This window comes from Megalobrama amblycephala, linkage group LG21, assembly GCF_018812025.1.
Source record: "Megalobrama amblycephala isolate DHTTF-2021 linkage group LG21, ASM1881202v1, whole genome shotgun sequence".
Taxonomy (NCBI): domain Eukaryota; kingdom Metazoa; phylum Chordata; class Actinopteri; order Cypriniformes; family Xenocyprididae; genus Megalobrama; species Megalobrama amblycephala.
The window spans coordinates 8,771,464-8,897,574 of record NC_063064.1 but is presented as its reverse complement, the minus strand read 5'-3'; the positions used below and the strand labels follow the sequence as shown (position 1 = coordinate 8,897,574).

The 126,111-nt window shown below is 36.8% G+C and overlaps 10 protein-coding genes across 14 annotated transcripts; 5 read left to right on the top strand and 5 right to left on the bottom strand.

Moving 5' to 3' along the window:
- Positions 1-4,946: 4,946 nt before the first annotated feature.
- On the top strand, positions 4,947-31,911 carry LOC125256518 (myomesin-2-like). Its single transcript, XM_048172575.1, is given in 35 exon segments — positions 4,947-5,010; positions 6,109-6,211; positions 8,610-8,702; positions 8,876-9,011; positions 9,182-9,336; positions 9,613-9,705; positions 14,424-14,512; positions 14,603-14,644; positions 14,949-15,113; positions 15,195-15,356; positions 17,000-17,141; positions 17,417-17,454; positions 17,457-17,609; positions 21,349-21,523; positions 21,659-21,780; positions 23,882-24,069; positions 24,203-24,329; positions 24,695-24,873; positions 25,001-25,115; positions 25,777-25,936; positions 26,240-26,346; positions 26,430-26,474; positions 26,581-26,717; positions 27,932-28,076; positions 28,174-28,233; positions 28,353-28,420; positions 28,507-28,620; positions 28,759-28,846; positions 29,343-29,381; positions 29,515-29,620; positions 29,760-29,923; positions 30,319-30,355; positions 30,456-30,478; positions 30,754-30,809; positions 30,971-31,911. Coding segments are annotated over 34 exon segments (4,125 nt in total). The 5' UTR covers positions 4,947-5,010; positions 6,109-6,131; the 3' UTR covers positions 31,493-31,911.
- LOC125256519 (M-protein, striated muscle-like) lies at positions 18,473-21,423 on the top strand. Its single transcript, XM_048172576.1, has 3 exons — positions 18,473-20,467; positions 20,763-20,946; positions 21,094-21,423. The coding sequence occupies exons 1-3, from the start codon at positions 20,288-20,290 to the stop codon at positions 21,294-21,296; spliced, it is 567 nt and encodes a 188-aa protein (XP_048028533.1). The 5' UTR covers positions 18,473-20,287; the 3' UTR covers positions 21,297-21,423.
- Positions 31,912-34,272: 2,361 nt separating the features above from the next.
- lgsn (lengsin, lens protein with glutamine synthetase domain) lies at positions 34,273-38,162 on the bottom strand. The gene is given in 7 exon segments (XM_048171934.1): positions 34,273-35,346; positions 35,349-35,378; positions 35,381-35,480; positions 35,482-35,595; positions 36,309-36,475; positions 36,593-37,223; positions 37,389-38,162. Coding segments are annotated over 7 exon segments (2,010 nt in total). The 5' UTR covers positions 37,419-38,162; the 3' UTR covers positions 34,273-34,408.
- Positions 38,163-40,256: 2,094 nt separating this feature from the next.
- On the top strand, positions 40,257-45,320 carry ptp4a1 (protein tyrosine phosphatase 4A1). 2 transcript variants are annotated; one of them, XM_048171939.1, is made up of 8 exons: positions 40,261-40,414; positions 41,326-41,398; positions 43,104-43,309; positions 43,516-43,649; positions 43,799-43,891; positions 43,982-44,112; positions 44,197-44,271; positions 44,361-45,320. In XM_048171939.1, the coding sequence occupies exons 3-8, from the start codon at positions 43,186-43,188 to the stop codon at positions 44,476-44,478; spliced, it is 675 nt and encodes a 224-aa protein (XP_048027896.1). In that variant the 5' UTR covers positions 40,261-40,414; positions 41,326-41,398; positions 43,104-43,185; the 3' UTR covers positions 44,479-45,320. The 2 variants fall into 2 exon arrangements, with proteins under 2 accessions (XP_048027895.1, XP_048027896.1); XM_048171938.1 differs by lacking the exon at positions 41,326-41,398 and having other exon boundaries at positions 40,257-40,414.
- Positions 45,321-45,509: 189 nt separating this feature from the next.
- On the bottom strand, positions 45,510-66,752 carry col9a1a (collagen, type IX, alpha 1a). The gene is given in 34 exon segments (XM_048171933.1): positions 45,510-46,144; positions 46,147-46,242; positions 46,378-46,455; positions 50,101-50,289; positions 50,378-50,432; positions 50,705-50,851; positions 52,124-52,156; positions 52,274-52,318; positions 52,423-52,458; positions 53,163-53,234; positions 55,950-56,003; positions 56,084-56,137; positions 56,220-56,273; positions 58,040-58,084; positions 58,201-58,254; positions 58,362-58,415; positions 58,528-58,581; positions 58,934-58,987; positions 59,200-59,253; positions 59,334-59,387; positions 59,547-59,600; positions 59,814-59,867; positions 59,962-60,018; positions 61,915-61,947; positions 62,049-62,102; positions 62,192-62,206; positions 62,208-62,246; positions 62,344-62,367; positions 62,644-62,679; positions 62,879-62,932; positions 65,501-65,563; positions 65,640-65,678; positions 65,805-65,879; positions 66,425-66,752. Coding segments are annotated over 34 exon segments (2,052 nt in total). The 5' UTR covers positions 66,491-66,752; the 3' UTR covers positions 45,510-46,037.
- Positions 66,753-67,524: 772 nt separating this feature from the next.
- On the top strand, positions 67,525-80,495 carry hyls1 (HYLS1 centriolar and ciliogenesis associated). Its single transcript, XM_048171935.1, is given in 13 exon segments — positions 67,525-67,566; positions 67,568-67,594; positions 67,596-67,626; positions 67,745-67,855; positions 67,946-68,019; positions 69,053-69,288; positions 69,403-69,458; positions 76,687-76,847; positions 79,507-79,552; positions 79,641-79,704; positions 79,901-79,982; positions 80,105-80,131; positions 80,210-80,495. Coding segments are annotated over 13 exon segments (1,089 nt in total). The 3' UTR covers positions 80,342-80,495.
- Positions 80,463-86,052, bottom strand: mrpl4 (mitochondrial ribosomal protein L4). Its single transcript, XM_048171937.1, has 9 exons — positions 85,868-86,052; positions 85,671-85,752; positions 84,274-84,442; positions 84,141-84,192; positions 83,895-84,012; positions 83,689-83,795; positions 81,763-81,872; positions 81,597-81,670; positions 80,463-80,657 (listed from the first exon to the last, which is right to left on the bottom strand). The coding sequence occupies exons 1-9, from the start codon at positions 85,913-85,915 to the stop codon at positions 80,512-80,514; spliced, it is 906 nt and encodes a 301-aa protein (XP_048027894.1). The 5' UTR covers positions 85,916-86,052; the 3' UTR covers positions 80,463-80,511.
- Positions 86,053-86,630: 578 nt separating this feature from the next.
- lg21h6orf120 (linkage group 21 C6orf120 homolog) lies at positions 86,631-91,572 on the bottom strand. 2 transcript variants are annotated; one of them, XM_048173242.1, is made up of 2 exons: positions 91,436-91,572; positions 86,631-87,756 (listed from the first exon to the last, which is right to left on the bottom strand). In XM_048173242.1, the coding sequence occupies exon 2, from the start codon at positions 87,715-87,717 to the stop codon at positions 87,157-87,159; it is 561 nt and encodes a 186-aa protein (XP_048029199.1). In that variant the 5' UTR covers positions 87,718-87,756; positions 91,436-91,572; the 3' UTR covers positions 86,631-87,156. The 2 variants fall into 2 exon arrangements, with proteins under 2 accessions (XP_048029199.1, XP_048029198.1); XM_048173241.1 differs by having other exon boundaries at positions 91,415-91,567.
- A 9,204-nt stretch (positions 91,573-100,776) lies between these two features.
- Positions 100,777-103,998, bottom strand: LOC125257124 (keratin, type I cytoskeletal 19-like). The gene is made up of 8 exons (XM_048173582.1): positions 103,522-103,998; positions 103,357-103,439; positions 103,071-103,227; positions 102,734-102,898; positions 102,436-102,561; positions 101,160-101,380; positions 101,034-101,047; positions 100,777-100,933 (listed from the first exon to the last, which is right to left on the bottom strand). The coding sequence occupies exons 1-8, from the start codon at positions 103,996-103,998 to the stop codon at positions 100,872-100,874; spliced, it is 1,305 nt and encodes a 434-aa protein (XP_048029539.1). The 3' UTR covers positions 100,777-100,871.
- Positions 103,999-113,004: 9,006 nt separating this feature from the next.
- On the top strand, positions 113,005-123,728 carry LOC125257010 (THAP domain-containing protein 1-like). Of its 3 annotated transcripts, none has more exons than XM_048173415.1 (3): positions 113,005-113,244; positions 122,379-122,623; positions 122,654-123,728. In XM_048173415.1, exons 1-3 carry the CDS (start codon positions 113,067-113,069, stop codon positions 123,089-123,091), a joined length of 861 nt encoding a protein of 286 aa, XP_048029372.1. In that variant the 5' UTR covers positions 113,005-113,066; the 3' UTR covers positions 123,092-123,728. The 3 variants fall into 3 exon arrangements, with proteins under 3 accessions (XP_048029372.1, XP_048029373.1, XP_048029371.1); XM_048173416.1 differs by having other exon boundaries at positions 122,379-122,653; positions 122,684-123,728; XM_048173414.1 differs by having other exon boundaries at positions 122,379-123,728.
- The last annotated feature ends 2,383 nt before the right edge of the window (positions 123,729-126,111 follow it).

Genomic DNA, 126,111 nt, shown 5'->3' with positions numbered 1-126,111 from the left:
ATGTTTATCTCCAAAACACGTTGGCCACAATTATTGGCACCCTTTTATTCAATAATTTTTGCAACCTCCTTTTGCCAAGAAAACAGCTCTCACTCTTCTTCTATAATGCCTGATGAGTTTGGAGAACACCTGACAAGAGATCAGAGACCATTCCTTCATGCAGAATATCTCCAGATCCTTCAGATTCCAGCTCCATGCTGGTGCTTCTTCTCTTCAGTTCACTCCACTCATTTTCTTATAGGGTTCAGGTCAGGGGACTGAGATGGCCATGGCAGAAGCTTCATTTTGGGCTCAGGTTTGGGCTTGGTTTTGATGTTTGTTTTGGATCATTGTCCTAATGGAAGATCCAACCACGGCCCATTGTTGGATTTCTAGCAGAAGCAATCAGGTTTTGAATTTTTATCTGTTGGTATTTGATAGAATCCATGATACCATGTATCTGAACAAGATGTCCAGGACCTCCAGCAGAAAAATAGGCTCACAACATTAAAGATCCAGCAGTATATTTAACCATGGACATGGGGTGCTTTTTATCCATGTGTGCACCAAACCCATCTGGTGGGTTTGCTGCCAAAAAGCTCTTTTTTTTAGTTTCATCTGGCCTTTGTGTTTACACATATTTGTACTCCTGGCTGGACAAAGTCATGGCTGGACAATTTCATGTTCATGATCACCCTGGTGTGCTAAAAAAATGTAAATATGAATGGGAATATACTTCAGAGATATTTTACTCATAAATATTCTAGGGGTGCCAATAATTGTGGCCAACGTGTTTTGAAGAAAAACATTTATTTCATAATGTGATCCCCCCCCCCCCCCCCCCCCCCCCCCTTCAATTATTTTCCTTCAATGAAAGGTTAGATTTTTGCTAATTTTATTAATTAAAGATCAAAAGGATAAACAATGCAGATTTATTTTTATAGTAATCTTTGATCATATTTATCAAGGGTGCCAATAATTCTAATCACCACTGTACCTAGGAATTGAGGTGACAAAAAAGTTTTCCAACTTAGTTAATGTTAATTTTCAACCCCTGTTATCAAAATCCACTTAAATGCATGATCAGTTTCTACAGAACACTTCCTATTTCTCTTGTGGGTAGGGTAAATGCAATTAAGATTATATTTCTTCTGCAGTTTTTGTACATGGTGCAAAACATTCCTGTATTTCTGCCTAAATCCTTTTTCAAAAAACTGGACTCTATCCTGGTCCCATTTGTCTGGAACTACAAAGCCCATAGGATTTCTAAACACCATATGTAAACCCAAAATTTTCTCTACTACTACTGGGCTGTGAACCTGAGGTTCTTGACTTCATGGATAGTTTTTACTCCGGTGAGGTAGAGTTGGTTGGTGTTGGAACAGGAGGAATGTGTTCCATATTCTATTAATGCAATACTTTTATCACCCAAAGGTATAGCTAGTCCACTTTATAATCTCAACCCTGTTATTCATAATTCTATTCATATTTGGAAATAGTTAATGACATTTTAAATTCATCCAAATGTCATTTTTGTTATCTATCTCAGCTAACCCCGCTTTTTGTCCTTTGATGTTAGCTAGTGCATTTGAGATTTGGAAAAATTTAGGGTTACGAAACGGGATTTATATGTGAATGGAAAATTTGCTTCCTTTCAGCAGTTGTGTGATAAATACAATATCCCTTCGAATCACTTCTTTAGGTACCTTCAAGTTAGAGACTTGTGAAGTCTAACATTTCTAATTATGTCACAGCTACACCTATGTATCTGGACACATTTCGGCTAAGATGTCTTCGAGATGGTGCTACCATCTCGTTGCTCTACATGGCTTTAGAACAAGTGAAAGGTCTATCTATGGAGAAAATTAAATCTGCCTGGGAAGAAGAACTTGCAGTAGAAATTCTTGAACTGGTCCACGGATGTTCCGTTAACGCAAGACAATGTCTTATTCAGTTTAAAGTGCTTCATGGCTTCATTATTCCAAGTATAAATTAAATTAAATATTTCCAGAAGTATCTCCATTATGTGACAAATGCCAATTTTTATTTTTAGATTCTTCCCTGTCTCATTGCTACATCATGTGTCCAAAATTACAAAGTTTCTGAAGCAGAATTTTCCAGGTTTTTTCAGATACATTGGATACACTGCAAAAAGTAATACGTTATATCTACTCCATAAAATTTTGGCAACAAATTACAAGCAATATTATTAGTAAATTCAACAAATAGAACCGAGTTAGTAAAATAATCAAATTAATTCCTTAAATGTCAACCATTTAAAACGAGTAAAATTTAAACAAAAATATTGCAGTAACAAACAGATGCCAAAGATGAATTAAGAACTCTTTCTTTTTTATTGCCAACATTGAAGACACCTGATGATAACAAGCAGAATCACTAAAGGAAAGAGAAACACAAGAATAACAGAAATTAGGATGTTGATGTTGACTGAATTTAAAACATCTGGTCACCATTACGGTGATCAGTGTTTTATTTAGTTGGGCAGTTTGACTTTTTGTTTTTTATGTCAGATTGTCGTTTTTGTAATGCTGTTTGCTAATTTTACATATTTTAAATGGTTGACTTTTAATGAATTAATTTGATTTATTCTAACTTAAAGGGATAGTTCACCCAAAAATGAAAATTTGATGTTTATCTGCTTACCCCCAGTACATCCAAGATGTAGGTGAATTTGTTTCTTCAGTCGAACGCAAATTATGATTTTTAACTGCAACCGCTGCCGTCTGTCAGTCAAATAATAGCATGGATGGGAACTTCTACTGTAACAGTAAATAAAACTTGCTTAGACAAATCCAAATTAAACCCTGCGGCTCGTGACGACACATTGGTGTCCTAAGACACGAAACGATCGGTTTGTGTGAGAAAACGAACAGTATTTATATCATTTTTTACCTCTAATACACCACTATGTCCAACTTCGTTCAGCATCCTGTTAGTGAGGTCAAAAAACCCGCTCTGCTGACGGAAGTGATGTCTCGCCCATATACTTCAATGAGCGCGAGACATCACTTCCGTTGTCAGAGCGCGATCAGACCTCACTAACCGGAAGCTGAACGGAGTTGGACATAGTGGTGTATTAGAGGTAAAAAATTATATAAATACTGTTCGGTTTCTTGTACAAACCGATCGTTTCATGTCTTAGGACATCAATGCGTCGTCATGAGCCGCAGGGTTTAATTAGGATTTGTCTATGGAAGTTTTTTCGACTCTTATTGTTCAAGTTCCCAATCACTCCTATTATTTGACTGACAGACGGCAGCGGTTGCAGTTAAAAATCATAATTTGCGTTCAACTGAAGAAAAAAAGTCACCTACATCTTGGATGCCCTGGGGGTAAGCAGATAAACATCAAATTTTCATTTTTGGGTGAACTATCCCTTTAATTCTTATATGTTGAATTTAATTAATAATATTGTGTGTAATCTGTTGCTACAATTTTATTAAGTAGATAGAGCGTATTACTTTGTACAGTGTATGCTTATTGAACCAGACCCTATATTAATTATATTTGGAGTTTCCAAAGAATTTTTAAGACTTGCATGGGTACAACAACAGTTTGTTTGGTATGGGTTTATATCTGCCAAAAACATATTCTTTTGTTTTGGAAGAAAAAGGAATTTCCAACTCTTAAATTATGGCTGAGAGAACTGTCCGGTACATCTGGAGAGAATTAGGTATACCCTAATAAACAAGACTTTGTTATTTGAAAAAAAATAGGTCCCCTTTTATTTCCTTTCTGCAAACTTGTGATTAAAATGTTTATCATGCCTACATGACCTACTTTTACCACTAGATAGCACTTATGGGTTGAGTTTTAGGGTGGGGGAAAATGTTATTTATATTTTCTATTCAACTATTACTTCCATGACTATTGTCAGCCTTCATTGCCCTCGTGCATCGATGAGCCTTGGGTGCCCAACACCATCACCGGTTTGTGGTTTGTCCCTCCTCAGACCACTGTTGGTAAATTCTCACCACTGCTGACCGGGAGCAACCCACAAGCCTTGCCGATTCAGAAATACTCTGACCCAGTCGCCTTCCCATAACAATTTGGTCCTTGTCAAAGTCACTCAGATCTTTATTCCTGCCCATTTCTCCTGCATCCAACACATTGATTATAAGAACTAATTATTTGCTTACCATCTAATCTACCCAAACCTTAATATGTGGACTTGCTAGGAGACGATCAATGATATTCACTTCGCCTGTGTCTGGTCATAATATTTTGGCTCATCAGTGTATATTTATTATTCCGATTTTTTTTTTTTTCCTGGTCTTGCTTTACATCTACAGACACCATTAATTAGTTAATGTCTTATATAGCAGTACTGTAAGTCCAGGGTGTCACTTACAGTCTCTGTTTTATCTCCTGTTAAAAATAGATGTTGGCCACTGTAGCTCATGGGAGGGAGGGTAGATTAAACCCCTAAAAAGGGCTCCCAAGATGCCGACTTAAGCATCATTTTGGAAATCGCTTCTTTTTGAAGATAAATTTTAAAAACTGATAAGAAATTATTTGTCTTGACAACCCAAGGAAGAAAAAGCCTCATCAACCCAAGGCTTTTTAAGTATTTAAGCATCTTTCAAAATAAAAGACACATTGGTCTTATTTTGAGCAAAGCTGCCATGAATGTGCTTCTTTACTTTAGAAGTTAGTGAGGACTTATACAGGGCTACAACGTCCCAGTGCCGATCCCTCTGAGGTTGTGATTCCAGGTAAAATCCTATCTTACCCCATTTGTATGTCTCAAGAGTCATCAGATAAATTAAAAAGAAACAAATGAACATTTGCACATGTTAAACTAAATCTGTTGTCTTGTCCTCTTTCAGTTGGTAAAATGGTCTGAAAATTGAGGTAAATGCTATATATAGTCTTAAGAGTATCCTTACATGGGGTGGCTGAGTGAAGGCATTCCCTAAGTGAGCGCATTATTTTTGTTCCATCAGCAGGAGCTTTCCAACTGCTCTCAGGCTGCTCTTCCAACACTCAAAGCTCTTCTTTTCTCTTGGGGTAAGTGCAACTTTTTTTTTATTAATCTGTTAACAGATATGTATTGGGACACATAAAGTACGCTGCTCAGATGATCATATTGGGTGTATTACAATATCAATTGAATATTGTTATTAGATATTATTGAATACTGAGGAACAGACTCTGTGTGTCTAGAGCTGACATGATTCTGGACTTCAGATTATCACTAAATGTCTGTGGTAACTTTTGATTCTTACATATTTTTATATTCGTTTTAGTGAGGGGGAAAAAATGGTATTACTTTCTCACAGGTTGAGTTCATGTAATGCAGAAATATGCACTTTATTGCATTTTATATGCATTTCATTGTTTGTTTCCACATGAGAACTTATCGTCGTAGCAGCCTGTCATATATGTGCAGGTCAAAGGTCAAATCTAAGGGATTTTGCTCAAATTCGTTTGCTCCCACTTGGATTCGATAAGTTGTGCCAGTTATTCTTGGGTCAGCTTTTCACTTTCTGCCTGTAATGTGATGCACTTGAGCTCATGAGTGTTGCTGATGGGCTGGAATGTGAGTAGAGGCAGTTTTGGTGCTCTTAGCGAAAGTTAAAAGAAAATACCATAGGAATATACAGTATTTGATATACAGTTTCAATACTGATTTATTTTGGGCAGACAACATTTGGTTTTGGTCTTTATCAAGGGTTATGCTTATAAGGTGGCTTCTTTTATATTTATATTATGTAGGTTAGAATAAATTGAAATATCAAATCATTTTATAATCATCTGTTTATTACATACACTCTTAAAAATAAAAGTTCCAGAAAGGTTTTTTTTTTTGCAGTAATGCCAAATTTAGTGAACAAATTTTAATTATCTAAAGAACCTTTTTCCACCTTTTGTGCAATGAAAAGATTCCATGGATGTTAACGTTTCTTCACAGAACCATTGATGCCAATGAAGAACCTTTATTTTTAAGAGTGCATATCATTATAACCTGAGTTAACAATATTCCCCAATATGTAATCGCAAAGAAGAGTTACACTAGATCTGTGCCATATTCATGTACATTTTGTCCAGCATAAACCATTTTAAAGGTGATTTAGATTGCACAATGAGTCTTGGTGTGGTCATAAGGTCTTTTTCAGAGTGTTCCCGACATGCCTGCGAGGGCCGTAACACTTTATCGGCAGGAGCAAACGCAACATCAAAGCTCAAAACATGTTGTCCATCATTCAAGGTATGGGATGGATGTGGTTGAACTCAAGTTTATTGGCCAAGCATATGGATAGCCGTGGTGTGAGCTTGGCTCGGAGGCTTCAGCAGGCCAGAAGAACGCACCGCAGCATTCGCTTATGCTAATGCCACTCTCTTTGTTGCTTCATAAGACGCCTAAAGGTCAAGTGACTTGATTGGATACTCAGATGGCTGATTTGAACCCATAGTAAGGCGTAAATCTGTTTAAAGGTTACGTCATGCATCACTCGTGAGAAAGGAGAAAATGTTGCTTCACACTACAGTAGGAAAATATGATATGAAGCATGGCGCTCAAGCTTCTCAGCTGTCAAGAAAGAAAATGTTTTGTGTTCAGTTCACATTTTGGGTGAAGTGTAATTCAGATTTGCTTCAGTGCCTTTAGTTTAACAAGCATGAATAAATCAGCTTTTACCAAACTTTACTATACATTTTAGGACTGATTCTGTTTCTGTAATCAATGTGGCCCCTAAAAAAAATCAATGTTAGATACCATGTTAATCATATTTTTGTCTCAATTTTGTGATCATAAAGAATTTCTTTTGTGTTGAAGACACAATCAAAGCCACTTCTAAAGCTTTGCTGGTGCTGCTGAATGAAACATGCTGTATTTGTTTTGCATTTTCTTGTTAGCATCTGTTCACATGAACTTATTAGCGCTCTAACGTTGTTTAAGTACTCTTTTAAAAAGAATACTTATTATTGAAAGTATTTACTTGAAAATACTTTAATGTCATTTTGATTGAAACTTGTCTTGTATTTAAATATTTGTAATTACACACTTGTTAATCTACATTTATATCAACTTTAAATGTAATATGTCTAGTTATAATGATAAGTACTTAGTATGTTAGTCAACACATCAAAATTAGTGTACTTCTTTAAAGCACAACAAAAGATTATTATAAAATAAGTTTTTTTTAAATGTACTTTAAAAAGTTAAACTTGTTAGCATACACTTAAAATTACTTGAAATAACTTGGCATTGTTACAAAATGCCCTTTTTAAAAGTCATGAAAGTGTTCTAGCATTAAGTACAGTACACTTAAGTGCACTTACACTTAAGTACACTTAATTTCAAATGAATGAAACAAAGTTTTGGGATCATTAAAGCTATAAAAGAGGAAAAGCTCCCAAAATGTACAACTTTAAAATCTTCCCATGCAGCTCTTAAGAATTTTATTCAAGTCATATTATATTATCTGCAAGTACAGTATTTTAAATATACTGTACTTTTAATATTTGAAGTACGCTACAAGTTCACATTCAATACAATTAAGTGCACTTCTTTTTTTACAAGGGTTATTTGGTACAAAACTTAATTTAATTTGTAGAATTAAGCAATTTCAACAAATTAACAATGTGATAAACATGTGATAATGCTTAAAAAACAAGCTAGGTTTGTTTTTGGAAGCTAAATATGATTTCCTGATCAGGCTGGTCTTTTTTGGCATTTAACCACTATATAATAAATCCACAATATACTGTATACTACTACACTGTAAAACCGAATAAGTTGGCGAAACTCAAAAAATTTGAGGTAATCAGTTACACCAAAATGTTTAAGTTAAGAAATTCAAAGTTGAAGTAAGCAGAACTGACAGATTTTTATTTTGCACTCATACATTTTAATTACTCTTTACTTGAAATATTTGAGTAAGCTAATTCTTATATTTAACTTAAAATTATCATGTAAACATATATTTTTAGTAGTGGAAACTTGGCTAGCTAATTTAGTAAATGTTAACTTGCTAATTGTTAACAATGCTTTGATAGAATTAGCATGGCATATTTGCTGAATGAGTACGGCAATATAGAACATATAACATATATCTATCTGTTCTCAAACCCAGCTCATGCTCCACTCATCACCATGATACAAAAAAAACGCTCAAAACATAAACTCTTCTAAATTACAAAGAAAAACATTAAACACTACTAAGTCTCCCACTTAACATGAATCTTGCACAAAATAAAACTTTAATTTTAGCATTTTCTCTCCCTGTCGAGTGTCATGGCAGGAAAATAGAAATCCCAGTTAAGTTAGTTTGTCTAAATTAAAAGAAACAAGTTCATAAAACTCAAAACAATGAAACAATTCAGATTACTTCAAATGTGTGAGTTTTGTAACTCAAAAGAAAGTTCTAAATACTCATAAAAGTTAATTTGATTGAACTAATTTGTTTAATTTAAATTTACCCTACTCAAACCAATTGTTTATTTAGAGCATTAGGGTTTATAGTGTATAATAAATCAATAATCCATCCTTCAAAACTAAAGGTAAAATTCTGACAGTACAAAACAGTAAAAAAGTGTGAAACTGCTCACATCTGCTGTCACACAATGCAAACATGACTCAAATGGTGTTCTGATGCGTTTGGCAGGAAATCAAGCTCTCAGGTAGTGAAGAAGCAGCAGGTCCAGGCCACTGAGGCTATGGCGGAACCAGCCTACACAGTGCCAACCTTCAGGGAGAGGTGAGATTTGATTGACTCCTGCATCTATTACAGTTCAGAAGGCTATTTAAAGACGGTGTAAGAGAAAACCTGAAGCCCGCTTCCATATTTACAGATGACAAAAAATGATAGTGTCACTGTACTCTTAAGACTAAACCTGTGCAAGTTTGGAATGTAAATTTGTGTGTGCGCAGGGCTCCCGAGGGCATGCAGGAGTATCAGAGAATGGCGGCTCACTTTGGAAGAGATTTGGTTCAACTGCAGCAGGAGCTGCACAGAATGAAAGTGGCCACACAGGAGCAAGTGAAAAATATCGAGATTACTAGAGAGGTGAAGGGATAGTTCACCCAAAAATGAAAATTTTCATGAACCTGTATGACTCTTTTTCTTCTGTGGAATGCAAAAGAAGTTATTTTTAACAACGTTGTCCATACAATGAACGTCAAAAGAGCAGAACCTTTGACTTTGACCCTTTAACAGTTCTTCCTGTATTTTAACAGGTGAAGGGAATGATGCCTTTGAGGAAGGATATTCCTGCTGAGGTTCCCAGAGCACCTGACTTCCTGGTCAGTCTGAGATCTCACACTGTGTGGGAGAAGACTCCCGTCAAGCTGTTCTGCACTGTGTCCGGCCAACCCAACCCTATTGTCAAATGGTTTGGATTTCAGTTTTATATCCCAAAACCTTCATGTTATCTGTTTTTGGTAATGATTTGATGACTTAATTATGAAGTTATATGCATATTCTCAGCAAAAAGCAATGAAACATGAAAAGAAGAAATTTGTTTGCAAATTGTTAGTAAAAGCATGCTTAAATAAATGGTCAGATGCATTTATTGTGCTCATAACTCATTAATGTCACTGTACTTTGGCTCTGTCACTGATGTGGTTAAAATGCAGCATAACTGAACTTTATTTCTCTGTTTCGGCAGGTATAGGAATAATGTTGCCATTGAACCCTTGAGTGCTCCTGGAAAGTACAAAATTGAGAACAAGTATGGGGTTCACAGTCTGATTATTAGCAGGTATGGCCTCACACACCCTCAGTTTACAATTAGGAACTTCCATTTTAAACTAACTTATAGTTGCTAATAACTAAATACGCAACTAAAAGGGTTATTTCACCCAAAAATGAAATTTCTGTCATTAATTACTCACCCTCATGTCGTTCCAAACCCGCAAGACCTTTGTTCATCTTTGGAACACAAATTAAGATATTTTTTTAAAGAAATCCAATGAGGTTTTTTATCCCCCATAGAAATTACCACATTCAAGGTCCAGAAAAGCAGACATTGTTAAATAGTCAACATGACTACTGTGGTTCAACCTTAACTCTTAAATGCATGACTGTTTCGCCAATCATTCTTACATATTCGGGTCTTTATCGACCCGGATCTGTATCTAACACGGAAGGATCTCTACCTGTCGTGATAATATAAAACTCCTCTGATATTAGAGTAGCAATTACAGAAGAATAAAATAAATCATATTTTGTTACCTTTTGGAGCTTGAAAGTGCTCAGTTTGAGCAGATGTTTTATGCCATCATCACTGTCCTCGTCAGAGCTCATTTCCCAGTAAATTCAGCAAATAATAGGCTAGTTTTATGTTTGAGGTTGCAAATATGAGCCTATTCGTGATCTCAAACATATTCTCAGAACTATATAATTTTCAATATCTTCAAAATTAATATTTCAATCGCTAACAGCTTCACCAGATCCATCCAGTGACAGTTACAGTCATATTTGATTGCGTTCAGTACTTGCTCTGCAGTAAATCGCTGAGTCATTTCATGTTTTTCTTATTATTTCCTTTTCTGTCTGAAAGAGTTGTTACTTCAGCATTGTGTATCAGACATTGCCACCTTGTGGAATAAAGGTGAATTGCACTTATTCCGTCATCTAAGATTCAATTATTGTTGTGCAGAAAAAAAATATACGTACACTGATACACACCTCGGGTCGTTAGCGACCCTATACAATTTTTTACAAAAAATGAATTCAAAAATAGGCATTCTTTTATAATTTTATGATTTTTTTCATGTTATATTCTTTATAATGAATCAATTAAGGAATACCAAGAAGGTTGAAGTCTAACTTTAAAAAATGAACGAGGAGGAGGGTAGTGAATGACATCCGGGTCACTAAAGACCCGAGGTATGCATTTAAGGGTTAATGTAATAACTTCTGAAGATGAACAAAGGTCTTACGGGTTTGAAACAACATGAGGTGAGTACTTATTGACAGAAATTTCATTCTTGGGTTAACTAATCCTTTAAGTAAGCTTTTTTTACACATACTATATGTGAATTAGCAACACATTTTAGTTTCAAGAGAACTAGCTTCAAATTAGCTTCAATATTTACTTGCCCTTTGTCTTCCAAAACCCATTTGATTTTCTTTCTTCCAAAATGTTTGTCATTTTTACAGAAAAAGACAAATGCTTCAGTTTAAAACCTGTTAGGTAGTTAACTGTAAGCTGCCTTACCATATAATTTTACTGTAAATTACTGTCAAATTCAGGTTTTTGTGAGTAAAAACTATGAATTTCCATGTAATTTATCATGAAAAAACAGTAAAAGTACATTCATAGAAGGTGTTGTTTACCTTTTGCCATGTGTTACTTTATTACCACGTGTTACCTTGTTACCTTTGCTTGTTGTTTACCTTGTGTTAGCCCTGATGCTAACATGGTGTTAAAAATGTAATAAACAAAAGCAAAATACATTCCCAGAAGTCCCTACGTGGCACAGTATGTATGATTATAATATTTTTTTAAAGTAATTTTGTTTTGTTTTGTTGGAGTCCCTGTTCTCCATTCACTTTCACTGTATGGAAGAGTGCAGCTCACACCTCCAGGTTTGTAACAGCCTGGGAAAGTGAATGAAGGACTTTTAAGAGTGACACTTTCCTATTTAGTCCCAGTGAGGTTAATCTTGAAGAAGTCTCAGCTGTTGGTTCTGCTCAACTTAGCAATGCGTCATTTGATCCTGGAACGCCTGACGCCAGTGAAGACTCACAGCCGCCATTACAGTAGCACCTCTCAGAGATCATAGGCCATCACAGTGGCCACTAATTGAACTTACCAGACTCATTCATTCTCAAAAAAGCTTGTTATATATTTTACTACAACTCTCAGAAACTAAATGTGAATACATAAGAAAATATCCTTTGTTAGAAAAAACATGCCCTATGCGTTGCAGAGGAAAAGGAGTGGCTCTAAAATAGTTCACAGGGACTGAAGGTCACATTTCGGTGGTTAGTTCTCAATCCTTCAAGGAGAGCACAGCATGTCTGAGACCAACACACTGCTGTCGAGTGAGATCATGTTCTGGATGCAAAAGTCTGTCCACTCATACCAAATGGTTCATGAAAGAGGTGTGAGGAGCACAGGGAACACGTTTTCCACCCTGTTAACTAGCCAACATTTTGTCTCACTTGGAAGTGTGTAATTTTTCCATTTGAAAACTTTCTCTTGTTTAATATGCACAGACAATTGTATTTAAAGGATTAGTTCACTTGAAGATGTTCGTCTCTTTCTGTCATCTGCCGAAAAGAAATTAAGGTTTCTGAGGAAAATATTCCAGGGTTTTTGTCTGTATAGTGGACTTCAGTGGGGTTCACTGGGTTGAAGGTCCAAATTGCAGTTTCAGTGCAAATCACTATACACGATCCCAGACGAGGAATAAGGGTCTTATCTAGTGAAACGATCTGTCATTTTCTAAAAAAAAATTTTTTACAACAAAAAGTTTTAACCACAAATGCTCGTCTTGCACTAGTTCTCTTCTTCCTCTTCTTCTATACTTGCTAGTGATATTGTATATGACAATTTAGTTCAAACTTTGAATAATTTATAATATAATTTAGCCAAAAAAGTCCAAACATTATGGCTCTGCAGCACTTTTAAAACATCTGTGTTTGTGAACAATCCGACCAGCCCAGCATAGCAACAGTGGCTCAACCAATGGCGTGAGTTGGGGGCATGGCTATCTGTTTGTTTCACCAATGACAGACAGGGGGAGTCGTTATTTTCCAATTCTGTTCAAAATAGAGGCACAGAAACTACATACCTGACCTTTAAAGGTGCCATTGAACTTTTTTTACAAGATGTAATATAAGTCTAAGGTGTCCCCTGAATGTGTCTGTGAAGTTTCAGATCAAAATACCCCATTGAATTTTTTTTAATTCATTTTTTTAACTGCCTATTTTGGGGCATCATTAAATATGAGCCGATTTATGCTGCTGCCCCTTTAATTCTCGTGCTCTCCGCCCACGGAGCTCGCTCTTGCCTTAAACAGTGCCTAAACACAGTTTACACAGCTAATATAACCCTCAAATGGATCTTTACAAAGTGTTCGTCATGCATGTGGCATGCATGTGTCGGATTATGTGAGTATTGTATACTGTTATATTGTTTACATTTGATTCTGAATGAATTTGAGGCTGTGCTCCGTGGCTAACGGCTAATGCTACACTGTTGGAGAGATTTATAAAGAATGAAGTTGTGTTTATGAATTATACAGACTGCAAGTGTTTAAAAATGAAAATAGCAACGGCTCTTGTCTCCGTGAATACAGTAATAAACGATGGTAACTTTAACCACATTTAACAGTACATTAGCAACGAAACATTTAGAAAGACAATTTAGAAATATCACTAAAAATATCATGATATCATCATGGATCATGTCAGTTATTATTGCTCCATCTGCCATTTTTCACTATTGTTCTTGCTTGCTTACCTAGTCTGATGATTCGGCTGTGCACAGATCCAGATGTTTTGCCCTTGTCTAATGCCTTGAACATGGGCTGGCATATGCAAATACTGGGGCGTACACCCCGACTGTTACGTAACAGTCGGTGTTATGTTGAGATTCGCCTGTTCTTCGCAGGTCTTTTAAACAAATTAGATTTATATAAGAAGGAGGAAACAATGGAGTTTGAGACTCACTGTATGTCATTTCCATGTACTGAACTCTTGTTATTTAACTATGCCAAGATAAATTCAATTTTTAATTCAAGGGCACCTTTAAATGATCTAACAAGTCACTTTACACAAATAGAATTTAATCTATAATACTATTTATGAGTGTGTTCGTGACATTGCTGATTCAGTTGCTAGTTCCTTAAAGGGATTGTTCACCTAAAAAAAGTAATCATTTACTTCCAAATTTGGGTTTTTAATGTATTAGCTGGTAACACTTTACAAAAGCTCTCATTTGTTATTAGCTCTCATAATGTGTATTAACTAACATGAACTAACAATTACAGTATTTATTAATCTTTGTTAATGTTAGTTAATAAAAAATACAGCTGTTCATAGTTTGTTCAAGTTAGTTCACAATTGTCACGAACTGCTCTGAGGACTCAAAGGTTAGAGATCCAAATCTATCTCGTGACAACAATGTTAAGAAATACAACATTTGATTGTAATAATGTATTAATAAATGATTAAATTAACATTAACTAAGATCAATAATTGTTTTAAGTATTGTCAATTCTTAGATAATTTAACTAAAGTAGTTAACTAATGTTAACTAATGAAATCTTACTGTAAAGTGTTACCTATTAATTTTTGTGTGTTTGTTTTGTTCATAACAATGGACATCAGTGGTGACCAAAACTGTTTGGGTACCACATTCATTCCTTTCACGGAGAAAAGAAAGTCATACAGACATATTTTTCTTTAGAACACTCATGTTCAGTCTGTTTATTGACATTATGAAATTGCGTTGTTTTATTGCAGATGTGCAGTTACTGATTCTGGAGTGTACAGTGTCGTGGCAACCAATCCGCAGGGAAAGGCCATCTCCAAGGCTACTGTCTGTGTCAGGAGTGAGTGTCTCTTCTTTTCTCCTCATATCTTTTGTCTTTCTCTTTGTGAGTTGCCTTTAAGTGATCTAACTTGCTTGTTTTTCCATGTAGGGCCACAAGGGGGAGGAGAGCTCTCCCATCTGCCAGGACTAGGTAAAATGGAGCTTCTGTTTGGCTGACGCCCAGGTCTGAAGGACCTTAATTGAGATCATGAGTTTTAAATATCTGTCCTGTTCCAGACGCAAAGTCTTGATAAGACATGGAAACAATGTCACATTTTCCCCCCAGGGTTCATTTGTGCTTGTAAATAGAAGGCAGTGTGGTAAACACCTCCTAGAGTTGTCAATAAACAAAAAAGTGCATTCATAGTTACTGAATCATTCAAGTATGCAATTTGCATTTGTTATGTGAAATTTAATATGAAAGGTAGTAAAGGTTTCTGTTGTGTTTCCTGTAGTTCCTCTGCTCAGCGGCATTCATCCCAGTAAGCTTGAGGTGTCCCTGCTGGAGTCATTTGGAGTGACATTTGGTACTGAAGGAGGGTCTGTTAGTCTGGTGGCCAACATGGTGGTGGTGCCGGATCTGCCAAACCTGCCACCTGAGGCCATGTGGTACAGAGATGGTGAGATGCTGCATTTTCATTAAGTTTGGAACCACTAAAAAGTTTAAACTGTTACTAACACTTTTGCATTTTTGTGTGTAGATACTTTGCTAATGCCATCCAGGTGGGTTGAGATGTCCATTGGTGGTGGTGTCGCCAAGCTTACTCTTCCTCACCTGAACAAGGATGATGAGGGTCTTTACACCATCCGCATTTGGACCAAGGATGGAACCACAGAACACAGCGCTTACCTGTTTGTTAAAGGTAAAAAATAAGTGACAAATGCATTGAGTAAAATAGCCATCCCTAAATATATATACAGAGCCCTTAAAGGTAAAAATATAAGATGGGAGGAACAATTATATTTTGATGCTTTTGCTTTTGCTCTCAAATGTTCATGTTCCCCCGAGAAACTTTGCGTTCGCTTGCAAAACCTATGTGTTTACCCGAGAAACTTTTGCAAAAAAAAAAAAAAAAACAAGTTTCTTGGAAGAACGCGAAATTTCTGGTGATAAAAATAAAATGAGAAAAAAAAAAAACGTTTTCGGTTTCCCTGAAACTTTTAAACGTTTTTAAAGTTTCTTGGATATGGAGTCCCTAAAGGGACATGATTGAAGGAAAAAATATTATTTCAATGCTTTTGCGTTCACTCGCAAAAGTTTTGCGTTTCCCCAAGTAGCTTTGCGTTAGCTCGCAAAACCTTTGCGTTCACCTGAGAAACTTTGCGTTCACTCGCAAATAACTCAAAAGTTTCTCAGGAGAACGCAAACATTTTGTGAGTGAGCGCAAATTTCTTGGGGAATGCAAAATATTTGCAAGAGAATGCAAAACATTTTCCTTTTATCTCATTTTTTTCCATCATCATGTTCCTTCAGGTGCTCTGTACTTGGGAGAATGCAATAGTTCTAGTGAAGGAAATAATATGATATGGAAAGAAAAATTATATTTTGTTGCTTTTGCTTTTGCTTTTGCTCGCAATCTTCACATTCCCCCAAGAAACTTTACAGTTGTTCGCAAAACTTTTGTTTTCCCCCAAGAAACTTTAGCGAGAGAACGCAAAAGTTTTGCGAGTGAATGCAAAGTTTCTCGGAAGAGAAAGGAGGAAAAAATATATTTCAGTGTTTTGTCATTCGCTTTCAAATGTTCCTCCTCCAATGTCCTCCAGTGTCCTCTGTGAGCCTTTTGTGGGCGAACACAAGTTTCTCGGGAGACCGCAAATATTTTGGAGATGGAAATTAAATGAGATGGGAGGAAAAAGTCTATTTTAATTCTCAAAAGCTTACGCAAAGGCACTGAAATATCATTTTTCCTGTCATCTCTTGATGGAAATAACATCACAACATTTATTTCCATCGAGAGGTGCATCAATTTTTGCTCAAGATCTTGTATTGACAATGCAAGAGGTGAGCACTCTGTAAAGTCTTCCCCAGCACATCCCAAAGACTTTCAATGAAATTAAGGTCTGCAATGTGTGAAAATGATTCTTCATGCTCTCTGAACCATTCTTTCACAATTTTAACTCTGAATCTTGACATTGTCATCCTGGAATATGGCCATGATGTGTCTTCCTACATGGTTGTTTAAGAAATGAAAAGCTACACACTCCATCTTTAAGGGTTAAAAGAACCGTTTCCAAACATATAACATGCTAGAAGCATAATAATCACTGTAACAATGATCCATTCATAGATTCTTAAGTATCTGCCTATTATAATCCAAACAGCGACTTTTTTTTTTTTTTAGCCGGGCAGTGTATTTTTTCCACTATCGTGTTCCATAGAGGTATTCCATTTAGCGTAACATAAATGAGAAAGAGATTTTTTTTGTTGTTGTTGTTGATGTTTTATAAATATATATGTATAAATATATATATTTTATAAATATATATGTATGTATTTGTTTCACAGATGCCACTCCCACAGTGGCCGGGGCCCCAGGAGCCCCCATGGATGTTACAGCCTCTGATGTCAATGCAGATTACGTCCTGGTCTCCTGGAAACCTCCAAACACCACCCATGAGGCTCCCATCACTGGATACTTTGTGGACAGGTAAACATCCTCTTCAGCCTAACAAAATTATACACATCAAATAGATTTCATTTTAATGTATAAATAATTTAAATAATGCAATTGAAAATAATTTAAATAATTTAAACAAAAACTAATTTATTTTTTATTCATTCAAATTAAATTAAAAAAATTATTAAAAAAATAATTTAACAATTATTAAAAAATAATTTACATTGTTATTCTTTAGATTTAATAATAAAATTAATTAAAATAATTTTTGCATAATAAAAAAATCTTGCATGTTGTCTTGGCAGACGCAAGTCAGGAACTAAGGACTGGGTCCAGTGCAATGACGCCCTGTGAAAGTGTGTAAGCTGCCCGTCCATGGCCTGACCGAGGGAGCTTCCTATCACTTCAGAGTGAGGGCTGTGAACAAAGATGGCATCAGTCTGCCTTCTAGGATGTCCTCTGGAGTGACCGCTGCAGAAGTGGAGAGTGATGTGGAAGGTAGGACTAAAAACTATCAGCAGATAATAATATCTTGTGCTGAAACAGGACCAGTATAGCCCACACACACACACACAGGTTGTTACTGAATGGGAGTGAAAAATGAGCTTAGATTGGTAGCAAAAGGCTGTTTCTTCAAGCTTCAGACACCTCAATCTTTAGACACGGTAAGTGTGCAGGATGCAGTGTTATGCTTTTCCTTCCTACTAATTATGTTTTGCTCCAAATTCACTGTACAATGATTTAAAGGGATAGTTCACCCAAAAATGAAAATTTGATGTTTATCTGCTTACCCCCAGAGCATCCAAGATGTAGGTGACTTTGTTTCTTCAGTAGAACACAAATGATGATTTTTAACTGCAACCACTGCCGTCTGTCAGTGGTATAATGCAAGTCAGCGGGAACTTGGACTATAAGAGTAAATAAAAAATGACAGACAAATCCAAATTAAACCCTGCGGCTCGTGACGACACATTGATGTCCTTAGACACTAAACGATCGGTTTGTGCGAGAAACCAAACAGTATTTATATCATGTTTTACCTCTAATACACCACTATGTCCAACTGCATTCATCACTCGATTCATGAGGTCTGATCGCGCTCTGACAACATAAATATATGTATAAACACTGTTCGGTTTCTCGCACAAACCGATCGTTTCGTGTCTTAAGACATCAATGTGTCGTCACGAGCCGCAGGGTTTAATTTGGATTTGTCTGTCATGTTTTATTTACTCTTATAGTCCAAGTTCCCGCTGACTTGCATTATACCACTGACAGACGGCAGCGGTTGCAGTTAAAAATCATCATTTGTGTTCAACTGAAGAAACAAAGTCACCTACATCTTGGATGCTCTGGGGGTAAGCAGATAAACATCAAATTTTCATTTTTGGATGAACTATCCCTTTAAGTGCCTTTAATACTTGTATATTTCTATATTTTTGCACAATTGTTAGTTATTGTATGTATTCGGTGTCACATTTGCAATGCATTTCGTAAGTTGCTATTATTCACACTCATATATCGCACACAGAAGCTTAAGTGATGATCGTAAAAACTGTATAATATGTTCAAATGGAATCGCTTAAGCTGAAGGGAAAATGAAGTATTATGTGTATGTATTGAAACAGTGATTAAAATCGAAGGGAAATATGACATTGCGATTCGACAGGAGGACCTACAAGGAGGTACTTTCAGATTTCACTGAGCCATTAATATCATATCTCTCCATCCTTTCAATCAACTGCATGCTATATTTGTCAAAATATCTTACAACTTAACAATTAACAATCCATTTTTTCATTCATTCATACCATATAGTAATTTTTGAAACATAAAGGGGTAAACATGAACCTTTAATCTCATTTTTTAAGATAGACCATTCTTTTATTAAAACATATGCATGAATGTGATGTCAACATGACATTGTCATATCCAAGGTATGACATATCCATGGACCCTTTTCATCAAAATCAAGATTTAAGGCTAACATTTATATGGATGGATACGAGAAAGTGTCCTGTATCTGGTCACCATTTCTTTGAATTTTTTCCATCATTTTAATCACCTCTTTGGCTTCATTAATTCATTTTAAATAGTCCTAGTTACACATTATTTTTTTAAATAAAGATATTACATGTAATCTCTCAATCAATATGAGGTTATATAAACTGCATATATAATAAAATATATAATTAGAAAATAAATAGCAAAATGCTGTTTTTCAGATTAAGTACAACATGTCTTCCTAAAAGTATTTCATGCCAAAAGGAAATTGAATAAATAGTGGCAAAAATAATAATTTAGTTTAGATAATGTTACATATTAAGTGTGAACTTGCTAACCAGCTAACCAGTAATCTTCCAATGCCGATTTACCATAATCGCCGCATTTAACCCGAAACGTGTTCCTCAGATTGAATTTAACCACCAAATAAATGAGTGAAATAATCTGTAAAATTAATTTCATCCATCTAAATTAAATTAATCCAATTAAATAAAGTTCATCGTATTAAGATGTTTGTTTTTTCTGCAGTGTTGTCAATTAAAAATTTAAATTAAATTTACTGGGATGTGACACACTGAATTTTTGGCTAAAATTTATTTTCTTTCCCTTAAAATACTCAAATATTCACAGAATATATTTACAGAATATTCAGAGGAAAGTTCAAGTAATCAATGTAATATACCATATGCCTTTCAGTTCTTTCTCTACAGTAGCTTTGTTTGTCAGCAAACAAGTACTATTTATTTATTTATTTAGCCAAAAATTCATGTTGTCTGTTCAACAGTTAGCACTAAGTTCAGTGGTGGGGAAAGTTACTTAAAGTAATGTGTTGTAATATTTTGTTACTCCCTAAAAAAAAAAAAAAAAAAACTAATTGCGTTAGTTACTTTTTTGGGCAAAGTAATGCATTGGATTACTTTTGCCTTACTTTTCTATTAGTTCTATTTTTGACAAATGTAAAGGCCCTTTCACACCAAAAGTGAAATTTATAAGACTCTTGTACAGTAGAGGTCAATAAATGGGAAAACAAAGTAACTTGCGTTACTTATTTGAAAAAGTAACTTATTTTGTTGAAAAAAGTAATCTGTTTGCATAACTCAAGTTACTTGTAATGCTCTACCCCCAACACTGGTTACTAACACACTGCAAATAAGAGTGCATATGTAAAGTTGATGAGGTTAAAAGCATTTTGTATAAATAAATATCTGATTTATTCCTGTTTAGTGTATGTTACAATACCAGGTCCACCAAGCAATGTGCATGCTACAGAAATAAACAAAACATACATTGTTCTGAGCTGGACACCACCTAGCCCTCGCGGACGGGCACCTGTGTGGTACCTCATCGAGAAGGTGTGTTTTCACTTTTATATCTGTAAAATCTGATATAATGTTAAAAATTTATTAAATAATAATAATAATGTAAATTTGTAAATAATGTAAAATCTTAAAAAGTTTTAAGAATAAACATAATGCTAAATTTAAAACAGTTATTAGTCATTATAAATTAGTTAGTTATTATACATAAAAATTTAATTGTACAGTGCTAGTCATCATATTTTGCAAATAAATTGTTTATCCCATAATTCCTCGGTTTGTAAGGGGAAACTCTCCTCATAATGGTCATCTATGACTCTCCACGGCTTAGTGTGTAGGTGACAGTCACATCTGGCAGAGAGTCAACACTGCGGTCCAGCTACGATCCCCCCGTTACCCTGTTTTCGATATGGAGGACAAGAAATCTTACCGTTTCCGCATAATCACTGTCAACAAGTATGGCTCAAGTGAGCCATCAGAGCCCACAGCACCCATCGAAAAGGTGGACCCTTATGGTAAGAAGGCTCTAACTGTCAAACTGAACAGACCTGCTGTTGTGGTTGTCTAACTGTACAATGCCAAACTATGTTAAATATGCTGTCCAAAAGGTCATTAAGATGCAAAGAATCCTCGTGTAACTACGTCCATGCTGTATTTTACAGGTATTGTTCCGAACATTGGTATGTATGTTTATGCTACCACAGCCTTCTGCTTTGCGAAAAGGAGATCACTTCTCACTGAAAGTCTCCACATTTTTGTTGTTTGGCTCACATTTGCTGGGTGTTTTAGTTCCACCTTCACATCCATCCACCATATTATGTTCACTTTCAGCACGGCAGACTTCCACTCCCAATTAAATCTGTAGGAAAAATCTAATGATGTTTTCTTTTTTTTAATTGTGTGTTTGGTTTGTGCAGGTGTCCCATCTGCCCCGGGACAGGTGATTGCTTCCAGAAACACCAAAACTTCTGCTTTTGTGCAGTGGGAGGCCCCAAAACATGCCAACAACCTCATGGGTTACTATGTGGATGCCTCTGTGATCGGCTCCAAGACCTGGTTCCCTTGTAACCATAGACCTTACAAACACACCAGGTAAAGTATACACAAAAATGTGCAGATTTAGTTTAATTTGGTCACACTAAAGATGTTAATCATGTGCAAAGTCTTGCGGTGGTTTCTGGAAGTAGGTTTACATTGGGTCTGTCTATCTGGATTTACATTTGTCAGGTTTGTGGTCCATGGTTTGGTCCCAGGAGATACTTACGTGTTCCGTGTGCAAGCCGTGAATGCTTACGGATTGAGTGAAGAATCACAGGAATCTGCGCCCCTCTTCATTGATGCTGCACTTTGTACGTACACAACTGACTTCTATAGCAATGTCGCTGTATTGGCTTTATGAAAACGGTAATAAAAAGAATGGAAAGTTAGGATAAGACAATTAACCAAAATTTTTATCTGTAAGGCATGGATGTGTCATCATGCAAAAACAAACATTTTCAGTTGCAGATGCAAAAATATGCAAATGTATCCAACATTAGAGAGGAAATATACAGTAGTAGAATATTAAAGGTGTAGAAATAGTATGAATGTTAAAGTAGGATATTAAAGGTGCACTAATTTTTTTTTTTTTTCACTGGCCAGAATACAACAGCACTTTAAGAAATGTGTGTGTGTGTGTGTGTATATATATATATATATATATATATATATATATATATATATACAGTACAGTCCAAAAGTTTGGAACCACTAAGATTTTTAATGTTTTTAAAAGAAGTTTCGTCTGCTCACCAAGGCTACATTTATTTAATTAAAAATACAGTAAAAAACAGTAATATTGTGAAATATTATTACAATTTAAAATAACTGTTTTCTATTTGAATATATTTCACAAAGTAATTTATTCCTGTGATGCAAAGCTGAATTTTCAGCATCATTACTCCAGTCTTCAGTGTCACATGATCCTTCAGAAATCATTCTAATATGCTGATCTGCTGCTCAAGAAACATTTAATGTGTACAACTGTACAAAATATTTGTGTACAATATTTTTTTTCAGGATTATTTGATGAATAGAAAGTTCAAAAGAACAGTGTTTATCTGAAATCTAATCTTTTGTAACATTATAAATGTCTTTACTGCCACTTTTGATTGATTTAATGCATCCTTGCTGAATAAAAGTATTCATTTCTTTAATTTCTTTTCAAAAAAATAAAAATAAAAATTCTTACTGACCCCAAACTTTTGAACGGTAGTGTATAATGCTACAGAAGCTTTGTATTTCAGATAAATGCTGTTCTTTTGAACTTTCTATTCATCAAGGAATCCTGAAAAAAAAGTACACAACTGTTTTCAACATTGAAAATAATCATAAATGTTTATTGAGCAGCAAATCAGCATATTAGAATGATTTCTGAAGGATCATGTGACACTGAAGACTGGAGTAACGATGCTGAAAATTCAGCTTTGCATCACAGGAATAAATTACTTTGTCAAATATATTTAAATAGTACACAGTTATTTTAAATTGTAATACTATTTCACAATATTACTGTTTTTTACTGTATTTTTAATTAAATAAATGTAGCCTTGGTGAGCAGACGAAACTTCTTTTAAAAACATTAAAAATCTTAGTGGTTCCAAACTTTTGGACTGTACTATATATATATATATATATATATTATCAAACCAAAATTTATTCACACACCTTGAACATTTCATTCATTAATACAGTTTATTCACTATAGTTTAAAAAATGCTAATAAAATATGACAAGATCTCAGAGTTAAACTGTGTCAGAAAAAAAAAAAAAAAACACTTAAGCAAAACATGGTCAGGTCAAAGTGTCTGAATAATTTTTGGTTCCAAATTTTTTATCAGTTTTACTGTTTTTTGGGTATAATATGTCACAGTTTACTTTATTTTGCTATCCTCACTTACATAAATGAACTGTTTAAAACAGTTTGTCATAGACACACGCGTGTGTATAAATTTCTTATAAGACACATTTAAGTAATGTGTTTTGAAATTGTAGCCATATAAACACCTGTGTTGTCTTACACAGTGGGTGCAGTGGAGTATGGTATGTATGTGATATATTTCATTTATAAAGTAATTTAACACATCCACTCCTGATATTTACACACCAGCCTAATAAAATCAGCTCCTCCTTTACTCAGTATACAGTAAAGTCATAGCAAAGTGAGATACACACAATATAGGCACAGTAAAAGTCTTGTTTGTGAATTTATGTATGCTAATAGTAACCAATCACTCTAACAGTATCACTGTATCTAAATGATTCTGCTGTCACCGTAAATGGTTTAATCACTGCACCTGATCATTATTTGATCCACAATGGTTCCTCCATGGCTCCAGTCACTTATACTATATGTGATCCTAAGGATCTTTATTCTCGCTGAATGATTTTCCCTCTGTCCCACATGATCAGCTACTCCCTCCGCCCCATACGGCATCAGCCTGCTGAACTGTAATGGATCCTCCATGACCCTGGCCTGGAAACGCCCCAAACACACGGGTGGCTCTAAGATCAAGTCTTACTACCTGGACAAGCGCAGGGCAGAATCAGTTGATTGGAAGGACGTTAGCCCAAGTCCGGCCGTCCATAGGATCTTCACGGTATGGTCTACGTGAATATATTTCTTATTTGTGCACAAGAACTTAGGATATGAAAATAATCTTTACAGATGGAATAAAAATCTACTCTAAATGTATGGTGTGTTTTTTTTCCGGATTGGTCTGTATTTCACAGGTGGAGAATCTGACCGGTGGCGTTTTCTATGAGTTCAAGGTTCGGGCTGTTAACTTGGCCGGAGTTGGCCTGCCATCTGAGCCCAGCAAAGCTTTTGCCTGTGAAGCCTGGACAATGGCTGAGCCTGGTCAGTACCCTGTTTACTCCACTATACTACTGTCAGTTAATATCCAGCAATATATATACTGTATACTTATTCGGTGACATTTATATATTTGTGTAATATGGCCTACTATTAATATTTAACTATTTATCTAACTATTTATGTACTGTATCTGCATATATGTTATCTATACTACTTTATATTTTAATATAGAATGTTATACATACACATATACACACATATGTATTAAATTAGATGATGTGTGTGTGAATGCACACTCAAATGAGTCACTCAATAATATAAATAATATATAAATATTATATTTATCCAGGTTCTACAGCAGAAAATACCATCTTGTCTAGATTGATAAATCTTCTCTTTATCATCAGGCCCAGCATATGACATCAGTTTCTGGGAGGTGCGAGATAGCTCCATCTTGGTGCAGTGGAGGGCCCCTGTGTATACCGGAGAAGGTCCCATCACTGGATACTTTGTGGACATGGCTAAGAAGGGCTCATCAGATTTTGTCACTGTGAATGCTGAGCCTGTTGGGCATTGTTACCTGAAGGTATGAAACTGAACTCATTTTGTTACAAAATTCAAATGCCTCTTGATTCAAGAAGTGGCACAACACAGAAAATAAGAACGTAAATAAATGTGATTCAGTTTTCAAATGTTTGTACATTGATTTGTAGGTGACTGGACTAGAGACTGGAGCATCATATGTGTTCAGAGTGCGTGCTGTGAATGCTAAAGGTGTTGGAAAAGCCTCTGATGTGTCCGATCCCGTATGTGCAAAAGCACTGCCAGGTAACAACCATTCTTTAACATGCAGCATATAGGTGTTGTTCCAAACTCAAATTTAGGGGCTTTCACACCAGTGAAACATTTTCAGAGTTTCTATATCTATTGGCGGAAGTACCTGCTTTTTGTCATGTTTACACTGCAGGAACTGGGAACGATTTTAGTTATAGGAACGCCTTTTGGGGGACTACTTCAGAGTAGGGACTAACCCAGCAATAGGAACTAACAGTGACATAACTGTACGTTTGACACTGGTATCCGCCATTTTTAAAAAGCCGTGTGAACACACAGTTTACATATACTTCACAAACTACCTCCATGAAACATGGAAAACAGTGATAAATGACTTTGCTGTTGGCCGGCTTATGCCACTTCAGAGTTCCTACTGGCGGTGCGAATGCAACCAGGAAAATGGCCCTTAGGGGAACATTTAGTTCTCAGGGGGCCGCCCTGGTGGCTCGTACCTGCAACTACCTGGTGCGAAAGCCTCTTTTCTTTCTTGTGTGGAACTCAAAAGATGTTTAGCAGGATGTACAAGTTACTGTTTTCCATACAATGAAAGCAGGGGCAAATGGGTTTACCTTTCACTTTCATTGTATGACAAAAAGTGGATTATGATAGATAACTCTTTTTTTTATTAATGTTTTCTGTTATTTTGTCTCTTAAGGTACAAAGGAGATTGTATGTGGTGTGGATCAAGAGACTGGAGACATTTTCCTGAACTTTGAAGCTTGTGAAGTTTCTGAAACCTCTAAGTTCAGTTGGTCAAAGTCCTACAAAGAAGTCACTGAATCAAGCAGGGTCTCCATCACATCCTCTGGAAGACAGTATGTCTGATTTGTGTGGATTTTGTCTTTTATTCAACCCAATCTCATGAGAATTTGTAAGTATTGAACAAGTTGGCAATTTCATACAATCTGCCTCCTATGAAAATGTGTGATTTGAAGGTAAAACGTTACCATAAAGGTCCACCAGTGAGATTGTATGTTTTTGCAACCAATTTTTTAAAATTGTAAAATACTTATGAATTGTCATGAGACTTTGTTGCATTTATTACCACAGCATCATAACGTATTGAAGCTCTGTAGTAAAGTGGTGTAAATTAACAAGCTGCGATGTTTTCTGTTTAGCTCAAAGCTGACATTTGTGAACCCTGAGAAGGAGGATCTGGGCATCTACTCTGTCGCAGTGACCGATACAGATGGAGTTTCATCCAGTTACTCTGTCAATGAGGAAGGTCAGAGATGAGGGTGTAAATATCTCCTTTATTTACTTATAAAGTTGAAGTTTGATGCATATGATACCCGTTTTCTTTTACAGAGCTCAAAAAAATGCTTGATCTGAGCTACAACATCAAACATCCTAGTGAGTTGCCTGTGGATTGTTTATGAATGTTTCTGATTGCCATTTGATGAGAATCTAGATTACCTAAGAATGATTTGGTCTTTAAATGAATGACTTTTTTTATCAGTTGTTCCACTGAAGACGGAACTGAACTATGAGATTCTGGAGAAGGGTCATGTGCGTTTCTGGGTCCAGGCTCTGAAGTTGTCCTCCAATGTCAACTACAGGTTCATCGTCAACGATAAAGCCATCACGAGTGCTGAGGTACAGCCTAACTGCTTCAAAACCACTCATTACTCATTATTATTGTTGTGGTTGTTATTTACAAATACATTTACAAATAATTAACAAAATTACCCAGTTATTTATTATTTTTATTTTATTATTATTATTAAAAATAATAACAAATTTACACATTTACAAATAATCAACAAAATTACCCAGTTATTTATTATTTTTATTTTATTATTATTATTAAAAATAATAACAAATTTACACATTTACAAATAATCAACAAAATTACCCAGTTATTTATTATTTTTATTTTATTATTATTATTAAAAATAATAATACATTTACACATTTACAAATAATCAACAAAATTACCCAGTTATTTATTATTTTTATTTTATTATTATTATTAAAAATAATAATACATTTACACATTTACAAATAATCAACAAAATTACCCAGTTATACCCAGTTATTTATTTTTTTTATTTTTTTATTATTATTATTAAAAATAATGATAAATTTACACATTTACAAATAATCAACAAAATTACCCAGTTATTGTTGTTGTTTACTAATAAATGAACAAATATTAACAAAATTAGCCACAGCCAATTATTTATTGTTTGTTATTATTGTTTACAAATAATAATACATTTACAAATAATTAACAAAATTACCCAGTTATTATTTATTCGTATTATTATTAAAAATAATAATAAACTTACACATTTACAAATAATCAACAAAATTACCCAGTTATTATTTTGTATTGTTGTTGTTGTTGTTGTTTACTAATAAATTTACAAATATTAACAAAATTAGCCACAGCCAGTTATTATTTATTGTTTATTATTATTATTATTATTGTGTGGTTGTTATTGTTGTTTATAAGTAATAATACATTTACAAACAAACATAATTACCCAGTTATTATTAATTATTTATTTTTATTATATTTTGTATTATTATATAAAAAATAATACTAATACATTTACACATTTACAAATAATCAACACAATTTCCCAGTTATTATTGTTGTTGTTGCTTACTAACAAATTAACAAATATTAACAATTAGCCACAGCCCATTATCATTTATTGTTTATTATTATTATTATTATTATTATTGTGGTTGTTATTGTTGTTTACAAATAATATTTACAAATAATTAACCAAATTATCCAGTTATAGTCCCATTTAAAACCCTTGATAAAAGTATATTTAAAATGATTTTACTGTGTTTAGGGTTGCAAAATCAGCCATGATGTTTCCACTGGAATCATTCAGATGACTATTGAGCACTTCACCAAAGCCAATGAAGGCACTTACACCATTCAGATCCACGATGGCAAGGCCAAAAGCCAAAGCTCACTGGTTCTTGTGGGAGACGGTGAGGGCTTAACAGCGTCCAGTCACAGAACAGTTGTGGGATTTCTATGAGTTTAAAACCTCTGTAAGCAAATGTTCTTTGTATTTTTGAATTTCAGCATTCAAAGTTGCTCTAAAAGAAGCTGACTTCCAGAGAAAAGAGCACATCAGAAAACAAGGTTTGTGAAGCTACATAACTAACACAAACACTTGTATCCCCATATTCTCAGTGTTGTTTCTACTGTGTGGTCAGACAGTTTTCATTTATTAATCTGTTACATTATTCTGGTTCTCTCAGGCCCTCACTTCTCAGAATACCTGTCTTTCCACGTGACAGATGACTGCACAGTGATGCTTGTCTGCAAGGTAAAAGCAACACAACAATTAAAAGACTGTTTAACATTGATATCAGTGTCTTATGTCACTATCCTTGCCATATTTTTACACTGTAGCTGGCCAATGTGAAGAAAGAGACAACATTTACCTGGTTTAAAGAAGATGAAGAAATTACTGTTGACGTTCCACCCAACCCAATGTCTGGATCTTGCTCCCTTCCAATCCCCATGGTATGATCACCAGCGCTCCAGAGATCAGGGTTTAGAAAGCATTAACATAATTGCAGTAAATGTTTAGAACAGTTTGGAGCTTCATAAATCTTGCTATTCAGTTACATTGTTTTTATTTTAACTATTTTGGTCCAACAGTTCTCCAGGAAAGACCAGGGAATTTACAAAGCTGTACTGGGAGATGACCGTGGAAAGGACACCTCTGTCTATGACATTTCTGGCAAAGGTATATATATATATATATATATATATATATATATATATATATATATATATATATATATATATATATATATATATACTGTTTATGTATGTATGTTTGTATGTTAAGTAATACAGTATTAATATATATATATATATATATATATATATACACACACTACTGTTCAAAGGTTTGGGTTCAATAAGATTTTTAAGCATTTAATACATAGATTATTCAGCAAGGATGCATTAAATTGATCAAAAGTGATGGTAAATATATGTATAATATTACAAAAAAATTTTTTTAAAGTCATTTACGTCATAAATGCTTGACTTTTGAATTTTCTATTCATCAAACAATCCTGAAAAAAAATGTATCAGTTTCCACAAAAATATTAAGCAACATAACTTGTTTTCAACAGTAATAATAAGAAATGTATCTTGAGCATCAAATCAGCGTATTAGTTATTTAAACACTAATTGTCATGTTAGATGATTATTTTTTTATTCTTTTTTGCCAGTGTTTGAGGACATCATCAATGCCATCGCCAATATTGCTGGTATGTTGGGAAATTTTATGAAAATGTAACCTGAATTTAATATTAAATTTATTCCATTAGTTTATTAGTTTAATGCATTCTACTTAAAATCTATTTAAGTATAGGATTACTGTTGTATTGTGTTTCATTACAGGTTCCTCTGCCTCTGAGTTGGTTCTGCAGTGCACACCAGAGGGTATCAGACTGCAATGCTACATGACATACTACACAGAGGAGATGAAAACCAGCTGGTTTCATAGGTATATCCACATGAAAAAAAGACAACCCATCTGTTCAGACTCGGAACATAGAAATCACATATATGATGTGGTATATGAAAATGTTGAGTTGAGTTTATAGCCAATTTGAGTGACTTTCTTTTTTATGTTTTGGCTTTAGAGAAAGTAAGATCTCCTCCTCAGAGAAGATGAGAATTGGAGGCACAGCTGAGATGGCCTGGATGCAGATCTGTGAGCCCACAGATAAGGAAAAGGGTCATTATACCATTGAGATTCATGATGGCATAAAATCACACTCTCGCACCTTTGACCTTTCTGGACAAGGCAAGTGGAGACTGGACTGCTGAATGCTATAGGCTCAGAATTTTACATAAAAAATCTGTTTTTACTAAAATATCTATTTCATACATACTAATACTTGAATACACATTTATTTTCTGTGATTGGAGCATAAAGTCTGGGTAAAAATGCAGGATAATAAAACTTCTCTGAAAACTTTTATACAATTTTTAATACCATTTTTTTCAGTATCATTCTGATAATGGGGAAAAAATCTTATAAATAGAATAAATGTTTTTACAAACCATTTTAAACCAATATTGGCACATGTGTTTTAAACTATATTTATAAAAGATTTTTTTCTTTTCTTTATCATGGAAAGAATTATTTGTCATGGATTGTGTAATTCGTTACTTATTGTGTTTCCTCCATTCTAACAGCATACACTGATGCCTATGCAGAATTCCAAAGACTCAAGTAAGAGAATCAAGATTGCTTCAGTTTATTCTCTTAACAGACTCCTATTATTAAGAATCAGCTCAAAACACACTGACATTTTCTCTCCTTTTTTCATCAGAGCTGCTGCTTTTGCTGAGAAGAGTGAGTATTACTGAGAACCGGTCAAATGACACATTAATAAGGTTCTAATCCGGTATTCATGCATACTTGAACTCAAGCAGTATAATGGAGCATAAAGCTCAGTACAATGACAATAATCTCATTAAATCAGCTTAGGTATGTGTTCAGATGTCAGAACTATGACCCATTTTTCCATACAAATCTATTTATTATTAAATTCACATTATATTTTACTTAAAACTATTATGTTTAAAATGGTGTCCAAATGTGTTAAATGAACTATTTGCCCTCTGTAGACCGTGGTAGAGTGGTAGGTGGCCTGCCAGATGTTGTCACCATTATGGAAAAGAAGGTAGCATTTCCTTTACTTTTCCCATGTTCACTAGAACTACGTTTTGATATTTCTTTTTAACACATTTCTATTAAGTGAACTGTGTTGTCATAAAGTGTTCATATTTTATGGACTAATTTGCTGTACCTGTGCACATAATTTGTGACCTCTCACCTCTACAGAGCTTGAGTCTAACTTGCACAGTATGGGGTGACCCCAGCCCAGAGGTCACCTGGTTTAAGAATGAGCAGGAAGTTGTGTCTGACGACCGCTACAAGATCACCTTCGAGGGCGGCAAGTTTTCCAGCCTCACTATCAAGAGTGTTTATGTGGAAGATTCTGGAAAGTACAGCATCAATGTGCGGAACAAGTATGGAGGTGAATTTGTGGAGATCACTGTAAGTGTCTACAAACAAGGCGAAGAGATCCCTGAGCCCAAACTGGGACAGATGTCCAGGCCAGTCGCCACCCCCAAGCCAGCTACACCCGCTCCACAGGCAATGAAGACCCCGACTCCTTCGCCCTCCATGAAGTCCGCCACCCCTACTCCACCTCCCTCTGTGAAGTCTCCCACTCCAACTCCACCTCCCTCTGTGAAGTCTCCCACTCCAACTCCAGCTCCTAAATCACCCACCCCACCAAGATCCGTGAGATCCCCTACCCCTCCAAGATCCATGCGATCTCCCACCCCTACTAAGAAGTAACTAGCAAACTATGGCTTATAGAACCTGAAGTATTGATAGAGTTGATGTATAGTGTTTCAATTCAAATCAGCTGAAGATTATCTGTTTTAGTTTGCTGCAGTAGTCTACAAATCAGGATCTGTCACTGGTACAATTGTGAGATTAAAGATATTTGTAATAAAAAATCTGAGGGAAGAGTCCTTTAAGATCAGCTTCAGACTCCAAAAGTACCAGTTCATCTCTGAAATAGAGACAAAAAATAGTAAGATTGTGTTTTATGTGTTGCTTTCGCAGCCACAAGATAATAAGTTTGCTGTTGGGCCAGCCAAAAATCATCACAAAGGCCACCGCTGTCTTATCTGTCTTTATTCTGTACCCTCCAAATGCTTTTTGGTGCCAATAAAAATCAGCCGTCTCCTCTCTGGAGTGGATCTTCGGTAGTCTGAGTTGTATTTTGTCTCTTTGTTTATTTCCCTAAAGGACATTATTAATTTGATTCAGTTTTTACATAATATGGGCAATCTGTGAATTACTGTTTGACTAGTTAACCTCAGGATTACTATCAAGGTAAAATTCAGCTTCACAGACTAGACACATTAGACCGGGGGTGTCCAATTCTGCTCCTGGAGGGCCAAGGCTGCATCCGAAAGCTTAGGCAGCTGACTTGTTGCTCACTGTCCTATCAAGCAGTGACTTTGCAGGCAACGTTTGCACATGAAGGTACGTCACAAAACAGATTTCAGACACATTTCTTAGGCAGCATAATGGTTTAACGATCTATAGCAAAATAGAGTGAGCTTTGGTGATAACTGAGCAAATATTTAATTACTACAATTAAATAGTGAGTAATTCTCACTAGAAATGTCATCAGAAGTAGAAAGCATTGGTCAAAAACATACATTTTACACACAAACTGACCACCAACCGGAACTTTTATGCCATCTTTATTTTTTAGCTTTACTGTCACAGGAATAGAACGTACAGGATTGTGTGATATCCAAAGCAGCAAAGGATACAATTATGCTGCCTTCAAAAATTGATCACAAGAAGGTATCTCTTGGATTTGGATGTGCCTTGCTGCCTTCCTTTCTTGGAATGCATCCTCCAAAGGCAGCATTTTTAATCTTTCAGATGCAGCCTATAACTTCCAGGCAGGTGTTTTTGAGCTGGTTGGAGATACACTCTGCAGGACAGTGGCCCTCCAGGACTGGAGTTTGACACTTGTGCTCTAAAAGCAGATGGACACCCCTGGTATATAATGTCAGATTCACATAAATCATTTCAAACGAAAGTGCTTGATTACAACATATAATTCAGATATGAATATTTCTCCTTGGAGAACTTCTAGCATTGTTAACAACTTCAAAGTCAACAGTTGCCTTGTCTTGTTATTCCAGGTCCCAGCTCAACATATTTGGCAAGTTTAATCTTCAAGTAGGTCTCCTAAAAACAAGTTACTATTACTTCTGAAGTTTGGGCAGTTGTGGCCTTCAAGGCAGGAACACACCAAGCCGACGCCGACAAACTAGTGGCGACGAAAGCAGACTGAGGGGTTGGCTCATGTCAGCAGCGTCTGGGTCCAAAGTTGCCCTGACACACCAAACCGACGCTCGACAGCTGACAGCCAAGTAGCACGTCTGTTCTGCGCCTGCGTAAGATGAAATGCCTTTCCGAACCAGCAGGTGGCAGTAGCTGAAAAGTCAATCAGAATTATCAGATGGACCGACAAGCTCCGACGCCAATTCAACATGTCGATTAGGCAGAAAAATGCAGACGAGGACCAACTTCAGTCGACGGTGCGGAACACACAGAGAAAATTTAGCCGACCGTCGGCGTGGTGTGTTCCTGACTTAATTGTTAGAGTTTGGACTTGTAACCCAAAGGCAGCGGGGTCAAGTCTCAGTACCAGCAGGAAATGGTGGGGGAGTGAATGAACAGCACTCTCTTACACTCTCATTACCCACAACTGAGGTGTCTTTGAGCAAGGCACCTAACCCCCAATCACTCCCCTTGCACCACAGCAAAAAAATGGCTGCCCACTTCACCGGGTGTGTGTTCACAGTGTGGCTGCGTCCGAAAACTGGAAAATGCTGCCTTCTGAGGACACATTTCAAGGTAGTAAGGCATCAAGGCACGTCCGAATCCAATTGTTAGCTTCACTTCCTGTCTCATGAGATACCTTCCTCAGATCGATTTTTGAAGGAAGCATAGATGTATCCTTAGCTGCCTTTGATATCCCACAATCCTGTGTTTTCCATTCTGTGACAGTTGAGCTAGAAAAATAAAGATGGCGTCCGAAAGTTGCGTTTGCTGCTCAGTTTGTGTGTAAATGTACGATTTTGACCAACATATTTCAATTTTGATATCATTTCTATCGAGAAATTACTACTGTAATAATTAAATATTTGTTTAGTTCTCACCAAAGCTCACACTATATTGCTGTAGATCATTAAACTGTTAGGCTGCCTCAGAAGTCTGTCCGAAATCAATTTCGTGAGGTACCTTCATGCACAAACGCTGCCGTACAAGTCATTCTCTTATAAGACAGCGAGGCAGCAAGACAGCTACCTAGGTTTTCGGACGCAGCCTGTGTGTGTGTGTGTGCTCAATACTCACTGCTGTGTGTGTGCACTTGGATGGGTAAAATGCAGAGCACAAATTCCAAGTATGGGACACCATACTTGGCTACACGTCACTTCACTGTGAATGTAAACGATCTGCAAATTAAATTGACTTTAAAGTTGAGACTATTCAGCCCCATTATCTCTGTAAATGAAATCAGTCAGACAGTGTGCAGCAGATATCAGTCAGTTGTATGATTTTATTTTAAATATTTTTTGCAAGAGAGATATTACTTGTCTTCAATACCAAATCAGATGGTCATTAAATGTATTTTGTTTGTTTCAAATACACAAAATCATTCACCAAATTCAAATGTTAAATAAAATACTCAAGTCCCTTGTTCTTGTCTGCATCCTGCTCTTGGGTCTCAATCTCTACACGCTTCATGGCAATAAAATACTGCACGAAAGGCTCTCCCAGTGCACCACAAATCGCACTGTCCTCGGACAGAGCCTCTAAAGCATCGTCCAGTTTAATAGGGATGGGGAACTGTTTCTGCTGAACTGGAGCTCTGCTTAGAACCTGTTCAGCATTGAGATTACGCCTAATACCATCCAGTCCTGCCGCTATCGTGGCCGCCAACACAATGTAAGGGTTGGCCATTGCTGAACCCAGCTTGTTATCGATGTGCATCTCCCGTCCACCATGAACCTTCACGTTGAAGGCACAGCTGTTGTCGTTGCAGCCGCATGTGGCGTAAAGATGGCTCTTGGAATCTTTCTTGCCTTTGGAAAGCTGGTTTCGACAGCCGATCCCTGGAGCCAAGAGGCAGCTCAGAGCAGCTGAGTGCTGGAGAAGACCTGAGAGCCACTTCTTGCCGATCTCCGAAATTTCCCCATTGCCCGAGTGGAAGAGGCTTCTTCTGCCACTGGCATCCCAAAGGCTATGGGAGAGTAATCCTGAATTGTGGATGTTGTCATCTGTGAAAAAGGTGGCGATATAGTCAAACTTCCTGGCCATCTCTTTGATTCCTGTGCGGAAGGTGAAAGCGCCGTCGGCGGCATCGATTCCAAACCTGGGTTTGAAGCAAATCTCCATCTGTCCTGGACCATTAGCAGATGAGAAGCTCTCAACATCAACTCCCATGTAGTACATCCCCCTGACTAGCTGCTGCAGGAAGGGTAGATCGTAGTTGCTCAATAGTGTAGTGGCAGGGAAGAAAACAGCTTTGGGTCCCACTCGTTCAGGGGCCCCGAAGATACAGCACTCATACGTGAAAGATGAGTGGAGAGAGAATCCCATGCTCTGGAGTGGCCGAGCATCTGCTTGGCTATGAGGCGGGGGATGTTCGCAGAGGTATACCTGTGATTGTGCAGGGGTCGCAGATAAGACGAGCGGTCTGGTCTGCCCAGGGGAGGATTTGGAATGTGGAGAGATCTGGGACCAAGGAGGACATCACTGCTGAAGTTGGCTGCGCTTGGATGATCAACTTCATTGACTTTGGGACTTAGGGTTAACTCCAGGTAGCTTCTCGGCATTGGGATGCCATATACAGCTTTTTCCTGTGGTGTCAATAATGATTAATGTTTAGTACTTTTTCAGCATTTTACCACTATTTTCAAAAAGACTATAATTATTGCAAAGTGACACTAAACAGTCAAAGTTATTACTAACATTAATACTGCTGTAAGCAACGTTAGCCATCTTGCTAACCCTCAACCATGTCATCAACCACACCCCTTCTCTCCAAAACCCTGCCCTCTAAAGACATCAGCAAACCAAATCTCAGTAAATCCAAATGTGCAAAATGATAGATGACACTGGCAGGTTTTTTTGTTTTAGTATAATTTAAAACCAACACAATCTCATGGCAATTTGTAACTATTTTATAATTTGTCGAATTGGTGGCTAAGTCAAATGATCTCATTTGTATGTTTTCATAAGTTCTGACAGTTAGGTTTAAAACTGAGGTTAGGGATGGACCTAAAAATCATACTTTTTCATATTAATCACATCGTACAAATTCATACGAAATTGACACTGTAAAACACTTACATTTTCTCATGAGATTAGGTTGACTAAAACTACAAAAATATGCCAGTCCAAGATATAATGTATGAAAAGTCTTGATCCCTTATGCAGAGTTGCTTCTGAAAAATATATAAATTTGCTTATCTTTATTGTCCTATTGTACCAGCTTAAGATTGTACTATCATGTACCAATACACTTACAATTACAGTACAGAATCAATAAGAGGCATTTAAAAAGATTTACTTGAAAGAATCGAGCCGGAACTGTCTTGGATCGGGATACGCCATGAAGATCAGTGGCCTCAAAGCGAACAAAGCTTATGCTTTCCCGTGCAATTTGCTGTTTTATGTGCTCAACGTCAGAAATGAAGTTTTGAGATGCAAAAGAGTGTGCCTGTGAGCTCTCTTTGTCTGTTGGGAATATGAAATTGAGATAAAAGATGAGAAAGTTAATAGTAATAAATGACTTAAACTGAGACAACCATAAATCTTCTCAGAGAAGAAGAGGACCCAAAGGCACATACTAACCTGAATTTGATGAGCCAGCTTCACCCCAGTGGGATGTCTCAACAGTGGGTGAATTCACTCTAGAGGACCTGCGTGGAGATCCATCTGTCCTTGAGGGCCCACCTGAATCCAAGCTAGAGCTTCCTTCCCTTAGTCTGGATGCTCTCCTAGCTTCTGAAATTGGCTTGAAGGTGCTGAAACTCTTAGAAGGCACTTGGTCTGGCTTACAGTCCACTCTTTGACCAGGAGGGTAGCTCCTTCCTTCATCTTGCCCTTTTGCACTCAGTAGGGAGCTCTCACGCAAAACACTTTTCAGTTCATCCATTGTTTGTTTGGCGACGCCACCCTCACCAGTTGGCGGGTAATATTGCACATTCTCCCTTCTCCATCCATGCCTGTTGGCGTAGTCATCCTCTCTCTCGAGACCCTGGTACTGGGACTCACTGGAAACAGAGGGGCAACGATGTGGAGGGCCAATGGAAATAAGGATGGGGTCGTTTGTGGGGCCTGGAAGTGGTACGTTCGATGGCACTATGGGTACAGGTGTCCCTTTTCTGTCCCAGTTAGAAGAGGAATGATGCTTCTCTCTTAGATCTGCACCCTTCTTTCCTGCACTCATACTTCCTCCATCCACTTGGTCTGGAATGTTCTCCTGAAGAAGATAAAATGTATGGCTTTCGGACTTAATATAACTCACAGTAACACAATCATAGAGCACCAAATTATGATATACATACATCTTTAAACTTTTTTCAGCCACTGCATTTGACAGAAAAAAAATATAAGCAAAAATAACAAACAAGTGCAAAGATTTTACCATATCTTTGGATTCCTCTGATTCCTGCATTATGTGAATGTCTGGAAAGTCATGACCATCTCCCAATCGAAGTGGCTCACACAACTGACTAACAGAGACTGAAACAACCCAATCTGCTCCCTTTCACCCCAACCAAATGCCTGAACCGTCCAGTCTGTTCAGTCCCACTCATCTATTGTGAGCTTCTGCACATCAGCTGTTTTCAACAGTTCACAACACATCATTCATCAAATCTCTAGAAAGATGCAATTGTTTGACTAAAAGGTTATTTAACAGAATGACATTGATTTATAATGTGAACATAAATGAACACAAGCCTTTATATAAGCACTGGTGTTGCCTAGCAAATTTGAACAAATAAATAATTTGAAAATATTTCAAAAATGGCTACAAATAAAGATGTATTTTATTCTAGATTAACTGATAAATAAACCAAGTCTTTGAAAAGGTCAGATGAAAACTTTTATACAAGAATGTTAAATGTAGATTATTATATTACAATGAAGATAACCCTATTGTCAGAATGAATTCAAGACAGAAATGTTTAGGTCCAAATACTGTATTTTAAAGTGAGCACCTTAGCTGTAGTTAATATTGTAAATATATTGCACCTGGATCTTTGTGTTTATGTTAAATCAGGTGTAGTTTGCTCTTAAAGGGGTGGTTCATTGCGATTTCACTTTTTTTTTACTTTGGTTAGTGTGTAATGTTGCTGCTTGAGAATAAACAGTATCTGCAAAGTTACAGCGCTGAAAGTTCAATGCAAATGGAGATATTGTCTGTTTAAGGACTACAACAAACGGCTGGTAGGGACTACAACAAGCTTCTTCCCGAGTTGGTGACATCACTAACCCTAAAATTTACTTAAACTCTGCCCCCAAGAACATGCAACAAAGGGGTTGAGGCCATGTTACTGCATTACAGTACATAACACAAATGCAATAGTATCTCATAAAAGCAAGATGACAAAATGACAGTTATAACCGTAATTAAACTAAACTATGCCTGTTCTATCTTCATGCAGCATATATTCTCTGGCTCTGTAGGATCTTACAACAGTTCCCACAGGAGCGATTTATAGATTATCATGACAGAATATGCTAATCAATGACTTTAAGATAGTTAACTCCACATCAGCTACATAAATTAATCAACTAACTGTTCAGAAGCGTCCCGTTGCATTCAAAATGTTGTCACTTCTTGAGTCTCTCCATCATTGTCCGACTCCATTTTGAACATAAAGGGCTGAACAGTTTCTGACGTTTTCAGGGAGTCTGCATGCCTTTTTGTTTGTTTGTTTGTTTTGTCTGCATGAGGTAATGTGAGGCTCTGCTAAGTACTAACAGGAGCTTGTGAAACTCCACCCCCTTTTGAGAGCAGCAGCTCATTTGCATTTAAAGGGACACACAAAAAAACAGTGTTTTTGCTCACCCTCAAAAAGTGACAAGTTTAACATGCTATAAAAAATATCTGTATGGTATTTTAAGCTAAAACTTCACATGCACACTCTGGGGACATCAGAGACTTATTTTACATCTTGTAAAATTGGCATTATACCACCCCTTTAAAATTAGGCATTAAGGCACTACTAATATTGTTAGCTCCTTTGTGATTAATTGCCTGTGCTTTTTCCTTATTGTAAGTGACTTTGGATAAATGTGTCAGTTACATGAATAAATGAATAGAATTAACTATCATTATTATTATTAATAATAATAAAGTTCTGTTATGAATCTATACATAGCTTACATCAATGTGCTTTCATTTACATAATTCTCTATAGGGCGCAGCTGATTGGTTCCTGCTGTATCAGTAGCCAATGAGCATGCTACTCAACCTTCAAATACTTGGTCAGCATCAGCATTTGCTGTAGTTGCTGCGTGCTTTCAGAAACCCTCCACCTTCCCCAGCTCCACCTGTATAGATCTGCTACAGGTAATTCATGTATATTGTACAGCAGCAGCATGTCTTACTTGCTCAAGGCAGCATATGTATTGTGTATGTATTGGCAGTAGCACCTCCCATACATGCTCAGCAGCAGCAGCTGTGTAAAGGCAGGAACCCACCAAGCCGATGTCGGGCAGTTTTTGTTCATTGGCCGACTAAGTTTTCTCAGTGTGTTCCGCACCGGCGGCTGAAGTTGGTCCTCGTCGGCCGTTTCGAAATGTTGAATCGGCGTCAGAGCTCGTCGGTCCGTTGGGCCATCTGATCATTCTGATTGGCTGTTCAGATACTGCCACCTGCTGGTTCGGAAAGGCATTTCATCTCACTCAGGCGCAGAACAGACGTGCTACTTGGCCGTTAGCTGTTGAGTGTTGGTTTGGTGTGTCAGGCCAACTTTGGACACAGATGCTGCCGACGTGAGCCAACCCCGCAGTCTGCTTTTGTCGCCACTAGTTCGTCAGCGTCGGCTTGGTGTGTTCCGGCCTTAACACATCTATTCCGCCAAGACCAAACATATTGCCATTACCATGCCAAACACTCAGAGAGTTGTCATGACAGAATTATTATTATTAGCCTACAGGATGAGTTTAGATTATGAATGTAATTAAATAACTTTTTTTTTTACGTTTTATTTAATAACTTGAATATTATTGAATAATTGTTATTTTATATCAAATATATGTTTAGAATTTTAATTTACTTAAATTATAAACTTTATTTTGTAATCTTATATTTTATACAATTATTTTTATTTGTTAATAATAATAGCCTAATCATTGTATTAAAATTGTAGCATATGTTTAAAGTATGAATATAATTGATATGACTGGGAAAAAGTGTCTTAATCAACCTGAATGATGATAAAATGGTGTATGTGTAAACTGTGTGTAGATGGTCAGTGAGTTGGGCTGTGTGTGCTGTAGAGTGTGTAGTAGGGTGCGGTTTCTTGAGTCCAGCTGTAACCGGTTACCGGAGCCTCTCATCACATACACGGCAGCGCTGTATGGTCAAACACCACAACAATTATTCTCCGGAGCGGCTTTATGATTAAGCTACAATCTTCAATGAGTAAGCATATTCCAGTAAGTGAAACCTTTCAACATATATATATTTATGTCTTGATGCAGATTCACGCTTTATTTTTGAGAAATTAGGTCGTAATCTCGCACTATTGTGAGCTAATTGTCATTAGAGCAAAACCGGTTTTGTCGTCTTCCACAGTTTATATATAGCTTAATATGTTTTATTTTGTTGTAACTATCTACAAATCTAAAACGCTGTGTATATGATTGTAAATTATTAGATTTTACTGCTAGTGTCGTTGAAATAATCGCTTGGTGACGATGTTAGCTTCGGTTAGCCTTATAGCTACATCAGTGAGAACTGAGCACGACATTTCGCACTTTTATATATCGTTAATCGTTTACTATGTAAAGAAAATAAAAGAAATGGAGTTGAACGACAGTGTGAGTTGTATAGTTGTCGAAAAATTAAGGTAATCTGTGATCTTTATGCTCCATTGCTAATATTAGCCGAGCGGAAGTCTTTGTGTCGATTAATTAGCATGTTTTGGATAATTAATCAGTTGTACGATTCAAATATTTCACCGCATTTCAAACCCTGACCTGCTTCGTACATAAAATCTGCATTTGGTCATTTTAATGGCCTCGTTTGAGGCCTTTACACATGATTTCCATAAAGTCGCACTTAAAAATAACCCAACCAAACATCTGTGCCTTTCATTTGAATTACTTGTAGATTTAGGTTACTAATACATGAGCTTGTTGCGTCTTTTTAAAGTGGTTTGCTAAAGAGGCTTAGTATCTGGTAATCCCATAGAGCTGCTGTGACACGTGTGTGTCCTCACGAGACTGACATGAAGATTTTAGATTTCCCAGAAAGCACAACCGGTCACACGACTGCTCAAGTGTTCCCCCTGAAACAATGACCCACATGCTGCTTGTTGACTCACCTCTGAGTCATGTGTTTATAGGGAGGAGAGGGATATGGTTGATTTTCATGCTGATACGAAGACACTGATTCAGTTCTTTAGGCTATAGGGATGCGTGAGTATTTTTTTTGTTCATGAGTGTATCAAAGATTATAAAACTGTTACTTGCTTCTTAGTGGTCAATACAGAGTGTCAGCATTTACCCCAAATCATATCAGCTTGTCTGATATGATTCAAAACATAAATTTGATACCTTGTAAATGTAAACATTTTGTTTCCTGTGGCATATGATTGTAAATTCTGTTTTGCCACGAATTACTTAATTTTTACATGTTTAACTTTTTCTTTATAATTTCCAGCTATTATGGCGCTTTTCTGTGTAAAGAAAATGTCATGTGATTTTTATATATATATATATATATATATATATATATATATATATATATATATATATAAAATATATGGGTCATTTAGTAATTTTTATTAAGATTTATTAAAAAAAATTAAAGTGTTAACAATGAGATTGTGGTTTTTATAATCAATTAACACCGCCTTTTGTCATTTTTTACAGGATGGATAAAATTTGTCACCAAAAAAGTCATTCGGTTTAATCAGAATTTCGGTTTTACCAAATGACACATATTTTTATTTGCACCGAATGACGATATTTTCAAACAATGCTAACAGGCTGATATCTAGCTAGCTAGCAAAAGGACAATCAAACATTTTATATTTAGTACAAGTTTTTAAAATATTACAACATTTTCCATGTTTTATAGCAGTTGTACCAAATGACCTGATTTCAAGAGACTTAAGGTGTGTTCGACATCGACTGCGGCTGGATGCAACCGATCGGCGAGAGTAGCCGTGTGCAGGCGGGGAGAAGCTGAAAACGGAGACATGAAGTCGGACACTTTCTGCTTCCCGTAGTGACACTCGCGCTGCGCTTGCATACTTTATCACAGCTGAAGTGAAATAAATGCAATATTGGGCTAATACACTGATGTTTCACAAAACACACGTGATCGTTGTCATGCGGTGAATCCGGCCAATCGTGAAACAGCTGTGTCGTCATCAGAGCTCGTGCAGCTCCTCTTGAGAAACTGCACTGGCTGCCTCAGGTGGCTGATCTCGAATCGCTCTCGTGGTACTTTGAAGTCATACGTCACAGTCACATGGTGTCGGCGCCTTCTCAAGTCGGACATAATTTCTTACTGGCATGCACTGCTTCAAGTCAGCCGCCGATCGGTCTGTGCGGCGCTGCATGAGCTCGAACACACCTTTAGTTACTTTGCTGCACGATCATGTGGTCCTTTGCAGGTGTCTGAATGATGTCACATCCTGTCACATGATATTGACTGCTTGACTACTACACATCATTTTAATACCATTTTGCACTATGTTGATATATGATGTTATAAAATCATGCCAGAATAAAACAATATATATTTTAATCACAAATGAAATGGCTGTATTGGCCTTTGGACGGTTAAACCGAATGACCTTTTGACACTTTAAAATCTTTAAAATATCTTTTATATGTAGCAAAATATAATTAAAACATTTGGATTAAATAAAAGAGATCTAGTTGTAATACCTTACATACTTTGGATGTCATATCTTTGTTTTTTATTATTATTAAGGCCTTTGGACAAAAAAATGACCCGTCACATCATTGACCCATATATATATATACATACACAACTGGACAGGCAGAAATCTGAAAAACATCTTACTGTTGATGCTTTAAATCAGGAATGAAAAAGCTAAGTGAAGTCCTGTGCCCTGACCTCTGTGTTTCTGTTCTTGTGTTCTTGCAGCAGTTCTGTGGTGTTTTGGGTCACACATTTATGGAGTTTCTGAAGGGCAGTGGGGACTACTGCCAGGCTCAGCACGGCGTTTATGCAGAGAAGTGAACGGCTAGCCTTGCTACCTCATCAGAAGAGAGACTTGTGTTACAGTTTTAACGTTGGCGGGATCGGGCTTGGAGAGCGGGCGTCCACAGCGGTCGGCGGTTCTGGATGGGGTAAAAAAAGTCTCCTGAAGTGCACTGCCCTCGTTGGCCCTTCACTCTCACCAGAGGACCAGCCTCGTTTTCTTTTGATTTTCTCCCTATTTTATTTTGTTGTTCTCAGCTTTTTCTCTTAATCCCACCCACCCTTTTTTCCTCCTGATTGTATCCGTAAGATTTTCTTTTGTTACTGGAGAGAGTTTCTCCCACTTTTCTTTAAGATTTTCAAGCTATTTTGAAAAAGTCAAAAATGGCTCGTATGAATAGACCTGCCCCAGTGGAGATCACTTACAAAAACATGAGATTCCTCATTACCCACAACCCTACTAATGCCACGCTTCACAAGTTCATCGAGGTGAGTGCTGGTTTAAATGGCTTGAACACACTAAAAGTGATGTTTTGGTTAGACAATTATAAAAAGCTCATAATGAGGGTCTATTACAACTGTTCATAATTACAGTAACTGCAAAATATCACTTACATGACATCGCTCCCATCCATTAGGAACTGAAGAAATATGGGGTGACGACAGTTGTTAGAGTGTGTGAGGCTACGTACGATGCAAACCTGGTTGTTAAAGAAGGCATTCAGGTTCTGGTACGTCCATGTGAACCAATTCACTTGCATGAAAATGAATCCATTCTTATCCTGGGTCATGTTTTAATACTGCTTTTTGCTGTTGTGCAGGATTGGCCCTTTGACGATGGAGCTCCTCCCTCTAACCAGATCGTTGATGATTGGTTGAATCTTCTTCGGCTTAAGTTTAGGGAAGAGCCAGGCTGCTGCATTGCCGTACATTGCGTAGCAGGACTTGGAAGGTAATTTTATAGGATTCAAGATAAGTTATTTTATTATTGCATGTATCATAAGGTTTTGAGCTCTGCATGTTTTCTTTTCCATAGAGCCCCAGTGCTGGTTGCCCTGGCCCTGATTGAGTGTGGGATGAAATACGAAGATGCTGTTCAGTTCATACGACAGTGAGTTAATGTTATACTTCTGAAAATAATATAATAATAATAATAGTCAGGATTTGATCTTTTAAGATAAATGTTTATTTTAATTTCAGAAAGCGCCGTGGAGCATTTAACAGCAAGCAGCTCTTCTATCTGGAAAAATATCATCCCAAAATGCGTCTTCGATTCAAGGACCCCAACGGCCACCGCCCCAACTGCTGCATTCAGTAAAAGCTTGCGCATCAGCCTTTCTCAAATGTGTAATGGGAATTTGTATCTAGCATAGGTAGTTTGTTCTCTTAATTGGTAACTCTGAAAATACCGTAACACAAATTAAGCTTATTTCATTATTAAGTGTCCCCCTCCCTCTTTGTTTTATGTATTTCCTGTGGAGAACCTCTGTCAGCAAGGTAAAGTGCTTGTTTAAACTTGAGCTTAGTGTTTTGCGATGAAGTTTATATTGGTTGGTGAACATGGTCAAATCCCACCTCTGCCAAACACATAATATAATCTTAATTGTTTAATACATTTTTTTTTTTTTTGTTATTGATATGATTTTTAGTCTCTCTGTAATAAATGCCTGCCTCCAAAAAGATCTAAAATAAATGCCTTATTACAGCAGAAAGATGCCATCTGGTGGAGCAGTTCTCTGTGGCATTTGGAGAGGTTTCTCAATTGTCTTTTGGTGGAGGAAAAAAAAAAAAAAAAAAAAAAAAATCAGGAAGAGAGAGGAAAAAAATAGAGGAAAATAAAAACTCTTTATATAAATATACTGAAGGTTGGGGTACTAGTTTTTGTTGTTTATCCAAACTTTGTTTACCTATTTACTGCCATGTCAATAGTGTGATGTTTGTGTTTTGGCTTAAAACTGGACCTCAATGTCTGCGGTATTTTTATGCCTTTTTATTTGATGTGCGTAACTTAATATTTCGATAATTGATTTATGTACGGTATTTGAATATGTGTACTGTTAAATCACCTATTTATATCAGTGGATGTGTTTTATTATAGCGAGAGACAAGTTGCTACAAGTTCGCCAATTTGAGAGTACAATAAAGATACACTGAAGGAAATATTGTCTCTTTCGAGCCTGATTTTAAATTAATAACATGCAGCACTTTATCAAAATTCTTTTATTTTCCTCCATTTTCACAACTGCTGGAGTCACATCAATCCTTTCTGCAATAAATAAAGAATATAGAAAATTCCTAGATGTTTTTTAAACAGCCCCACTGCAAAGAACCACAAACATTTTCACAAAATCTGAGAATGTCTCTAAGGTTAAAACAACCTGAAAACGATTTAATAAAATGCTTGCAAACTATTAACTGAATGCAATATTGACAAATTTACAAAGCTTGGACCCCCTCTGATTTAAACAAATCCATTTTCAATGTGTGACCAGGTTGTGAATGCATGATTTGCATACTGTATGCATCCGGTACCTAAAGAATAGGCTACAAAGTATATGCAGAATGTTTTTTTTTTTTTTGCAAGCTATAGTTGCATTATTTATGGGGCAATTTTGGTTTATTTTAATTATTAATAGAAATATTAGAACTATACAAAAGTATCTCCAAAAACAAAAATGTTAAAATGGGACTGAATGAGACTGGAAACCATAACATGAATTGATCCAACTTCACACTGGTGTTTGATAAGTACAATCACACCTGCATATACCATCGACACAGAAATCTCCTCGTAGAGGGAGTCACTCCATTAGTCTCTCAAGTTTCCCTGTCCAGAGACGTTGGGCTCTGATGTGTGGCTCGCTGATGGCTCTCAGCTCATAGACTGTCTGGTCCCTTCGTGTTGGAATCTTTGAGGGACGGCAGACCTGCAGCTACTTGAAGCACGCACTGAGATGACTCGCAGTATCCGTTAAGGCCTGGGGACCAGGTGGCCCCGGCACACCTGGCATTCCAGGAACACCTCGTGGTCCTCTCAGGCCATCACGACCATTACTGCCATATGCTGGCGTACCAGGCTCACCTGAGAGCAGGTGGACGAAGAGATGGAGAAATAGGCCAGCGGTCAGAGGCATATTTACAGATTTGCCAAGATCATTTAACAGACAATGATGAATTAAATTATGTACATTGGATCAGATGTTGGACTTGCTCTTACCTGGGAGCCCTGGTGGTCCAGGTATACCTTTAGACCCCTCCATTGTGGGACCTCTATCTCCCCTGTCACCTTGGTCACCTAAATCAAGGAGAACACAAAGGTTGTAGTGTAATAGTAGATTCAGGGCCCTCAACTAAAAATAAAACAAAGATTATTGGAGTATGTGTTACCAGAAAATACTATTTGTCTTTCTACTTCAAAATTTCATGGAAATAAAAAAATGCAAGCAACCATATAATCAATTATGACAGAAGTAAACAGGCTTGACTGTTGTTGTTGACATCAAAGGCCATTTGGCCAGTCATTTTCTACCGTATTGTGGCACAAATGCTCAAATCAAACTCAAAATGTCACACGATCTTCCTTTGAAACAACAGATTTCTCTCTTTGTTGTATGCCGGACATCTCCAATAGCTTTGTCCACATAAATCCCAGCCCTTATAATGGACTGCAATCGATAAGCAAATTCAGATCTGCCTCCATCCAATCAACAACCGATGTCCCTGACCAGCATTTTTTTCTTTTTCAATAATCCGTTTCATTCAGATGTATGTCACAATATGGAAGAAATATTATGTCACTACCTCTGTTTCACTGCAAATTTAAGGATATTTTTGTTACTTTTGTATGATAATTTTGGTACTTTGATGTACCAAATGATGTAAAATAAGGGTCCTGAAGCAAAACCAACAGAAAACAATTGAGCTAGAGTCAGATCTGCTGTTCAAAGAAATGTCACTGATTTTGACTCAAAGAGGGTGACCTCAATTTACATTTACACAATAAGTCCATTTAAACCTCTGGAATCTGTTAACAGTACAGATGCACCGATGTATTAGCTGCCAATATTTATCAGCCAATTTTTGATCAGTTTATAGCTTGAAAAAGGCCGATATAACAAAGCGATAGTTTATTAAGTAACTGTGTGAAGTTGTATAATGTCTGTTGCATAATCCAATGTTTTCTCTGGGTAAAATAATGAAATACTTGCTAAAACAAAATTAAATCTGTATAAAATGCCCGGGGCCAGCGTGAACATTTTAAAGGTGCCCAAGAATGCTTTTTCACAAGATGTAATATAAGTCTAAGGTGTCCCCTGAATGTGTCTGTGAAGTTTCAGCTCAAAATACCCCATAGATTTTTTTTAATTAATTTTTTAACTGCCTATTTTGGGGCATCATTAACTATGCACTGATTTTTTCAGCGCGCCGCCCCTTTAATTCGCGTGCTCCCTGCCACACGAGCTCTCGATAATAATATAATAGCTAATATAACCCTCAAATGGATCTTTACAAGATGTTCGTCATGCATGCTTTATGCATGCTTCGAATTATGTGAGTAAAGTATTTATTTTAATGTTTATATTTGATTATCTATGAGTTTGAGGCTGTGCTCCGTGGCTAACGGCTAATGCTACACTGTTGGAGAGATTTATAAAGAATGAAGTTGTGTTTATGAATTATACAGACTGCAAGTGTTTAAAAATGAAAATAGCGACGACTCTTGTCTCCGTGAATACAGTAAGAAACGATGGTAACTTTAACCTCATTTAACAGTACATTAGCAACATGCTAACGAAACATTTAGAAAGACAATTTACAAATATCACTAAAAATATCATGCTATCATGGATCATGTCAGTTATTATTGCTCCATCTGCCATTTTCGCTGTTGTTCTTGCTTACCTAGTCTGATGATTCAGCTGTGCAGATCCAGACGTTACTGGCTGCCCTTGTCTAATGCCTTTTATAATGTTGGGAACATGGGCTGGCATATGCAAATATTGGGGCGTACCCCCGACTGTACGTACTGTTATGTATCCGCGTGTTTTCCGGACAAAATGAGATTTACATAAGAAAGAGAAAGCAATGGAGTTTGAAACTCAGTGTATGTCTTTTCCGTGTACTGAACTCTTGTTATTCAACTATGCCGAGGTAAATTCAAATTTTGAATCTAGGGCACCTTTAAGCCTTTCAAATTTAAATATTCAAGCGCAAGAAGACAAGAAAGAGAACTACTGTTAGACCTACCAGAAAAGCACTGTTTATTTCATATGCATCTTTGTTCTGTTGTATTTATGTATTTATGTTGGCCTGTTGAATGTTAAATGGATCCAATCAATGTGCAATAGAAATTATTTGACGCAGCAAAAAAAACAAGGTAGTATACCGGCTTAATGCATGTTTTTTTGAAATTTGCTAATTTGAAACATGATCAAAACACTAATCTATTTAAATGACATAAATTCAAATTAGAGGGCAAGTGACAAATATCGGTATTGGACATAAAGAATCAGCGTATGAACCTCAACAATGGTGACAAAATTAATTGTTAAAATCAGTATCGGCCAAAAAAACACAAAAAAAAAACACGTTAATCCATACAACCCCAGTGGATGAATCAATATCTCCTGAAGCAAAACAACAGGATTATGTAAGAAAAATACTTTTTTACTTTTTTAACTGTACACCATTGTTTCTGGCCAAAGGTGGGTTCATGAGAGCATTGTGAAGTGCATTTAGAAAAAGAAGCACACAGGACCGTTCACTTTGTCATGTAGGCTAAACTTGCATTACATGAGTTGCGTCCCAAATGACGCACTATACACTATGCACTTGCACACTATGTACTTATGCACTATGTACTCATCCATGTAGTGCGTGAATTGTATAAGGTTATTTTGTCATTTAACATCGGAGTCTGATACCCTCTCCCTCTCCACTACGTAATTAAAGCTGCAAGAGTTGAGTGCATGAAGTGTCCAACATTCCACACTTCGGTTTTTTCCTTTAATTTACTGCATCATCCAGGTATTTAAAGTGTACTTTTTCTTTTTGGAATTTTCAGTGTGAGCACACTAAGTACATAAGTATGCAAATTGGGATGCAAGGATGGACTTACACAGATGGATTCTTTTTTGAAAATATTTGTTTTTGTTCATCTGGGGGCATATTACAGAAAGATACTAACTAATCCTATCTTATCTGTTTGGTAACCATGGCAATTTCAGTTAGAACCTCATTTAGGACAAAAGCTATAACAGAATGACATAGGAAATGGGTATTACAGAAGCATCCTAACTCGACAAAAAAATCCTAAAAACTGTATTAACTTTAGGACAACTTCAAAATTATTTGAAAGCCAACTGTAAAAATCACATAACAGCCGTCTGAGAATGAAGTCACATTTATTAATGATAAACGATGAATATCGGCGATGTTTGAGGGTGGAAAGACCTTCTGAACACCCACATGATGTGCTGCAATTTGACGACAAAGCACTGATAAATAATTACAGATTCCCATTAAATATAGTAACAGATTTTGCCTTTTTCAACCAAGCTAATCTTAATCTCTAGCATTTTCTTCACAGCAGCTGCTTGGCATCGTTTGTTGCTTGGTAACAGACCTGACAGGTGATTACCGAACGCGATGGAGCGGTTTAAGGTTTCCTAACTACAGATAAAATTTTAAAGGATTGGATAAGAATCCTTAATCAATTTAAGATTTGTTTCTGTAATACGCATTTGTGAAAAAATCCTAAATTTACTTATCGTATCTTTATTTAAGTCCTAAGATAGAAAGTTTCTGTAATAAGCCCCCAGAAGAAAGTCATACATCTGTGAAAGCAGGAGGGTAAGCAAATAAGAGAATTTTTGATTTTTGGGGGAGTATCCCTTTAAGGTGGAGTCAACTTCAGGAGTCAAACACTGTCTCTTTATACCTTTTGGCCCTTTCCTCCCCAGAAGTCCTGGGGGTCCTTTGAGGCCTGGCAGTCCTCTGCTTCCAGGATGCCCAGGGAAGCCATTATCTCCAGCGGGCCCTGGAGGGCCAGGGGGACCAGGAGGACCTGGCAACCCAGAGATGCCCGACTCGGGCCTCGTCAGACTGGCTGCCAGCTGGGCGAGCTGTCCTGTGAGGAAAACGAAAAATGTCAAAACCATTCAAAGAATAGTTGAGCTTTCATTTGTAAATATCAATTTGGATATCAAGATACTGACCATGCAAAACCCTCATGCAGACCTGCTTGATGTGTTCATCTGTTGGTGCTCGGCCCTAGAGGAAAATCATGTGGACACTATTCATTTTTCAATTATGTGCCTGTTGGTTTATTTGTTCCTCATTGACTGGATATAAAAAGGACTGTGGTGGAAAAAATCCCTTTAGAACTTGACAACATCACATTGAGGTAAAATTCCTGATGGCCTGCCAACCATATAATGAGTTTAGTACAGCCAAATCCAATCGGAATTACAGACATAATAAACGCTCTACGATAAAAGCGTCATGTGATTAAGCCGTCAATAAGATGATTAAAAGAGGCGTACTGGTCGTCCCTGTGCTCCAGGCAGTCCAGGTACCCCTCTGTCTCCTTGCATGCCTCTTGGACCAGGCTCTCCAGGTAGCCCTTCGAGTCCAAATTGGCCACGTACACCCTCCGGGCCTTTATTTCCTGCGTCTCCTGGTTTTCCTGTCTGAACACAACAAAAGATTAACTCAGATTTATTTTCAAGAAGGACAACATTGAATTTTGTGCCTTTTTTTTTTCATATTTTATGGATTGAAAATCTATGGAAATATATGGACTGGATTTATACAAAAATAGTATATGTGGTACCGCCCATAATTAAATTAAAATGATATGTCAGAGAGGATAACAGTGATATTTTTTACATAATATTACACTATATAATAATACAGTTTTCTTTAGTATTTTGAAATTGTTTTTTTTTTTCCAGTGTCATTTTAATTTTAAAGTTTTTTGTTGTGTTTTATTTTTTTTTTTTTTAATTTTCACTACATCAAGTTAAACTGTTATTTCACCCAAAAATGAACCCTGCATTCACAGCAATGACATTTCCTCTCTCAAGATCCATAAAGGTACTAAAAACATATTTAAATCGGTTCATGTGAGTACAATGGTTCAATATTAATATTATAAAGCGACGAGAATATTTTTTGTGCGCCAAAAAACAAAATAACTTTTAACAATATAGTGATGGGCCGATTTCAAAACACTGCTTCGGAGCTTTACGAATCTAATCAGTGACTCTGATCTCCTATCAAACAGCTAAACTGCTGAAATCACATGACACTCCGAATCACTGATTTGATTCGTAAAGCTCCGAAGCAGTGTTTTGAAATCAGCCCATCATTATATTCTTGAAAAGTCGTTGTTTTTTTGGCACACAAAAAGTATTCTTGTCACTTTATAATATTGATGAACTGTTTTAAATATGTTTTTAGTACCTGTATGGATCTTGAGAGAGGAAGTGTCATTTCTTTGAAATGACATCGGATTTAATCAAAATATCTTAATTTGCATTCCGAAGATGAATGAAGGTCTTACTGGTGTAGAACGGCATGAGGCAGAGTAATAAAATTTTCATTTTTGGGTGAACTAACCCTTTAAACTAAATGAAAATGAGAATTGTTTTCACTAGCAACTAGATGAAATAAAATAAGTTTAAAGTGCCTCTATTATGCTTTTTCAGATATCACCTTTCACCTTCTAGCTGAGGCCTGGAAGAGTTTGGTTCATTGTTTTCTGCACTGCAAAAGCAAATCCAGCATGCACTTGGACATGTAAACTTATTGTAGGAGACCTCCAAGACAAAATTAAGAACCTTTTAAGGAATTTATTTTATTTTATTTCAGTTAACATTAACAGAAATGTTTTTGTTATGGTTTTAATTAACTATAATAACTCTGATAGTTCTAGAGATCTCCACAATAACATCACTCACCGATCCTTTCTCGCCTGGCTCCCCCTCATCACCCTGGGAAAACAAATGGACAAAGAGTTTTAGATCAGCAAGGGGGTCATGACCCCTGTCTGAATGCATAACCAATACATTCTGTGACATAATTAAAATACCTTTGCCGTTTTTACTTACAACATCTCCTTTGTCTCCTGGTGTTCCCTCTTCACCAGGTGGTCCCTAAACAAACATACATTAAAAATGGGTCTAATATAGATCTCAATATTTATATTAACTATTAAAAACTAAACTTCTATAGAATTAAAAAACATATGTTTGCTTACTTGCTCTCCTTTTGGACCAGTGAGACCAACAGCGCCCTGAAGAATTATAAAGATAAGACTGTGCTTTTAATTATATCATATCTGATCCTACTACCCTAAACATGACTATGTAAAATATGATTTTTGATTACTTATTATTTATTTATTTTGCCAGCTTGTTTCTAAGACAATGTTGATACACTGAAGATTTCAGTTTTAAAGTTTAATGATAAAGAGAATAATGATTTTACTCCATATAGCCAATAAATAACCTTATTTCAACCAAGTTTCTAAGATTCAGAAGTCACATGACCTCACCACAATCACCAAGTGAATGAAACAAATAATTCACATTATAGTTAATATCACATTATATCTAAAAACAACAAAACAAAACAGGAATTAAGCATTTTAATCAATTTTTGTCTAAAAATGCCTTAAATTTTGGCAGCCTAATCAAATGAGTGAAGAAACAGATGTCAAAAGTTGATTTTATTTCCAGTTCATTTGTCACACAGGAAGCAAAATTGCATTATGGGATGCAATACCCAGTGCATTTGCAGTATACTGCACATTTTGGCCATTGTGGGAGGTCCTTTAAATGTATTTCTATGCAAATTTGATGAAAAAGTATAAAAAGAGAGTGATAGTATGTTTTTAGTAATGTTAGTATGCTATTCTGACCATACACAGACAACTTTTATTAAAAAACTTAATAGGTTATTTCGTATTCTGAATTGATTAGTTTACAGAAATCCTACCCTGTCGCCTTTCTGCCCAATGAAGCCAGCAGGTCCTGGAAGACCAGGAAGGCCCAGATCTCCTCTAGCTCCCTGTAGAATACATAAACACACAGACGCACATCAATAAATACAAATTCATGAACACTGCATGGCCTGTGCCTGTAGCTGCCTTACAAACCACATCTGCACTAAAAAAAAACAGTCGGCAGCTCAGTGAGCAGGGTGCTGGCAGGGCACGTCTAAGGTGTGTGGATGGATGTGGACTATGATTAGGCCTGATGCCCTTCGCTGGCTGCTTGAAGGAATGCCTGTAAGACAGAGGGTTCATTCAGCCCCTCTTCCTGCTCTGAATATCCCCTTACCAAAGAAAATACCCCCAGCTACTAGGCTTCAATAACAACAGGCTATTCATGCCTCTACCAGCCGATTACTGTACTAAAGCACTCCAGCGCTTTCTAAGGAGATTGCGTTACAGTTTGCAGCACTATTAAGCTCCTCTGCATAAGACTAAACACATAGGACAGGAATCTGAGAACCAAGACCAAGAGGAACATGCCTCTGATTGTGTTAAATTTGTTGTGGGATATTTAGACAGTGTTGTAGTACAAGTTTGGATGTAGTCATTGGGTTCCAATATAGGCCTTGTCCACACTAATATGTGTTTGTTTGAAAACGCATCTTTTTCTCTCCGATTTGGCCTTCCGTCGATACTGAGGTGGCGTTTTTGTCAACAAAGACTGAGCTTTTTGAAAACGCACTCCCAAGTGGATAAATTTGAAAACGCCGTTTTTGCGTTGACTGTGGAAATGGAGGTATTCTAAAACAGTGACGCATATTTAGTCATGTGATGCATATGGTACCGATAGATCTATGTCTATACCAGTATTGTACCTGTGCTATGTACTTTCACACTGTTGCTAAAGATATGTTTCTTTGTACACTCCTTATATCACAGTCCTGCAAAGATGGGGGGCAATTGCGTTTTAGACCAAACATATATTGGTGACTGAATGCGACCTGGATGCATCAGTGAATGGTTAAGTATTTTGTTAAATAAAATGATACTGCTAGAAGAACAGCATGAGAACGTTATTATGTCTGTTCCGTCTGTATCATCTCAGTGAGCGTTTATGAGGTTTTACGCATGCACAATAAGGTGGACATTTCAGTGTGGATATGAAACTTTCGGAAAACGCTTGAAAATGCTAGTGTGGACAGAGAGCGTTTTAAAACGAAAATGCCATTTTCAAATGTATCCGGATTAATTTAGATGTAGCCATAGTTCTCTCTTTGTTTTTAAGGCAAGACACTACAGGCAAAAATATTCATTTTGTTCATTATATTATTTGCCTGATTTTATACAACATGTTATTCCTAAAAACATGGTGAAAATGTATTGTATTCTAGCTATAAACAGTATTTTCTAATATTTAGAGTAATAAAAGGAGATATCCTAAAATCCCCTCAATAAAAACCTTGAGTCTAATATGTCAACAAAATGAAGTGAACCTGGCTTTATCCAGTATTTGGATTTCTGTTTTGGAATTTTATGTAAATTAGTGCATATTTAATTAGATAATGCATTATTTGCATATGTAAACACAACATTTCAGAAAAATTGTAATATAAAACATGTTTGCAATTCTTAATTAATAAGTCAACTGGGGAATTATTGTGAAATCTATTAGTAAAATTTCTTACCTTATTCTAGTTTTCCTTCAAATTATTAAGATATATCAGAACTAATAATATATAGCTTACATCCCAATATATACTGCAATATAACTTTCGAGAGTTCTTGTTAAAATAAGATTAAAAGTGTGAATTCAAGTTGAAGTGATTTCAAATTTTTCATTGTTATTCGAAGTAATATTTTGGCTTGTCCCAAATGGTTACCTCAGCCCTTATGGTGCTCTTAAACACTTTGCCTTATCGGCTGTTGGGTAATATGCTGTGAAGTCCACACTGAGGATGCAAAAACCTCAAATGAAACCTAAAATGACAAATGGACACCCTACAGTCTTGTGGACTTCAGAGATGTAAAGGCAACAAAACTGGACATCCACATCAAATATGCCATTTGGGACAGGAACTTTGAGAATTTAAGGTGGTGGGGGGGGATGTTATCCTTGGAATTTCTGTTGGAATCCACTTACATGTGCCTTATTTGTCATCTAATGTTTTCTCTTCATTTGTCCTTCACTTCTTTCTGTACATTTTTGCCTTTCCTTTGTAGCTCCATCCCAGCTAACAGGGAACGTTCTCAGAACGTTTGCTAGCGTTCTGGCAACGTTCTCTCACAAAGTTATGAAAAAAAAACATTCTTCCAGTAACGTTAATAGAACATTCTAGTTATCTGGTCTTAATATAATATAATAATATTCTCAAAACACTGGCACACAAATGTTACTGATACATCAATGATGGAATGTTTTTTTTCCTGAAGAGTTTTAGTTGGACGTTCGTCTATTATTTTTTAAATGTTACTTGTTTTAAAGCGTTCAGACAACATTCAAAAGTAACATCCCCATAATGTCAAACATTCACATAACCAAAAAAATAAAATAAAATTTTTTAAACATTTAAAAAAACGGGAAGTTTTGAACGTTCAGAGAACATTCAGAAATAATGTTTTTATAACTCAATGGGAAAATTAGCAAAACATTCATTTTTTGTTAGTGGGGAGGCTATTCTCAAGGCTCATGAAGCTTCACCTAAGAGTGTTATTGTCTGAATGTGTCCTATGGTATCTTTTATAGTTACATAATAGCAGGTTAAGCGGAATTGTGGTTCCTGATAACTCACCCTTGCACCTGGCGAGCCTGCGGGCCCGTCAGGACCTCTTACTCCTCTCTCACCCTGGAGAAAAAGAGAGAACATTATAGAAGTGACACATTTCTTTATATGACAATATATGATGTAAGAGGAAATATACTCACTGGCCCACCTCTTGGCCCGACTGGTCCCACCTCTCCCTGCTCACCACGTTCACCCTGAAATCAAAACACCAGAAGATGTTCATCAATCCACATTGGCCTGTAGGCTGTGGTGAATAAATGGATAAATGTGACTCACTGTTTTTCCATTATTTCCAATCAGACCTGCCACACCTGGATCACCAGTATTTCCCTGAAGCAAAGACAACACAGGTTATCTTTCCTGCTAATGGACACAAACTCATCATTTACAGCACTTCTATGAGAATTATAGCATAAATTAGTTAAAGGTGCCATAGAACGTCTTTTTAAAAGATGTAATATAAGTCTAAGGTGTCCCCTGAATGTGTCTGTGAAGTTTCAGCTCAAAATACCCCATAGACTTTTTTTATTAATTTTTTTAACTGCCTCTTTTGGGGCATCATTAAATATGAGCCGATTTAGGCTGCGGCCCCTTTAAATGCTCACGCTCCCAGCCCACGGAGCTCGCGCTTGCTTTAAACAGTGCATAAACAAAGTTCACACAGCTCAAAATGGATCTTTACAAAGTGTTCATCATGCAACATGTCTAATCGCGTAAGTATGGTATTTATTTGGATGTTTACATTTGATTCTGAATGAGTTTGATAGTGCTCCGTGGCTAAAGCTAACATTATACACTGTTGGAGAGATTTATAAAGAACGAAGTTGTGTTTATGAATTATACAGACTGCAAGTGTTTAAAAAATTAAAATAACGACGGTTCTCGTCTCTGTGAATACAGTAAGAAACAATGGTAACTTTAACCTCATTTAACAGTACATTAGCAACATGCTAATGAAACATTTATAAAGACAATTCACAAATATCTTTGTTATTATTGCTCCATCTGCCATTTTTCGCTGTTGTCCTTGCTTGCTTTCCTAGTCTGATGATTCAGCTGTGCACAGATCCAGACATTAATACTGGCTGCCCTTGTCTAATGCTTGAACATGAGCTGGCATATGCAAATATTGGGGGCGTACATTTTAATGATCCCGACTGTTATGTAACAGTCTGTGTTATGTTGAGATTCGCCTGTTCGTCGGAGGTCTTTTAAACAAATGAGATTTATATAAGAAGGAGGAAACAATGGAGTTTGAGACTCACTGTATGTCATTTCCATGTACTGAACTCTTGTTATTTAACTATGCCGAGATAAATTCAATTTTTAATTCTAGGGCACCTTTAACATAATTATTATAAATAAATGAGCTACACTACCATTCAAAAGTCTGTGATTGGTAATATTTTTGTCATTTATTGTCACTTAAAGGCACATATGCTCAGCTAGGATTTATTTGTTCAAAAATCTTTAATTTTGTGAAATATTATTGCAATTTAAAATAACTGCTTTCTATTTTAATATACTGAAAAATGTAATTTATTCTTCCCAGACAGCAACATAGTGACGGCCCAGATCTGGCCCATATCTGGTCCACATGTAATCCACATGTACCAGATGTGGGCCGGATCTGGGCCACACTATGTTGCTGTCTGGGTTGTCATGGCAAAGCTGAAATTTCAACATAATTTCTCGTCTTCAGTCTCAGATGATCCTTCAGAAATCATTCTAATATGCTGACTTGGTTGTTATTATTATTAATGTTGAAAACAGTTGTGCTGCTCAATATTTTTGTGGAAACCATGATAAATTTACTTCAGGATTTTTTGATGAGTTGAAAATTTAAAAGAACAGCATTTTTGTGAAATGGAATGTTTTGGTAACAGTGTGTCTTTGCTGTCACTTTTGATCAATTTAACGCATCCTTGCTGAATAAAAGTATTAATTTTTGTAAAAAAACAAAAAAAACTAAACAAAAAAAAACCTATTGACCCCAAACAGTAGTTTATCTCCGCACTCACATTTTAAAATCTTGGATAAACCAAATTACTTTAAATAATATAAAACTTTCACAAAGATACACTTGAATTACCTACTTTTTCACCCATGTGGCCTTTTGCTCCTGAAATGCCTGGCAAACCCTGGAGGAAAAGAAATGATCAATAATACAATAATGCAAGCTATTCCCAGTTATCTCACAAGCAGATATCACTGCATACTAATTGCATTTTGAACAGGGTTCAAGGATCATACGCACTGGAAATCCCTGAAGTCCAGCATCACCAGGTGAGCCAACTTTCCCAGGAAGACCCTAATAAAACAACAACAGACATATGCAGATAAAAACTTCACAAAAAAAGTAGACAAACAGTGATTTAACAGTGATTTTGATCCGCATGCATGAATGAAAGTCATTACCTTCACTCCTGGCAGTCCTGGAATACCGTCACGAGCATCTACTCCAGGCAAACCCTATACCACAAAAATGTTCAATTAAAAAAATATATACAATTTGATGGTAAAATAGGTCACTTTAAAATAACACAATAAAATCATCTATAAAACTGCAGTACAGGTAACTTACAGTCTTTCCTTTCGGTCCAGGTAAACCCATAAGTCCCTGCAACCCCCGAGGTCCCTAGAAAGAAGCCACATTAGATGATATTATTATAGTAAATCAAAAAGTTATTAGATCTTAGTGCAGGCCTGTTCACACCAAAGACGACTGCAATAATGATAAAGATATAGTTCTAAAAATCGTTGTAAATATAAAATAATAGCAGAGACCTTTGTGTACAGCAGAACAAAGAAATTTATACCGGTTTGGAACAACTTGAGGGGGAGTAAATGATGACAGAATTTTCATTTTTGGGTGAACTATCCCTTTAAGGAAGTTAGGAAATATAACAAGCTTGTTGAGTCTTCTTGAGCTGTTGATATGACATGAAAAATATAATGTATATGTGTTGTTTTGTTGTATGAGGACTCACCTGACCTCCTTTTGGTCCAGTCTCACCTACTTTTCCTCTTTGGCCCCGATCACCCTTTAAAAATGAAATACAATATAAATCTATAGGTTTTAATTCATGTGTTAATTTACAAAAACAAATCAAGCAGCCTGTAAAGATTATATTACAATGAACATTGATGAATGTCAAGAATATAAGTACTGATGCATAATTTGAAATGAGGTTAAAGGCCAAACCTTTGTAATGACTTGAAAGAAAAATGATATAATTCTGATTTTGACACTTACAGGAGCACCCTGAATACCCTGAGGGCCCAGGTTGCCAACATCCCCACGAGCTCCCTAATGGAGAAGAATATATTTGGTAATTACAAAACAGATCCTTGTTATTGTATTAGATATGAAGAGCCGTTGACACTCACCCTGTCCCCTTTAGGGCCCATCATCCCTGTGATTCCTCTCAAACCCTGCGGACCCTACAGTAAGAAAACAAGCGCACACAAAGATATTGAGCGACACACTGAACAGGAACACATGGGTGGAAAAGATCAAATGATCATAATATGAACTATAAGTATATAGTATGTTAGATAACATCAGCAAAGAATATTAGATAAGTAATGTCTTTTTTTTACAGGTAATCCTTGTGCTCCTGGATCTCCAGGTGCTCCCTGGTCTCCTTCTTCTCCCTGTAAGAAATCAATAAAATTACACACCCAGACATGATCTTTGCTCCTTAACTAGCTTAATTATTTTAACAATTATCTATTTATGAGCCACCATTTAATACATTAAAAGGAAAATTGCTCACATTTTACATGTACATTTACAAAAATAACTTCTAATTGTACAAAAATCATTTTCCGAATCGTCCAACAGAAGTTCATTCATGCAGCTGTCACCTTATGTCCTTGCCTTCCTGGTTCACCTGATTCACCTTTGACACCTTTGTGACCCTAAGGATGAAAAACAACATCATTGTGTGTTGGGCATCCTTGTGTGTTGGCTGGAAGTGTATATTAATTGGAAAAATAATAATTTAAAAGGCACCTTCATGCCTGGAAGACCTGTGTAACCATTCAGGCCAGACGTACAGGCATTTGGACACTAAAAAAAACATAACAAAGACAAATTATTGATGCATATGAGTGATTCCTTAATTAAAATTAAAGGCCAGTTATGGTTATCCATACTCAGAATTTGTCCTCTGCATTTAACCGATCCAGTTAGTGCACACACATTAGGAGTAGTGAACACACACCGCAAACTGTGGACGCCCAGAGCAGTGGGCAGCCATTTTGCAATTGGGGTTTGGTGCCTTGCTCAAAGGCATCTCAGTCATTTCCTGCCGTCTATTGAGAATCGAACCCACAACCTTCGGGTTACTAGTCTGACTCTCTAACCATTAGGCCACAACTGCCCCACTAGGGATAATTTGTAAAATATAGCTGCAATGCAGCGATGACGGGCTCAAGCTCTGGCCCTGATGGTTGACGATTCCAACGTGTGCAAAGTTTCAAGAGTTTTCATGCATGATAAGGGCCCCAAAAGTGCCTGAGAATTTGGAAAATAATAATAATAATTGATTATTATTTGTTTGTTTTTACAATTATTATTATAATTGTATGAAATATAATAATCTTTAGAAAACCAATAAGGCCTCGGCCCCTTTGGTGCTTGGGACCTAATTAAGAGTACTTGTCTATTTTAAAACATTTATGTAATGTAATGAAATAAAGATCAACGTCAACAAAGATCAAAGTCAATTTTGGTATAAAGTGTGATGTTGCAGATTTTTTAGATAGTGTGTGATGGTAATGGCTTTTTTCACTTTTAGAAAACACAAGCCTTGGATTTTTAAACACTGTATGTTAGCAATTACCTTTATAAAAAGTCATAAAAATTATACAAATAAAAAATGCATTGTTTCTGAATTAAATATTTAAAATATATAAAAACTTGCACTGCTCATGTAAGCTACATTGAATTCCTGCGCGTGCCAAATTGGACAACACATCTGATATTCTTTTATGCAGGTAATTTCTTAGAAAAATAAGTACAGTTTTTATACAAACATTTAAAATGTCTGGTTAGGGAACTATGAATTTAACATTTTTTTTTAACTTAAAATTAAGAAAAACAAATTTGAGAGAAACAATACAATTGTTTAAAGCTATTATAATCTATCCTTATACATTTAGAATTTTTGGGGGTGGGGGGTGGGGGGGTCATAGTGGGCAGAAAGTTTTTCCTAATTGACCCTTCGCAAAGACCCGCCCCCCTTAGTTACTGTTGCTTTGTCCGACAAGCCATGGCGCTGTCATGCCACAGAGCGTAAAATACATCGTGGAGCAAAGAGGAGACTGACAACACGTCGACAGACAAGACAGAGCAGGTTACTTATGATATTAAACAAAGTTCCAGCTTTCAAATTGTGTATTATTTTTAAGAAATTCGAACAATAAAAAACGTTTTGTGGCTCTTTAATGTGTCGTGACAGATTGCTGTAGCGCCTCAGCTCAAGCGGCTCGTGAACCGATCATCTCTTCCATTCATTTATAGCTCATTATAGTTCATTTATAGCATCAAATAAACATGAATAAACATGAGAAGGAATGTTGTTTCAAATGCGGAAAGACATCAGTACACACCATTTTTCAAGTTCAAATCCAACGAGGTTAATCTTTTAACTCCTGACTGCTTTGTCGGACAAAATGGCGGATTCGGCGTTATGATTGGTTAGATCGCTTGTCAATCAAACTCCCTGTCGAAGGGTCAATTGAAGGATCACCCATAAATACAAGAGTCCTAACATGTGATGGCAGTTTTGTTGGATGGATAGAGAAATTAACCAAGTAGCTGAATTAACATCAAAATCAACATCTTCAACCAAAACGGATATAGCACAACAAATATGTGTTGTTGTTTACAGAAAATTGCTGAGCTTCTGTTTCCTGAAATCTGAGGAGCAAACAACTAGATATGAGACTTGAGGATACATACCAACTCCTTCCCATCCCAGACTCCAGGAGGGCCCTATGGATAGAAGGAATATAGTTTAATAATTGTATTTTATAGCCATTAATGAATCAAGGACATGAGTGAATGGTCATAAATATCTAATCATTAACACTTACTCTGGGCCCTGGCAGTCCTTGAGCACCAACAGGACCTCTCAGTCCCCGACTTCCCTTTAAAGCAGAACCAGAGACAGACAATTCAAATTATTATTCAACTATTTTTTTTTAATTTATTGGAAAAACAAAGTAAGATTACATACAGGAGGTCCAACTTTTGCCCAGCTCTCCAGGTAATCCATCTTCTCCATCAGCACCCTTCAGTAAAAAAAGAAAGTCGATAACAACAGAAAAACATGTCAGAAAATCTGGCCATTGAAGAAAATAATAATAAAATGAAAGATTAAGCACTCACAGCTTCACCATCCTCTCCAACACCCTGTTAACAAAGAAACAGATGTGCAATGATATTAACTTGGGCTAGAAGGTCAAAGGCCTAAACTTGATCAATGACCAACTGCCTGCAACAATTCAAAGTGTGTACAGCCATCTTATAATAGGAGGTCACTGTTTAAACAGATATATCGATGAATAATAACAAACGAATGGGAGAGAAAACATCTCTATTAATATCTGATTACTCTAGCATCACACTGAAATTACAAGAGACAAATTTGTTACATCAGTGTGAAGAGAATTTGAATATTTTACTTACAGGAGCTCCCCTTGGTCCCGGCTCACCAGGTTCACCCTAATAAAGAATAAATGTCAAACCATAGGATCTTTAATTATTAACAGTTAGAACTTCTGTAAATGAAGCATCAGTAATAATACAGCCATTCACAAGAATGACCTAGTACTTTAAAATTCAAATATCTGTGTGCACTTTCACTTATTTTTAAGTGAAAAGTGAAATAATGAATAAAATGTATTATTAAGTTGAAACATACTTTCTGTCCAGGAGGGCCAACAGGGCCAGGTTCACCACGGGGCCCAGTCAAACCCTTTGAAAGACAAAACCATTTATGAGCATAAATAGATTTCACTATAACTTACTGAAGATCAAATGTCTGTTACTTTATTCACTGATCTGACAACAGCTGGACTAGTATGCTTATTTAATTTATGTATGAAATTAATTGCATTTTATTTTTAAAAGCTCAGACACACACACTGACAATAAAATGATAATCACTTTTTAAACCAAGTCAGAAATTACATTTACCTTTCTCGTGACTGACAAATAGCAAACCCCGCCCACATTTTTTCTAATATATGTACAGTAGACCACTGCAGACCCCTGTTTTTAACACTTCATTACAGGGAACAGGAAACATCTCTTCAAAATGATAGCCTACAAAAAAATATTATATAAAATTGCATACAGAATGATTTAGAATGCATTTTCCCCTTTGCATCAGCACTAATACAAACATTTATAAACCACAAACTGAAAACCACACAATCTGAACAGTGAACGCAGTGCAGGCTTCCGTGTTTACGTCCGAACTCAGTTATTGGCCGGCTCCTGCGTCAGCACCACACTCATGCATCGTGCTGCTCATGTGTACAGTACAGCATCGGCCAATACTGAGCCAGCGTTCGGACGTAAACTCGGAAGCCTGCACTGCTTTCACTGCGTCAACTGCATATGACAACAGTTCAGATTTTTAAATAAAGTCATTATATTCGTTTTGTTTTAGCATGCAAAAAGTATTCTCGTAAATTCATAACATTAAGGTTGAACCACTGCAGTCACGCTGACTATTTTAACAATGTCTTTAAAGGGATAGTTCACATAGGCATCAACGTCATTGCACCTTTTGAGGTTCAGAAAGGTATTAAAGGGATAGTTCACCCAAAAATGAAAATTTGATGTTTATCTGCTTACCCCCAGCGCATCCAAGATGTAGGTGACTTTGTTTCTTCAGTAGAACACAAATGATGATTTTTAACTCCAACCGTTGCCGTCTGTCAGTCAAATAATGCTAGTGGATGGGAACTTCTACTATAAGAGTAAATAAAACTTGCATAGACAAATCCAAATTAAACCCTGTGGATCATGACGACACATTGATGTCCTAAGACACGAAACGATCGGTTTCACCCCTATGTCCAACTGCATTCAGCAATCACTTAGTGAGGTCTGATCGCACTCTGACAACGACAGTGATGTCTCGCGCATATACTTCAATGAGAGCGAGACATCACTGCCGCTGTCAGAGCGCGATCAGACCTTACTAATGAGTGCTGCACGCGGTTGGACATGGTGGTGTATTAGAGTTAAAAAATGATATAAATACTGTTCGGTTTATCACACAAACCGATCGTTTCGTGTCTTAGGACATCAATGTGTCGTCACGATCCGCAGGGTTTAATTTGGATTTGTCTATGCAAGTTTTATTTACTCTTATAGTAGAAGTTCCCATCCACTAGCATTATTTGACTGACAGACGGCAGCGGTTGGAGTTAAAAATCATCATTTGTGTTCTACTGAACGAAACAAACGTCACCATGAACATCTTGGATGCGCATGGGGGTAAGCAGATAAATTTATCAGGAAAATTTGTCATTTTTGGGTGAACTAATCCCTTTAATACCTTTTCTGGAACCTCAAAAGGTGCAATGACGTTGATGCCTATGTGTGGTTCAGATACCCTCGTATTTCATCAAAAATATCTTAATTTATGATCTGAAGATGAATGAAGGTCTTTCAGGTTTGGGACGACATGAGGGCGAGCACTTAACAGAAATTTCATTTTTGGGTGAACTAAGCCTTTAAATATATTATTACCTACTTTATTTAATATATTGCTGATTTTGTGTAATTAAAAGCTTTTTTTTTTTTTTGCAAAGTAATGCTAACATGATAAGGCTACACTATCAAGAAACCTAAAATATAACATCTGTATATATTTATGCCAACATAATTGGTTATTCTGGACAAAAAAACAAAAAAAAAAACCTTTATTAATCTGTATTGCTGAAAAATGTTTAAATATATTTTTACAAAAGAGAAAATTACTTGAGAATTAAAAGTGAAGATATTAAAAGAAATATAGTTGCCAGTGGTGTAAGAAAAATAAACTTAACTCATGATAGAGTCTCTGCAAACATGCACCTTAAACAAGCTTGCTTCTCAAGTAAATGAATCTTATTTTAAGGATGTTTGGATATTTTTACTGAAAACTTTACTGTGTTAAGTCTTTTAAATGAACTAGCTAAGAACTAGCTAAACTATAAAGCTCAGAAGAGCCACAAAGGAATAGGTGTACTTCGGTTTAATGCTCAGTCCTGTCAGTAATAGTACACATTTCTGCTCCTGTGGCTTCATACTTATACAAAAAGGCCTCTGTCTCCACCAGGAAACTAATATGGGTCTCTCTCTGCTCTCTCTTTCCTTTCCTCTCGTCTCCAATCCTTTTTTCCATCTTGGATTTCTTTATTTTTACTCAGACCCCTCCTATGCAAACTACACTTGCAGTCTCAGATGGTGCGAGTGTTAATTAGAAAAGAAAAGCTGATTTTATCTTGGTTTCCAGACCTCTACAAAAATAAAGAACAATACTCACATCCGCTCCAGGTTTTCCTGGAAGGCCATTTAATCCATCCTTGCCATTGTCCCCATCAAGGCCCTATCAGATTAATGGATTGTAGCATATCATTTCAGCTATGCATATTCATTTTTGTCTCAAAAAGATAAATACTCACTGGGGGGCCATCTGGGCCGGGGCCAGGTCCCCTCTCACCCTGAAATCATACAAAATACAAAAAATAGACATTATTCAAGGCTACAAAGCATATATCTTGTGTATAGTATGAGGATAGACATTTAATTTGTTTCTGAGAAATAAAAGTGTAACTAAAATGACTCACATCAATGCCGTCAACTCCAGAAAACCCAGGAAGCCCTGGAGGTCCAGGCGGCCCTCTTTGACCAACTGGCCCCCTCTAAAAATGAACAGAAAACAAACCATCGCTTGCTCAAAATTTATCCTGAAATCCAAAAATGAAAAGGGGAAAAAAAAAAAAAAAACAGTCCTAAAAACAATGAAGTCATTGTATGCGATGCTGTGGTTAGATGTATCACACTGGCTTCACACTGACTCTCCTCTTATCCTATTATAAGTGAAAACAGCTGTGCACACCTGGACCAATTTACGGAAAATACCCTCCATATGTCAAGCAATGCTCTGGCTATCACATAATAACGAATTCAGATCATTTTAATGAAGAAGCTTGGCATCAATTAACATAAGAAATATAAGACCTACAGTTCAGAAATAGTGCATTTATGAAAGACGTATTTGCTGCTTTAGTATATATTATTTAATAATTCTCACATCAAAACACACATACCTATTTTGTCTATATTATTGTTTTTGTCTCTATATTTAAGTTTTCAGATATTCAAAAAACAATACAGTGACTAGACACATGACCCAAAACACCCATACAGTCCATCTCTACTGCAAAAGAAATCCCTTGTTTCCTACCTGTGCAGAGACTAACTGGAGTAAAATCAGCAGCACAGACGCGCGGAGAGTCCCGCCGTGCGCCATAGTCACCCCCGATGACTTGAAGGAGGCAAAATAGTCCTTTTTAGGAGTTTTGTTGGGGTTCACGGGTTTTCTGTCAATATTCCCCAACTAAATCTCCACACCATCTACCAGTGTCTCGATGCAGTATTAAAAAGTCATGCTTATTCATGAGCCGTGTTGGGAACTTGAAGGTGATTGGATATGAGTTCAAAGGTTTGCGTAAAATGGGCGTGGCTCAAGCTCCGGGTACCTGCTGAGGGTACCGCTCGGAAACAATGGTCCAGATCTATCTCGGTGTTAGTAACTTTCAAAATTTTGGCCAGGCAGTCTGTATTTCAAAGGTACAAAAATGAAACATGGTAACAACCGTCTCTCCACCAAGATTTCATTGTAAAACTTTATGTTTTATGCATAGGAAACCTGGTATTAGTGACCACCGCTATCTAAAAATAAACATAAAGTTTTATCTAAAAATAAATTCCTAAATTATTTTAACGATATCTCACATATTATGGCGGAGAAACTTATATTTATTTTGTAAGGGACAATAAAAGAAAAGGAATAATTGCATCAGTCTTTTCCTGATATTTGTCTTAAAATATAAATAATTGTCTAAGGTAAATAAATAAATAAATATTTTAACGACTGTAATATTTATCCGTTTCATTGTGATTGATTTTAATAAGCAAAGGGTCTCCCAAACACCAGAGGGCGCTGTAACTTTTAATTAAAGCGCTTTCTTACTCTGTCATCTTTTTATTTTGAAAACGGAACCGCCGCCGTTGTCCTGGTACTGAAGACAACAACTACAAAATCTGACCCTTTAAAGGTGAGGAAAAACCGAAAAATAAACATTGCGTTTAAAACTTTTCTTATGTTTTCTTTTCATATGTTGCATAACAGCCTTTTTATTTCAACACCACGAACGTTGCTGTCAGTGAGGTAGTTTAACGAAAGATTTTGTTGAGTTATGTTTAAACTCAGCAGATATATGTTCTTGAGTAAATACGACCGTATTTGACTAATATCTGATATGTTTATTTTGTTAATAAAAGATGGAGAGTCTAGACTTTTCTGAGGAAGAGATTCAGCAGCAAGTTAGCTGCACTTGGATACAGTAATATTCCCGAAACAAAGACTGCGGGAATTCAAGCGAGGTGGGGTAATATTTTGAACTGTTCCAGCCTACAGCTGTGCATTTATTTGCGTTTAATTTGCCATTTTATAGCATGGTTTGCCTTGAAGTAGTGCTGTCATATTATGAATCTCCACCAGATCTAGATCAGCTGATTCGTCATGAAAAGTCAAAGAGTCACAGCTCCAGTGAATGGACTTCTCCAACATCTCACAGCAGCAAAAGTCCACCTGCGCTTATTAAAGAAAAGGGTGAGCAGTCATTCCTTGCTTTATACTGTGTATACTTAAGCTTTTTTGAACACACTTAACTAACCTAAATTTAATTTGTTTTTGTCTCAGTTCAACTAAACAACATTGGTCCCAGTTGTAACTACGTTCTCTTCAACACCAGCTCAGCAGGGCAACAGAGAGAGGTACGAGTTTTTTCTTCATTATTGTGACGTATATGAATTGCACATGAATTTAAAAAAAATAATGATGTGCACGCCTGCACGGATAAATCATTTATAATAAACACTGCAATATTCCACAATAAAACAGAATTGTCCATTTTGATTTCATGGTGAGTGATGCAAAAACTTGGGAAAATGAGATCCAGGCAGTCGATGGCATTGAAGAAAAATTATTAATCATTGCAATTAAATTTAGCTTCACATGCAAGCTTTAATCAATAATGAAAATATTTAATAAAATCCAAAAGGTAAAATAATAATCAGAAAGAAGTAATTAATAGTTAATAATAAAATCCAGAGAATTGTAAAATCCAGAGTATTGTATCTAATAGATGAAGATCAGAATATACAGAAAGAAAGAACAATAATTAAGACATTTGCAGATAGGAGAGCAAAGGAAAAAGCAAAGGAGAAAAAGCCCCCCTATCAACGACTCAGCACATTTTATACCATAAGAATAGGGAAATTTACTCAAACCTCGTTTTCGTTAATCAGAAAAGGTCAGATGAACTTACCCATTATGTCATAGACTAGTCAGATGTTAAAATAGATGAAAATAGAAACGGGGCCTTTCCCTTAAGGGGATTTTGCAAATCTTACATTATTACATGTCAGCTGAAATAGAAACAGACATATTTTGCACAATCGTGTCAACATGACCTGTCACATTGGAACACTTAAGGAAAAATTAAATATAACAAGCAAACATACTCTTAAAGACACCCGAAGAATAACCATAAGGGTACAATAACAAGTAAATACTTTAAAAAATATGATGAGAATTAATATATAAAGTAGGAGTACATAAATATATGAAATCAAAAGTAAAATTGGATTAATCATAAGCCATAAATGATTAACATAAAATATGAATAAAATGCATGAATATGAATATTGACCATTTTTGGATCCACCAGTGACTTTAAGCACCTTAAAAACATTGTTCTGGGACTGTGTACACAATATGTATGTTTTCCCTATTTTCCATTCCTAGATTTTCACCTCCACATTTAATGAGGACGATCAAGGAGACTCTGGTATGAATCACTACTATGATTCATATTCACGGCACTCATTTGCTCACAGACCAGCTCGGCCCTCCACAGCACCCAACAGGCTGGAGACAGAGGAAAGGCCTTCTGAAATATTTCAGTCTGTTTTGGACGGTAGTGAGACGACAAGTCCTGATCCGGCTCATTTGAAGCCTGTGATTAAAAGGAAAGTGTTAAGGTGGGGATCGTTTCGCAATCGTTTCTTGATTTGATAGTTAACGTGAAAAGACATCATCATCATCATCCATGCGCATGTGCAATAAGCATTATTTTCTTATAATTTGTTATACAGAAAGCATCAAGGTCGTTCTCATGTCTGTGACGAGTCCACGCATAGTGAAGATTCTGGTAAGTCCTGAGGTTATGTTTCATGATAATGTTCGGAATGAAATACTAATAAACTACTTACTGTATGCTGCAAAGTATGTGTACTACTTACCTTTTTATTAAAAAACTAGTATGTGAAACAGAATGCATTATGCAACACAATTGTTAAAGGTGCCCTAGATTATGTTTTTAAAAGATGTAATATAAGTCTAAGGTGTCCCCTGAATGTGTCTGTGAAGTTTCAGCTCAAAATACCCCATAGATAAATTTTTTTAACTGCCTATTTTGGGGCATCATTATAAACGCGCCGATTTTATGCTGCGGCCCCTTTAAATCCCGTGCTCTCCGCCCACAGAGCTCGCGCTTGCCTTAAACAGTGCCTTAACAAAGTTTACACAGCTAATATAACCCTCAAAATGGATCTTTACAAAGTGTTCGTCATGTATGCGACATGCATGCGTCGGATTATGTGAGTATTGTATACTGTTATATTGTTTACTTCTGATTCTGAATGAGTTTGAGGCTGTGCTCCGTGGCTAACGGGTAATGCTACACTGTTGGAGAGATTTATAAAGAATGAAGTCGTGTTTATGAATTATACAGACTGCAAGTGTTTAAAAATGAAAATAGCGACGGCTCTCTTGTCTCCGTGAATACAGTAATAACCGATGGTAACTTTAACCACATTTAACAGTACATTAGCAACATGTTAATGAAACATTTAGAAAGACAGTTTACAAATATCACTAAAAATATCATGTTATCATGGATCATGTCAGTTATTATCGCTCCATCTGCCATTTTTCGCTATTGTTCTTGCTTGCTTACCTAGTCTGATGATTTGGTTGTGCACAGATCCAGACGTTAATACTGGCTGCCCTTGTCTAATGCCTTTTATAATGTTGGAAACGTGGGCTGGCATATGCAAATATTGGGGGCGTACACCCCGACTGTTACGTAACAGTCGGTGTTATGTTGAGATTCGCCTGTTCTTCTGAGGTCTTTTAAACAAATGAGATTTATATAAGAAGGAGGAAACAATGGAGTTTGAGACTCACTGTATGTCATTTCCATGTATTGAACTCTTGTTATTTAACTATGCCAAGATAAATTCAATTTTTCATTCGAGGGCACCTTTAATGGTAAAGACTCTTATGCCCACCAAGGCTGCATTTATTAGATTGAAAATGCAATAAAACAATACTGACCACAAACATTTGAATGGTAGTGTACATACAATATCCTGAAGAGTAGTAAGGTAGTATTCTATCCCAAACATAGTTATGTGTTGCCTTCAGTGTTGGGGTAACTCGTACAAGTAACTTGAGTTATGTAATCAGATTACTTTTTATCAAGTAGCTTGTAAAGTAATGCATTACTTCTAAATTTACCACAAAATATCTGAGTTACTTTTTCAAATATGTAATGCAAGTTACTTTGTTTTCCCATTTATTGACTGACAGCTCTCCTGTCCCCTATGTTGAGAGAAATTGGGAGTAAGTGCAGAGGTGTTGTGTGCGCTGTGTAAACATGATGGTTATTCTAGACTAGTTCTAAACTAGTCTAGTTCAGACCTAGTGCAGCTGAGACCAAGACAAGACCAAGACCATTTTTTGAAGGTCTTGTCTTGGCCTCGGTCTTGTCTTGGTCTCAGACTAAAACAGCTTGGGATTTTATTTCACGACCAGGTGAAGACCACAACTGCAGGGATATGGCTAAATTGCTGTTGCATTTTCTGATTTCTTTGTTAACATCATTCATTTGTTTGGATGTAAAACTTCCTGCTTCAAATTCAATCAATAAATTAATTTCTAATTTCATTTATTTTGTTACTGTTGTGCCGGGTCAGAAATCAACAAGGGATTGTGCCAAAAATGTCCCTAAAATTAATACAAATGCCCTTAAAATTCAAGATATGATTGCAAAAAAGTACTTGTATATGATCTTGATATTTATATAATTAAGCAATATCACAAGAAAGAGGGCTGTTTTCACAAATATGAGCACAACTTCAAACGTGATATTGATTTTTTTTTTTTTTTTTTTTACAAATGTTCAATAAACAAAATTTTTAAAACATTAATCTCAACATTATTTATGCATTTGTAATTGTACCAATTCAGATGCAACTTCTGTTCCACCTCTGCAATGTAAAGATGAATTTTGTTGTTAGTGATTTCAATTGATTGGTAACAGCTCTATATAGTGTCTTATTATTCTAATTGTAATTATTAATTAAAAATAAGACATTTCTCATGCAGTTAATGTGGGTCTTTCAGATGAATTTGAGGAGTGCTAGTCTGGTCTTGGGCCCAATCCCAATTCTATTTTATACCCCTTCCCCTTCCCCTTACCCCTTCCCCTTGCCCCTTGAAACAGAGTGTCAAGGGGTAGGGCTGAAAATATTCCCCTAAGAAATGGGACACCACTACTAGACCGTTACACGTCATCATAAGTCGTCGCTAGCTCCTACGTCATAGATGCGCCGATGTTTATCACACACTTCTAAGATGCCATCGATAGCTGTAGTGATCTCTGTTGCTTGGGCGACAGCTATTTTTACTATTAGTGCACATATCTCACAGTAATCAGGCACAAGCAACATAAACGTTTAACAGATGACTCACTCCCAAAGTTGTTTTGCTGTGTATTTCGATTTCAAGAAACGCTGCTCGTTTTCTACACGAAAACGTATGAGCCTGCGTGTTTCCTCAGGAGTCCCTACATGCAATACTGATGAATAAGCATGCAAACTGAATGCACTTTCTGTTTATATCATGTAACGTACACGTATTTATGGACGTAACCACAACAAAACAATACATTAATCAGGCATGCGGCAAAAAGACTAGTTAGCTGCCACCGGATTTGAATTTATGTTGTCAAATCAACGCGGGTTTCAATAAAATATAAAAAAAATATGTTGTGGAACTATCATAAAGTAAAAAACATTAGCAAACTTTTTTCATAGCGATTTTAACAAATCTTTTTTCGGAGAACATAACCGTATACATGAACACAAGATTAAAGGCAACATAAAACAAGTGATTATTTATTACTAAAATACTGTTTACCGTAAGAAAATACTTACATTTATGGGTCTCTCTGCTCGCTCGGTCGGCCATGTTGGAAATTTATCATACCCCTTCGTCTGAAGTGTTGTCCCGAAAAATCTTCGTTTGAAGGGCTACCTGGCCCTTCCCCCTACCCCTTCCCCTCCAACCAAATGAGAATTGGGACACCCCTACCCCTTCACGTGAACGCGCGAAACAAAGGGGAAGAGGAAGGGGTAAGGGGTAGAATTGGGATTGGGCCTTGGTCTTGTCTTGGTCTCGGCTTAGGTGGTCTTGACTACAACACTAGTGATTATACATTTACTCATTTACTACTTCTCCTGCATCCTATTCTTCTGTATTCCAGAATGTCAGCACAGTTAAAAGACTTGTTTGTTTGAACTGCGCCCTCTACTGTACAGGTGTGAATTTCCTCAGCCTGAGGCTTATTCATTTCACTTCAGGTGTGAAAGGGCCTTTACGTTTGCCAAAAATAGAACCGTTGTTATATTAATAAAAAACAGCCCAGCCCAGATGAGAAAAAGTAACGCAAAAGTAATGTGACGCATTACTTTCCATAAAAACGTAATTAGTTATTTTTTAGGGAATAACACAATATTGTAATGCATTAGTTTGAAAAGTAACTTTCCCCAACACTGATTGCCTTTCTATACGAATTAAAAAATAATACCTCCCATACAACAGGTGGTGCAATAAGCCTTATAAACCCAGTAAAGTTCTTACCGTAATCTTCTTAGTTACATTCTCCCTCCCTCTCAGCCATCTGCTTTGGCTCAGAGTTCATTTTCTTACTGAGGGCTAAAAGAGAGATCTGTCCAGCTACCTCAGGATGTATAAAGCTTTTGACAGCCTTTCAGAAAATGAAAGCAAGGATGACGAAGGATCCCTGTCCTCTTCTTTTTGGACTGATCAGGAAAGCGAGGGGGAAAACAGGGAATATGTTAAGAAAGAAAACAGAACGATTGGGAGAGAGCCTGAAAGAGACAGTAATGATGAGAAGGAAAGATTTGTAATGGGAGATGATAAAAAGGAGAGGATGAAGGAAACACTTCAAGGGAATGAGTCGGAGAAGGAGAAATATGTGCTGGCTGAAACAAATCCTGAGGCAGATGAAGATGGAAGTGAGGAAGAGAGAGAATGTTTCATAGAAGATGAAAAGGAAAAAAGCATAAAAATAACAAGAACAGAGCTAGAAAAAAAGGAGGAGGAGGAGGAAGAAAGTGAAGAGGGGGGAAATGAGCTTGAAGAGGGGAAAGAAGAAAGTGAAGAGGAAAATGAGCTTGAAGAGGAGGAAGAAGAAAGTGAAGATGAGAAAAAAGATTTTGAAGAGGAGGAAGAAGAAAGTGAAGTAGAAGAAAAAAGAAAGGAGAGTGAAGAGAAAGAAGAAAGTGAAGAGGAGGAAGAAGGAAGTCAAGACAAGGAAGAAGAGTTTGAGCTGTGTGAACAGGGGGAAATGGATAAAAAGAACGAAGAGAAGGATCTAGAAGAAAGTGAGGGGAAAGAGGATAGTGATGAGGAGAAAGAGAGCTGTGGAGAAAACACTGAGGAGAACAAAGCCCAGATCAATGATTCAGAGGGAGAGAAAGATCAGATGAGTGTGGAGGAGAGTGAAGAAGAAGAAGAAGAGTCTTTTCCAAAAGAAGACTCAAATAGTGAAGAAAAGTGTACAGGTAAAGATTCAGACAGTGATGAAAAGAAAGAGAGCCTCACCAATGAAGAGACCACAGGTGGAAGTGGAGGAGAACAACAAGATGAGGAGGAAGGAGAAGAAAATGAAGAAGGAGATCATGTATGTTCTGCATCAGAAGATAAGGAAGGCATTGAGGAAAAAATAGATGGTGGTAAATCTTTTGTGAAGAAAGAGAGCACAGGAAACTCTGAAAGCGAGGGATCGGAGTACAGCAAACTGAATGAGAGAGAAGCTTACAATGAGGAAGAAATGAATGATGAAGAGGAACAAACGGATGAGGAGGAGGAAAGAGACTTTCTTGCAAAAGACAGTACAGAGGAAAACCCTGAGAGGGATGAGGAACAGGAGAGGAATGGTAAAGAAGATGGAAACACTGAAGAGAAAGAGAGGGAATGTTTTATCAATGAATATGACAAAGAGATAGAACTTGGAAAGAGTGATGAAAAAGAGGAAGATATTGGCAGCGATGTCAATCTGGCAGAAAACAGGCTGGGAGCAGATGAACTTGAAAGTGAGATGGAAAAGGCGACACAACAATGCCAATCGGGTGAAGAGAATGAAGAAGAAGAGGAGACAGGCTGGTTTTTTGATGAACCTGTTGAGGAAAAGGAGAGTTCTGACCAGGACAGGAAGTCATGGACAAGTGATGATGATGATGATTATGTTACAGTAACCAGTGGCCATTCACAGAAAGAAGAGGAAGACAACTATAACATGTTACCAGCTTGGGAAGAAGAGCATGCTGATGTACAGCTGAAGAAGGAAACTAGAGACCTCTATGTTGAGGATTTTCACGAAAGTCTGGGCAGCCCTGCCGCAAGCATTTTAACGTCCGGTTATGGCACGTACAGACCGGACTCGTCTAAAGATGGAGACCCAGAGGAAGTGGACTATAGAGACGACTGCACTTTGGCAGGATTAGAAGAAGAGAGCGAGTCGATCTTAGATGCTCGTGATTATGACGATAACAGCAGTCTGTTGTGGTTCAGAGACAATCAAGCATCAGAAACATCTGATGGACGAGCTCATGCAGAATCACCAGATGATAGGCAAGATGTAGCCGCAAAACACTGTACTGATCTAAGCCGTGATGATTCTGAGGATGACGGTCATCGGTTTCCTGACATGCCAAGCAAAGGTCATCAAGCTGACCAGCAGCAGACTCCCACAGAGAATGACAGTGAAACTCAAGATGCAGGCTCTCAAAATGTAGCATATTTCAATGATGATTGGGAGGTGGAGGCTTTGCGGGACAGTCTTGACCACCCATTTAATTTGAGGCACAGGAGGGGCAGAGTTCAAAGGAGACCTGAGGAGAAACAATATGATGATGGATATAATGACTGCACAAAGGAGAAGAGAGTCAGAGCTTATTCTGGCTGCCTTGGTGTGTTACACTGTTTATTTTGTAGTTTTTAGAGGTATAGCTGCAGTGGTGTGGAGAGATGTATTTATCTCTTTTATTCAGAAGAGTCATTTTTATGAATATAATGCTCATTATTATGAATTAGGGATGTGGCGGTGAGGAAATGATCAAATGTGGAGATGGTTTCGGCGTGTTTTATGCAAATAACTAATCTTGTGCGTGTGGCTGCTCATTTTCAATACTCCAAATTTACTAACATCAGAACGAGGTTAAGAACAAATTCATGTGGGTACACACATGTTATGAATTAGATGGAGATTTCTCCTGTGCGTACAAATATGAAATAATACATGCAATTATTAGTGAATGAAACCCATTATCATCAATGTTGAAAACAGTTGTGCAGCTTAAAGGATTAGTTCACTTTCAAATAAAATTTTCTGGATAATTTACTCACCCGCATGTCATCCAAGATGTTCATGTCTTTCTTTCTTCATTCGAAAAGAAATTAAGGTTTTTGATGAAAACATTCCAGGATTATTCTCCTTATAGTGGACTTCAATGGCCTCCAAATGGTTGAAGGTCAAAATGACAGTTTCTGTGCAGCTTCAAAGGGCTTTAAACGATACCAGACGAGGAATAAGGGTCTTATCTAGCAAAACGATCGGTCATTTTCGAAAAAAACAAAAAAACAAAAAACTGTATATGCTTTATAAACACAAATGATCCCCTTATACGTGCTTCTGCTTTCCATATTCTTAAAAAGCTTACGCCGTATATCCTATGCCTTCCCTATTCTACTTACAGAATGAACGCAGCGCCAGTTTTGTTTTTTTGTACTGTAATTTTGACCTTCAACCGTTTGGAGGCCATTGAAGTCCACTATAAGGAGAATAATCCTGGAATGTTTTCATCAAAAACCTTAATTTCTTTTCGACTGAAGAAAGAAAGACATGAACATCTTGGATGACATGGGGGTGAGTAAATTATAAGGAAATTTTTATTTGAAAGTGGACTAATCCTTTAATATTTTTGTGGAAACCACAATACATTTTTTTTTGTCAGGATTCTTAGTAGATATGTTTAGGATGTGTGTAATCATATACTTATGTTTTGTAGGTACAGTTAGTGAGCTGGAGGAGCGCTTGGACCATATGCGGATCGGTGCATCTCGTGTGCAGTATGACTCGGAGAGTGACGAAACAGGAAGCTACAGTGACAGATCCAGCTCTGTGACGGAGGAACGCCCGAGTGCTTTCCGGGAATACATCAAAGGCATGGTCAGTAGACACCTTCCTACTTATCTTCGTGTCTTCAACACTTTTCAATTTTAAACTTGAATTGTTTTTCCAAGGGCGTAGGTTTGATTTTGACATTGGTGGGAACAAAAAAGCAGCCCCCCTTTTTTTACATTTATGATAGACTTTTAATTGCAATTTCATGTCATCTAAAGCTTTTATTTATAGATATCAGTAGGAACTCACTCAAAACTCTTAACATAATCTTGACTATGCAACCAGCAGCATTACAATTTAGCTTTCTGTACTTTGATAAAATATTTAAACAAACATACATTCATAACTGAAAAAAGCTTTATTCAGGGATTGACATGTAGGTTTTTAGCTTATATTGATTTCAAGTAATCAGTTCTGTAATGTTATAAGTTAAAGGTTAACTTTACAGTAGCCTACATCAGAGTACATACACTGCGTTCCAAATTATTATGCAAGTGACATATCAGTAAGATTTCAGTAGAATAAACATTTAGATTTTAGTTTTTCTAAGAAAATGTTTGTTTGTTTATTTATCCATGTCTTTTTAGATAACTGGTATCAATCTCAGACAAAATAATTTGCCTTAGAGGTTGTTCCACATTATTAAGCAAGTCACAGCTCTCATGCAATATAGGGAGGAAGAAAGATCTTTCTGAAGATGAAAAGCATGAAATGGTGCAATGTTGTGCAAAAGGCATGAAAACAACTCATTTTGTGAAACTCAATGGAGATTATCGAATTATCATAAGATTTGTGAGTGATTTAGAGCACAGCTGAACTCGGTCAGATAAAAGCTTTTTAATGAAAGTTCCTGTTAAAAAAATTAATTGTATTAAAAGGGCAGCTATAAAAAAAGCCAGTGTTGAGCTGCAAACAGGTATTTGAAGCTCCTGGTGTCTCTGGAGTCTCAAGAAGCTCTCCATGCAGGCTGGCAGTTGTGCGTAAAGATGCATTTTAGACACCACTAACCAAACCTAACAAAGAGAAACATTTACAGTGGGTGTACATATACATGAAGACTCATTTTTTAAATAGTTTTATTCACTGACTAATGCTGTACTACAATAGATGGCCTAAACGGATGGATTTCTGGATGGTTGGTGAATGGCCACCACATTCCAACAAGACTGCGACGTCAGCAAGGAGCTGGCGGGTGATGATTTGGGCTGGAATATTGGGAAGTGAGATGGAAGGTCCCTTTAGGGTCTCTGAGGGTATTAAAATGACTTTTGCAAGATATGTAAAGTTCATAACTGGCCATTTTCAGCTATGATATAAAAAGGAGGATAGTGCCTTCTGAAATACAATGCACAATGCACTATCCCATACTGCAAAAAAACACCACAGCAATAAAACTGTTTGAAAATGTATTTGTACACCCACTGTAAATGTTTCTCTTTGTGAGGTTTGGTTAGTGATGGCTGAAATGCATCTTTACGCACAACTGCCAGCCTGCATGGAGAGCTTCTTGAGACTCCAGAGACACCAGCAGCTTCAAATACATGTTTGCTGCTCAACACTGGCTTTTTTATAGCTACCCTTTTAATACAATTAATTTTTTTGACAGAAACTTTCCTCAATAAGCCTTTATCTGACCGAGTTCTGCTGTGCTCTAAATCACTCAGAAATCTTATGATAATTTGATAATCTCCATTCAGTTTCACAAAACATTAGTTGTTTTCATGCCTTTTGCACAACATTGCACCATTTCATGCTTTTCATCTTCAGAAAGATCTTTCTTCCTCCCTATATTGCATGAGAACTGTGACTTGCTTAATAATGTGGAACAACCTCTAAGTAGGGTTTCCATAGACCTAAGTAGACCTGGCAAATTATTTTGTCTGAGATTGATACCGGTTATCTAAAAAGACATGGATAAATAAACAAACATACATTTTCTTAGAAAAACTAAAATCTGAATGTTTATTCTACTGAAATCTTACTGATATGTCACTTGCATAATAATTTGGAACGCGGTGTACATAATGTATGTTGAGCACTTGCAGGCAGGGTGCAAATTACAGTTTTTCGGGGGTCAGAGTGCTCTTAATGACACAGTATATCACTTCAATTTTATATATTTTTTGCCTTTATTGAGATAAGGCATTATAGGTAATCAACAGGAAGCAAAGTGGGAGAGAGAGGGGGACAGGATGAGGAAAGGCCCCCGAGGAAGGATTCAAACTTGGATCGCCTGAAGCGAAACCACACTATATATCTGACTCATTGCTTTATTTTAATATTAAAAATTGGATTGAACCAATGATGATACCTAAAACGAGACCAGTAGTCTACTGCTAAAGTAACAAACAAAAATTTCAAGAGCTCGCTCAAATTAGTGTTTTTAATTTTGTGGATATTTCAGAAGTTTACTTTATACATTGTTTAACAACATTAAGTTAAAGTTAAAGAGGGTAAACATACCTTAGATTCTCTATTCATGCAATAAATGCACGTCCCTGAAAGGGGCTTTGAATTCTCAGGTCATTTCAATGGTATGACCCGTTTCAGATGTGGCCAAAATTACAACAACAGTGGTTGCAAATAAATATATTTTAATTGTTTGATCAAAATTTTTGCTAGGGTCAGTTCAGTAGTTGCTGGATATTGGTAAGAACATGTCCCTATTGTCCCCACTAATTTCTAAGCCGTTGTCCTCCAACAGACACGATCACACAGTGAGAGTGATATTCGGCCTCGTCCAAAATCATGTAAGTTCCATTTTCACATTTAGTTTGTTCATACATGTTTCCTTGACCTATGTTTGCAAGAATTTACAGAATTCGATTCTCTTCACAGTTATACGGCCAGTTTTTGATCATCCTCACACGAGGAACTTGAAGAAAACTGATCCAGTGACAAAGTATGACATTCTGTATTGATCTTCATAAATACATGATTTAAGACTTAAATCTCTTGTGATTGGTTCAGGCTTTTACAGCTGCTGTTAAATATATCATAATACTTGAAGAATTTACACTAGAAATGTGATAGATAACCCACTAAACACCACAAACTGATTGTAACGTTGATCTGAATGTGTTTGACTCCTTTATCAGGTATTTCCAATATAAGCAGGACTGGGAGACATTTAAACCTCCAGGAGAGAAGAGCAGGAAGGAGCTGCACTGGGCCATCAGGGTAACCCTGTACTTGTTTTTAGTAGTGGCTGCTTGTTAAGAAAAACAAGAGTTTTAATATGTGTGTGAAATATATATTTTGATTTTTCTTATTACAATTCTTTTTTTTTTTTCCCCCCTTAGGAACAACTCATGTATCAGCCTCCACCAGTAAGTCACTCACTCACACACATTCATTTATTTATTTTTGGAAAGGACTGTCTAGATTGTTTTTTCTTGTCTCTACAGCCGAAACCTCAGAAGACGTACATCCCCAACAGTTATGTGGTTCCAACAGAGAAGAAGCGATCTGCACTAAGATGGGAGATCCGACATGATTTAGCACATGGCATTATCCCAACAAAAATCTCCTATCCCTGACATGAAGAATATTCCATTGATGCCTTATCTTTTATATATACTTAATGTTATTATTTATTCATATGATATTGAGTTTTTTTTTACTCCATGGAACTTGTGAAATGAGACAATTAGATCACTGTTTTTATGAAATAAACATTTTAATACTCAAAAAGTCAATGTTGCTGTGTTCATGGCAGGTCTCTGTATGGGAGTTTGAAGGGATACAGGGGAGTATAACGCACATCATGCCAAAGAAGCTTCTTTTCAAGAAATTTTACAGCTTCCAGAGTGAGAACCAGACTCTCATGTTTCAACATGCTGTGGACGTTTAGACCTGTAAAAACAAAAAAAAAAGACCTGTAAAAACTTCATAGAAGCTTTAATACAGAAGTCACATTCCCTTATGTTTGGTCTACAATAAATGGGCGCTTTGGGGCCCGGTTTCACAGACAGGGCTTAGCCTAAGCCAGGATTAGGCCTTAGTTCAATTAGGGCATTTAAAGGGATAGTTTACCCAAAAATGAAAATTTGATGTTTATCTGCTTACCCCCAGCGCATCCAAGATGTAGGTGACTTTGTTTGTTCAGTAGAACACAAATTATGATTTTTAACTCCAACCGTGTCAGTCTGTCAGTCCTATAATGTGCGTCAATGGGAACTCTATCAAAAAGAGTAAAAAAAAACTTGCATAGACAAGTCCAAATTAAACCCTGCGGCTCGTGACGACACATTGATGTCCTAAGACTCGAAGCGATTGGTTTGTGCGAAAAACCGAACAGTATTTATATAATTTTTTACCTCTAAAACACCACTATGTCCAGCTGCGTTCAGCATTCGCTTAGTGAGGTCTGATCGCGCTCTGACAACAGCAGTGATGTCTTGCGCTCATTGAAGTATAACTCTTATCATTGACTCTTATTGATAGAGTTCCCATTGACGCACATTATTTGACTGACAGACGGCAACGGTTGAAGTTAAAAATCCTCATTTGTGTTCTACTGAAGAAACAAAGTCACCTACATCTTGGATGCGCTGGGGGTAAGCAGATAAACATCAAATTTTCATTTTTGGGTGAACTATCCCTTTAAGTAGCTTTTATAAACATTGACTAGAAAAAAAAAACATTACTGGTGTACATCTTGAGACAAAACAATGGCACTGGCATATTTTAAGATCTGTCAGTACAAGTTACTTTCAGTTAAAACAGCTCAAATATGCATTTTAGTCAAAGACTAGTCTGTGAAACTGGAGTTGATGTGGTCAGTTTGTTTACCTATAGCTGGAATAATATTCACTGTTTTCAGATTTTCGGTTGCCTTGAGAATGTTCTGAGGGAATTCATCACCTCTGGAATGCAACAAAAAAAAAAAAAGAAATTACTTGAGAAAAGATGTATATCAGGTTGGCAACGGCATATACATCCACTCTCACAGACTTACACATCAACGATGAGGACAGATTCCCCCCACTGTCTGTGTTTGACCAGGTCCTGGAGATAGTGGGGGTCTGGAGTGGGAATCTCCAGTGAGTCCACAATATGAAGATAATCCTGGTGAAATAATGAGACTTTAACTTTCATCAAACAGAATATTTATGAACCAAACTAATTTTCACTTATTCACTTAAAAAAAAAAAAAAAAAGGTAAACTCAAGATTTAAAGTCCCCCTGTGTTGAAAATGAAGTTTTTAAAGGTGCCATTGAACGTTTTTTTACAAGATGTAATATAAGTCTCTGGTGTCCCCTGAATGTGTCTGTGAAGTTTCAGCTCAAAATACCCCCTAGATTTTTTTTTTAAATAAATTTTTTTAACTGCCTATTTTGGGGCATCATTAACTATGCACCGATTCAGGGGCTGCTGGCCCTTTAAATCTCGTGCTCCCTGCCCATCGAGCTCACGACTCTATAATACAGTGCATTTACAAAGTTCACACAGCTAATATAACCCTCAAATGGATCTTTACAAAATGTTCGTCATGTATGCTGCATGCATTCGTCGGATCATGTGAGTATAGTATTTAGCTGTGCTTCGTGGCTAAAGCTAACATTACACACTGTTGGAGAGATTTATAAAGAATGAAGTTGTGTTTATGAATTATACAGACTGCAAGTGTTTAAAAATGAAAATAGCGACGGCTCTTGTCTCCGTGAATACAGTAATAAACGATGGTAACTTTAACCACATTTAACATTACATTAGCAACATGCTAACGAAACATTTAGAAAATATCACTAAAAATATCATGATATCATGGATCATGTCAGTTATTATTGCTCCATCTGCCATTTTTCGCTGTTGTCCTTGCTTGCTTACCTAGTCTGTTGATTCAGCTGTGCACATCCAGACGTTCTGCCCTTGTCTAATGCCTTTCATAATGTTGGGAACATGGGCTGGCATATGCAAATATTGGGGGCGTACACCCCGACTGTTACGTAACAGTCGGTATTATGTTGAGATTTGCCTGTTCTTCGGAGGTCTTTTAAACAAATGAGATTTATATAAGAAGGAGGAAACAATGGAGTTTGAGACTCACTGTGTGTCATTTCCATGTACTGAACTCTTGTTATTTAACTATGCCAATATAAATTCAATTTTTAATTCTAGGGCACCTTTAATGTTCATATATCTATGTGGTGTTTATAATATACTTTAAGAAAAACCATGTGCAAATTCATAAGTCAACACCATTGCTGAGTATTTTGCTTTTAAAACTGCAGTGATCTAAAGATGTGCCGCCGGATTTTAGCATAACATTAACTATGACTGCTTTGAAGAAAGGGAGTCATGTATAACATTAGCAACACATTATTAGGCTAATCAAAAGGCGAATCATAATTACCATGATGTGTATGACGTTGTAAAAAGTAATAACATTGTGCAGTAAACGTTTACCTTAGTGAGTTGACCGAGTGGATATTTGAGCTTGTGCGAGTGAGTGGAGGTTGGGGCTAATTAGCATATTCATAGGTCCACGTATACTACAGTAAATGAAGCAATGGTGTAGTTACATTCCAGCTATTTTAAGGCATGAAGAAACTTTTTTCATAGAAAAAAACATTTAAATATGACATTTTGGTGAATAAATATGAGATGAAAATATTGACTACAGGGGGACTTTAATAAGTCCTAAAATTACTAAAGCTAAAATTGAAATAATAAAAGTTAAGATAGAAATATACAAAAAAAAAAAAAAAAACACAAAAAAATAATAAAAAAAATGACAAAAGCACATAAAATACCTAATACTTAAAAACTGAAAATGTAAGAATAAAAGCTAATTCAAAATATTAATATTAAAACAGTATGTAAATAATACTGAAGCACACTCCAAAGCAAGCGAGACTTTTACAGTGCAGCCCCCCTCACCTGAGCCAGTTTGGCAGTTAGGGCGATTTTCAGCCCTTGCACCCGCACCTTCATGGGCAACATGTAATAATAGCTGGTTGGTCCTCGTGGACCATGAGCTACTCCTCCTGAATTGCCAAGGAGGAGCATTTGTTTAGTTATTCAATGGGTTCACTGCTATTTAAGTATATCTATGCGTTTAAAATTAAACTCAAATTTTATCTCACCTCCTCTCCATAATGGAGAACGAATGCTTCCATGTCGTGCCCGCCCGCTTCCTTTTTGATTCCATGGTTTCCTGCCTCCACCGCTGACTTCAGCTCTTGACTTGACTTTTGCATGGCTCTACAGTAATTACATCACATATGTTAATATCATATGCAATAATTCAATATGACTGAGGTTTATAGAACATGATTTGGACAGTATCTTAATGCACAGGAAAGCATAAAATGCTCCTCATGGTTACTTACTATTCGTTTGAAATTACGTTGCCAGACCTCTACAGCATGGAGAATATCCAGCCTGTTAATAGGAACAAAAAACCAGCCATTAGTTTGCAACGTAACTTCATTCCGAAATCATTCAGAGGACTAAATGGTTTACCTGACAGGCACTGAGAAGACATCAGGGTGAAGGTCAACCACACCAAGAGGTTCACTGTCATGACTTTCCAAAGACTCGAGCCACGTTTGAGTGGGTGCCAGGTGAGTCGGGATATCAGCCTCACATCTGCGCAGCACTGGAAGATCAGAGCCGGATGGAGGAGCCCTCTCTGAAACGAGAGTTCAGATACGTTTGTCACATGCATTTTAAAATGGCATTATTGCAGTTTCATTGACAACGAACAAAAATTTAGCATGGAAACCTTTAAGTTCCTGCTAAAAAATTTTAATTACTTCAGTTGTTATTACTGTGAAACTATATTAAGTTAAAGGGTTAGTTCACCCAAAAATGAAAATTCTGTCATTAATTACTCACCCTCATGTCGTTTCACACCTGTAAGACCTTCGTTCATCTTCAGAACACAAATTAAGATATTTTTGATAAAATCCAATGGCTCAGTGAAGCCTCCACTGACAGCAAGATCATTTCCTTTTTCAATGGCCCAGAAAGCTACTAAAGACATATTTAAAACAGTTCAAGTGACTATAGTGGTTCAACCTTAATGTTATGAAGTGACAAGAATACGTTTTGTGCACCAAAAAAACAAAATAACGACTTTATTCAACATTATCTAGTGATGGGCGATTTTTTTATGAATCATTTGTTTTGAATTCAGTGGTTCGGAGCGTGTATCAAACTGCCAAAGTCACGTGAACTATTGGAATTTTGAAACACTTATGACATAAGGAAGCCTTTTTTACCGATTTTGGCACTCCGAACCAATGATTTGAAACAAAAGATTCGTAAAGCTTCGAAGCTTCATGAAGCAGTGTTTTGAAATCGCCCATCACTAGATATTGTGGAATAAAGTTGTTATTTTGTTTTTTTGGTGCACAAAAAGTATTCTTGTCGCTTTACATTATTAAGGTTGAACCACTGTAGTCACATGAACTGTTTTAAATATGTTTTTCTGGCCACTGAAAATGGAAATGATCTCGCTGGCAATGGAGGCCTCACTGAGCCATCACATTTTATCAAAAATACCTTAATTTGAAGGTGTAGAACGACACGAGGGTGAGTAATTAATGACTGAATTTTCAATTTTGGGTGAACTAACCCTTTAATATAGGTTGTCCTTGCACTCCAGTCTGTCATTTATTTGAATAGCTTTATAGATAACAATAATGGGCAACAGAAAGTTCCCCCAGTTTCATTGTGACAGCAGTTCAGTATGGTATATTTGTAGAAACTATACTTTTAACTCAGGAAGTAGGAGTGTAAAGCTTAAATCACTTAAAAGCCAGAGACTTATTCTTCTCAGAAGTAAGTAGTATTCTCAGTAGTATTAGCAATTAATGCATTATAATTCTCTATTAAATACGCAAAGCTTTGCCTACTTTGTCCCGCGACGCCGATGAGATTTGATGGCAGTCGCAGATTTGATGGAAGTGCGCTTTCTCCAGAGACCGATGAGATGAACTGGTTAGAGAGAAAAAAAAATCATGCTTTAACTCGTCAGTGTGTTCCAGCATGAACATAAATATCATATTCACACGCGTTAACATTACATTATGAATGGCAAGCGAACACTTACCCTTTTAACGACTGTTCTTCCACATACTGCCAACGTGGCACGAAACATGATGCGGGATAAATAAATTAAATACTAAAAGCCCTGGTGTTATAATTTCAGCTTCTTACATTATTTGGTTTCCCTGTCAGGAAGGTCGTGATGGTCTGCGTACAATTCCGTCGCCCTCATATGACGTAAGCCAGCGTTTTGTCTCCTGAAGTTGTATGCAATAAACATAACACTACACGTTTGGGGGGTATTATGATAACGTTTGTAACAATTTTGTATATGAAATTCTACAGGTGTTCATTACTATTTTTTAAATATTTATTTTAATTACTTTTATTATTATTGCTTTAAAATATGCTTTCTATATATGTATACATGAGAGTATGTTTATGTGCGTGTGTGTGTATACATATATATAGCATTTTATTATTATATACAGAGATTGAGATGAGCATAATTATTGCATATATAATAGTTATCCTTCACATTCCAAAATAATATACTTACTGTATATTGTGTCAATAAATACAATAAATATTGTATTATAATATACTGTAAACAATACACAATAAACAATAATAGTTGATGTGACTTATTCAGAGACACAGCTGTATCTAAATCAAGTATTCAAGGAATGCCATACCATATTAACATAGCACTGAACATAACTTCAAACTAAGTTTTTGTTTTTGAACATAAGCTCTTATTTGCACAAAAACACATATATAACACCGAAGCTGAACACAATCCTAAGTAATGTTGGACACAGAGAAACTTTCAAAAATAAGTGATTATTTTATTTGTATCTTACAACTACAGGTGCAGAAGATTCTTTGCTGTTAATTAGCCAACAGACTCTTCTTCACAATAGGCACAGCTGTACAACCTTCATCACAAGGTGATTTGTGTGATTGCATAGTGCAGTTTAAAACCTAGAATTTACATCCCGATGTCAATAAAAGACAAATAAACACGCCACACAACAGAATTTTTTTTTTTTAACTAAATCAATAAAATGTCAGGAGAGAACCAATCAGGTCAAAAGAGAGAACCTTGTGTTTAACATGTCAAGTGCAATCAGTTGTGTTGATATGCAAATTATAAAGTTGTTAGACAAATTAGATGACATATTAAGAAAACAATGTCCTTATAGAGTGGCGGTGGCGCCTCGCTATATTTAAACAAAACTTCAGGCAAACTTTTCTAGTCCTTTGTCAAAACGAAATTCTGTTTATATGATCTAAACGGGACGAACAGTTCATTGTGGCAAATGTGGTATTATGGCACCTGGCACATCAAAATCAAAACAAAATTTCAAGTATGATCTTAAGAATCCCAATCAGAATAGTCCACAGGATGGATTCCTCTTCTTCCATCACATCCTCAGGGCCCTGAGAGTGTTGAGACTGACCAGGAGTGTCATTTGAAGGATAAGAGTTTTTCTCCATTTCATCTTCAGTCAGTGCTGTCTGGTCGTAAAACACCTTCATCTCAAACTCGCTCTCCATGTAGGAGGGATGTCCGTAGATCCCGATTCCAACAGGCCTTACAAAATCCCCCGGGACGACCACCACATCCTGGCCACAGGTGGTAGACTGAAGCTTGTAGGAATCAAAGTTTGGCCGCAGCGTCTTGTCAGAGACGTAGAGATCCGCATCTCCTTTAAGGCTTTGCATTTGGAGGATAATGCGTCCTTCGTGGTTGAGACGCAGGTAGCTGTAGTTTCCCGCCCCTATGTGGCCTTGCACGACATGGAGAAGGACCCATTCGTCTGGCACAGAAGGCTCCTCTGAGTGCTGCAGAGAGCCCAGGGCCCGCGAGAGGGCCGCCAACACCAACAAACCACCCCAGCACAGCGCCATGGTCACTGCTGCCAGACCCCAGCTACATCTGTAACCCACCTGCAATAATAAAAAAAAAAATTTCAGTATCATCAGGGCCCAGCAAAAGAAAATTTCTCATTTTTCAGCAAGTGGATTGGATCAAATCATGAAAATGGGTTTAAAAGAAAACAAAAAGGATTCTGAAATCAGATTAGAACACTTGATCCAATCTGGATTTTGATCTAGATCAAACCTTCAGTATGTGTTGTTTAAAACTTTTTAATAGGATTGGGATACCTTTGATCCCCCCCCCCAAAAAATCTAGATTTTCCTGATCCCACCAGAAGGGTGGATTTCAGGAACAAAATTTAATAAAACTAATATATATATATATATATATATATATATATATATATATATATATATATATATATACAGTACAGTCCAAAAGTTTGGAACCACTAAGATTTTTAATGTTTCGTCTGCTCACCAAGGCTACATTTATTTAATTAAAAATACAGTAAAAACAGTAATATTGTGAAATATTATTACAATTTAAAATAACTGTTTTCTATTTGAATATGTTTCACAAAGTAATTTATTCCTGTGATGGCAAAGCTGAATTTTCAGCATCATTACTCCAGTCTTCAGTGTCACATGATCCTTCAGAAATCATTCTAATATGCTGATCTGCTGCTCAAGAAACATTTAATGTGTAAAATTGTACAAAATATTTGTGTACAATATTTTTTTTCAGGATTATTTGATGAATAGAAAGTTCAAAAGAACAGTGTTTATCTGAAATCTAATCTTTTGTAACATTATAAATGTCTTTACTGCCACTTTTGATTGATTTAATGCATCCTTGCTGAATAAAAGTATTCATTTCTTTAATTTCTTTTCAAAAAAATAAAAATAAAAATTCTTACTGTGAACGGTAGTGTATAATGCTACAGAAGCTTTGTATTTCAGATAAATGCTGTTCTTTTGAACTTTCTATTCATCAAGGAATCCTGAAAAAAAAAGTACACAACTGTTTTCAACATTGAAATCCATAAATGTTTATTGAGCAGCAAATCAGCATATTAGAATGATTTCTGAAGGATCATGTGACACTGAAGACTGGAGTAACGATGCTGAAAATTCAGCTTTGCATCACAGGAATAAATTACTTTGTCAAATATATTTAAATAGTACACAGTTATTTTAAATTGTAATAATATTTCACAATATTACTGTTTTTTACTGTATTTTTAATTAAATAAATGTAGCCTTGGTGAGCAGACGAAACTTCTTTTAAAAACATTAAAAATCTTAGTGGTTCCAAACTTTTGGACTGTACTGTATATATATATATATATATATATATATATATATATATATATATATATATATATATATGTACACACACACACACACACACACTCAGACATGTATATATTGCACTTGATTTAAAAGCATAGTACGCCCAAAAAATTAAAATTCTGTCATTAATTATGACCCTCATGTCGTTTCAAACCTGTAAGACTTTTATTCATCTTTGGAACACAAATGAAGATGTATTTTAATGAAATCTGAGAAATTTCTGTCCCTTTACTGCCAGCTACACAACTACTAATTTGACGATTCAAAAAGTTCATAAAAAGATCATAAAACTAATCCATATGAATTGAGCGGTTTAGTCCAAATTTTCTGAAGAGACACGATTGCTATATATGATGAACAGATTGAATTTAGACTTTTGTTCAGATATAAACATTCATCAATGCACACATCAGTTGTGGTAAACGGAAGCTCAAACATGCTTGCTTGACATGCGAGAACCAATGAGGTTCATTCTCGTGTGTTACGCAGCACGTTTGGGCTTCCGCAAGAACCAATGAGGTTAGTTCTCACGCATCAAGCAAGTACTGTTGAGCTTCTCTTTATGTTTGCTGATCAATATTTATATGTGAATAAAAGCGCTAATAATCTGTTTATCATATAAAGCAATCGAGTCTCTTCAGAAAATATATGGACTAAACCTTCTGATTCATATGGAATTCGTTTTACGATGTCTTTATGAACGTTTTGAAGCGTCAAAGTGGTAGTTGCATAGCTGTCAATGGAGGGACAGAAATCACTCAGATTTTATTACAAATGTCTTCACTTTTGTTCCAAAATGAATGAAAGTCTTATGGGTCTGGAACAACATGAGGGTGAGTAAATGACAGAATTTTCAATTTTGGGTGAAACCGTTACAGTCATTAAGTAGATAAAGTAGAAGCAGGCTATATATTAAGGCTTTTATTACAGTGCAGCAAATAATATATATATATATATATATATATATATAGTCCCCAAACAGCTGTCAATATCAAACAAAAATAATACATTTAATTTTAACTATTATTTATCACTGTATATTAATTACAATGAGACAGAGAGATGACCTAGCTAAAAAGTAGTTTCTGACAAGTGCATCCCCATAGGTGCAGACACAATTACTGTTGCTTCATTTCGTACACAAAATCTAGTCATTGCAATAGGAATCCACGCGTTCTGGAGTTGCGTGTGAGGACCAAAAAAAATTTTCCATGTAGATTTTGCTAATGTTCGAGTTTCTTGGTTTGAAAGTGACTTCTGTGTGAGCAGTGCTTAATACATCACTACTACTGACAATGGACCTTTTTCTTGTCTGTGCTGTGGGTCAGATGAAGGACCTGACTGGTTAAAAGAAACTGAAATTGGAATGGGATGTTTGTATTGTTTTTTTTTGTGCTGTTTTTGGTCTCTTCAAATAAAAACACAAAGTTACCCAATGTTGAACTATCTGTTTGGGTTCTTTATATAAATAGTGATATAGTCTCATTTAGAGCACTGTTAATCTGGATTTGGTACTCTGGAAAAGTTTATCATCTCGATCAGTATGATGCAATACAATGTTGTTTTGAAAAGAAAGCACAAAAGTAAAACGGATTACCTGATCCTGGATAGCAAAACATGGGATTATCAAAATCCAGAATCATTCTCATCCAGATTAAACTTTTTTGAACAACTGGGCCTTGAGCCTGATATGAGACTACTTGGAGTGATGCGTTTCCTGTGACATTTGACCAAGAGACTTTGCACCTAGAGAGGCATTCTGAATCTAAACCTTACATAAGGGTGAAAAGACACCATTTGACCTACGTCATACATCTGGACTGACAGCAAGCGGTTAAAAATATCTCTCTCGCTATTTTTAAGCAGCTACACACTCACAGAGCCAATGGCTATGGTCGTGTAATGTCAGCCCTGCTAGAGAAAACTGCTTCAAGACTCCATACTCAAATTAAACTGTAAATACTTAACCGAATACTGCATCTGAAACTTGATTTCAGGGCGTAAGTTATGCAGGGCAAAGTAAATACAACTATTGTTGCATAAATAAACAGTCTAAAGCGAAAGCATAAATTAATAGATGGCATTTAAAGGTCTATTTTGTATATTACAGCGATATTAAAAACAGACACCCGGATATCTTCAGAAGACCTATTTTTGAAATATACGTTATGTTATAGGTTAAATTATTTGCACACTGCAGTATACTATACACACTCCGTTTCTACATTAAAACGCCATCTAATTCCTGACACTTGCACAAAAGAATAAGACAGCTATTCAGCTAGCTGGCTAACAGACCAGTAGTTTTTCATGAAACCGAAACAAAATAACTATTCGTAATTAACAAAGGTTCTTTGATATGTTCACTCACACATGTATTATTTTGAGTTACCGGTGCATTGTCAAAAATAATCCATGTGAAAGGAGAGTCGGCGTCGTTACGTTTGGATTTTTCTGTTACAGGTGTTGAGTTGACTACTGGACGTTCTGAGACATGATGCCATTATAACGCGCAACAGCGCCCTCTCTAGGACAGGAGGACAGACATCATAAATGACAAAATATCAGAATTCTCCTGTGATATTTGTTTGTAGACAGCAGAGGTGTAAAGAGTACCTGAAAACCATACTTGAGTACTGATACCCAGGGATGGGCAGTATTTATGTTACATGTATTTGAAATACGTATTTCAAATACAAAATAGTAATTTGTAATTTGTATTTGATAGGGTTGATGAAAACGGCTTTGTATTTTGTATCAAAATACTTTAGTGTTTTGTATTGTTATAGATTTAAAATACTGTAAAATACTTTGTAGGAAGTCTACATGATCACATCATAAAAATGTGGCCTCTGATTGGTGCTTACTCAGTAGTTTGCAGACACTTGTTGAGTTCAGAACAGATGTTAACTTTTGGTGTTAGTTTTAGTAGCCTAGGCTAAATAGTATACCAATTTAAGTAATGTTCTAGAAAACTATTATACCGACAGGCAGCCCCCTATTTTTATGATTAATTAGTTAGAAACTAGTTGCTATGAATACAGGTGCCATCATTTGTCTTCTTATGAAGGACTTGTTTGTCATTGAGTCCGTGTTGCTGATGCAAAGTAGGCCCTTTGTTACCAAACACCAAGTAACTGTTGGTTACTTTAAAACTAACCTTCATCTGGGAGATCACAGGGATTTGTGAATATTTGATCTGTTAAAGCCACAGTATATAAATATTCGCCATTAGAGGTCGCTTATTCAGTCACTTATCCTTGATTTTGTGGAATCATGGGATGATGTTGATGTTGTTTTCATGTCTACAGCCGGTGGAAAAGAATCAGGATGGGACTTGGGCAGAAATCATATTCATGGATGAGAAAGTTGTAATAGTGCTCCTCTGTGTGTTCGCTTGGAGTCTGCTATGAGACACTTGTAAGCTAGATTGATATTAGTCATGGTAAAACATGGTAATCGCAGTAAATCAAGAAAACGAGATTTAAACAAGAAGCTATATATCATGTTTAGTTTTCAGTCGATGAATGAATCCAAATAGTTCCTCATCTGTCTAATAAAACATCCTTCAAAACAGTCTTGTCAATATAGCGGATAAATAAAACAATGTTAAGTGAAATTAAATAGTCAAAATCTACTGTGTGTGCTGGTTTGAGTCATCTCCTCATCTAATAAATAAAACATCTGCGATCAGCAACTACCTGCTAATGCACTCACATTCACGTAAAGTATCCTTGTTGACAAATGTGGGTGAGTAAAGGCAAAACACACAAGATAGTACCTTCAATGCCCGTAGATGGCGATATCACTTCTTTATAGCAGAAAAAGTTAGGTGCCATGAAAAATTGAATGTGTAATTGCATTACTCATCACAAATGTATTGGAGTAAACAGTACTTGTTCAAAAATGTAGCCAAGTAGAGAGTAAAAGTTGCTAATATCTTTGATACTCAGTACAACTACAAAGTAGCCAAAAAGATACTTAAGGACATAACTAATTACATTTACTCAAGTAGTGTGCTTATTCTTTAAAAAGCCACAATGGTTGTGGCAAAAGTGACGTGTAGCCAAGGATGGTGTCCCATACTCTGAATTTGTGCTCTGAATTTCACCCATCCATGTGCACACACACAGCAGTGAGTGTTGAACACACACACACACACACACACACACACCCGGAGCAGTGGGCAGCCATTTTTTGTTGCGGCACCTATGGAGAGCGATTGGGGGTTGTGTGCCTTGCTCGAGGTGGGGTAATGAGAGTGGAAGAGAGCGCTGTTCATTCACTCCCTCCACCTACATTTCCTGAAGGTGCTGAGATTCAAACCCAAGACCTTCGGGTAACAACTTTCTAACCATTAGGCCACAGCTTGCCCTAAAGCATGATTTATACAAAATTGCCAAAGCATAAATACACATACAAAGAAAATACTCCTTAAAACTGAAATGAGTTCTGAATAATCATGTTTTAGGCCTAATTATTAAAAAAGTAACTAGTCTGTTTATATGTAATTTAATAATAATAATAATAATATAATTATCTAATTACAAGTACTTATTTTCTTAATCTGATTATGTAATCCATATTACATGTAAAATAGTTTCATTGAAACTAAACATTTGTGTTAATGCAGAGAAGGAGATTGGTTTAATCAACAGAAACTATTATGTTATCATTCTGAACCACACTAATTAAGTTGATTTGACAGAAAAAAGAAAAGAAAAAAGTTTGATACTTTTTACAGTGATGCAATAAATTTAGTGAGGAAACAACTACATCTAAACTTTTTTTGTAGCCTAATTTGAATTTAGAAATTGTGAATATGTAACTGTGAAGCAAACTGTAGCCTACTGCTGATATAGCTGGTGGTCACAACCTGCAGGTTTGTTTCAAGCAGTGCACGCTGATTATGGCCTTAAAATAGAAAACAGAAAACAATAGATTCAGTAGCAGCGCTGATTCTCGCAGCTCTCGCCGGGTGCAGTGGCGCGCGCCTGTAATCCAAGCTACTGGGAGGCTGAGGCTGGAGGATCGCTTGAGCTCAGGGGTTCTGGGCTGCAGTGGACTATGTCGATCGGGTGTCCGCACTAAGTTCGGTATCGATATGGTGCTCCTGGGGGAGCCCGGGACTACCAGGTCGTCTAAGGAGGGGTGAACCGGCCCAGGTCGGAGACGGAGCAGGTCAAAACCCCCGTGCCGATCAGTAGTGGGATCGCGCCTGTGAATAGACACTGCAGTGCAGCCTGAGCGATACAGCGAGACTCAGTCTTTTGCGTTTGTTCTCGTTCACTGTCTGGGATAGAAGTTAAAGAAGAAATGTTTATAGATTAATAATGTGATACAGAAATTAAATTTATGACCGTGCATTTCCATTGTACTTGTTCACTCCAGATATTACCTCCTCTCACTTTCAAATTTGTAATCTTTTTTAAATGTTAAATCGTTTCACTAATGGCAATTGCTGATTTGCACTAATGTGCTGTACTGTATCATATTATTGGTACTATACCGCCTCTCTCTGGAAGAAATGTGATATGTCTGTTAGTATTCATTGACTGCATTCTATGGCCGGATGGAGGCGCTGTTTCACACTTTATTACAGTTTTTTCAATTACTAACAAACATTGTTCAATACTAAAGCCACATTTTCAAAACTCCTCACACATTTAGCGAAACAGAAGTCTATGTGGACCAAACTGTGAATCATTGTTCATTGCTTTCACGCAAAATGCATTCAGTGACCACGTTTTTCAAAATCCATGAACACTTTTGTCATTCATACTTCAATAAAATATAAAGTCTTAGCAGAATATTTACAATGAAATTAAACAATAATTATTCCAAACACAACTTTTTGCAGTTTCAGCTGAAAGCTGACACAGGTGTCCTATTTTTAGTCTCTCTTACAGTTGTAGGCCCAGTATTTATTTATTTATTTATTTATTTAGTCATCTTTTGGTAAATCAGGGGACTGGCTTCAGAATGATTTTGTTTGGAAACATGGATCAAGGAAGACACATTGGTGGGGAAAGAAGAGTGTCAGAGACCTATGTAGGGTTGTGGGGAGGCTGGAGTCTCTCTCAGCATCTCGGCTCATAGGCAGGAAAATGCCCTAGATGGCCGGTCCATCACAGGGACGACACACTCGCACACATTCATATTCACATTTCATACAAACACCTATGGGCAAATTTACAGTCTCCAAATCACCTGTCCTGTATGTGTTTGGATTGTGGGATGAACCCTCTGCAGAGGAAACCATCGTCAACACGGAGAGAACGTACAAACTCCACACAGAAAGACTCCGGGCACAGCTGGAACTCCAATGCTGCACATACCTGATTATACTATACTTGCTTTTGATTATTTTTTTTATTTTCTTTGCTTGTTCATTTTTGTTGTTGTTTGTTTGTTTGTTTTTTTGTAATTATTACTTCAGAATCTTTTTAGTTGTTGTTTCAACTTTATATTTTTCACAAGTAAATTACTATAGCCTATGTAAAGATATAAGGAAAAAATGAATTGCTGCATTTCTCATTCATTATTTCAAGTTCAAGATATTTATTGTCATATGTAACAATGAAATTCTTATTTTGTTCCTCCTCATGAGAAGACAGGGTAAAAGGGGAATTATTTGTGCTGTAATACCAGTCAATACCATGAAAAGATCTTATTCTTACTCTATGAAATACTGATTTATGTGAAAAGTTCATCATTTATGTAATGCTCCCTGTTGTTAGTGTTTTAGGTCAGTGTGTTATGAATGTAATGTATGTTTTCTGAATGAGAATAGTTGCCAGTGTTATGATGGAACAAGCTTATTTTGAGATATATATAAGTGTTTTGTTGGTCTGAGTGAGTTTTGGAGGTGAGATGAACTGCTTGGCCAAAATTCATGTTGATATCAGACTGTATGAAGAGTTTGTGGCTTCAGTATTGAACAATGCTTGTTAGCAATTGAAAAAAACTGTAATAATCAAACCAGCTAAAATAATTAACTGATTAACCATTATTGATTCAGCTAATAAAATAGTCAGATATATTTTAAAATGAATGAGAACAGATGAAAAATGAAAACTCTTATGCAATTGCATTATGAAAGACAGTAACTTTAAATGAAAAGTATCTAAATTAAACTTTTAGGTGTGGTGAAAAGTGAGCTTGTGTAGGCCCATTGTACTTGGTCAATTGACAGTATGCTTAAAATTGTTTAAAAACTGAATTTTTGATTAGCCTATCTGTTTGGAGATTAGTACTAACAGTATTGAAAATGTACCACTTGTGAAAATGTCCAAAAGCTATCATATCATTCACCTTGCCTCATTGTGAACTAAACATCTGTTTTCACACACTAGAGGTCGCTGTGAGCGCACTAGATTCAGTAGCAGCGCTGATTCTCGCAGCTCTCGCCGGGTGCAGTGGCGCGCGCCTGTAATCCAAGCTACTGGGAGGCTGAGGCTGGAGGATCGCTTGAGCTCAGGGGTTCTGGGCTGCAGTGGACTATGTCGATCGGGTGTCCGCACTAAGTTCGGTATCGATATGGTGCTCCTGGGGGAGCCCGGGATCACCAGGTCGTCTAAGGAGGGGTGAACCGGCCCAGGTCGGAGACGGAGCAGGTCAAATCCCCCGTGCCGATCAGTAGTGGGATCGCGCCTGTGAATAGACACTGCAGTGCAGCCTGAGCGATACAGAGAGACTCAGTCTTTTGTGTGCACAGTTATTCTGCAAGCTTTATAAACTGAACATAAAACAAAGCATTTTTGATAGTAAATTAAGTTGTCCAATATTTACTGTTTTTTTTAGGCTAAACCATGTCAGTTGCATGGGGAATTAATTGTTATCCTGTTTCACACGTTGATACTTTACAAACAAACATGTAGCCTAATGAAGACGTTTAATAATCAAGGCAGTTGAAATAATCGATTAACCATTATTAATTAATTGTATTAAAACAGTCAGGTATATTAAAATGAATGAGAAGAGATAAAAAAATAAGAATTCTTATGTGACTGCATTATGAAAGAAAGTTACTTTAAATTAAACTTTTTAGGTGTGATGAAAATGCGTGATTTTGTGTAGGCCTATTCAATTGACAGTATGCTTAAAAATATTGAAAACTGAATTTTTGATTATCTGTTTGAAGATTCGTAGGCCTACTAACAGTATTAAAAATGTACCACTAGTGAAAAAGTCTCCACAAGTTGTCGTTCCTAATTGTAACCTAAACATGTTTTCACACTAGAGGTCGCTGTGAGCGCACTAGATTCAGTAGCAGAGCTGATTCTCGCAGTTCTCGCCGGGTGCAGTGGCGCGCGCCTGTAATCCAAGCTACTGGGAGGCTGAGGCTGGAGGATCGCTTGAGCTCAGGGGTTCTGGGCTGCAGTGGACTATGTCGATCGGGTGTCCGCACTAAGTTCGGTATCGATATGGTGCTCCTGGGGGAGCCCGGGACTACCAGGTCGTCTAAGGAGGGGTGAACCGACCCAGGTCGGAGACGGAGCAGGTCAAAACCCCCGTGCCGATCAGTAGTGGGATCGCGCCTGTGAATAGACACTGCAGTGCAGCCTGAGCGATACAGAGAGACTCAGTCTTTTGCGTTTGTGTCTATATAACGTCATATACCTTAATTATTGATGGGGTAAAATTTAGAATTGTAATGAAATCAACCTGTTGTGTCTACGGTGTGTGTGTTCACTACTCTGCTCCTAATGTGTGTACTAAATTGGATGGGTTAAATGCAGAGAAAAAATTCCGAGTATGGGTTATATCATACTTGGCCTTCACATGTCACTTTCAGTTCCACTTCACTTATCCCAGTTGTGTTATGTCCCAGTTATTGTCAAAATATTTGTTTTGTCTTAAGATGTTTGTAAATTTGTAAACCTCATAAGAAATAAATATAGAAATATATATTTCAGCGATTCTGTTTATACACACATGTAAATCTTGTTTATCATTTAAACATGCATATATTATTATTAATATGAATACATCATATTTAATAAATAAAGTGCATTAATAAAGTTAAAAAGCCTACAATATGTTACTATAACCTCTCAAGTATACTACATTTCATCTAACAATCTCAAGGTGGTGTTCTAGTATTGATTTATACACTCCACTGAGTGAATTAAAGTTTCTAAATATAGGAACAGAAACTAAAATACTGCGATTGAATTTTATTAAAGGTCATAATGGCTCTTCCAATCAGTATATCAATAAAAGGCCTCTTAAAATAAAATGAGAGTATATTCTTAAACATAGTCAAAATGTACATTTTGCAGATGCCCAAACTTCCTGTTTTAACAAGAAATACGTAGCCTGACTTCGTCATACTCATATTCTAGGCAGAATGTGAGTCTGATACTGCTCCATTGCACTTGAATTATGGGGCGTGTCTTAACTGAACCAGTAAAAAAAAAACCTCTGCACTCAATTGGATAGACCTACAACCAATCAGAGCAACGCAGTAAGTGACGTATGTTGAACTTGTACTTAAACTTTTGCCGAATCCCGTTGGAAGGACGGCAAACACATCTTTCCCATCGACAAATGCCTTGATTGCGGTTCTTTGTTCGTCTTTTAAAATTAATGCGCTGTCGATTTCTTTTATTACAGACGTGATAGCGGAATCTAAACATCTTACTTCTCCAGCTGCAGTCATCGTTGGTGAAAACCAGTGCCCAAGGAAGTCGACCGGAAGTTGAAGTCGGCCGGGTGCCGCCATCTTGTAGCAGAACTTCACTTGCGTTAGCATCCCCATTGACTCCCATTCATTTTGGCGTCACTTTGACAGTGAATAACTTTACATCTGAGGCGTTTAAAGACTCCATTTTTCCATTATTTATTTCTAAAGATACACGACAATGTATAAAGGGCTCCATTACCTTCTATGTTACATTATGGCCTCGTAGAAACAGTTTTTGTAAAAATAGGTTAACGATTGCATCATAACCACTCGACTCTCTGTCGCACAGTAGAGAAATTACCGTACAGACAGGAGGAGAAGCTCGCAGGCAATAGTATGCATTAACTTAATATGGCGTACTGGCGTTACATTTTAAAATACTATACAAACTAATTAATCAGAATACTTACTCCTGCTCACTCACGCCAAAGAACTCCCGCTCAAGCTCGCCGTCTCTGCAAGATTAACGATGGCAGTTTGCACGCACAGCTACTAGAAGATTTACATCTGTCAGACAGGTTGCTGACGTCATCAAGCTTAGTTTGAGTCTGCGCGTCAGAAACGGAAGTGCTAAAAATCGCTAAAAATGGGCTTCACTTGTCTCAATTGAGTTCCAATGGGTCGCTGTGTCCATTTCTTTTACTGTCTATGGTGAAAACCAATTCAACCCAAGCGCTCTTTGATGACGTGGGTGGTTACGTAACTGCAGATAGCCTGTCCATCATCGATTAAAGCCCGCCCTGGCAATTTGATTGGCTCGGCCTTCTGGGAGCCGAGCATAATTACTCCACAGTGGATCGAGTCCAGACCAAGCGGCAACCTCCCCCTGTTTCTCGTGAAGCCAATACGGAAGTGAATTAAACTGCAATTCATCGACTAGCCGCTAGGGACAGGCTGCAGAAGTGAGCAGAATCTCATTGACCATCATGTTAAATTAGCCAAGTTTACAGCAGAAAAAAACATGTTTACAGTCTGGTTCATATTGTGGTTTTGGTCTATACTGCGAATTTTGCCCTTCATGACAACTCTGAGGGGGGTGAATTTTTTTATAGCTCATCTGTTTAAATTATATTAAGCCTTAAAGTTCTGCATAATTAAGGGCGTGGTCACTTGAGTGACAGGTATGCCGCTGCTATCTGTGAGCCGTCATGTTACCTCAGCAGCTCATTTCAGCCGCTGAATTTGGCATCTCAGTTGTATTTGTGCTTTTTTCTGTATTATTTTATACAATATATGGCTTGCTGCATACTCGAGACAGATGTCAGTCTGTGTACATGTGCTCGCATGCGGAACACACGTTGTTGGATCGTCGTGGCATTGGCTAAAAGTTTTGTTCCTGAGATTTACTACAATGACAATACCAGGAGGATATACAACTCCGACAGCACTGCTTGGATATAACTAAAACTGCTGCACTATTTTGAAAAATTATACTTTGGATACGTGCTCATGTTTGAGAGAACATTTTAGAGATATAACTTACATCTGGTACATATATATATATTTTACCCAAGTGCCACGGATTGGATTCATCTCGCGATCTCTATTTCATTATAAAGGTATGAAATCCCATTTGATTTGTGTTATTTGCACACCCCACACAAATTAATTAGCCTATTGGTGTTGGAGCATCTATAACGTTATCGTTAAAAAAATCACCGTAGATTGACAGTAATCCTTTAGTACTTTCTAATGATATTGCTATCTTTATTAATATTTTAGATAGTATCTAAGATAGATAGCTAGGGAGGGCGTGGTTTCAGCAACAAGTCGCATGGGCTCCAACTTCGTCCCGCCTCTTTGCCCATTTTCAGTTATCCGTGAGTGACGTGCGGTCACGTGCAGCTAAGATGGCCGCGGCCTCATTTACGCGTCAAAACTGCTGTTCAGAACTCTATGGGTGACGTCACGGACACTACGTCCATATTTTTTTACAGTCTATGGTCCAGACCGAACTTCCCGTCCAAAAAATGTTGTGGGCGGGGTTCGGGCTGGCACCCAGGCTAAGAAATACGTGCATTAAGACAGGAAAGAAAACTGCTTCTCAACTGATCTTTAATGGTGAATTGTAAGACTGTCAGTACAGAATGTTTCATTGCACTACAACCTTGTTACATTCTTTGTTTACATTTGATGTTGTTCAAATGATTTGTTTACATTTGACCACTGTTTCGACTGGGGTTGTACACACAAACACATCACCTGAAAGGGAGATAAAAGAGATATTAATAAATAACATACAATCTGAAGCTGACCCAAACCACACCCACAACTACAAAATATAAAGAGAGATTTTAATTACCCGGTCCTTGAGTCCTATAAGAGGGGGAACAGATGAGTGCATTAGTGAAGTCACTTCAGAAAAAAACAACACCCATTTTCCCACCCTTGTGATGTTCAGGTCTTTGGAATAAAAAGATGAACTTACTTGATGCCCTGATTTTCCAGGAGGCACCTGTAAGTGGCGATCTCCTGCTCCAGACGGCTCTTGATGTCCAGCAGTGCATCATAGTCTCTGCCCTGCTGCTCAATGCTATAGCGCACCTGACAAAGCTCTGCCTCCAATGTGTCGATGTGTTTCTGGAAGCCTGCTAGTATAGTGCTGTACCTAGCCTCTGTTTCTGCTAGTGAACACTCCAGTGCTCCTTTCTGTGTGCATGATGAGAAGAGGCAGAAAGAATAAAGGATTACTAGACAATTATAGTTATTTCTAGTCACCAAAGTCTCTTTAAGGCAAGTCAGTTAACTCAGGGGCCATATTCATAACCGATTAAAATATATGTAAAATTACATAAAAGTCTGTTAGTGTGTGATCCTCAGTGGTTTAGTGTGATACTCAGTTTTTCTCTTTAACCATTATAATGTAGGCAAGTTTATGATGCTTAGTGTTTTAAAATCTGTTCAGATTTCAACAGTCATGTAGTGTATTCCAGCCTTATAAAATGGTTAGTTCCTGTCCTTGATTCTGATTGGTCAATGGACAATATCCACAATTAAACACAGCTATGACCGCTTCACCCAACGGTTCTGTGCATCACTATACATCACCCTTAGCAAAGTAAACTGTTTGTTCTCAATTGATATTAGAGTTCATTGAAGCTTACTGTATTATGTAGAAGAGCATTATGAGAAAGAGATTGAGTGAGCGAGTTTATTACCTGCATTCAGATTTAGCGTTTTCCTTCAGGTCAGTCCTATGTTCATAATAATAAATCTGTTTAAATGTCTGATGTATTATCTTGTCCTTTTAACAGTTAAGGGGTTTTCCCATGACTGACAGCACTAGTCAAAGCATTTTTTAGTTGCATCTTGTTCTGTGTTCACAACAATTCAGTCTTTTCAATATAAAAGCTTTCGCTACTGACTGACACACTCATAAAGACAGTCTTTGCTGCCATCTAATGGCGTAATAATGTAACTTCTGTTGCTGTTCACAGTCAGGGACTATTTTTTTCCGGCAGAAGGAAGGCTTTTAGTGAAAGTTTACTTCATGAAAGTTGGATTGATACATATTTTTGGCATTAATATTTGTATTGTGTGGTAACTGTTTTATAAAAGCAATAAGGTACTCGAGACTTATTCATGATACAGCACAGCCTCTTGTACCTTATTGCTTACTTAAAGCTCAAATCACACAAAACAATTATATTTTTTTCAGGTTAGTTCAGCTAATGCACATTCAAATTAACAGATGATTTTCTCACCATGCTGATCTGAGACTGTAGTTCGATCTCCAGACAATGCAAGGTACGCTGCAAATCTGAGATCTGTGACCTAGAAGTTTCTAGGCACTCTGTGTGGCAGGCCACATCTTTGCACAGTTGTGCCGTCTTAAAGAGAGAAAGAAAGACACACAACATATGAACTATGTATAATTTGTTATGCACTCCACTGTCATACCCTACTGTTTACTGTTTTAATATCAAATGTCTGCTACTATATGTGATGGCAAATTGGGATTCACCTCTAGAGGAATCAAAGAGACAGAGGCTGAAGTCTCACCTTCTCGTTGAACCAGCACTCCTGTTCTCTGCGGTGTTTGTCTATGATGGTCTCATAATGACAACGGATCTCATCCAAAACCTTATTCAGGTCTTGCTGAGGAGCAGCATCCACTTCCACACACACTTTTGTGTTTGTCAACTGACACATTAGTGCTTCCACATCCTGTAACCACACATGGCTCATGCATCAGGTCTTGACTAACTCATTTACACATGGCTTCTGAATTTTCATTTAATGAAAGAATTTCCATTGCAATCCTTTCTAAGCATGCTTCACTTTGCACATAGCACAAACTTTCAAGATTCATAGTTTAATCTGCTACAGGCAAACTAACCTCCCGGTGGTTCTTCTTCAAACATGCTAGATCTTGCTGCAGAGTCTCGATCTGCATCTCCAGGTCGGCCTTTGTCAGGGTCATCTGGTCCAGCAAGCGACGCAGGTTGGCGATGTCAGCCTCCACAGACTGCCGCACTGCTAGCTCATGCTCATATCTGATTGGTGGAGAGGCAGGATGGGGCATAAACTCACCAATCATGTTTTAAACATGACCAAAATGAACTTTTAAGATGCTAAAGCTTCCAAACTATGGTTACAGAGGAATATAATTTAAGAGAACTCACTTTATTCTGAAGTCATCAGCAGCCAGTTTAGCGTTGTCGATCTGCAGTAGGATGTTGGCGTTGTCGATGGTAGCATTTCTAATCTATCAATGTAGACGTAGAGCATACTTTGATATGTTACAAGCTTTCCATCATTACATTCCTTATGAAAGTACACAAGTGTACCTTTTCCTTCAGGCAGTCGATGGTGTTCCAGTAGGCGCTGTAGTCCCTCTGGCAGATCGGCCCCTTCTTCTCATAGAACTCACGGATCTGCCTCTCCAGAGTGGCATTGGCAGCCTCCAGGGAGCGCACCTTCTCAAGGTAGGACGCCAGACGATCGTTCAGGCACTGCATGGTGGCCTTCTCATTCAGCTGGATGTAATCACCATTCCCAACGGTGATTCCGATTCCTCCACTGTTCAGTCCGCCATAACGTCCATATCCTCCACCAATTTTGCAATGCAGATCTGGGTAGCAATTGATAACAGGGCGGCGATAACAGGGGGAAGAGATCCGAGTTCTTCCTCCAAAACCACAGCCATACACACTGTATGCTTTGGGTGCACAAGTTATTGTTCTACAGCTAATTGGAGTAACTACGGATTTACAGGTCACGGTCTTGGGACCATAGCAGGATGACGTACGGAGAGAGCAAGACATGGTGGATGGATGCAGAGATGAGATGAACCCAGAGAGGACACTGAAGGAAACCGTTAGAGCTGTCCTGATGAGGATGGAACATTTGAGCCCGGCTCTGATCTCTTATAGAGACGGAGATGCAGGGCGGCTCCTGAAGGAGGTAGGGTGTGTGGAAGTAATTTGTGCCAGTTTAACGCCCTTTGTCAGTTAAGGGCAGAAAATGAGGTTATGCGATTTAAGGTTATGCAAGGATAATGAATATATGACACAAATCTTGATCTATGAAATTCTTCCACACCTGATGTGGTTTTGTGGGAAATGAATGCCATTTTTGGTCCATTTAAAATGATTTCTCTCCTTTATTTATTCTGTAACACTTTACAATAAGGTTCATTAGTTAAACATTAGTTAATGTATTAACTAACATGAACATAACATTTGTTACTGTATTTACTAATCTTCATTAACATTAGTTAATGAAAGTACAGTTGTTCATTGTTTGTTCATGTTAGTTCACAGTGCAGTAACTAATGTTAACAAGATTTAACTTAAAAACGTAAGTTACCTGGTTGCCTTAAAATTTTGAGTTGATTAGAATTAAAAATTTGAGTTACTACAATGAAGGCGATTGATTTAATCAACAGAAACTCGCAATATTATGTTATTTGAACCGCATTAATGATCTAAGTTGATTTGACAAAAGAAAAAAGGTTGTGATAAATCATGAAAATATTTTTTTAACATATTTTCATATTTATCTGCTGGAAATTAAAATTGTTTAGAAATATACAACATATCCATAAACTGTGTTAATGTCAAGTACAGTATTCTGACAGTAGTTTCCTCAAGGGTGTGTTATAGCAACCAATAAAATTGTGCAAATCTTTTTTTTAATCTGTACTATTACTATAACCAGCATATGATAAACTAAATTAAAGACACCTTATTAATCTAGACCAGTGTTTCTCAACCCTGGTCCTGAAGGACCCCCAACACTGCAGGTTTTGTCTTTCTCCCTAATTAAACACACCTGATTCAGCTCATTAGAAGAAACTCCACTACCTGAAATGAGTGTGTCAGACAGAGGAGACTTTCAAAATGTGCAGTGTTGGGGGTCCTCCAGGACCAGGGTTGAGAAACACTGATCTAGACCTAAGGACTCCTAACAACCTAACGAGTGATCAATTATAATAAACTGTTATCATTAAAGTACACTCAGTCATAGCTTAATTCAAAACCAGACATGGGTGAGGCTATAATTTTCTCTGCAGTCACTGTAGTATTGGAAAGTGTCCATTTCCATAATCTAATAAAAAGCAGGTGCTTGACTAGACAGGTCAGACATTTAAAAAGGGTTTAGTCCACTTATTAGTAAGTGTGTAGTAAGTCAACTCAGCAGAAAAAAGTATGGTTTGGAGAAACCGTGACTTCAGAAATGAGCCTGTAAGGTTTAAAGCTTACACTGCTATTTTGTATCAGAAACAAAAAGAAACTTAAGGATGATATGCAGAATTCAGTTTCTTCTCTGATCACAATATAATTAATCTGACCCCATTTACTTAAAATAAGATTACATGCAATATTATTAATTAAATTCAACATATAAGAATTATGGCAGGGACACAGACAGGGAAGTGAATAACAGGTCGTTTACTGAGATCAGAGGCACGGAAACTGGCAGACGGAGAATGCAAGTGAGTAAATGAGAAAGCACACTGAACAGTCACTTTGCTGAAAAAATAACAGATGTTGTCTTTAGCAGGTGAAGGATCCATGGGGAATGGAGAACAGACGAGGGGAGATGAAAGGCAGAGGAATCAGGAAACTCAGGGTGAGCATCAGGTAAGGAGTTCAGGTACGTAAGTTGTTGTGTAATCCATAGACGTAGTGCTTGCCCTTGACGAGACCAGACCCTGAGTGAAGTGTGTGAGGGCCTTTTGAGTGGTGTAGATGATGGGTGACAGCCAGTGTTGGTCACATTGCTTTAAAAAAGTAATTAGTTATAGTTACTAGTTACTTCTCACAAATAGTAACGGAGTTAGTAACTGAGTTACATCATTATAAAAGTAACTAATTACCAGGGAAAATAACTATTGCGTTACTTAAAAAAAATAAAATAAAAATATGCCAAATAAATTGAATGCCCCCAATATTACATATAAGTCTAAGAATAAATTATTCTTGATGCGACTCCTGACTCATGATCCGCTCTTGCTCACGACATGAAATTTCTCTGTACTGTGTTGGTAGCCATTAAAGGAAACATAGTTTCATATTTATGTTTAAATAGTCCTATATGATGTTTTAAATCCATTTATTCGATTATGAAAAGTTAGTGAACAGCATGAGTAAGATGCATAATAAGATATCACAAATATATCGGGAGACATGGAGTGGGTCAGATAAGATTTTTACCACTTCATTAAGTTTTGCTTTGTAGAAAGCCTTTCTTTAAAGTAAATTTCGTTTTGTAAAAATTGTATCTTAATTTTAATCAATGTTTCATCTACCAATTGCTTTGATTTAATATATAACAAGCAAATATAGCAGACAATAAAATCATGACATGGAGGCGCGGGCGCGATCACTGGCGCGTGAACTGGAGCGCGTCTTAAATGAACCGAAACTCAGAGGCTGCTTGCCTCGCAGACATGAGAAATATATCTATAGAATGTTTGAAATATCTACTTTAACGAAAATGAAGTTATTAAAAACGAAAAGAAAGAGGCTACTCTGATTATGTAGCCTAATCCGAATGAAATGTGCGTCATCTCTCTAGGCGCGTCCATATGAGCAGATGATCAGCAATGAGAGTCAGCAATGTCAACTTCATCTTTGCAGCCGACACTGATTCAGAAAACATTACTTTATTAATAAACAATTAAAATGTCTCCTTACTGTTTTTGTCACACTCATAATCATTACTTTTGCCGGTTCTTTATGGCAATTATGCGTGCCATTGAGTGCTATATAGCCTATGTAAACGCTCCTTATTATGGTTTATTCTCTCCAGTATTTAAGAAATTAAATTAATATAAATGTGATTAGTCAACTAATAGCTTAAATGAACAACTACTAGTCGACTAGAAAAAAACTCATTTCACATATTTTCGATCAAGCATCAAAAAGGGTATTCTGGTTTGAGCTCGCGCTTCGCGCGCATGCTCTGACAGACACACACACACAGCGCATCGTACATTATTATCAGTTTAAAATTATATTTGTGTATGACTTACCGCAAGGGTGGAGGGTCAGGCAGTTTGGGAAGCCATGGCAGTGCTGGCCACTCGGGAAGCCATGGTGGTGCTGGCCACTCGGGAGAGCCTCTCAAAGAGCCTGCCCCGCCATGGCGTCCCAAGGAGCCTTCCCCGGAGAGGGGACTGGAGAGGTCTCAGGGACAGGAGCGGAGTCTGGAGCTGACCCGAGGACTGGTGCCGATGTGTGTGCTGCCCAGACACACATGAATGCTAACGCCATGATAGGTACAATAAGGGTCCTCTGGGCTAGGAGCTGGATCCGCCATAGGACTCGGGATGAGGACGGGGGTCACCCGGGACTTGGGGCGAAGGAGGGATTCGCCTATGGACTCAGGACGAAGGAGAGAGTCAGGCATTTTTGTTTAAATTTCACTTAAATTTTACTCGTTTTAAATGGTTGATATTTAAGGAATTAATTTAATTATTTTTCTAACTCAGTTCTATTTATTGAATTTAATTAATAATATTGCTTGTAATCTGCTGCCAATATTTTATGGAGTAGATATAACATTACTTTTTACAGTGTGTGAAGCAAATGGTACAGATGTGTATAAGAGGTTCAAGAGACATTGGATCCACAGACAGAACCATCCTCTCCCTGGATTATCCCAACAGTCCTCACTCAGCATATTTATGGTTCCCTTGAACCAGATAAGTCTTAGCATACTGTGATGATGAAGAGCATTGTCAAACCTTTAATTCACAGGTATACCTTTAAATGGATTACTAATGTACTAGGGCGGTAAAGAGTTTCACATACTCACTCAGCCCTACAAGCCACACTTGTGTGCATCAAAGAAATTAAGGAATTAACCCAGATACACCCACACTAGCTCCACAAAGCTGCACTGTAAAAAAAATCCCGTTGTTTCTACGGAAAAATACCGGCAGCTGTGGTTACCAGAACAATACTGTAAAAATGACATAAAACCGTAAACATACTTACGGAGTTACATGTGAATTTTACATTTTAAATCTGTTAAATTTACGGTAAATTAACGTATTTCGTTAACTGATATAATGTTAATTTACCAACCTAATGAAGTACTAATATCTGTTTTGTACCTTTATAATACACTGACAGTCACCAAACACAGTGGTGATGAGAGTCACATGATGAATCAAAGTTCATCACAAGCAGATTTCCCACAAGCTGAGAAGCACAATACTAATATATAGAAGGTGCACACAGTGTCATTCACACACACACTAAACACCATCATGGTAACATGCATGAAATTTTAAAAATGCAATAAACATTAATTTAACAACATTAGATGTAACATAAAACCCTAATGTACATAACTGATTAGAAAAAAATGAGAAAAACTAAGAAGAAACAGAGTTATTTCAACGAAAATATATCAAATGTGAAGTATCACGCAGGGAATTGTGGGAATGTCAATATACGGTTTTTCACTGTAAATTTTACAATGAATTGTTATTTTTCACTTCCAAAAACTGTGAATTTAACGGTATTTTACCGTAAAATTACATTAAATGTACCATTAGATCTATTACAGTTATTCACCGTATATAGTACGGAAACTTTCTGTAAACCAATCAACAGTTTTTCACCGCAGCATTTTTACAGTCTTTTAAATCACGGTCATTTTTTACAGTGTGTGAAAATATTCTGATAAACAATTATTACTATTGATAAATGAAGATTTACTTTTGCATGCTTACAATTGGATATAATACAACAACGCTGGTTAGCAATAACAAAGCCTACAGAATGCTTTGAACTGAAGTCGCTTCCATTTATTTGCTGTAAAATATTCCATTTCTCAATTTCTCAAAATCTGTGATTCTCTGTAAAACCCACTGCGGCATCCAAGAATTTAGTTGAAATTTCAAATTTAGTCAAAATCTCATGGCATTTCATAAAGATTTGGCAAATTTGTGGTTAAACCATTGTAACTCATTTGTATCCCATCTCATTGTATGTTTTTGTACAATCTGCTAATGCCCCGTGATGGTTATGTTTAGAGATGAGGACCTTCATGCTTACTTTTTTCTAAAAATCGTACATTTTTGTAGGACTCGCATTGATTTTCTACAAATTCACATGAAATGTCCACCTCATAAAACAGTAACACTGTCCTGCTTAATCTTTAAATAATCTAACTAAAAGCTGTCATTAATTTTGTACTTGTGCTCAAACAACCCTGAATGCAATCATTATGATCTTAAGCCTGTTCACACCAAAACAGATATTTGGTGTGAAAATTTGGTATGATAAAGTGAACATTTGCATGCATTCAATGCATTTTTGTCTGAGAGAGGTTTTATATGCAAAGAAACTTGCCAACCAAAAATAAGTTCATTCAAGTGTGCTATAAGTATACTTCTTTTAAACTAAAAATAAGAAAGCATACTTTCAGTCTACTTTTTATGTACTTCTCAGAAATGTACTTAAAATTGCACTTATACTGACTTATATTGACAGAAAAGTCTAAGTATATTTGTCAAGTCAAGTCACCTTTATTTATATAGTGCTTTTTACAATGCTGATTTTGTCAAAGCAGCTTTACAGTGATAACTGCTATATAATTTTGGCTGCACAGCAGCTCTTATAGAAAATGGTGTCATTGTCCAACTTAAGTAAATTCAGTATTGATTCATTCCGTTGTAAGAATCAATAGTTATTCATTTAGTTAATTTATCTATATCAACACTGGAGTAAACAGCAAGGTGTTATGATCATAGATACTGATCCAGAAGCTCTTTTTCGTTCTTCATTTCGCACCTTTGATTTTATTTTCTTCTAAACCAGATGGCACAAAAACTTGCCGCAACACTTTCCTAAACATCCGCTTTTCAAGATGCATGTGCAAATTTGTCTGATCCTTGACGCAATCGCGGGAAACAGCGCAAAATTGATTCTGAGGTGGTTTGATCTAATATTTGATGTTTTTAAAATGTTGTTAAGTAGCAAATGAGAATCAATTAAATTAATGATTGTATTTTCAAACAAATGTCTTCTTACTGATTTTCAGTTTTGTTCAGGGTAATTCAAGCAACAGTTTTTCAATAACGGAAGAATATGTAAAAGTATGGTATTTAGGGTAAAAAGCGCACCTGCTGCTGGGCCAAAAGGCACAATAGTTGACATGATAATAAACAGCTGGCTGACTTTTCCATTTGTTGACATGACATGGTTAGATTAAATGGTAAATATCATAGGCTTATATCAAATTGAGAATCCACCTTAGAGATAATACCCATATTTATCATATAGAATTCATTTATTGTTACTACTGTAAATCTATAGTAGTCAACATTTGAAGTGGATCAAAAAAGTTAATCAAATTTGTACTAAGCTGTCCTTGTAAGAAGGTTTTAGGACAACTTTGATGAAAGGTTTTGATCTATGTCTTTATTGCCCAGAGTGAACAGGCTGAGAATGATGTGTGATATGACACCTGAAGTGGAGTGTTGCATCAAGGTAAACTGTAAGGGGTCTGGTGTGGGTGGGATAGTGGCGTTGATAAACAGTGGCGTTGATAAAGTGTTTGAGAGCACATAAAGCTCTCAAACACTTTATGTGGGTGTGAGTGCTACAGGGAAGTAGCCATTTAGTTATTATTCTAAATTATTGGGTGCAGGGATGATTCATTTTTTAACTTGGGTCATAACAGTCAAACTTATGCATCAAAAAATGACACAAACAAGGTGTATCAAACGGACAATTTTTAGGCGTATGTAATGATGATTGACTCAGCTGAATCCATGTGCTGTGTTATGAAAGGGTTAGTTCACCCAAAAATGAAATTTCTGTCATTAATTACACACCCTCACGTCGTTCCACACCCGTAAGACCTTCGTTCATCTTCGGAACACATTATTTTTGATGAAATCTGTTTTTTTTTTTATCCTCCATTGAAAGCAACGAAATTACCACATTCAATGCCCAGAAAAGTAGTAAAATTAACATTAAAATAGTCAACATGACTAGAGGTTCAACCTTAATGTTGTGAAGCGATGAGAATACTTTTTGTGTGCAAAAATAAAACAAACATAACGACTTTATTCAACAATTTTCCCTCTTCCCTGCAGTCTGTTGCGCAGTTGGCACAGTGCTGCGTTTCCGGGTTTACGTCCAAACGCCGGCTCATTATTGGACGGCTCCTGCGTCAGCATCACACACATGCCTCGTGCTGCTCACGTGAACAGGCGTCAGCCAATACTGAGTCACAGTTCGGACGTAGAACCTGGAAGCGCTGCAACGAATATAGTGTAGCAGAATGACGGGAGAGACGAATTTCTTGAATAAAGTCGTTATGTTTGTTTTGTTTTTGAGCACAAAAAATATTCTCGTCGCATCATAACATTAAAGGGATAGTTCACCCAAAAATGAAAATTTGATGTTTATCTGCTTACCCCCAGCGCATCCAAGATGTAGGTGACTTTGTTTCTTCAGTAGAACACAAATGATGATTTTTAACTCCAGCCGTTGCCGGCTGTCAAATAATGGGAGTGAATGGGAACACAATATATAAGAGTCGAAAAAACTTACACAGACAAATCCAAATTAAATCCTCGGCTGTGACAAATAATCCTGACACGAAACGATCGGTTTTTGCGAGAAACCGAACAGTATTTATTATTTTTTACCTCTAATACACCACTATGTCCAACTGCGTTCAGCATTCGCTTAGTGAGGTCTGATCGCGCTCTGACAACGAAAGTAATGCCTAGCACTCACTGAAGTATAAGCGCGAGACATCACGTACGTTGTCAGAGCGCGATTTTTTTCATAGCTTTGGTATATTTGGAGCTTTAGTTTTCAAATACCCGTCAAGATCAATCTTACAGGAAAGAAAGGTTTAGAACCATTATATTTGCAGTTGTGTGTATAGTGTTTGGCTAGTAGAAAGCATATTAAGTAAGGAATAATTTAATAATTTAAAAATAAGGCACACCCACTTGACCTTTTTCAATAATTCAAAGAGAAGTCACATACACGAAGTGAGGTTGAATAAACATTAGAATCTCTGATGCAAAATATCTGCATGGGTCAATGGCCATGAAATGGCCAACAGCAATGACACTCTAGAGGGAACTGTATCAAAAAACATAGCATATTCTTGAGCAGAATTTTGTGCTTCTCTAAAAAATCTGAGTAGATAGAAGTTAAGAAGTTGTCCAGCTTCTTGAACGAGTTATCAAAAAGAGTTATTTATTTTTGTAGAGAATGTTCTTATTATTCCAAGCATTTTGTGTGGAGAAATGTTATATTTGGGCCAAAAGCATCCGCTGTTGAAAACTGGAAACTTGATTAGGATCTTTGTGACATCATAATTACAAAATAAAAGAAAATTCAAGGCACCAACTTCAATAATATATATATGTATATATAATTAGGGATAATATTTGAAACTGATGAGGAATTAAACAGTTCTTAAACCAATTAATTTAAAGTAGTGATGTCCAGATTAGTGGCTTTTTAATTTTTCCAAAGAAAATTGTATACCATTCAGTTTTTTAGCACTTCTTTATCAAACTCCAAGCAAAGAACTGTGTAAGTAAGTGTGGACAGGACAAAACTTTTAGAGCTTTTAGAAAGTAAAATTCCTTCTTGTCTCTTTGCAGAGTTGAATTCCTTTGGGATTGATCTTTTCTTTTTTCTTTTTCTTTTCTTCTTTATTTATTTTTATTAAATGCCATTCACATTATAAATAATAAACATGACAACAGTCATTTCCAATATAGACTACTGGGATTTTTTTTCTTCCGGAACCAGTTGCACCTGACGTCACAGTAGGCGGAAGTCACTGCTGTTTCACCCACTGAGTGGCAGCTTGAAAGCAAAAAAACACTCCTAAAATGGGAAAGAGCTGTTGTGTGACTGATTGTAAAAACAGATTCAACAAGGAATCGGACCTATCTTTTTACAGACTGCCGAAAGCAAAAGAAAAGAGAAGCAAATGGATCGCTGCGATTCGTAGAAACAACTGGAATCCAGGCAGCGAAACGTGGATTTGCAGTTGCCATTTTGTGTCAGGTATGGTGAATTTGGGCAGTACACCCCCACGAGTTCGCGAGGTTTTTTGTCAGCCGAACCCCTTTAGGCGTAAAATATTTTCATGTACCCCCTGAGATTTTACTACACCTCCCTAAGATTTTAATTTAGCTTGCTGCCATCACACTGGTCCAAAAATGTCATAATATAGATGGGCCTTTATCTTTAACACTTCAATTCAAACTTGTTCATTTGAAGTCAACGTTTGCTGGTGTCAGGGGTGGCTTTTTTCGTTTTATTCTTCGACGTTTTTACCATTAAATATTCATTTTGTAGTGAGCAATATTTAGAAATTACGACGAAATAAACGTTGCTTTATTAGAGAAATAGCGGATCATTTTGTTTTCATTTTCTATTAGCCCATATAATGTTGTTATGGTATCATTTATACTCTGTTTAATATTTCTGATTACGTTACGTTATATTATTCTTTGCCAGTCCTTAATTGCTTGCTCTAATTAAATCTAATCCAAAATCCTTTTAATCTTAAAACGAAATCATGAAAGTGTATAAACATTCCCAGTCTTTCCCCCCCAAAAACATACATTTAGTGGATAGAATGCACTATATGGTTATAGACAAAAAAAGAATGAAAAAACGAGCAAGAATGTGGGAGAAAATGGCCTAATTTGACCACATGGTACACTATGAGTGTAAATCAGATGGAAAAACATATTGACACTATCAAATGTATGTTGGTTAAGTTAAAATAAGCAACTCTGCAGTAGTTTCACAATCAAATGTTAGTTTGTGTAACAGCTGTTGGCTCATTTACTTGTAGCATATCCTAACCATACCTGTGGCAAATCATTAAATAAACACAACACAATCTATACAATTATGTGCATAGATGAATAATTATGTTTTAAGCTTCGCTTTGTTCGACGTTGACATAATAACTTCTTCCAGTGTCTGTGATCCAGAGAGCACTCACTAATATTTTCACTTTAAAAGGTTAGTTCACCCAAAAATGAAAATTCTGTCATTTATTACTTACCCTCATGCCTGTTCCACACCCGTAAGACCTTCGTTAATCTTTCGGAACACAAATTAAGATATTTATAGTTGAAATCTCATGGCTCAGTGAGGCCTGCATAGGGAAGCAATGACATTTCCTCTCTCAACGATCCATTAAATGCACTAAAAACATATTTAAATCGGTTCATGTGAGTACAGTGGTTCAATATTAATATTATAAAGCGACGAGAATATTTTTGGAGCGCCAAAAAAACAAAATAACGACTTATTTAGTGATGGCCGATTTCAAAACACTGCTTCAGGAAGCATTCGGAAGCACAAATAAATCAGTGTATTCGAATCTGCTGTTCGGAGCGCCAAAGTCACGTGATTTCAGTCGTTGGCGGTTTGACGCGTTCTGAATCATGATTCGACACACTGATTCATTTGTGCTTCCGATGCTTCATGAAGCATTGTTTTGAAATTCGGCCATCACTAAATAAGTAATTATTTTGGGGTTTTTTTGGCACTCCAATTAATATTCTCGTCGCTTTATAATATTAATATTGAAACCACTGTACTCACATGAACCGATTTAAATATGTTTTTATTACCTTTATGGATCTTGAGAGAGGAAGTGTCATTGCTTCCTATGGAGGCCTCACGGAGCCAACGGATTTCAACTAAAATATCTTAATTTGTGTTCCGAAGATTAACGAAGGGTGTGGAACGGCATGAGGGTAAGTAATAAATGGCAGAATTTTCATTTTTGGGTGAACTAACCCTTTAAAGATATTTTTGATAAAATCCTGATGGCTCAGTGAGCCTCCATTGCCAGCCAAAAAATAAATAAATGACTACTTTATCCAACAATATCTAGTGATGGGCGATTTTTAAAAACACTGCTTCATGAAGTTTCGAAGCTTTAAGAATCTTTTGTTTTGAATCAGTGGATTGGAGCGTGTATTCAAACTGCCAATGTCTTGTAGGGTTGCACAATTAATCAGATGATTGGGGGGAAAAAAAACATTGCTTAAATGATCTGGCTTAGTGCGATTATGAAATCGCAAAGCTGCGATTATTTTTTTTATGTGCGGCTTGCAATGAACATGGCTCCAAATGCTAATCACTGAAAGCATTGCGAGTTTGATCGCTTATAATGTGCATTTGAAAAAACAACATGCGTCAAACATCTTTCCAGACATGAGAAGCATTTATTAAGCATATTGTCCTAACAAAAGACAACATTTAATAACGGTTTTACTCCAAACTCACTTCATATTGACAGTTGAGCATCCTTCTGTGAGATGATGTGACTTCTTACACAGAATAAGGCAGTCGTGTGTTTATTAGTCATGTTTAATCAATCAAAGCGTTTCAGTCTTCTGTTTATTCAGCTACAGCAATAGTATGGGATTTCTTGGAATGATGCGTTCTACAAAATATAAAAAATATTGACGTATTGTCCGTGACGTCACCCGTAGATTTCTGAAGAGCATTTTTGAAGCGAAAATGAGGCCGCTGCCATCTTAGCAGCACGTCACTGCACGTCACTCCCAGATAACTGAAAATGGGCAAAGAGGCGGGACGTGGTTGGAACTGAGGCGCTGATTGCTGAACGCACGCCCACCTAGCTCGACGTGATCATGTTATCAGGCTAAGGAGTTATCTGTCTGTCTTAAATATTATAAATAAGTTGTATCATTAGAAAATTCTAAAGGTTTACTGTCAATCTACAGAGTCTTTTTTTTAATATTTTCACTTTAAAAGGTTAGTTCACCCAAAAATGACAAATTCTGTAATTTATTACTTACCCTCATGCTGTTCCACACCCGTAAGACCTTCGTTAATCTTTCGGAACACAAATTAAGATATTATTAGTTGAAATCTCATGGCTCCGTGAGGCCTGCATAGGGAAGCAATGACATTTCCTCTCTCAAGATCCATAAAGGTACTAAAAACATATTTAAATCAGTTCATGTGAGTACAGTGGTTCAATATTAATATTATAAAGCGACGAGAATATTTTTGGAGCGCCAAAAAACACAAAATAATGACTTATTTAGTGATGGCCGATTTCAAAACACTGCTTCAGGAAGCATTGGAACACAAATGAATCAGTGTATTGAATCTGCTGTTCGGAGCGCCAAAGTCACGTGATTTCAGCCGTTGGCGGTTTGACGTGATTCTGAATCATGATTCGACACACTGATTCATTTGTGCTCCGATGCTTCATGAAGCAGTTGTTTTGAAATTGGCCATCACTAAATAAGTCAATTATTTTGGGGTTTTTTTACTCCATTAAAATAATTTATAATATTAATATTGAAACCACTGTACTCACATGAACCGATTTAAATATGTTTTTAGTACCTTTATGGATCTTGAGAGAGGAAGTGTCATTGCTTCCTATGGAGGCCTCACGGCGCCAATGGATTTCGACTAAAATATCTTAATTTGTGTTCCGAAGATTAACGAAGGGTGTGGAACGGCATGAGGGTAAGTAATAAATGGCAGAATTTTCATTTTTGGGTGAACTAACCCTTTAAGATATTTTTGATAAAATCTGATGGCTCAGTGAGGCCTCCATTGCCAGCCAAAAAATAAATAAATGACGACTTTATCCAACAATATCTAGTGATGGGCGATTTTTAAAAACACTGCTTCATGAAGTTTCGAAGCTTTAAGAATCTTTTGTTTTGAATCAGTGGATTGGAGCATGTATTAAACTGCCAATGTCTTGTAGGGTTGCACAATTAATCAGATGATTGGGGGGAAAAAAAACATTGCTTAAACGATTTGGCTTAGTGCGATTATGAAATCGCAAAGCTGCGATTATTTTTTTTTTATGTGCGGCTTGTCAATGAACTATGGCTCCAAATGCTAATCCATCTGAAAGCATTGCGAGTTTGATTCGCTTATAATGTGCATTTGAAAAAACAACATGTCAAACATCTTTCCAGACATGAGAAGCATTTATTAGCATCTTGTCTAACAAAAGACAACATTTAATAACGGTTTTACTCCAAACTCACTTCATAACGACAGTTGAGCATCCTTCTGTGAGATGATGTGGCTTCTTACACAGAATAAGGCAGTCGTGTGTTTATTAGTCATGTTTAATTAATCAAAGCGTTTCAATCTTCTGTTTATTCAGCTACAGCAATAGTATGGGATTTCTTGGAATGATGCGTTCTACAAAATATAAAAAATATTGGACGTATTGTCCGTGACGTCACCCATAGATTTCTGAAGAGCATTTTTGAAGCGAAAATGAGGCCGCTGCCATCTTAGCAGCACGTCACTGCACCTCACTCCCAGATAACTGAAAATGGGCAAAGAGGTTGGACGTGGTTGGAACTGAGGCGCTGATTGCTGAACGCACGCCCACCTAGCTCGACGTGATCATGTTATCAGGCTAAGGAGCTTATCTGTCTGTCTTAAATATTATAAATAAGTTGTATCATTAGAAAATTCTAGAAGGTTTACTGTCAATCTACAGGAGTCTTTTTTTTTTTAAGATATAGATGCTCCAACACCAGTAACTAATTTGTGTTGGGTGTGCAAATAACAACACGAAAAATCAAACAGGACTCCATACCTTTATAATGAAATAGCAATCGTGAGATCAATCTAATCCATGGCATTTGGGTAAAATGTCCATGAGTGTCCATTTGAAAAACAAAAAAACAGTACTTTTTGTCCACAAAAGTGTAAAATTCATGAAGTATTGATTTATTATCCATTGTTTGCATCAAATTTCTTCTGAATGATCTGCCCTCCATCATCGTTCTTCAAGAAACAATGCAACCTGAGCAGCGTTTATATTGTTAAACTGTATATGATCGTATATATCTCAAACAAATGAGCCTGCATCCAAAGTATAATTTTTCATAATGCAGCAGTTAATATCCAAGCAGTGCTGTCAGAGTTTTATATCCTCCTGCTATTGTCATTGTAGTAAATCTCAGGAACAAAACTTTTAGCCAATGCCACAATCCAACAATGTGTGTTCTGTTTATCTTCCACATATGTGCACATCTACACAAGCGCACATCTGTCTCAAGTCTCGACCATTAACGCAGCAAGCCATATTATTTTATATTTGTGAAAAATAATCTGCTGAGGTAAAATGATGGCTCATAGACAGCAGCGGCAATCCACCTGTCACTCAAGTGACCACGCCCTTAATTATCCAGAACTTTAAGGCTTAAAAGTGCCCTAGAATTGAAAATTGAATTTACCTCAGCATAGTTAAAAAATTAGAGTTCTGTACATGAAAATGACATACAGTGAGCCTCAAACACCATTGTGTCCTCCTTCATATGTAAATCTAATGCGTGAAAAACACCACTAAAAAACAGGCAAATCTCAACATAACACCAACTGTGACGCAACAGTCAATGGTTTGATGTTAATAGGTTGTCATTAAATCTAAAGAAAACAAAGTTTATGATTTTTGGTAATAAAAAAAAAAGGATAGTATATACTATCAATAGCAGAACAAAAATAATGAAAGTAGGGAAATTAGGTTTTTGGGTGTGTTATTAGATGAAGGGTTGACTGAAACCACATTATCATACATACAAAAAAAGATATCAGTTTGATTAAATAAGGTAAAATATGTGTTAGATTATAAGGCATTGAGAACTTTGTATTGTGCACTGGTGTTGCCCTACATCAGCTACTGTGTGGAGGTGTGGGGAAACACATATCAAAGCAATACAGAGTCACTCTTTCTATTACAAAAGAGAGTCATACGAATTATATTTAAAACAGATTATAGAGAGCACACAAATGCCTTATTTTTTGGCTCTAAATTGTTAAAATTTAAAGAATTGGTGGAATTACGGACACTTATTGTTATGTTTAAAGCAAAAAATAGAGTACTGCCCACAAACCTTCAACATTTATTTGTCCTTATAGAAAATGAAGGAAGAAGAAAGGGACATTTTAGGTATCAAACTGTAAGGACAACAGCAAAACAAATGTGTACTTCAGTGGTGGGAGTGAAAGTTTGGAATTCACTACAAAATGAATTAAAGCAATGTAAGAATATATTTCAGTTTAAAAAAAGATTTAAAGAGAAAACAATGGATTTGTATGAACACTTATAGAAATTGATGATGATGATGATGATGATGATGATGGTTGTGATCATGGTTTGCTTTTGTTTTGGATGAATACTCATAGAAATTGATGATGATGATGATGATGATGATGATGTGGTTGTGATCATGGTTTGCTTTTGCTTTGAAATCTGTTTTAGGTTGATGTTTTGGTTTCTAGTTTGTTTCATTTGTTATTGTCATGCATTGACGGGGATTTGATATGTTGAATTTTTTTTTTTTTATTGTTGAGGGGGCAGGAAATATAAGACATTCTTCACCCTGCCTCCTTTTCATCATGGTTTTATAAATTATATATATGAAGATGATGAAGTAAGATTTGTTGGGAAAAAAAAAAATATCCATGAATGAAATAAACATTTATCTATCTATCTATCTATCTATCTATCTATTAATATGTATCATTCAGAATCAAATGTAAACATCCGAACACTTTGTAAAGATTCATTTTGAGAGAGCTGTGTGAATTTATACAACAGTTCTGTCTGGTTCTCAAATTTGATTGGCTGATAGCCGTGCGATATTTCAGTGATAACAGCACTCCTACCTTTTCACCATTTGTATCACTCCGCTTGAAGTGACCGTCATGGCGGCCAATCAAATCCACCGTAATTTTTGAGAATACTACTTGTTGTACCATGAACTGTTGTTTTAATAGTTTTTTAGACGAGAATGTAGTTGCTTAGACCTGAAATATGTGACTCATATTTAATGAGAGCGCCTATTTTACAATTTGTTTAGACGTTTTCGCAGATGCGAGGTCCAGGGCGTCAGCTGCCGTTAGTGCTTGTGTAAGCACCGAGAACAGCTTCATCTCGGCCAGTGCTTCAGGGGTTTACCGCTGGCTCTTATAGTGGTTAAACATGAGCCATAATTCAATTTGAGAACATAAAACGGGCAATCTTTGGTCTTATTAATCTATTATTTGTTCCAGAGCAAGTCGAATTGTGCTATGTTAGATTTGATAATAATAAATGTTACCTTACATCCTTTATATTGCATAGCATATTGGCTACAACTATACGGGAAATATCAGACGAAGACTATTCTCCAGTTTTTTTAGCGCTGTGATGTTATGGAAAACTCCTATAGCTGTAAAAAGGACAAATACAAGATTGCTTCCCTCAGCGGACATTCAAACAGACTTTTATAATGGATATAATATTATGGACATCGACTTGAAGAATGAATGCAATGCAATATATCAGACAGGTAATAGCCTACTCTCTCAGACGATCTCTCTCTCTCAATTCTGTACAAAATTCAATGAGTTTCAATGGAGGGTCTCAACGTTCCTTCGTCACTAGTGACGTTTTAGAATTAGTAACGGAGGCTTGGTCCAACTGTCAACTTGAGATTTGAATCTGTGGCGGAAGGAAGTAGTGCTGCACAAAAGAGGGTTTTAAAGACACTCCGTTGTTGTTTTTATTTGTTTACACACTCGTGCCGTCGAACTGTTGTATAAACGCAATATCACACTCGTAGCCATGCGATATGGCTGTATATCAGCACGCTGTGATTACCTACAGACGAATCACAGCCGTGCTGATATACAGCCATATCGCACGGCTACTCGTGTGATATTGCTCATGTATTCTATTGTTTATACAATGTATTATGGAGTTGTGACTCTTGCGAGCTTGGGGACGAGGATCACGAGCATTTAAAGGGGACACGCACTGAATCGGCGCATATTTAATTATGCCCCAAAATAGGCAGTTAAAACGTATATTAAAAAATCCATGGGGTGTTTTGAGCTGAAACTTCACAGACACATTCTGGGGACACCTTAGACTTTTATCACATCTTGTAAAATAGTGTTCAAGGGCACCTTTTAATATAATTTAAACGGATGAGTTATAAAAAAAATTCACCCCCCTCAGTTTTCATGAAAGGCAAAATTAGCTGTATAGACCAAAACCACAATTTGATCCAGGCTGTAAACATGTTTTTTTTCTGCTGTAAACTTGGCCATTTTAACATGTGGGTCAATGAAATTCTGCTCTCTTTTGGACCCTGTCCCTAGCGGCCAGTCGATGAATGGCAGTTTAAGTCACTTCCGTATTGGCTTTACGAGAAACTGGGGGAGGTTGCCGCTTGGTTCTGCTTTGGCACCAGGACATATTTGCAGTTTCTGTGTGAGAGTGCCCTCTGGCTTTCAGATGGAGAAGCATTTACTACTGATCACAGAGCCGTACAGCTCTGACAAGCTGCTCATAAAATAATCAGCCAAATCAATCGTGCGAATAAATCATGCAGCCCTAAAGTCACGTGAACCATTGAAATTTAGTTTTACAATCTCTTTATGAACTTTTTGAAGCATCAAAGTGGTAGTTGTGTAGGCTGTCAATGAAGGAACAGAAAACTCTCAGATTTGGAAGATGAACAAATGTCTTGCAGGTTTAAACAACAAGCCACGCAAAATCGCGTTCAGTATCGAAGATGAATCGACTTCGATAATGAACCCGATTTTGCGTGGCTTATCAGTGAACTACGGCTCTGTCTATTAAAAGGCGCTCCATTTTAAAGCAGGTGATGGCGATTTAGAGGTAATCAGGGAACCGGCTTTACTGACGAAATGCGTGTGAGAATCGCATGCGATATATCGCCCAGCCCCTAACATGAATTGAAATATCAAAATGTTTCGAAACACTTATGACGTAACGAAGCCTTGTTTACTGAAATCATGTGGCAGTTTGATACACACTCCGAACCACTGATTTGAAACAAAAGATTCATAAAGCTTCGAAGTTTAATGAAGTTGATGAGTTTACGATGCGTAAAATACTCTGTGCATATTGAAATCAATGAGTAGTTCACTTACGACGCTGTAAAGATCCAGAGAGTGAAAGTCTCAAAATCTCTAATTTAGGCGAGTGAACATATCTGTGCTAAAGATTTTCATAGCCTCTAACTCAATCACTGGCGATTGAAATCTAACAATTTACTAGCCAGTAGCTAATGATAGAGATTATTGAGAGATTTAGTCCAAATGTTGTTACTATAGTAAAATCTTTTTGTTTCTTTCAGGAAAAAAGAGCGATGATCCACTACACCCTGACTATGTGCCAAGTTTATTCAGTTTCACCTCCAAAACTGATCGAACTCGCGCTGTCAAAAACCTGGAAAGATATCAACGATTTCGAGAAGTTTCTGTGAAAAGATTTGTCAGTGCCAACACAAGTAAAGAGCTAGCTGCAACAGCTCTCATGAACCTGTATCAAAGTTCCACATTAAAGAAAGAGGTCCAGATGGTTGAAATCCAAGGAACTGAGGTCCAGACGGTTGAAGTCCAAGGCACTGAGGTCCAGACGGTTGAAGTCCAAGGCACTGAGGTCCAGACGGATGAGACACACAGTGACATCGCCTCTTTACACGAACAGATTAAATCTTTAAACTCTGAATGTCAATCACTGAGAGAAAAAGTTCACGAATTGGAAAGCGAGTTGAAACTTCATGTACTTGATCCCTCACAATTTGATGACAGCAAAATTAAATTTTTCACAGGACTGCCCAGTTTACAGACTTTCATGCTGTTGTTCAGCTCTGTGTCATCAGTTGTTCCAGTTACTACAAAACATTCACTCAAGCCTACTCAGGAACTTCTTCTTACACTGATGAAGCTGCGCCTCAATCTGTCCGAGGAATTCTTAGGTCACCTTTTCAGGATTCATCAGTCAACGGTATCAAGAATTCTTCGTCGCTGGATACATGTCCGTGGAGCCTTTAATTCATTAAAGTAAAAATAAGGCCTTAATTAGCATTAAAATGTTTGGCATTAAAATTGTTTCTAAGATCTTACAAATGCAACTGAACCAACACTGGTTTTCACTCACTGCTTTTTGAAATCGTAAAACCTTGTCACTGTATTGCAACGACTTGCAGTAAATGCCATTTTACACAAAATGAGTTTGAGTCACATTTAGAACATAGTGTGCAAGATTCTTCTTTTTTTTTACATAGCTTAATCTTAAACTTTTTTTAGTAGACAGAAGTTGACAGCATTTCACCTAATTTGTGAGGAGATGTGAATTAAAAACTGTTGCCAACTAAATGGAGATTTTTCTTTGGTTTTCCATCAAAATAAAAGCCCCCAAATCGAATGCATAAAAGGGAATTATGACAGAATTATAATATTATTATATTACTATTTGTATCCCCACATAAAAATGTATTATTTTTTCATTGCACTAGTAATATTACAAAAGTTTATTTTTTCTTTAAAGATAAAAACTTTGTAAAAAAATACTTTGTGTTATATACCCTGCCATTCAATTTAAAATGTGATTGTCAAATGACACCTCCCTGTAATGTTCTGATGAAAACTGAGACTGATATTTGTAAAGAAAGCTTGACAAATAAAAATGATACTCTGCATGATATGGCCTGCTGAGATTCTTCTAGTTTCAGCAGTTTTTACACCAACACAATTGGGTTAGGTGCTAATAATTCAGCACTTGTATTATACTGTATATACCGTGGTCACAATAGACTTTGAGCATGCAAAATCTGAACAGACACTGCAACTGTCATGATATGACGTAACATTCAGTGGCATCTTGTTTAAAAACATAATTCAACATATATCCAAAATCTAAAAATATCTACTCCACTTTATTGCAGTACTGTAGATTTAAAGTTTGCATTCTTGTAATTAAGCTAAGATGTCACACCAGGACATTGATCTTGTATTAGTCACGTCTTCAAGTGATAGCCTACGAATTTCGCAGGTCAGAGTTCACCAAACTTGAACTGGAATAATGAAATTTGCATGATCTTATTTTTCCAGTCTGCTGCTTTCACATCTGCATGGAAGTCAATGGAATGAAAAGTGTGACTGACCCTTAAAAAGAATTTCAGAATTAGAATCTGGGGAATCAAACAATGAGTTAATTATCAATAACATTCTGTGTTCATTTTGTTATTCTTACTATTTATTATAATTATTTATTATCAATAAACACTGAATAACTGTGCATACAAAAGACTGAGTCTCTCTGTATCGCTCAGGCTGCACTGCAGTGTCTATTCACAGGCGCGATCCCACTACTGATCGGCACGGGGGCTTTGACCTGCTCCGTCTCCGACCTGGGCCGGTTCACCCCTCCTTAGACGACCTGGTAGTCCCGGGCTCCCCCAGGAGCACCATATCGATACCGAACTTAGTGCGGACACCCGATCGACATAGTCCACTGCAGCCCAGAACCCCTGAGCTCAAGCGATCCTCCAGCCTCAGCCTCCCAGTAGCTTGGATTACAGGCGCGCGCCACTGCACCCGGCGAGAACTGCGAGAATCAGCGCTGCTACTGAATCTAGTGCGCTCACAGCGACCTCTAGTGTGTGAAAACAGTTTAGGTTACAATTACAGTTTTTTTCGATTGCTAAAATACCTTTGTCCATTCTGTAGTCACATTTTCAAAACTCTAAACACATTTAGCAGAACATCCGTCTGTTGTGACCATACCATTAACACAATTCGTGTCGTTTTCACACAAAATGCAATCAATTAACATGTTTCTAAAATGCTTACATTTTCTTTTCATATAAGCTTACCCCATACCAGAATCATGGATCTTTCTGTTGTTTTTGAAATCATGTTGAGTGCACATTGTCGCTGTTATCAGAGGCGCAACAGTGTTCTCTTTGCGCTCGTGCACACTGCAGATTCACACGGACGAGCGCTTCAGTCTATCGCTTAACTGTTGCAGAGACTCTCTATTCGTTACGTTGAAATCACAAAACAAAATACATATAAACACTTCCCTGTTCTTGATATACAATCACTGATGAACATCTTTGGTTTTAATGAGAAAAAAAAAAATTAAACATGGATGGATTAGAACCCTGAACCTCTTGCACGCTAAACAAAAGTGCTACCATTAGTCCATCAGGACAACACATTATTACATGGGGATCCACATATATAATTATAATACTAATAATACTAATATATAATACTATAATAATAATAATAATACTATATAATAATAATATAATAATACTATAAATAATACTAATGTACATACTCTCGAGACTAATGACATATTGTATTATAGCAGATGTAAGGAAAAAACTATCATATTAATTTTAATATCATATTATTATTAATGTAATAATACAATTACAATTCACCCCCCCCCCCCACACACACGCACATTTCTGTCCACCCACATTTTAAAACAAAGTTATGCCACTGCTTGAAAACAAAAGTCCACTAGATAGTGTGCAGTGCACACGCCGAACGCATCTTTCCGCAGCCAAATACTTTTAAAGGCTCGTACGCGTGTCTGCGCGAGACAGAAGCCATGTGCATGTTCAAAAAAATGAAGTATAATAGAAATAATGTTGTCAATAACTTGCTAAAGCCTATCTATGTTAAATGTTACTACTAAAATCATTAAGAAGCTGAATAAATGGACAAAGAAAGGGTCCATTACCATGTCTTAACGATGATCTATTGCATTTGACCGTCATTTTTAAAGTGGGTTTCTGAAACTTGTGCATGCAGTAATGTAAGTAGTACAGAATTTTAAATGAGTCATATTGGTTTTCTGAAAAAAAAAAAAAAAAAAAACGTCTGCACATTTTAAGATACTGCAAAAGATGTGAATAAATGTAACTCACTCGTTGGGTTGGATAGTTTTTATTCAACGAAATAAAATGCACATAATACGTGATGGAAACATATTTAGAGAAGAAACTAATAGTAAATTTATTAGGAATAAAACGTACATTAAAAAAGTCTGTGACAGAATAATTAATC

Coding starts and splice junctions, on each gene's coding strand:
- LOC125256519 (XM_048172576.1), top strand. CDS start 20,288: ATGAGGTTAAAAGCATTTTGTATAAATAAATATCTGATTTATTCCTGT. Junction 20,468..20,762: donor TGTGGTACCTCATCGAGAAG/GTGTGTTTTCAC, acceptor TCCACGGCTTAG/TGTGTAGGTGACAGTCACAT. Junction 20,947..21,093: donor CGAAAAGGTGGACCCTTATG/GTAAGAAGGCTC, acceptor TGTATTTTACAG/GTATTGTTCCGAACATTGGT.
- ptp4a1 (XM_048171938.1), top strand. CDS start 43,186: ATGCAGAGAAGTGAACGGCTAGCCTTGCTACCTCATCAGAAGAGAGAC. Junction 44,113..44,196: donor TGCGTAGCAGGACTTGGAAG/GTAATTTTATAG, acceptor TCTTTTCCATAG/AGCCCCAGTGCTGGTTGCCC. Junction 44,272..44,360: donor GCTGTTCAGTTCATACGACA/GTGAGTTAATGT, acceptor TTTTAATTTCAG/AAAGCGCCGTGGAGCATTTA.
- mrpl4 (XM_048171937.1), bottom strand. CDS start 85,915: ATGTTTCGTGCCACGTTGGCAGTATGTGGAAGAACAGTCGTTAAAAGG. Junction 84,013..84,140: donor AACGTAATTTCAAACGAATA/GTAAGTAACCAT, acceptor TAATTACTGTAG/AGCCATGCAAAAGTCAAGTC. Junction 83,796..83,894: donor TTCTCCATTATGGAGAGGAG/GTGAGATAAAAT, acceptor TTGGCAATTCAG/GAGGAGTAGCTCATGGTCCA.
- lg21h6orf120 (XM_048173242.1), bottom strand. CDS start 87,717: ATGGCGCTGTGCTGGGGTGGTTTGTTGGTGTTGGCGGCCCTCTCGCGG.
- LOC125257124 (XM_048173582.1), bottom strand. CDS start 103,998: ATGTCTTGCTCTCTCCGTACGTCATCCTGCTATGGTCCCAAGACCGTG. Junction 103,440..103,521: donor TCGACTGCCTGAAGGAAAAG/GTACACTTGTGT, acceptor CTACATTGATAG/ATTAGAAATGCTACCATCGA. Junction 102,899..103,070: donor TGAAGAAGAACCACCGGGAG/GTTAGTTTGCCT, acceptor GTGTGGTTACAG/GATGTGGAAGCACTAATGTG.
- LOC125257010 (XM_048173414.1), top strand. CDS start 113,067: ATGGGAAAGAGCTGTTGTGTGACTGATTGTAAAAACAGATTCAACAAG. Junction 113,245..122,378: donor CAGTTGCCATTTTGTGTCAG/GTATGGTGAATT, acceptor TGTTTCTTTCAG/GAAAAAAGAGCGATGATCCA.